Raw genomic sequence first — 144,179 nt, forward strand, 5'->3', positions numbered from 1 at the left:
ACTAGTAGCTGAAGGGATGGCAAAAGGTGGTTCTCATGTTTTCACCTTATCCCTTGTGATGCCAGCTATTTCTTTCTGAAGTACTTCTACACTAACCAATACTGGATTTTCACACAATCTTTCTTGTAGTGTAGATTGGTCAAGAATCTTTTTCAGATCTTTTGCAGTTAAAGGAATGATGTTTTGAGCTGAGCTATCAGTAACATCCTTAACAATTATGATTTTTTTAGGTATACTAGTGTCATGATGAGGGCTCATAGTTGGCATTTGTATGTCTTACACACTATGTTCTTTTTGTGGGTCTTCAACCATTGCCATGTCTTCATCTTTCTTTTGTGTCTCCTCCTTAGTATTATCCTTTTCTTTATCTTCCTCTTTATTATCCTACTTATCATTGTTATCATCACCATTATTTCCTTCCTCAAAGGGATCTTCTTCTCTTTCTTTGATACTTGTCAATCCATGAATCAATTTCCACATTTGTGTGGATTTCTTCACAACATCTTCAATATTTTTCTAAAGAATGTTGAATGCGCTATATTTTGGTGTGAACCTTCCACCACATTTCTTGTTGGCCTTGATAATCTACCCTTTTGAATATTTTGGAATTACCTGCGCTAATGTGGATTCTCTAATTTGTTTCTCTAGATTTAAACAATAATGCTACTTATTTTCAAAAATAATATATAATTCTTCTAACATAGTGTTATGTAATTCAAGTGGGGTGTTCTTGAACTTAAACATCATTTCATAAATTGATTCTTCAGTCAAATTCTTCTCTTCTCTACCAAGTTTTTCAAAATCAATACTTTCAAACTAGATAAATCTACATTGTTTCTAACATTTTCATAGAGATTCTCAATAGTAGATTTTAGTGTATAACTTACCACTCTAAATTGGCTCATATGCTTTGATTCTATCCTCTCGTCATCTATTCCTGATTGTCCGATCTATTTTCTTCTTTTCTTCTTCTACTTTGGCCCTTCTTGTTCTATAGCCTTGGCCTTTTCTTTGGGCTTTTCATTGGCCTTTTGTGTGGTGGCCTATGTGCTTTCCTTGGTTGTTGTTGTTGTTGGCTTTGCTAGGCTTGGCTTAGCAATGTTCTTTGCCTTTGTCTTTGTCATAGGTTGTGTCTTGGTCTTTCTCTTATTAGGTGTTTCTTGTATTGGTGCTTCCTCTACTTCCTTGGCACCTTCTTCCTCTTCTTCATCCTCATCTTCCCCCAATCCTTGAGTTAATTTGAGATGTTCTTGAGATGGTTCTTGTTCTTTCTCTTCATCCTCTCCTTCTTCACTTGTACCTTCACCAAATTGGGCGTTTATTTTCTTCACCAATTTGTCTTTGTTTTGTAATGTGGAGACTATCTTCAACTCCATCTCAACTTTGAATTTCATGACATCATAATTACCCAATATTCTGGCTTATTTATCAACTTCTATAGCAAGAAGTGTAGTGATGGTAGTTGAGGCTTCATCAACATTAATCTCATAGCCTAAGGGTCTTAGACATCTTACACTAGGTACGATAGCTTGTACATATGTATATTTAATATCAACAAGAAAGAATATGTCACTGATATACTACTCAACCAAAGAAATTGGTACTGTCATCCTCTATTTCATAGACTTGTTGAAGTCTTCAAAATAGCTAGTCATGACAGTCTCAAAGCTTTCTCCCATTTGCTCAATATACTCATTGACTTGAATTGCAATTGATTTTTTTGTTTTCCAACTCACCTTGCTAGAGGATGGAAATGTGTTTTGAACATAGAAAAATATGAAAATTAGGATTTCTCAAAACTTACACTATGCACTTTTGGTTTTTCTAATGGCACCTAGGTTCTCATTTATCTGTTGCAATTGTAGTTTGACTAGATCATAGGTATGATCCCTCTTTACAGTTTACTAGCCCACATCTATTACAATATATGGTATGTTGTTCAATTTTGTTGATTGATAATACTTGTGCAAAATTACCCTTATAGAAAACTTAAGTAGTGGGTCTATGATAGTATAAAATAGTCATTCTACTTTTATTCCATTTTCCTCAGGTTCTTTTCTCAATAACTTCCTTTATGTCACTTTGCAAAGTCTTCGACCAATCTAGGGTTGGAAAACTAGTTATCCTATGAGCTATTCTCTTTAAAATTTTAATGGGACCATCTTCTAGCCATAAGCATCCATCATGTATTATTCTTAGCACTATCTTGATCCATTCTATTTTGAACACCATAGGGAAATCTAGAGCACAGGTCAAACCCTTCCTTTCAACAATCTTAAATTCTTCTTTTAGAATGCCATTTTCACACAATTTGTCATATTCTTTCCTTATTTCCATGTCTGCTATTCCACCTATATTTGAGTTATAGCATTTTCCAACATCTTGGACCATTATGACTTTTAGGGGAATCATGGAAAGTGCACCTAATGGGTCTTGTTTCTATGCAACATCTGGAATTGGTCTAAAGTTTGGTTTCTTTACTACATTGCTAACTAATTGAACATTCAAAACTTCATGACCCTCTACATTCCTTGAACTAGACTCCATTTGATAAGCTAGGGTGTTGTAAATTAGTTTCAAGATTAGATTGTGTGGAGATTTTTACCATCAATGTTTTGAATTACACTACATGATCCATCATTAGGATGCGAGAGCAAGAGATGTCAAACAAAGTGACGTAGATTATGAAGAATACCTTGGAAATTTAATGAAATAGTGTTGGATCATCATTGGAATTTGTATAAATGCTTCAAACTTGGTTTTTGAGACATATTCTACTATCCTTGTAATTTCTTGAATTTGAAATGACAAAAAATGAGTGAAAATTGACCTTATACCCTTTAAAACTTTACATATGATTCTTAATGCTTGTACAAATGTATAATTGACATCAACACGATTTCTATTTTACTTGGCATCTACTAACATGACTAGCACTCAGTAGCTATTATAGACTTGGCCTCAACTAATATTATGGCACTACCTAGTATTTCACTCAGCATACACAAAGAACATTTCATGCTTAGTAACAACATGAAAACATGAAGGTTTAACTTGAATTCTCTACCACTTCCTGCATCTTTATTCATGGCAATACAATCCTTTAAGTATTTACTTCTTTTGGAACTAATATATAATGCATGACTTTAAGTATTAGTCCCACATAGCTCTTATTTTCTTAGTTTGATGTGGTGTGACCACTTGACCCATTAGGTGAAGTGATCCCTTCTTCATTTGATGTACTACAACCATCTTTATTCTCCCATGTCTTATTCATCTGATTTTTGATTTGTTCAACATCTGCCTTGCCTTTACCTTTATAAAATTTACAACTTCTTGCCTTGGACCTAGTTGGACAGTGTTTATTGATGTGACTAATCTTGAAATAGCTGAACCATCTCTTGTAATTTCCACTGAAGTTAGTCCTAATGTAGTTTTTGAGTACTTGTCCATATTCTTGACAATAGTGATAGCTATATCTTATATTGTAATCCCAATTATAGGAATTTCTAGAGCTTCTTACCTTTTATTCCTTGCTTGGTGACCATTTTGACTTGGATCTACATTCAAAGGCTCTGTTGGAACTCAAAATTACTTTCCCGATTTTGAGTACCATCGAGAGAATTGAGCCCTATAAATTCTTTTAAATGCCTATGTACCTGGCTATCCATTTGAGCCCACTAAGGTGTTTAATGCTTCTAGCACCTTTCATTCAGCATGCCTAAGCATTTCACGAAGTTAAATTGACATTTTGAGCTATTTCGTGAAGTCCTATTCCAAGCATTTGTCAAATTTGCAATTCTGCCTTAGTGTCAAACAACGATAGCAAGCTTTGTTTGCATCTGAATAGCTCATAGCTAGAAATGTTTTAAGAATCACCACTTTGGGAGTGTCTAGTATCCATACCTGTGAACCTATGTTTCATATTTTAGGTCATTTTGAGTTTGTTTGACTAGGTTTTGAATCCCTCAAAGTTGGTTAGTTATTGTTTCCATGCATTTGCAATTTGCAAATAATTCTAGGAAGCCTTGTTTGACGATTAATAATTTTGACCTAGTTGATCAAAATGTTGAAATTCCGTTTGTGTTGCATTGCAAACATCAGAGACTTGTTATGTTTCAAGTTTCAGCTTATGATGAATCTATTTGATTAGTTTTAAAACATGATTCCAAATGCAATTTCTATCTTTTTATTGGTGTCAGCATTTGCAGATTTGTTGGAACCCCTATTAGTGATGTTATAGCTCTTGATCCCTGATAGGTGCCTTCAAATGGATTGTACCACTGTGTTTTACTCTAAAAATACTCTGATTGTGTTCATTTTTAAGTAATGACAAATCCATTTGCACACTTTTCCAGGTCAATTCAATTCGCAAAAATTGATTTCTTGTTATTCTTTCCAGTCAGCAAATCCAAGTAGCCCACTTTGACTGATTTCCATTTACGCCCTATTATTCCTCATGAGCCCAAATTACAGATCCATAATTTCCTCATGATAGAGAACTAATGCCCCAATTTTCATCTTCCCAAGTGAGAATTTGCCCAATTTTTGAAGCCAAATCTGAACCCAGTTTATTGCTTTCTAACATGTTTTCTTGCAAGTAGTTTTGAGAGGTCAACTTTAACAGAGAATATCTTTTGACCCCGAATTCATCATGAGATGAGATCTGACATGGTGAAATTATGCAAAGAAAAGATTTAATGTGCCAATTTTTAGAGTCCAACTGGGTGTTTGGATCAGTTTTTAAAGCTAGTCAAAGGGCTTCCTAACACATATTTGACAGTTTGCAGATCTATGGTAAAACGAGTTTTCAATGTTGTTCCAATGATCAAACTTGATTATGATCATTTTGAGATGATCATTGGATCAATCTAAGAATTCAGTTGTGCGAAAACAAATTTTTTTTTTATCTGGCCCCACTTTGGGGCCCGACTAATTTCACCTGATTGATAAGATGAAGAGTAAATTGCTCAATAATGAATGCTGTGAAAATGAAGGAATTTCTTTCAAGAAACCAATTAGATTCAGAGCTTGAAGGATTGCAACAAAGGTTTACAAATACAAAAAGGCTCTATGAAGACTCCTTCAGAATCCAAGGCATAAACACAAGACAATGGGAACCAATCTCATATTTTGAGGCATAGTTCAAAATTTTCTTCCTTTGGTCTTTCTCAAGATAGAGTTCCTTTCTTGATATCATCAAACATTCATCACTTGTTACAGTCTTCAGTGAAGCTATTGAGTTCTACTTCTAATCATCATAGCCAAGGAACATAGGGGGCATATGATTTTGACCTCATCGAGAAGTTCATCCATCTCCATATCTTAGCCATTTTATATCTTAATCTAGAGCCATTTTAAAATAGTTTTAGAGATTGAGCATAAACTTATACATCAAAAAGAATCCTATATTTCCACAATGGGAAAGTAGCTCACAGGCCTGAATGATATTGGAGATAAAATACTCACTTCCCTGGTCACCACATTTTTTTAAGGGGCTGAGTGTTGTAATGCTCATCATGAATATGGTAGGGGTAGTTATGATGCGGAGGAAACCAAAGAAGAAGGTTTAACTCCACATGGTCAAGAATGGAGCAAACAAGATTGGAAGGAAAAGAGATGAACAAGCAGGGACCTTGCAGATAAAGCTCGCAGCTTGCTTGGAGATCAATGCATGAAGTAGGTCGAAGGTCCATGTTTTTTCACACCAACAACAAGAGCTCATGTCCAAGGTAGAATAGCGATGGAACTCTATGCATTTGAGGGGATTTTTGCACCTAAACAAAACTACTCATCTAGACTAGAGACTAGGAGAATTAACGCCTTTCAGTCTCATGCAAGAAAAGGAAATAGTTGAGCTGCATCAAATAAGAGGTCATAGATATCCACTGCAGGGGATTTAAAAAGAGTCCACACAGATTAAAAAGGAGCACCACACTATATACAAGCACCAGTCAATAAGAGGAGCCTTTCACCATATAAAAAGGCAGAGGCAAGGGAGCTCGGTGAAGGGAGGAGCAACCTCAAGTTTTTTTTTAAAAAAAATTAGTAAGAGCCAGTGTTTTCAAAGGAAGATCACGCCTTGAGAAGACAAATTCACTATGCATCAATAGGAAAGATCAATCAAAGAATGCAATCAAAGACCTCATAGCATTTTAAAAGGAAAAATTCTATATTGTAAAGTTTTCACAATAAGATAAAATAACACTCCATGCGATGAACATCAGTAGAGCATAAAAATAGAGCTCACACAAGACATATGGAGAAACCTAGAAATAAAAAGGAGATCATCTGTTAGAATAGCCACAAGTCAAAAAAAAGTGGAAACTCATGCATTAAAAAGAACCCTATGCCATATGAAAGAGAGAAGCTTCACGTTTTGATGGAACAATGCACAATTTTGCTTGAAGCCGCAGGGGAGGAGCCTCACAATGGAGATAGTGGCTCACACATGAAACAAAGGCAGTGTTGAAAGAACAAGCTATAGATATATGCAAGAAAGCTCATGAACATGAAAGAAGTCTATGCCAAGAAAGGAGGAGATACCATTTTCTTTTACTGACCATATAAGAGAGCTCTCCACACAGATCAATGAGAAGGAACCCACGGCATGTGAAAGGAGAAAAAGTTGTGAGTTATCAGAATTCACATTCTATAAGGAATAGAGATGCTTGTGCAATTAAAGGCTCCTCATGCAAGCATTTGAAAAGAAAACAAGCTGCCAATAGTCCCACATTGAGTGAACGGTGTTTTTGTTAGCTCTTTAAATACTAAAACACTTGATTAGTCTAATATCTATAAGAGGGCGGGCTTTTGGAAGCCATGGAACATGTGTGGGACCCCCCAATCCAACCCAAAGGAGGATGACATCAACCAAATTTGAATAGAGCATAATTTTGAATAGGCATGCAATTCAAAAGCTGGTGACATCAGCAAATCTAAGCAATTGGAAAAGGTATAGAAATTCGGCTAGTTGCTACCTCTCTAGCCAAAAAAATCTTGGAGCTCCAGTTAGCAAAGAAGTGAGGTCATCAAAAAACCCCAAAATCTAATGAGGGGATAATAAGTTAGTGTGGGTCCTGCTTGTAGGAGCAACAATGAATGAGATTCCAACACTTGGCAAATCGAGCCACCCTCGCTATGTCGCCAAGCGAAAGATGCACAAGACTTGACATGGAAAGATAGCAATGTTAACATGGCAGAGATGATGTGGAGGTGATGTGGAGTTCTTGAAAAATCACAAGGTGCCATGTGGCACAAATTTTGAGGTAAGGTGATGTGGCGAGCAGGTCTAGAGGTGCACCAGATCATGCCACATGGTAGATCCGAGGGTTCTCGTTAACTCGCTATAAGAAAGATGCAAGGAAGATAACATGGTGAAGTAGTGAGAAGATGACACATGGCATTGATGAGGATGTCCACTTAGAATGTGACACGTGGCACTGCTCAAGTCCAAGTCAATCAAAAGATGACACATGTCAAGCATGGTCAAACCATTTTTGACCCGAATGGAATTGTGAGGGAAATTTAAGAGTTTCAAAATAAAATTTTTATTTTATTTTATTTTCTTGAATCATATGCAGATCATTCTAAAATAAAGATTGAAGTTTATCATATAGTCTGAAACTTTAATGAAAGGTAAATTTTTCAAATTTTCAAATGAATCTAGAGACTATGAACAAAAGGAGGGTTTTCAAACGGCTGCCATAGGCTCAATTTTTAACCAAAATGTGCACTCCAATATACTGTTGGAACTAGGAAAATTCAAATTTTCCATTTTTTAGGTCAGTTTTTGCATAGGTGTTCACTATTTGATGTTATAGGCCAGTTTGTGAAATCTAGGGTATTCACAACGGAACAATCAAATTTCATCATTAAGCATCAGTATCAGTTACAGGAAAGTTTTGAAGACTTTTTAGAATCTGAATGTGAAGAAAATCAAGCCAAATCAATTTTCTTGCATTCTACAAGCCATTTTCAACTAATTTGTTACTTTTATCGAGTTTAATTTTACACCAAAATTAGTTACATTTTCATCATCAAATTTTTGAGATATTTTGATGCCTTTGAGAGCCTAAATGATGGGATTTTATTTTTAGTTATAGAGAGAAGGTAGAGAGAGGCTTTTTCTACTTCTTGGGAAGGAATTCTTAGTGGACAGATGTCAGATGTAGAGCAAATCTGGGAATTCCGTTTTTCCTATATCATTCACTTTCTTTCTTATTGTAAGGGTTCCAATTTTTTCATTAAGAAACTAGTAGGTTTCAGTTCTTGGGAGAAAATTGGCACATTACTATGATACCAAGGTTTTGGATCCAGTTCTTGATGCATTCCCATGACTGTGACACCATATTCTTTAGCATAATTCTCTGATTTGAATAGCAGTAGTGAAGATAATACAAAAAGTTCTGATATGTTAGGTGTTTTCATGTTTCAATATTATGCCTCTGCATGTATAGTTTCAAGGAAATGAATACATATGAGCAATAACTTCACTAGTTTCATTTTGGTTCTTGTTTCCTATCTCAGCAATTTGTAATTCTTATGTGGTCTTGGAACAAAGATCTAAGATCCATTTGCATCCCCTTTAGGTTGTATGTTTGATGTATTTTGTTGTTGGACCAAAGGGCCAAGTAAATGCTTTATATGTTTAACAAGGTTACTGGTTACTTGAGAGGGATATTTTGTGAGAATGAGATCTGAATGAACACTGATGTCTAAATCACAAGGTGATTAGATAGATCTGATGTCTAGGTATATGAAATATATCTTGATGTTAGAGATGTGTGTTTTGAATTCATGGAATTGCCCAATGGATTAGGCACTGATCAATTATAGGATCATTGGTTATACTATGCATTTTTGAGGTTGTGTTGAATCAACATCATTAATCGAACGCTTTTCCCTTTCATGTTGAAGAGCTATAATAGAATTCCCACACTTAGCTCATGAGATTCATAGCTTTGCATTTAGCTAGTGTAGATCTATGTCATTTTATTAGTCATTAGGAGAAATAAGGTTAAAATCTACTTATACTAGATTTAGTGTATGCTTTAATAACTGGTACCATATAAAGAATCTATAGTGTCACCCACCTAGGTTTTGTAGAACCTGAAGTGAAGAAGGAGTGTAGCCTTATAGTTGGCCTAAGTTCTTGGTAAATTGTGTCCATTATTGGAGAGAGCTGCCCATAGATGCATTCTTTCCTTGCATACTTGGTTGTTCAAATTCTATTAAATTGGGAGCCAAGAAAATGGAAACTCTGTTGGGGAGATAAGGTGGCAATCCATTTTGTTGAAATGACAAGAGTCTCTGGTGTTCATTGAAAATTTCAGTCCTACTCTCAATTGGGTTTGGCCCATCTGAATCACCAACAAGATGGTGACTCTGCTGGGGACTTGTATTGAATCTGTATGATAGACAAACCTTGAGAATTTGAAGAAGATTCAATACAATAGGATGGATATGCTACATCAAAAAGATTGTGTGAGGTGTTTACCATTTCTCCATTGATGTTTTATGTTGCCCAGTCAAGCTTTATTCATGGACAATAGTGTGTTGTGAAACTGGATGTAAATTGTGTTCTATGATTGTTATAGGTCTATCTTCAATCAGTTCAGTCTTTGCAAGTATTGTTGAGAAAGTTTAGAGTCAAGAATTCATTTATAAAGTGTAAATAATTTTCAAGATGGTAATGATCTACAAGTTTCTCCTACATTGAAGGTTTGGTTCAGATTTTTCAAGTGACAAATTATGTTTTATTTCTCACAAAGTGTGAGTGGCAACTCTCAAATCTCCATACCAATTTGTTCCTAGTTGATTTCAATGCAAAATTTTGAAGGAATTTCAGTTGTATGGGTAGATCTAAAGCTTTTGGTAGTTTCTTGAAAAAGAATTTTAAATTCTTGATAAGTTTTTAAGTGTTGTTTGAAATCTGCTGTTATAAGGAATTGAAGTGTAAAAGTAGATCACATTAGTGGTTATTTTATTCCTCTTAAAAAGAGGTAGCAGCTCTACAAAGTTTGATCAGTGGTGTAAAGAATTTAAGTCTTGCACCTATGCCAAATTAGCAGATCAAAGCTCAGCATCAGTACTTGAGGTATTTTGGTTTTCATGCTTTCTTTTCATGGAAGTCAAATGTTAGAAATAGTGCCTCTATTCAGTGATTTTCAGCACTAGAAAGAAGAGATATAAATTTTTTCTATAATGGAGTCAAATCTCAGATCTGAGATTAGTTTGCCAAATTTTGAGAGTTTAAAAACTGTGAATAATAACATTGCTATGTTGAATAGACTAGTCTACAAAAGGATTTTCAATCTTATAAGAATTGAGGTAGGAAGTACTCAAGGTTTAAGTGCCGAACAATGTTATTTAAAGCTTAAATTAGTAATTAGTAAGATGCCTTTTCATTGTACACCTGAGGAATCTTCCCTGCCTAGTATTTTCATTGATGTTCTAGTACCCGATTCAATCAATTGGTCAGCACCTATAAGGTAACAAATAATTTTGCAAATTGAAAGATTCATTAAGGAAATGGAAAGCGGTGATTATAGATTTCATGACATATCTTCTAAATAATGAGTGTGCTGAAAGCCAAGGTAGCAATGAATATAATGAATCCGTATATAAAGATGATTTGTCTTTCGAATGTGAAGAGGTGGGTTCAAATGCAAGTGAATCAGGTAATAACAATCAGAATGAAAAGGACGGATATAAAAGAGAAGATAAATTTTGTTAAAATACATATGAAGTTGAAGAAAGTTGTAACAATAGTAGATCTAGTGATTGCCATAATAAGAAAGAATGTTGTAATAATGTTGATTTTCCATATTGTTACACTAAGGATCCTACTGTTGTAAGTTCTTCATGTTATCCAGATGATAACCACAGCTGGGAGAAGATTTGTGAGGCAATCTTCTTGAGCTCCAATGAAATCTCATAATTGTTGGCTCGTGAGTTTGAAAAGCACATAAGTATTTCTAAGGATCTTCATATTTTCCGTCATGATATTTCTTCATTCAGTCAGATCAATTCCCCAAAGTTTGATGTAGAAAGAGATGTAGAATCCAAACAATCCTTATTAGATATTGGAGCCGTAGATGACAGCACCTCAAATGTCTTTTTACATGACGATTTGTTGGATGCGAAAAATGTTAGTGAAGGGAAGTTTAATATTGTTTCAGATTCCTTTTATGTCAATCTTGCTGAACATTGTTTTGATGTTTCATGTGATGAAGAGGAAGATAGTGAAGGTTTTCACTCTGATTATAGAATTTCTTTATATGCTGATAGGTCTTGTAAACGTAGTTCAAGGTTTATTCCACAATTCCATTAGATGAAGAAAATAATTGTGATCAACATAGTTTAGATTAACACTTTTAGAATGAGTTTTCATGCTTGGTAACTAATTAGTTGTTTGAAGAATGTGAAGAGTTTTCAGTGAAAGATGAATCTAATTTAGTGAATGATACGACTACAAGTAGGCAACAATTAGATTTCAAATAGTCTTTGTAGCCAGAGACACAAGGTGAGTTGCAAGTTTTTGGTGTTTGCCACTTGGTGAATGATGTAGATTATGAAGTTTTTGTGTTTTCAATCAGCATGCATGAATCATCATTGGATTATGATTCTTAGTTTAGTTTGTGTAGTCATGATCATGCTCATGTTTTTTTTCTCACAGTGAGCATGATGATGGAATAGTCCTTGATTTTTATATGCACTATGAGAATGAAGAAAGATATTTCATTTTGCCAAGTGATATGATTCAAGATGCTAATCTGATTGGTAAAATTGAGAGAGATAATTCCAGCTTACCTCATAGAGATGGTGATGAGAATCAAGTGTATGACAGGGGTAAGGAGTTTTGAAAACTTTTCGGTGGCTCGGGGTCATTATTTGTTCGAGAGAATTTTTTGTTGTCAGGTGTGTGGTCTACTTCTGCCAGAGATCTGAATCCTTACCATGCCTGTAAGGGGCATGCATCCCCAAATAGAGCCACTGTTGGGACTCAAAATTGCTTTCCCAATTTTGAGTACTATTGAGAGAATTGAGCCTTATAAACACTTTTAAATGCCTATGTACCTGGCTATCCATCTGAGCCCCCTAAGGTGTTTAATGCTTCTAGCACCTTTCATTCAGCATGCCTAAGCATTTCATGAAGTTAAACTAAAATTCTAAGCTATTTCGTGAAGTCTCATTTCAAGCATTTCTCAAATTTACAATTTTGCGTTAGTGTCAAACAACGATAGGAGACCTTGTTTGCATCCGAATATATCACACCCAAAAATGTTTCAGGAATCACTACTTTGGGAGTGTCTAGTATCCATACTTGAGAACCTATATTTCAGATTTCAAGTTGTTTTGAGTTCGTTTGACTAGGTTTTGAATCCCTCAAAGTTGGTTAGTTACTGTTTTCATGCATTTGCAATTTGCACATAATTCTGGGAAGTCCTGTTTGATGATTAATAATTTTGACCCAGTTGATCAAAATGTTGAAATTCCTTTTGCATTGCATTGTAAACATCAGAGACTTGTTATGGTTCAAGTTTTAGCTTATAATGAATCTATTTGATTAGTTTCCAAATGCAATTCCAAATGTAATTTCTATCTTTTTACTAGTGTCATCATTTGCAGATTTGTTGGAACCCCTGTTCATGATGTTATAGCTCCTGATCCATGATAGATGAGATCAAATGGATTGTACCACTGTGTTTTACTATGAAAATACTCCTAGTGTGTCTAGTTTTAAGTCATGAGAAATCCATTTGCACACTTTTCCAGGTCAGTTACATTTGCAAAAATTGATTTCTTGTCATTCCTTCCAGTCAACAAATCCAAGTAGCCCACTTTGACTGATTTCCATTTATGCCCTGTTATTTTTCATGAGCGCAAATTGTAGATCCATAATGTCCTCATGACAGAGAATCGATGCCCTAGTTTTCTTCTTCCCAAGTGTCAGTTTTCCCAAATTTTGAAGCCAAATCCGAACCCAGTTTATTGCTTTCTAACATGTTTTCTTGTAGGCAGTTCTGAGAGGTCAACTTTAACAGTGAATATCTTTTGACCTTGAATTCTTCATGAGATGAGATCTGACATGGCATAAGTATGTAGAGCATAGATTCAACGTGCCAATTTTTAGAGTCTGGCTAGGTGTTTGGATCAATTTTTAAGCCAGTCAAAGGGCCTCCTGACACATATTTGACAATTTTTAGATTTATGGCAAAATGAGTTTTAAGTGTTGTTCCAATGATCAAATTTGATTATAATCATTTCAAAATGATCATTAGATCAATATGAGAATTTAGTTGTGCAGAAACAAAAATTTCTTTTTAGCCGGACCCACTTTGGGGCTCGACTAATTTCGCCTGATCGATAAGATGAAGAGTAAATTGCTCAATAATGAATGCTGTGAAAATGAAGGAATTTCTTTCAAGAAACCAATTAGATTCAAAGCTTAAAGGATTGCAACAAAGGTTTACAAATATGAAAAGGCTCTATGAAGACTCGTTCAGAATCCAGGGCACAAACACAGGACAATGGCAACCAATCTCATATTTTGAGGCGTAGTTCACATTTTTCTTCCTTTGGTCTTTGTCAAGATAGAGTTCCTTTCTTGATGTCATCAAACATTGATCACTTGTTAGAGTCTTTAGTGAAGCTATTGAGTTCTACTTCTAATCATCGTAGCCAAGGAACATAGGGAGCATATGATTTTGACCTCATCTAGAAGTCATCCATCTCCATATCTTACCCATTTTATATCTTAATCTGGAGCCCTTTTAACATAGTTTTAAAGATTGAGCATAAAATCATACATCAAAAAGAATCCTATAGTGCCACAGTGGCAAAGTAGTTCATAGGCCTGAATGATATTGGAGATAAAATACTCACTTTTTTGGTCACCACATTTTTTTAAGGGGTCAAGTGTTGTAATGTAGAGCATGAATGTGGCAGGGGAAATTATGATGTAGAGGCAGCCAAAGAAGAAGGTTTGACTCCACATGGTCAAGAATGAAGCAAACAAGATTGGAAGGAAAAGAGATGAACAAGCAGGGATCTTGCAGATAAAGCTCACAGCTTACTAGGAGATCCACGCATGAAGTAGGTACAAGGTCCATGTTTTTTCATGCCAATAGCAAGAGTTCATGGCCAAGGTAGAATAGTTATGGAACTCTATGTTTTTTAGGGGCTTTTTGCACCTAAAGGAAACTACTCATCTACACTAGACACTAGGAGAGTTAATGCCTTTTAGTCTCACACATTAAAAGGCAATAGTTGAGCTGCATCAAACAAAAGGTTGCAAATATCCATTGTAGGGGATTTAAGAGAGAGTCCACGCAAATTAAAAAGAAGCACTACACTATATACAGGCACCAGTCAATAAGAGGAGCCTTTCACCATATAAAAAGGCAGAGGCAGGGGATCTCGGTGAAGGGAGGAGCCGCCTTAAGTTTTTTTTTTTAAATATTATTAAGAACCAGCATTTTCAAAGGAAGATCACACCTTGAGAAGACAAAGCCACTACACATCAATAGGAAAGAACAATCAAAGAACTTAGTCAAAGACCTCACAACATTTTAAAAGGAAAAAATCTATATTGCAAAGTCTTCATAGCAAGATAAAATAGCACTCCACGTGATGAGCATTAGTAGAGCATAAAAATAGAGCTCACGCAAGGCATATGGAGAAACTTAGAAATGAAAAGGAGATCATCTGTTAGAATAGCCGCAGGTCAAAACAAGTTGAAACTCATGCATTAAAAAGAACCCTACGCCATATGAAAGAGAGAAGCTCCACGTTTTGAAGGAACAAGGCACATTTTTTCTTGAAACTGCAAGGGAGGAGCCCAACAATGGAGATAGAAACTTACACATGAAATAAAGGCAGCATTGAAAGACTAAGTTGTAGATATATGCAAGCAAGCCTGTGAACATGAAGGAAGTCTGAACCAAGAAAGGAGGAGACACCATTTACTTTGATTGACAATATAAGAGAGCTCTCCATGTAGATCAATAAGAAGGAACCCATGGCATGTGAAAGGAGTAGAAGCTATGAGTCATTAGAACTCACGTTCTACAAGGAATAGAGATGCTTGTGCAATTAAAACCTCCTCATGCAGGCATTTGAAAAGAAAAAGAGCCACCAATAGTCCCACATTGAGTGGGTGATGTTTTTGTTAGCTCTTTAAATACTAAAACACTTGATTAGTCTAATGTCTATAAGAGGTTGGCTTTTCGAAGCCATGGAACACGTGCGAAACCCCCCAATCTGACCCAAAGAAGGATGACATCAGTTAGATCCAAACAGAGCATAATTTTGAAGGGGCACACAATTCAAAATTTGGTGACATCAGCAAATCCAGGTGACTGGAAAAGGTATAGAAATCTAGCTAGTCGCTAGCTTGCTAGCCAAAAAAATCTTGGAGCTCTAGCTAGTGAAGTAGCGAGGTTGCCAAAAAACTCCAAAAATCGATGAGGGGATAATAAGTTAGTTTGAGTCCCACTTGTAGGAGCAACAACAAATGAGATTGCGACACTTGTGGAATTGAGCGGCCCTCGCTATCTCGCCAAGCGAAAGATGCACGAGACTTAACATTGCAAGATAGTGATGCTTATGTGGTAGAGATGATGTAGTGGTGATGTGGAGTTCCTAAAAAATCACAAGGTGCCATGTGGCATGGATTTTGAGGTAAGGTGTTGTTGGAGTAGGTCTAGAGATGCACTAGATCATGCCACATGGCAGATCTGAGAGTTCTCGTTAACTCGCTATAAGAAAGATGCAGGGAAGATAACATGGTGAAGTAGTGAGAAGATGACATGTGGTGCTGATGAGGATGTCCACTCAGAATGTGACATGTGGCACTACTCAGGTCCAAGCCAATCAAAAGATGACACGTGTCAAGCATGGTCAAACCAAGTTTGACCCAAATGGAATTATTAGGGAAATTTAAGAGTTTCAAAATAAATTTTTTATTTTATTTTATTTTTTGGAATCATGTGCAAATCATTCTAAAATAAAGATTGAAGTTTATCATATAGTTTGAAACTTTAATGAAGGGTAAATTTTTCAAATTTTCAAATGAATCTGAAGACTATGAATAGAAGGAGAGTTTTTCAAATGGCTGCCATAGGCTCAATTTTTAACCAAAATGTGCACTCCAATGTACTGTTGGAACTAGAAGAATCTAAGTATAACATTTTTTAGGTCAATTTTTTCACACGTGTTCACCATTTCATGATACAAGCCAGTTTGTGAAATCTGGGGTATTGACAGTGGAACAACTAGCTTTCATCATGAACCATCAAGATCAGTTACAAGGTAGTTTTGAAGACTTTTTGGAATCTAAATGTGAAGAAAATCAAGCCAAATGATTTTCTTGCATTCTTCTACAAACCATTTTCAACTTATTTGTTACTATTACCAAGTTCAATTTTACACTAAAATCAATTACATTTTCGTCATTAGATTTCTAAGATATTTTGATGCCTTTGAGAGCCTAAATGATGGGATTTGATTTTTAGTTACAGAGAGAATGTAGAGAGAGGCCTTTTTTGCTTCTTGGGAAGGAATTCTTAGTGGATAGATGTCAGATGTAGAGAAAATCCAGGAATTCCATTTTTCCTATATCATTCTCTTTCTTTCTAATTGTAAGGGTTCCAGTTCTTGGGAGAAAATTGGCACATTACTATGATACCAAGGTTTTGGATCCAGTTCTCGATACATTCCCATGATTGTCACACCATATTCTTTAGCATAATTCTCTCATGTGAATAGTATTAGTGCAGATAATATAGCAAGTTTTGATATGTTAGGTGTTTTCATGTTTCAATATTATGCATCTGCATGTATAGTTTCTAGTTCTTGTCTCCTATCTCAGCAATTTGTAATTCTTATGTGGTCTTGGAACAAAGATCTAAGATCCATTTGCATCCCCTTCAAGTTGTATGTTTGATGTATTTCTCTATTGGACCAAAGGGCCAAGTAAATGCTTTATATGTTTAACAAGTTTACTGGTCACTTGAGAGGGATATTTTGTGAGAATGAGATCTGAATGAACACTGATGGTTGAATTACAAGGTGATTAGATAGATCTGATGTCTGGGTATATGAAATATGTCTTAATGTCAGAGATGTATGTTTTGAATTCATGGAATTGCCCAATATATTAGGCACTGATTAGTTATAGGATCACTGGTTATGTAGACACCTAAATCCTTTAGAAAATAAAGTATTTTTATTTTTTGAAGAAATTCCTGATGACATCATCATTTATTAATTAATAATTTTTTAAATTAATTTATTTATTTTTATGCCATTAAATCACTTTTATCTTAATTAAAAATATTTAATTCAAGAATCTCTCCCAAAAATGTTTAAATCTTATTTAAACATTATTTCCTTATTTATTAATTATTTAATTAATAAATTGACCAAAAAACCCAAAATAAATAAAAAATTTATTTTTTGCCCAAAACTTGACCAATTTCTTTAAGACCACTAACCTCTTCCAAAATCTTCTAATCCTTCTTTAATTTTGATTAAAGGCTAATCCCATCATTTCCTACCCCTAATCCCAACTCAAAATATTTAATTAAGATTAAATATTAATCCTCATGTTTATTAAAAAACTTTTAGTAAAAATCTTTGGTGATTCTCAACTCATCATCAAGCAAGCCCTAAATGAATATCAAACCAAAGATGAAAAGCTATTACCCTACAAAGAGCCAGTTGATCAGCTAACCCAGAATTTTACAAAGCTTTAGTTTACACAGGTGCTTCGAATATAGAACAAAGCAACAGATGCTATGGCTACTATCGGCTCACTCTTGGAAATTCCCCAAGTGATTACGTAGTATGAGTTTTTAGTTGAGCAACTCCTCGCACCTTCCTATGCAAATGATGACTCAAACTGTGTTTGTATCTTGGTTGGTCCCCTATCCCTTTGGTACCATGAGATTCATGCTTACCTTAAAGATGGTATCATCTCCCCTCACCTCACATGTGCCCAATGCCAAAACCTAATCCGAAAATCATCTTGCTATGTTATCATAGCCAATACCCTATATCATTTGGGTTATCATGATACTCTCAATATTTAGATGAAAATGAGGCCGCGATGGCATTAAAAGAAGTACACTCTAGACTTTGTGGTGCCCACACGAGTGGTATTGTCCTTGTGCCACAAATCCTTAGAGCAGGATACTATTGGCCTACCATTGAAGAAGACTCCTATGACTTTGTCAGAAAGTGTCTCCCATGTCAGCAATATGCAAATCTTGTGCATGCTCTAGTACAAGATCTACAGCCTATTGCACCACCTTGGCCTTTCGCTTGTTGGGGCCTTGATCTAGTTGAAACTATCACACCTCTCTCATCTGATGGACATAAATGGATAATAATAGCTACAGACTATTTCACTAAATGGGTGGAAGCAGTCCCCCTAGTCTCAGCTACAAGAGTTCAAGTCTCCAAGTTCATCTTGTACCACATTGTTTCCTGCTTTAGCATCCCATCCACCATCTTCATCGAACACGGAGGTAACTATGAAAATCTCAACATGGAAGAATTATTCACTTCCCTCTGCAACCATTACCACTTTTCTAGCCCATATTTCCCACAAGGTAATAGCCAAGTAGAGGCAAGTAAAAAAACCCTCCTCAAAATTCTAAAGAAAGTTGTCAATGATTTTGGCCACGATTGGCATCTACAAATAAATCCAGCCCTATGGGCCTATCAAACTTCCTTCCATACATCCAAAAGCACAACTCCATACTCTTTAGTCTATGGTGTCGAAGTAGTACTACCCATAGAGGTTGAACTTCCCTCCTTGCACATATCTTTGCAAGGGCAAATATTAGATGAAGAATACAGAGTAGCTCGACTCACCCAGCTAGACCTCTTAGATGAGAAGTGACAACAAGCCTATGATCATCTCGCAGTCTATCAAACTCATCTGAAAAGGAATTTTAACAAGAAACTGCTTCCATGACACTTTCAGCTGGGCGACATGGTCCTCAAAGAAAATATGAAAGTCCAAGTTGATCAAGAAAAGAAAGGCAAGTTTGAACCTACCTGGCTTGGTCCTTATGTTGTCACTGCCTCCTTTGGCTTCAGAGCCTATCAGGTATCTACACCAAAAGGAGAACTCTTGAATGATCCTACTAACATCATTCATCTCAAGAAGTTCTATGCTTGAAGATCCTTGGTATACCCAACTTTTGAAAAATATATTAAAAAAAAAATAGTAAAGAGAAATTAGCATCCCATGGTGAAAACTTTGCAATTCAAGTGCCTTGGATAGGTACCTTGGTGAAAACCTGGTAATTCAGCCACCTTGTATACTAGGACTAATCCATTATCTATCACTATCCTATCCCTCATCCATCCATTCACAATCCAATAAAACACCTGCTTGTTCCCTCGGTGTTCTGACCAAATATCCAAAATCTAATGAAGCTTGTAAATACCTCCTGTACAGGTTGTAAATCTTGTACCTCATCTTGAAAATCTTGTACCCTAGCTTGTAAATTTTGTATCATAGCTTGTATATCCAAATCTTGTCCAAAGCTTGTACCATATTCCAGCTTGTATTCTATGCCAAATCTTGTATCCTAGCTTGTATCCTATCACATGCACACAAAGATTCCCATTTTCTTTAAGCTTTTCGAAAACCATCTACCTATCTACCTATCAAATATTACAGACATCCCACCCTTCATGAACATTTCCATCTTACAAAAACCAAAACATGAAAAACCTTGTACATTTGTAACATATTTTGGTCCGTCAGCTTGTACATCCTCTTTAGCTTAGTACGATTGTATCTATCTAGCTTTTGTGTCAGTTCCTCCTTGATCAACATCTTGCACACATTGCATAGCCCTTGGTTAGCTATTCCAATGCATCCTTCAGCTAGATCTCCTATCACCAAAGTGTTATCCTTCTTAGTTCAGCTTGCCAGATGCATCACTCATCCAAATCCACTAGCTTAGGTCCTCTTCGATAGATCCTTGCAGGATATAGCTTTTCTCATGTTTGATCTTGGTCCATTAGTTCCTCATCCTACCCATCTTGTTGGTAAACGGTTCTCCTTTGGATTTTCTCTTTCTTTTAATTTGGAATCTTCCCTTTTGGGTCTTGAAGTATCTTTTCCAGGAAATCTCCTTGTTCCCTACTCAAGGTTGCCACAGTCTTCCATATCATGGTATATCACAAAAGGGGCAATCTGAGCATAAAGTCTTGATCAGGTCTTTTATTTGTTTTTCTTTTCTGCTTGTGGATTACCTAGTGTCGGTTCCATGCTACTTCCTCTGGGATTCATGTGTGATGTTGGGGTAATCCTTGCATGTTTGTTTTGAGTCAGTCTGTCAATCCTCTAGATAGTTGGTGAAAAAGTCTTGATGTTCTTGGTAACCTTGGAAATTAACCAACAGTCCTATAGCAAATATAGTGCTCAACTACATGGTGGTACTTCTCTTTGAAGTATCCCCCTGCTCAAAAAAAGCTTCAATGGTTTCCCTTCATCTCCATTACACCCCATCCATATCCAACATCTGTCTCTCCTACCCCAGCTTATGCATCAGTATCTCTTTGAATTAATATGCACTTTTAGCTTTAGGGAACCACAATCCTGGTCTTAGGGATCCACCAATCCAATCAATCCACCAAGCTTCATCTTTCGAGCTCCACAATCCTAGCCCTAGGGATCTCCGCAACCCATCTTTCACCAATCTGACTCTTTGAAATCTTGTTGCAATAGCTTTATCATCCCATCATCCATCTCCCTATCATGGATTCCTTTTAATAGTGGTCCGCTCCTTCGTCCTCTGCAATCCGTGAGATCTTAAGCTTACTTCCTATTGTGCCTCTGATTCTCCCTTTATCATTCTCTCGTAGTGAAAGTTTGAGCTAACTAAACCTCTTCTCTTAAGCCAATCTGAGCCTCCTTTCTCATCTTGAATTCTTGTACTTTTCAAGAAGCCGTCGAGCCTCGCTTTCTCTCCCTGCCGCCTTCTTGAGTGCGCATCTTGCAGTCCATTCTCTCTTCTTTTGCTCTAGCCTTGGGCATCTTATTTTCTTATCTTTGATGCCATGCCACTTGCAGCATCACATCAAAGAGGGGCAAAATGTAGACACCTAAATCCTTTAGAAAATAAAGTATTTTTATTTTCTGAAGAAATTTTTGATGACATCATCATTTATTAGTTAATTACTTATTTAATTTATTTTATTTATTTATTTTATTTTATGCCATTAAATCCATTTATGTTAATTAAAAACATTTAATTAAGGAATCCATCCCAAAAATGTTTAAATATTATTTAAACATTATTTCCTTATTTATTAATTATTTAATTAATAAATTGACCAAAAAACTCAAAATAAATAAAAAGTTTATTTTTTGCCCAAAACTTGGCCAATTTCCTTAAGACCACTAACCTCTTCCAAAATTTTCTAATCCTTCTTTAATTTTGATTAAAAGCTAATCCCATCATTTCCTACCCCTAATCCCAACTCAAAATATTTAATTAAGATTAAATATTAATCCTCATGTTTATTAAAAAAAATTTTAATAAATATCTCCTCAACACAAACTCTTGAAATAAATAAAACTTTATTTATTTCCTAAAAATCTAATTTATCCTCATCCTAAGAAGTTCTAGACTCTTCTAGAAAGTCTTCATCCTCATCCTAGGAAGTTCTAGACTATTCTAGAAAGTCTTTATCCTCATCCAAAGTCTAGACTCTTCTAGAAGATGTCTTTAAACCTAATCCTAATCCCCTCCTAACCTTGTCACATTCCCTAAACATGGGTTAAGACTTACTAACCCAAGTCAAAGTTAACAAATATCTCCTCGTTCACCCACCCTCATTAAATGCCATCCACTTGCCTATCCCTAAGCTAATCCTAAACCATCCTAATCCATCCTCTAATCATTTGCACAATCCTAAGCAAGCTTAAAACCTTCCTAATCAAGCCCAAGTTGAAATTCCTCTCATATCCCTCAAAATATCCCAACCATAAAACTTTATGAAGCCTACTAGACCATAAATGAATCTTAATTCCATGCCCTTTCATTGCTCTTACAAGCCATTATGAGGGTCTTTATGAAGATTTTATCCCTTGAGCCTCTTTTGTTGACTCATCCTTCCCCTTTCCTCCATCATCTCACCCTATGACATGTGTCACTCCCTAATTGGTTGTAAGGAAGCACAATCCATGTGCTCTCCTCTCATGCAATTTGAACCCTCCATGAGCTTTTTCCCATCCTTGCATCTTAGCTCTCAATCCCTCAAGCCTCTTGCCTATAAATTTGATCCTTCCCCTTTGCAAAAGAACACAATCCATGAAGTAAAGTCATAATTCCATTTTAAGAAGCCATTTTACATCAAAACCATACACTCACACCCAAATTCCAACTCCATTTGAAGCCCTTTTTGAAGCATAAGCTTGAGCATACATTCTATGTATTTAGACAAAGCCACTCAATAAGAGAGCTTCTCATTGAGAGAGCCCATTAACGGCTCATATTCTCAATTGAGAGCTCATCTTAATCTATCTTGAAGTTTATGAATTTTGTATAGTTTGTAGAAGCTTTATTTAAATTTGGCTTCTATTAGCATACTAACATTGCTCATATACATTTTGGCACGCCCGGTGGGACCCAGCATGGGTCATTTTCATTAGCTATTTTAGTCAAGTTTTGTATGTCATTTGCTAATTTTTTCTAATTTTTTTTGTTTTTGTGATTGGTAGGATTGTATAAATTGGTTTTGTAGGTCCACATGAGCATGAAGAAGACAAAGGAACTCATAGTCTATCTCATAGTGTTTGTAGATTTTTTAAGCTTATAGGTGGACAAAGCACTTGGAATTCTTCTTCCTCTTCTTGTCTATATTCTTCTTATTCCATCTGTACTTCTTCTTCTTCTTCTTGTAGGAGATCTTGGCATTTTTATTTTTTAAGGAAGCAAAATCATACACACTTCTTTTTAGTGCTTAAAATGAACCCCCAAATCATATTTAAATCCATTAAAAACTAAAAAATTGCAAAACAAAAAACATCTTTTAACAAGTGAAACTAAACCAATCCAATCATTTGCATCCTTGCAACATCAAGGTGTTAGATGCATTCATGCAAAGTTAGCAACACTTCATTTTTGGGAATTTAAAAATAACTTCAAGTATCCATTTCAAAAGGTTCAAAATCAACACTGAGTGCACACTAAAATCTAAATCAAACTCAAAGCATCAATCAAGGATAAAATGAACCTCATTTGCAAATATTTTAAAATTCTTTTAAAAATCTCATGAAAAATAAGAGTCCTAAATGGTTGCTAAAATTGTCCTAAAAGCTTTGTTATCTGTTCCAAACAAATGTCTTGTTGCAAAATCTTGAATGTTTCTTAGGTTTTTCATGCATCAAAACAATTTAGGAATATCATTTTTGGGCTTAAAACATGCAAACTAGAACACAAAATCTTGAATGAAAACCAAAGTCCAAATAGTCATTTTCACTTTTGAGTCCAAAACAATGTTGAATGATCTAAGGTTAAAACAACATAAAAAATCTCAATCTTGAATGCTCAAAGGAGAAAACTTGAATGTTTAATCACTTGTCTTTGAATGCATGTTGCTAAAATCACTCTTGAGTGCCATGGATTAAAATCAAGTTTGTTGCTTTTATGAATACATGATTAAAATAAAAAATCCAATCTTGAATGCAAAAGGTCAATTAATCATTAGAATATCTCACACTTCATCTTTTGGGGCATAAAAAGAATCAACATTTTAGAAACTTTCTAAGTTATAAAAACAAATAAGGACACTTTGAATGAATTTTTCGTTGGACTCACCCTCTTTAATCACCCATAATTCTAACCATTGGTTGCAATATTAATTCCATATATAGGGATGGGTCTACCTAAGAAGCTGTTAAGTGCTCCACAAAAATCAAATTCCACTCACTTGAGTTTTTATTGGTTTTTCTAAGATAGAAAATTTCTTGAATGCACATCAGTCTTGCTAACACTTCATTTGGGCATAAAAATTGAACAAATCTTGACATGGATGGCCTTCGGGTGCGTGCTTGAAATTGAGTTTTACACATCTTTATTTTTGACTTAAAACAAACTCACACTCAATCTTGAATTCCTTAAAGAAAAATCAACCGATACTTGATGTGGAGGGCCTCCGGGCGCACGAGTTTACTTGTGTTGACCCTAAATCTTCTTGGTGTATTCATTCTTCGATCAATTTTTGTTGACGCTTCAATTTGGAATTGAACATTTGCATCCTAAACATGTGTGTTTGCAAGGTCTAGATTTGAAAAACTTAAGCATCAGTTGGAAAATAATTCTATCTTTTAGCCCAAGATCATCCAAGTCTTCTCTCCCCTTGTCATCTTTCGAGGCCATCTCGGGTGCATAAGATTAGGATCCAAAATATTTTTTAAAATTTAAGAGGCCTGCTTGGGGATTTCATCACCCCTTGGGATGACCTCAACTCTAGCGTTCTAGCAGAGTATAAAGATCAGGAGGTGAATCCAAAGACACCTCTCTTGGGATCAAGATTTTCTCACTCGGGCTAAGCCTCAAGAAACTTTATACCCTTGAGAAGTGAAAGAGGAGAAGTGAGTTACCGCTCCTCTCAGCTATGTGACATTGTTTTGGTTTCATCTATAGATTTAGGCCTCAATACCTTGGGTATATCGAGGACTCCCTAGCTAAACTAATTGCCAGCCTTGTAGACAACCATCTAGGATGTTAATTTGTTTGAAGTGACTGATCAAAACATTTGTAAAACATACACACTCCGTGGCACAAGTATCACATTCTGAGAATCAAAAACTTATATCTGGTTGTTTCTATCTATTTATTGATCTTTTACTTGTTGAATGAACATTTTCCAAACTTGGTCAATCCTAGCTTAGGGCATACTTAGCGTAGTCACTGCCTGTTCCAGAAGTTGAACGAGTTGAAGCAAAACAACCAAAATCTCTCTAAGCCAAGCAGATTCAGAAATTTATGTTAGAACAAACCAAACCCAAATAGAAGTTTCACAAAGCCAAACTCAAGCCATCTCAGGTATATCAAGAAATTTCAGCCAAGAGAAAGGAAGTAACACCAAGCCCTCAAATTACCAAACTCCACAAAGCAGAAGAAAAAGCTGTCGACTAAACCCTTCAAGACACCTAGTTAGATCGCACTATCAGATTTAGCAAACATCCAGGAGTTAACCCTGCTTATGCCTTACCAACTAGGTATGATTTTTATGATTAGAACCCCTTATTTCTCCACATCTTCTTTCATAAGTTTCGCATTAGAGTCATCTTTTTAGGTAAGCCAGCCATCCTTAGTCATCCCCTTAAGCATTTTTAGTTAGCTATCTCATTTAGATGTTTTCCTAAAAACCAAACCAATCCCCTCAAACCTAGATAGCATCCCAAAAGCCTAAACTTCACATCCATGCCTTCAAAATTGTTGTCACCTTGCCAAAGTCTACCATTCCTACCATCTTGCAAATCCACCAATCTCACCAAGGTTATCCCTTTGACAGAGCTTTGTCTAGGGTAATCAAGCTTTGTCACTTGTTATCCCTCATCACCTTGAGCCAAAGGTTGGGATCCACAAGTGGTCAATCTCGTGTTTTTCCTAAAGGATCATCAGTCTATCCTTAAAGTTGACACAGTCACCACCAAGCTTGCACATAGGAAAGAAAACCTTTCATTATTTGGTGACATATATTTGAAGTTAGAATCCCCAATGCAATCCTCCTTAGGTTTGTCAAATAGCTTTGCCTCAACCCAGGAAATCATTTGCATAGAAAATCCTTCCCCCTTAGCATCCATCAACATTGTTGCATCTCATCCCTAGGAACATTTTCATGCCAGTCACTCGCTTAGCCAAGAAGAAGAAAGAAACAATGGAACCCTATCATTTGGATCAAACAGCATTGCTCCCCTTGAGCACTCAACCATCCTTCAGCCCAGAGAACATTATACCATCACCTACTGATATTGAAGCTTTCATGAACCAACCAAGAAATGCAGTATTGGTGAATGCCATTATAGACAAGAACAAAGAAACAATCATTGCTAACTTTCGAAGGGACAATATAGGAGCCTTTGACTTTGGAAGACCTCCTCCCTTATCAGATCCATCTCACTCATTTTTTGGACAACTACCACTTCCAATAGGCTCTTATAATTCAAATTATCTTCAATATGTGCCAAAAGAAGAGCCTCAAGCCAATCCTTATGATCCAACAGACCCAAAAATACTAGCCTCCACTCAAGTTTAAATCTCCCTTCCGCAAGCCAATCCAGCCACCACCACTCCACCATTGGTCCATACCACTCAATCCCAAACCTCCTTCACCCAAAACACCTCATCATTCACTCCCTTCACTATTACTGGTACTGCTCTCCAACCCAGCCTTCCAAATCCACCCATCTCCCAAATCAGTGCTAGCATCTTTGGCCAACCTCAGCAATATACAACCGGGATGCCACCCATGGGGCCAAGAAATCAACCTTTCATCAACCCCAGCTTGTTTACCTCAGCTTAGAGCACAATTCCATCATTTCCACTAGGTCCTTGGATCTTAGTGCCATCAACCACAAATCCATAAGCTACTACCCTCACTTCACAAAGCTATCAAACCCCACAAGCTACTACCAATGTTCTGCCAAGCTCTCAAGTGACCCAAGCTCCTACCACCACTCTACCAAGCTTTCAAATCCAACCACCAAGCTATCAAACCCCATCAGTTGCATTCCCAAGCTTTCAATTCCCACCACCTCCACCACCAACTAATCCATTACCTCCTATTACTAACTATTTCTCCATGGCACTTCTAGGAGGAAATCCACCACCACCAACCACCAATTACTTGGCCTCCTTTGCCATGATACCCTCCCAAATGGGGGCACAACCCACATATATTGGTCAAACTCCTCAAATCCCAAGTCAAGTTCCACAAGCTCCCCGATTCTTTCTCCAAGCTTCACAACAATCTTATACCTTACCTCCACAAAGCAATCCATTTATCCCACAGCCAGCCTACGTCCCTCAATCCCTATCCCAAATTCCATATCAGTAGCAAGCCTTGCAACACATGCAGCAATATGTGCTTCCTCCACCTCAGCAACCCATCATCCACCATTCAATTGCCCAAGCCATGTACAATCCCTACCAGCCCATACCTCAAAGCCATCCATTTTCCATTGCCCCATCTAGCACATACCTACCTTAGGGCACTTTTCCATTGAGTGCACCCTAGCCATCACCAATTAATTTAAAATGGGAAGCCATGAAAATAGCTTTGAAGAAAATCTAGGAGGAAAATGATCCAAAAACCTTCAAGTTTGAAAATGTGTGTCCTTACCCATTTGACAGAGCCATTACCATGACACCATTTTCCAAACAGTTTGAGATACCCAAGTTTGACAAATTCAGAGGAAAAGGAGACCCTATCACACATATCAAAAAAATTTACATGCACTGCCAAGAAGTGGCATATGGTGATGTCTTCCTCTTGCATCTATTTCCCAAAAGCTTAGTCAAACCAACTCTTGAATGGTTTTATAGAATCCCATATAGCACAATTAAAAACTTTGCTGAATTGTCTGAGGTATTTGTAGCCCAATATGCCCATCTTGTTGAAATAGAGCTCTCAGTAGTTGATCTTGTCGACACTAAGCAAAAAGGTGGAGAAAGCCTTCTCAAATATCTGCAAAGATGGAAAACCCTTACCACCTGCATATCTTACACCTTGCCAAAATGCCATTTGGTGAAAATGTTTATTGACAATGCCCATCCCAGCTTGGCTCACCACATGACCATGAACTATTTGCAAACTTACAAAGATATCAAAGAATAAGGAATGATCCTTGAGAAAGGACTCATCAAAGATGGTGTAGCCAAGATTTACAAGGAAGCCAACCAAAATCAATCACATTCCAATGACAAGTCTAGGTATTGGAATAAAAACAAGCACGTTGCAACAGACGGCATCACTGACACAAGACATGTGAATATTGTTCATCCTTCCCAAAATCAGTCCAACCCACCTTATCAACCAAACAATCAACAAACTATCAACTAGTCTCCAAGATCTAGCAATCACATGCCAAACTATCAACTTTCAAGGGTCTAGCAATCAAGGTAATGCCATCAATGTAGCTACAGGACCAAAGCCTAAGTTACAACTTGTACCTAGAAATTATACACCCCTTGGTGAGCCATTGGATATCATTTTTGAGAAATTGACTAAGGAAAACCTCATCAAATTTCCTCCTACCCAAAAAATTGACCCATGCCAATCCAAAGTTGCATGGTACAAAGACAATGAGTACTGAAAATTTCATAGGGTAAAAGGTCACACCACCCTCAGATGCATGAAACTGAAAGATTATGTGCAGGACCTCATTGATTGGAAAGAAATCATCGTTGGTGCCCAAACCTCTCCCAATGCAAGCTTATAGATCCATCAAAATGCTTTTCCCCCTCACAACCAAAATCTTGGAAAAGCACCTATCCAAACCAACAACAACAACACTGAAAATTGCCAACCAAACCAACAACATGGGAAGAACAATGACCACACTTCATCCTATATAGATTATGGTAGCCTCATAGGTTGTATATCCAAGAAAGAGCCTTCTAGAAATATTATTAATATCTAAGGACCAAGCAATGAGTGTGCAGTCACCACTCGAAGAGTGCAATTCAACATCGCAGGCCCACTAGTTTCACCAACACCATCAACTCCATCAAAAAGCCAGTACAATATCTTGGAACACCTTGGGAACATGCCAACCCAAATCTCCATTTTAGACCTTCTTCGCACTAGTCCTATGTACAAAAACATCCTTGAAAGTGCTCTCATAGAATCTTGTGTCCCTTTAGATGTCAATGTTACCAATTTTCATAATCTCGTTGGACACCTATCCTCCTCATGTGCCCTATTAGGGAAACCCACCGACATACTCGTGGTCGAGCCAGATCACACCCTTCTACTCTGCATAGCCATTATGGTTTCCAATTTTGCTGTAAAAAGAGTAATGATAGATAATGGATCAGCCTTGAATATTTGCACCCTAAAATTCATAAAACAAGCTAGGTATACTAAGGCAGATATCATCAGTGAGGTTATCACCATCAAAGCTTATGACAACTTGGAAAGAACCATAGAAGGAACTATTTTGCTACCAATCAAGGTTGGGCTAGTCATCCAAGAAACACTCTGCCATGTTATTGATCTAAACCTACCATTTAACATCCTCCTCAGTCGCCCATGGATTCATGCCATGAAAGCCATTCCATCCACTTACCATCACTGCATCAAATTTCTACACCAGGGCATTGAGGTAACCATCCATGCCGATCCAAAACCCTTTGCTTACTGCAATGCGGTTGAAGCTTCATATGCAAACCATTGCCCTAGAATTGATATCGGCACAGCCATCGCCAGCTCATCCCACACTTGTAATGACCCAGAAACCATCCTCTCCTCCAACCTATCTACCATGAAGATCAATAACAAAGGTTATGGAGAGTATAGTCTGTCAGATGCATTTGCTATCGGGGCACTCCCAGTTTATCCACACGCCCATGGACAACCAAGATATCACAAAGCTAAGGAGATTCCACCTCCTTGATACAAATATTTTGGTCCAACAACCTTTGTATCCTCAAAAAACCCTCTTCATAAGGAGCTCACTCCAGATATCAATAATTGGTTACATAAGGATGCACCTCCAAGAAATCAAGCATGCCTTGATGACTTCAACCAAAAGTATCGCCAAGAACATAAGATCATCACTAACAAATGGAACTATCAAGGTGGTGGTCTAGGACCAAAAGAAAGAGGCATGCAGTGCCCCATGGATGCACACAAGTGGGAATCAAAGTTAGGTCTTGGCTTTGGCATACCCACAACAGGGGGCACTAATGATAATGGTCACACTTTTTCAAACATTCACTGTGACCTTGTCGAAATTGAGGACATTCCTAAGGAAGTTGAAAAGAGAGCCTACGATGATATCTGAGACCAAATCTTCCTCGGAGACTCTGTTCTCCAAGAACTATCCATCCATTTCATTGACCTACCACTCGCCCATCCACAACTCATAGATTGGGACCAACCAAGCATCATACACATTGATGAGTTCACATCAGAGGAAGCACTTTTGAGATTCATGGGAGTCGAAACTCCTCACAAGCAAACAAAGCCAGATTCTACCTATATCTATAAGTTAGATCCCAAGGGGTATTTTGGAGAAAATAAAACCTAGTTTCGATACACCCAAAACTGGAACTAAGTTGAATCTAGGACTAGCTAGGGCAGTGAAGAGAAATCCTTAGTAAGAAAATCTAGAGTCACAAGCAGAACATGAGGATTTAGAATTGCCTCCTCAAGATAATTGACCTGGGCTGTCTTCTATTCTAATTGAGGATACTAGAGAAGTCAACATCGGTTCTTCAGAGATCCTTAGACTTGTTCACATTGTTGCATCCCTATCACAAGACCAAGATGACCTCCTCTTTGAGGTCTTAAGAGAGAACATTGGCCAATTTGCATGGTCATATCAGGACATGCCAGGACTGGATCCAAAGCTTGTAGTTCATCATCTTGCAATTGATCCAAAGATCAAGCCTATCAAACAAAAGCTTAGAAAAATTCACCCCAAGGTGGCATTACTGGTCAAAGCTAAATTAGAAAGAATGTTAGCTTCTAAAGTTATCTGACCTATTGACTACTTAGAGTGGATCTCCAACATGGTCCCCATCACTAAGCCTTCTGATGACATTAGAATCTGCACAGATTTCAGAGATCTTAACAAAGCTTGTCCAAAAGATGATTTTCCCTAGCCCAACATAGATACGATTGTAGATCTTACAGTTGGACATGAAATTTTGGCCCTCATGGATGGATTTTTTAAATATAATCAAATCAAGATTGTAGAAGAGGATCAGCATAAGACAACATTCACTACCCCTTGGGGAACCTTTTTCTACAACATGATGCCTTTTGGCCTAAAGAATGCTGGGGCTACCTATCAAAGAGCTATGACAGCCATTTTCCATGATCTTATCAATAGCATTTTGGAGGATTATGTGGACGATATCTTGGTTAAATCTCATACCTTCATGGATCATATTGCTGACCTAGAGAAAGTCTTTGATAGGTTAGCCAAATATCATCTCATGCTAAATCCCAAGAAATGTGTCTTTGGGGTCACATCTAGCAAGCTTCTAGGCTTTATAGTTTCTAAATGAGGTATAGAGATTGAACCCAAGAAGGTCAAAGCTATCTTAGACATGCCTCCTCCCCAGACACTACGACAACTTCACACTCTTTAGGGAAAGCTTCAATCCGTTCACACTTCATCACCCAGCTTGCAAATAAGTGTACACCGTTTGCACACTTATTGAAGAAGGATGAAAACTTCAAGTGGGATCCTTTATGTCAACACAACTTCGATCATCTCAAGTATTATCTCATCAATCCCCCTATCTTGGTTCCACCAGTTCCTAGTTTTCCCCTTATCTTGTACATATCAGCAATGCCTACTGCTCTAGGGGCACTTCTAGCATAGCTCGATAACTACAACAGAGAAAGAGCCATCTACTAAATTAGTAGAACCCTAGTTGGTTATGAACTCAATTATACTCCTATGGAAAAAGGTTGTTTGGCAGTTGTTTTCTCAACTCAAAAGCTTTGCCACTACATGCTAAGTCATACCATCCAACTAGTCTCCAAGATCGAGCCTCTCAAGTATATGCTCTTCAAAATAGCACTTACAGGCCATTTGGCCAAATGGGTTATGCTCCTTAGAAAATTTGACATCCAGTATGTAGCCAGAAAGGAAATCAAAGGGAAAGCTATAGTAGATCACCTAGCTGATGCGCCTCTAGTAGATACATATCCTTTGATCACAAAATTTGTAGATGAGCATATTTTTCTAATTGAAGAACAACCCCCATGGAAACTTTATTTTGATGCCTCATATACATCTCATGGATCAGGGGCAAGAATATTGTTGGTCACACCTCAAGGAGATTACATTCCAAAAGCATTCAAGCTACAATTCCCTAGCACCTAAAATATAGCTGAATATGAGGCTCTCATAGCAGGATTAAAGATAGCTATAGAATGGAACATCACCGAGTTACAAATCTTTGGTGATTCTCAACTCATCATCAAGCAAGCCCTAAATGAATATAAAACCAAAGATGAAAAGCTATTACCCTATAAAGAGCTAGTTGATCAGCTAACCCAGCATTTTACAAAGTTTAGTTTACACAAGTGCCTCAAATACAGAACAAAGCAGCAGATGCTATGGCTACTATTAGCTCGCTCTTGGAAATTCCCCAAATAGTTATGTAGTATGAGTTTTTATTCGAGCAGCTCCTCACACCTGCCTATGCGAATGATGACTCAAACTGTGTTTGTATCTTGGTTGGTCCCCAATACCCTTTGTACCATAAGATTCACACTTACCTTAAAGATGTTATCATCTCCCCTCACCTCACATGTACCCAATGCCAAAATCTCATTCAAAAATCATCCCGCTATGTTATTATAGCCAATACCCTATATTGTCAGGGTTATCATGATAATTTCTCTCGATGTTTAGATGAAAATGAGGCCACAATGGCATTAAAAGAAGTACACTCTAGACTTTGCAGTGCCCACACGAGTGGTATTATCCTCGCGTGACAAATCCTTAGAGCAGGCTACTATTGGCCTACCATTGACGAAGAATCCTGTGACTATGTCAAAAAGTGTCTCCCATGTCAATAGTACACAAAACTTGTGCACGCTCTAGCACAAGATCTACAGCTTATTGCACCACCTTGGCCTTTCTCTTGTTGGGGCCTTGATCTAGTTGGAACTATCACACCTCTCTCATCTGATGGAAATAAATGGATAATAACAACTATAGACTATTTCACTAAATGGGTGGAAGCAGTCCCCCTAGTCTCAGCTATAGGAGTTTAGGTCTCCAAGTTTATCTTGTACCACATTTTCTGCTGCTTTGGCATCCCATCCACCATCTTCACTGAACACGGAGGTAACTTTGAAAATCTCAACATGGAAGAATTATGCACTTGCCTCCGCATTCATCACCACTTTTCTAGCCCATATTTCCCACAAGGTAACGGCCAGGTAGAGGCAAGTAACAAAACCCTCCTCAAAATCCTAAAGAAAGTTGTCAATGATTTCGGCCACAATTGGCACCTAGAAATAAATCTAGCCCTATGGGCCTATCAAACTTCCTTTTGTACATCCACAGGCACAACTCCATACTCCTTAGTCTATGGTGCCAAAGTAGTACTACCCATAGAGGTTGAACTTCCCTCCTTGCACATATCTTTGCAAAGGAAAACATCAGATGAAGAATACAGAGTAGCTTGGCTCACCTAGCTAGATATCTTAGACGAGAAGTGAAAACAAGCCTATGATCATCTCACAGTCTATCAAACTCGCCTCAAAAGGAATTTCAACAAGAAGGTGCTTCCATGACACTTTTAGTCAAGCAACATTGTCCTCAAAGAAAATATGAAAGTCCAAGCTGATACAGAAAAGAAAGGCAAGTTTGAACCTACCTAGCCTGGTCCTTATGTTGTCACTGCCTCCTTTGGCTTTGGATCCTATCAGCTATCTACACCAAAAGAATAAGTCTTGAATGATCCTACTAACATCATTCATCTCAAGAAGTTCTATGCTTGAATATCCTTGGTATACCTAGCTTTTGAAAAATACAAAAAAAAAAATAGTAAAGAGAAATAAGCATCCAATGGTGAAAACTTGGCAATTAAAGCACCTTGGATAGGTACCTTGGTGAAAACCTAGTAATTTAGGTGCCATGTGTACTAAGACTAATCCATTATCTATAACTATCCTATCCCTCATCCATCCATTCACAATCCAATAAAACACCTACTTGTTCCCTTGGTGTTCCGACCAAATATTCAAAATTTAATGAAGCTTATAAATACCTCTTGTATAGCTTCTAAACCTTGTACCTTAGCTTGTAAATCTTGTACCCCAGCTTGTAAATCTTGTATCATCCGTTGTATCATAGCTTGTATATCCAAATATTGTCCAAAGCTTGTACCATATTCCAGCTTGTATTATATGCCAAATCTTGTATCCTAGCTTGTATCCTATCACATGCACATAAAGAAACCCATTTTCCTTAAGCTTTTTGCAAACCATCTACCTATCCACCTATCAACTATTGTAGATATCCCACCCTTCACAAACATTTCCATCTCACAAAAACCAAAAAATGAACAACCTTGTACATTTCCAACATATCTTGGTCCATTAGCTTGTACATCCTCTTTAGCTTAGTACCATTGTATCTATCCAGCTTTCATGTCAGTTCCTCCTTGATCAGCATCTTGCACACATCGCACAACCCTTGGTTAGCTATTCCAGTGCATCCTTCAACTAGATCTCCTATCACCAAAGTGTTATACTTCTTAGTTTAGCTTTCCAGACGCATCACTCATCCAAATCCACTAGCTTAGGTTCTCTCTGATAAATCATTGCAGGATATAGCTTTCCTCATGTCTGATCTTGGTCCGTTAGTACCTCATCGTACCCATCTCGTTGGCAAATGGTTCTTTTTTGGATTTTCTCTTTCTTTTGATTTGGAATCTTCCCTTTTGGGTCTTGAAGTATCTTTTCCAAGCAATCTCCTTGTTCCCTCCTCAAGGTTGCCACGATCTTCCATATCATGGTATACTGCAAATGGGGCAATCTGAGCGTAAAGTCTTGATTAGGTCTTTTGTTTGTTTTTCTTTTCTACTTGTGGGTTAACTAGTGTCGATTCCAGGCTACTTCCTCTAGGATTCATGTCTGATGCTAGGGGTATCCTTGCGTATTTGTTTTGAGTCAATCTATCAGTCCTCTGGATAGTTGGTTAAAAGGCCTTGATGTTCTTGGTAACCTTGGCAGTTAACCAATAGTCCTATAGCAAATCTAGTGCTCAACTACATGGTGGTACTTCTCGTTGAAGTGTCCCCCTACTCAAAAAAAGCTTCAATGGTTTCCCTTCATCTCCATTATCCCCCATCCATATCCAGCATCTGTCTCTCCTACCCCAGCTTATGCATCAGTATCTCTTTGAATTAATCTGCACTTTTAGCTTTAGGGATCCACAATCCTAGTCTTAGAGATCCAAAATTCTAATCAATCCACCAAGCTTCATCTTTCGAGCTCCACAATCCTAGTCCTAGGGATCTCCAAAACCCATCTTCCGTGAATTTGACTCTTTGAAATCTTGTTGCAATAGCTTTATCATCCCATCATCCATCTCCCTATCTTGGATCCCTTTTAATAGTGCTTCGCTCCTTCATCCTCTGCAATCCATGAGATCTTAAGCTTGCTTCCTCTTGTGCCTCTGATTCTCCCTTTATCATTCTCTCACAGTGAGAGTTTGAGCTAACTAAACCTCTTATCTTAAGCCAATCTGAGTCTCCTTGCTCATCTTGAATTCTTGTACTTTTCAAGAAACCTTTGAGCCTCACTTTCTCTCCCCGCCGCCTTCTTGAGGGGGCATCTTGCAGTCCATTCTCTCCTCTTCTACTCTAGCCTTGGGCATCTTATTTTCTTATATTTTATGCCATGCCACTGGCAGCATCACATCAAAGAGGGGCAAAATGTAGACACCTAAATCATTTAGAAAATAAAGTATTTTTATTCTCTAAAAAAATTCTTGATGACATCATCATTTATTAATTAATTAATTATTTAATTTATTTATTTATTTTTATGCCATTAAATCCCTTTATCTTAATTAAAAATATTTAATTAAGGAATCCCTACCAAAATGTTTAAATCTTATTTAAACATTATTTCCTTATTTATTAATTATTTAATTAATAAATTGACCAAAAAACCCAAAATAAATTTAAAAATTATTTTTTTCCCAAAACTTGGCCAATTTCCTTAAGACCACTAACCTCTTCCAAAATCTTGTAATCCTTCTTTAATTTTGATTAAAGGCTAATCCCATCATTTCCTACCCCTAATCCCAACTCAAAATATCTAATTAAGATTAAATATTAATGCTCATGTTTATTAAAAAAGTTATAATAAATATCTCCTCAACCCAAACCCTTGAAATAAATAAAACTTTATTTATTTTCTAAAAATCTAATTTATCCTCATCCTATGAAGTTCTAGACTCTTCTAGAAAGTCTTCATCCTCATCCTAGGAAGTTCTAAACTATTCTAGAAAGTCTTTATCCTCATCCAAAGTCTAGACTCTTCTAGAAGATGTCTTCAAACCTAATCCTAATCCCCTCCTAACCTTGTCACATTCCCTAAACATAGGTTAAGACTTACTAACCCAAGCCAAAGTTAACAAATATCTCCTCCTTCCCCCACCCTCATTAAATGCCATCCACTTGCCTATCCCTAAGCTAAGCCTAAACCATCCTAATCCATCCTCTAATCATTTGCACAATCCTAAGCAAGCTTAAAACCTTCCTAATCAAGCTCAAGTTGAAATTCTTCTCATATCCCTCAAAATATCCCAACCATAAAACTTTATGAAGCCCACTAGGCCATAAATGACTCTTAATTCCATGCCCTTTCATTTCTCTTACAAGCCATTATGAGGGTCTTTATGAAGATTTTATCCCTTGAGCCTCTTTTGTTGATTCATCCTTACCCTTTCCTCCATCCTCTCACCTTGTGACATGTTTCACTCTCTAATTGGTTGTAAGGAAGCACAATCCATGTGCTCTCCTCTCATGCAATTTGAGCCCTCCATGAGCTTTTCCCCATCCTTGCATCTTAGCTCTCAATCCCTCAAGCCTCTTGCCTATAAATTGGATCCTTCCCCTTTGCAAAAGAACACAATCCATGAAGTAAAGTCATAATTCCATTTTAAGAAGCCATTTTACATCAAAACCATACACTCACATGCAAATTCCAACTCCATTTGAAGCCCTTTTTGAAGCATAAGCTTGAGCATACATCCTATCTATTTAGACAAAGCCACTCAACAAGGGAGCTTCTCATTGAGAGAGCCCATTAATGGCTCATATTCTCAATTGAGAGCTCATCTTAGTCTATCTTGAAGTTTTTGAATTTTTTTTTTTTTGCAGAAGCTTTATTTAAATTTGGTTTCTATTAGCATACTAACATTGCTCATATATAAGTTATACTGTGCATTTTTTAGGTTGTGTTGAATCAGCATCATTAATCAAATGCTTCTCCCTTTCATGTTGATGAGCTATAATAGAATTCCCTGACTTAGCTAATGAGATTCATAGCTTTGCATTTAGCTACTGTAGATCTGTGTCATTTTATGAGTCATTAGGAGAAATAAGGGTAAAATATTCTTATATTAGATTAAGTGTATGCTTTGATAACTGGTACCATATAAAGAATCTATAGGTTCACCCACCTAGGTTTTGTAGAAGTTGAAGTGAAGAAGGAGTGTAGCCTTATAGTTGGCCCAGGTTCCTGGTAAATTGTGTCCATTATTGGAGATAGCTTCCCATAGATGCATTCTTACCTTGCATACTTGGTTGTTCAAATTCTATTAAATCAGGAGCCAATAGGCTCTACGTCCATATTTCTGATAGTTGTCGCAATATCCTTCAAATTTTTTGGCATGCATTGTTCTAGTTCTACATTCATGTGCCTGATGACCTTGTTTATTACACTTATGATAGTGGACCATGCTCTTAGTCTTAGCATTCTAATTTGTACTCTTGCTCCTACACACATTAGGGATATGCCCTTTCTTTCCACAATTATGACAAGTGGGTTGGAAGTTCTTACCTTTTTTTCTCCTTTCCTTAACATCTTCGGATGATTCTCCTTCTTTAGTTTTTGTGTAGCTCAATCTTGATGTATCTATGTTGGATCTAGTGGATTTCAATAATTTCTCAAAGTACTTGATGGCTTCATTTGGCTTGTTGAAACTTTTAGCAAATTCCTTTTCTCTTTTTAGGTCATTCCGTAGTTGTTCATTCTGCAACTTTATTGTAGTTATCTCAATGTCCTTGGCATTCAACTCACAATGAGTGTTCATCATTTGTCTTAAGGTATCCATTTTCATGTTTGAGATCCTAGATAGCTCTCTTGACTTTTCTTCTAATCTTTTTGCCAAAATTCTTTTGTCTTCTATATCTTTCTTCTCTATGTAGGAAAAGGATGAATAACTAGGTAAAAAGGCTCACCTAGCTATCCAAACCACCCTATAAGAGTTGACACAATGGAAACAAACAAAAGGAACAAAAACCAAAGGAGGAAGAAGAGAGAAATAATTTTATTGATTCATCAAAAAATATTCATACATTCCCATCTATAAGGACATCTAGGATACAACCAATTACAAGTATATTCACATTCAAAGATCCAACTACAAATTCACATTTTTAGTTTTTCTGTCTAGAATTCCTCTTTCCAAAAGCTTACCTAACTCTAATCCTAAATACTCTACATACACTTGCCAAAATAGCTTACAAATTATTCTAGAACATTACATAAGAGGAAGGCCAACCCAACAATGGTCTAGAGACATCCCAAGAAAAGATCTTAACATAAATATCATGATTGAAATAAATCCCACAAGTTGGCTCATAGAAATCACATCCAAATGCTGACACTCAACATACACTAGGTAACTTGGCACATGAAGAGACACTTGGCATACACTTGGTAACTTGGCACATGAAGAGTCACTTAGCATACACTGGGTAACTCAGCACATGAAAGAATTGCTATAGTAACTCGACACATGAAGGAATTTCTATAGTAACTTGGTACAAGAAGGACTACTAGGCACATGAAGGACTACTAGGAACATGAATAAACTGCTAGGCACATGAAGGAATTGCTAGGCACATGAAGGATTGCTAGACACATTACTAAACTACTAGGCACATGAAGGAACTACTAGACACATGAAGGACTACTAGGCATATGAAGGAATTGCTAGGCACATGAAGGACTACTAGGCATAGGAAGGACTGCTAGGCACATGAAGGACTGCTAGGCCCTTGAAGGACTACTAGGTACATGAAGGAACTGCTAGGCACATGAAGGAACTGCTAGGCACATGAAGGAATGTTTAGGCACATGAAGGATTTTCTAGGCACATGAAGGATTTGCTAGGTAGCGACTTGTAGACTGAACAAAAATGAGCAGTATAACAAGGTAACCCAAGATGCTCCTGCATCACTTCTTTTGTTCAGTCACCTCACATAGCAATATAGCTTGTGATTATTTTTTCAAAATGAGATTTTTTATTTCTTCAACTTTTTTTCTATTCTTCTCCATTAGATCTACAATTGCTACATCAAATTCACTAGAGTCACCATTTGCAAATAGATTTTTGGTGTCAATATCGTTGTATTGTGTGTCATTTTCTACTATGGCAATTTCTTTTCTTCTTTTTAGGGGACTATTCAAAGTATCTCTAGCCTCATTTACCTAATCTAGTATGAGATGTATTTCAATCTCCTAGTTCTCAATGGCCTTTCCCAATTTTTAGACTTCCATTTCAAGATATTTCCTCTAAGCTACAAAGCTTCTTCTTTTGAGAACTTAGCTCTAATACTAAATTTTGGAATTATAAATGAGAAACATATACTTTTGAAGGGAGGGGGGAAGTGACTCAAAAGTTCAAACTTCATCTATTAAAATCTTCACCATTAATTAGATGCATGTAATATATGAACTAAAAATAACATGGAAAGTAAATGCATCTAAAACATGTAAGTAATTAAACATACACACTTAAGACTAGATATGAATACCTAGAAACCCTCCAAAGAGAAGGTAAAACTAGGGTGGAAATGACACCCACAAATATTCACTACTATAGCAATAAGGTGTAGCAAATTAAGGTTACAATGGTTTGACCATGAAACATGATTTTCCCTATGAAAGGCCTACCCTGTTAAAAGCTTACAAATACTATTAAGTTCCACCTGGTTAGAAGTGTGTCTAGCTAAGGGGCTTTAGAAAATCCACTTGGAATGTCACCCTATTAAATTACTTACAATAACTTGTTAGGACTACTCCACCTAGGAGATTTAACTAAAATCACCTATTATGATTTTTTTGCATAGATCTTGTGATTGGCCTTGGTTTCTTGATTAAAGATCAAATCCATATAGTATCCTTCTTGATCCTTTATGATTTGATATAAAAAATTTTGTATCCTTCTATTCTTCATTCTCCTCCAACTAATTATGCAATTCACTCTCATTGCTAAGTCACCTTGAAATGCTCTATAAACAAACTCAATTATTCACCACTTGTTACCTCCTATAACATTATCTCACCCACTTTCTATTCATTCACTCTCCTCTAATTATTGGGGCTTCATCTTCCTTATAAATACTTTGGTGGCTTAGGGTTAGGTATGAATCCATTGCTGAGATTCATCCTTTTTGGTGCTTAATCCTTCATATTTTCTAATTGGATACATGCAAACACATAGGGATTCCATAGATAGATTCATCCTTATCTTTAAAGAATCAAAATCTGACCTTATGTCAGCTTGAAAATGGTTTACATAGTTTTTTGTGCAATGACAAACAAATATGTCCAATCTATGTTACTCAACACTTGAAGTTATTGATGCTCAAAACATACTAAATTTTTGGCTCAAACTCAGCACCTAAACTTCTTGATATCTACTATTCACTTGACACTTGAACTGCTCAACACATGTTGTTCACTTAGCACATGAGGTTACTCGACACATGAGTGACTCAACACTCATTACAACTCAACACAGTCTTCTATTTACATGTTATACTCAACATGTATTACTAGTTTGACATATTCTAAGTAATTCTCTTAAGTGTTTTGACACTCAATTGTCAAAACTAATCTAAGATCAATAATGAGAAGCAAGAAACATATCATGTCCAAATTAAGGTTTATATGGGCATACATGAGGACATTACTAAGAAAAATGAATGTTAAAGAGGATCGTAGGAACCCAGAGGGTTCCTATGTCAAAATGCATAGATTGATTGATGAAGTAAAGAAGAATTTCTTAGGAAAGATAAAGGATCTCTAGGAAATAATTGATGCTCTAAATTGTATGCTTTCTAAAGCCATTGATAACATTGGACTTTGGGAAATGGTTTTCAATCCCTCTAGAATTCAATATGATATGATGAGAAGGGAGGTCTTTGGCACTATCATGGGGAGAATCAAGTTAAAGATACATGATATTCTCATGAAGGAAAAGTCAAAAGAAGCATAAGGTGGTGAAGATGCAAATAACTAGCTAGAAGATCTTAATATCCTAGTCAATGATGGGAAATAAAATCATGAAATCCTAGTTTTATATGCTCTTTTAGTTTAGTTTATTATTTTATTTGAAAAATAATAATTATATTGACTAGTTTTATATTGGTGTTGCTTTCTTTTATTTTTTTATTATGAGAAATGGGTATTATACTTTAAATCCAAACTATGGTTCCTAGTTTGTGTTTGGATGGGATACTTTAAAATTTATTAGTAGTAGAAGTTTAGTTTTCTAGGTTGTTGTGAATGATGATATTATGGAATAATGGTTACTTTTTCTTAATTTGATGATAGGTAGGACATTTGGCTATTTAGCTCAATTTTCTTCTTCTCTTCTACCTAGTGGTAATGACTTAAGATAGAGTTGATATATGTTTCCTTTCTTGTTATATTGGTTCATGACCCTTATCCTTCCTCATTTAATAAAAAATTATCACAAAATGACAATTGAATATAAGAGGCAAATTTTCATCTCAGGTAAATATTGCATAATTATATTTTCCACACCTTCCCATGGATCTTTGAGGGATGTTTGTAGATTTTTCCCATTGCTATTATTGATACCTTTATCCCTTTCTCTAGGGTATGGGAAGATTTCATATTCTCTATTAGTACATATGTCTAGGTAAAACTTCCTTCATTCTACTAGTGTATTCTAAGATATAGCAATTAAATTATCATTTATTTTGATCTCCAACTTATTATATTTAAGAATGTTGTCACTAAATCCTAAACATACTTATTTAACTTGAGATTATCCCTTTCAATACAATGATTGAGACATCTAGATGGAATTTCACTTGAAACAAGATGCATGTTTCTAGTGATTTATCATAAATCATCATCTCAAATCAATTTTGGTAACCACCCATTTTGATTGCCAAATGTTAATAGCCCATAAATAGAGAAATATTGAACCCAATGCTCAAAATAAGGCAAATATATTTTGGTTACCCTTTATTTTTCCTATGAAATGTGAATAGCCCACAAATAGAGAAGCACAAAACCCTATGCTCAAAATTAGGCTTACAAAGTAATGATGATTGACCACTTTGGACTAAAAGGGTATCCACATCAAGCCACCCATTTGCACCCATGATAACATTATCTCCAAGATAGTAATCAAATTCATATTCCACAACATTATTTAGATAAAGCATTTGAATCTCAATAGTTATATTTTCATATCTGAATGTATCATATGCTATAGTTTACCCTAAAATTTTCCAAAATATGTACTATACTATTACCTCCTAGTAAAATATCAAATACTTTAATCTCATGCAACCCACTAAGAACATGGATGTTTTCTTCAAACATATATTTACCTTTCCAATAAAGAGAAACCTTTCTAATTAAGTAGTAAAGCATGATGTGGTCCAAACCTTGTTAGGAAAATTAACACCAAGTCCAAAGACATAAAGATAGAGTCATGAGAAGTGACACCTATAGAATAGCTTACTAGAACCAACAAGTACTAAAAATAGAATCAAATTAGCCAAAAAAATAAATAAAATGGGCTAGGATACTAAAAGAAAACACATCTAATGCCACAAAGGCCAAGTAGATGACCAAATCACCCAAAAACTCAATAACCAATAGTAAGGAACCAAGAAACTATCATGCCCCATCCAAAAATACTTGAACCAGCTACACCAAACCATTAGAAACCACCCATCCAAAATAAACAACATTAGAAACTAGACACTAGGGATCTAATGTAGACCTACAAGAGGAAAAATATAAACTCCAATCAACTAGTTGTGTAGCTTCTTGAGCTACTCTAGAAAGGAGAACATAGGATTATGGGAATGAATAGTCTTTCTCCTCTATTGGGAGGCCACTATATTACCATCCACCTTTTCCTGAGGTCTCCTCATTACACTTCCTCTTTTTTCCACTCTTTCTTTAATCTAAACTTTTAGGTCACCAATTTCAACCTCTATCTTATCCTAAACAAAACTAGTGTGACCTAAAAAATATAATTTTTTTCTTGATCTATTCCTAGCCTTTCTTCATAGACATAAGTTCCTACATCATTTCATCATTCTCTTCCTCTAAGGGAAACCTATTCCAAATTGCATCTTGAGTTGCTCCCAATTATGCGATTTATCACCAAGCTCCTGACATATTTTTCGCCACACTTCATCGTTGCAAACTAAAGTCCAATCCACTGATCTATGCTCTACCTTGGCTATGACTTTAGCCCTATGAATTTTGATGGGAAATATGCATCTAGAAGAGAATCCATCCTACTAGAGATTTCATACTATTATAGCATAAACATATCTCTATTTAGTATAGAGAAAGGCTTTCCAAATCTATGGATCCATTCACATTTTTAGGTATATGATCCAAAGATTGGTCTTAATATACAAAAGAGTAACAAGGGTGACCCAAATTAGACATTATGGAGGGAGGGCATATTGTAGATGCTAGGGAGAGGGGAGTGAAAAAATATTGGAAATCTAATATGAAAATTGAGATACTAAGGGTGTGATTATGAATAAGGATCTATAAAACATCAAAACTTCACATAAATATCAAATTTGATAGCTTCACCATAACCCTTTTCTCAATAATTTCATAAATCAAATGAACATTTACTATAATAACATATCAGATATTAAAACTAATAACTATTGGAAATATTTAAGACTGTTCTACGTTACTGAGAGGGGAGGGGTGAATCAGTAACCTTAAAACTTTATCAAATTCAGACCTTAATTGCAATAACCCAATAATCATTTAATTCATTAAATCAGATCTAACTGCATGCATGAGAAACTAAGAACATAAACATTCATGGCATCGGAACACAATAATTTGGTGACCCAGAAACCTTCCAAATAGAAAGTAAAACTAGGGTGGGGATGATACCCACAAAACTTCAATACTACAACATAAAGTTGGCCTGCTAAGGCTTACATTGATCACTTCTGATGATCTACCCTGTTAGGAGCAATTAGGAGTACTAGGTCCACCTTGTTAGAGGATTTACAAACATATAATGAGGTATGCATTCGATAAAGAGATTTGACAAAAGACTATTAAGTCTATGTTATTAGAGGATTTTGGATTAGGTCACCTGTTATAATGTAATAATATATCTTTGACTTACAACTAATTTGCTGATAGAGATTCTTTGAATTACTGATCACCTTTATGTGATAGATATGACTCTATTGGTCCTTTGCTAATATGGCCTTACAATACACTTGCTATTGGTTCACATGCTTCTTACATATTATTTTCTCTTGTTTCTTAGTCATGCATACATACATCTATATATCATGTCTCTTTTGGATATGATACACAATGTCCACTGTCATTACTTGGCATCATCATGCATTTGGTAGAAGTCAAAGCTTGGTCAATGCTAGTCATCTCAGAGTAGTCTCAAACTTGGTCTACACTGGCAACTAGGTAGGTACTATGTAACTTGGTAGAAATTGAATTCCACGTTTACCATACTTGAACTCGATCAACACCAATCATCTCATCACTTAGTTAACATTGACTTCACTTCACATAAACTAATGGATTACTAGAAACTAAAAAGCTTGGTAACCACTGAACTGCTTGGTAGGAACTGAAAGACTTCACACTACCTAAATTTTCTTGGTAACTACTGGAATGCATAGTAGGAAATGTGAAGCTTTGTGGAAATTGAATTACATGGAAAACATTCTCAACTATGAAATGAGCTTGCTAGGCATACAAAATCTAAATAAGTGTTGTCACTAATAAAAAACTTCACTTAATGTCAACAATCTCCCCTTTGGCATTAGTGACAAAAAAAATTATCAGCCAAAGCTTATATACATTACAATGTGGTACTAGCCCAGTATTGGTATACTTTTTTCTTTTTGAGATTTTTCAAACAAATTATTTATAAGAATATACTTTCCTTGTCTTTTCTTGGTATGATTCTCTCCCATAAAATATAAATATTAAGTGTTTCTCACATCTATACATACTGATTCTTATATATACATTTTGTTTCTCCCTCTTTTTGACAATAATGTCAAAGATTTACTCAAAACTTATTTACATAGAGATACCAATATAAGAAAGAAACTCAAAATGTACCTTAAGTATGAGTGCTAGATTCTTATCCCAATTTTTTTGCAAAACTTTTCATGTATGTAGAGTAATTTTAACTTTTGCAATGAATTTTGTCATGTGATCTGCAATTGAGAAGCTGTTGTCATGGATTAATGTTTTTAAGTGAAAAATGTGCTTCTGCTTTGTGTCCATGATGGGAAGGATTATATTATGAATATCTATCAATGAAGATTAGATCCTTGCTTCTTCTCTCAACAATTTTGCCTACATATCTAACAAGAATCCAATTTTCATGTGATGTACAGAGCTTGAACTAGGGTCAAGTTGCAAATGTTGTGCACTAGCCTTTAGATCTTCATCAATTTTATTCAATTTTCTCTTTATTTCCTTTGTGAACTCAGTAACATTACATAAATTTTCAAAAATTGATATTACATTTGTGCAAGAACTTTCAAGATTGGTCAAAATTGAGGAAAGCTCCACTTGTTGAATAGCAATTTGTTGAGCAATGTGCTCAAGCACTTTGTTATCAAATTTCTTCTCTACTTTCTCAATCAATTTCTCCTGACCACTTGAGTCCTCATTAAATTTCTAAATTGCTTCTTCTAATTGAAATAAAATGTGTTAAGAAGTGTCAACTTCAAAACCTATTACCTCAGTCAAAATATTCTTAGCACTCTCTATGATTTTATATTCTTTGTCTCTTTCCTCTCTTAATTTCTTCTATCTCGCTTTCTTTTAGAGGAGCTAACTAGCTATTTGCATTTGATCTATAGTGGCATTATCAAAATCCCACTTTGGAATCTCAATTTCCTCATCTAAATCAATATCCTCCTCTATTTCTTTTCCACTCAAAATTATTGTACAAGGTTGAGCCTTGAGTTTAATTGCCCTTGTACATACTACCTTAGAATCTGAAATGGAAACAATAGTAGAGATAGCAGGACTAGCAATAAAAAGTAATATAGTACCGATAGATGTAATATTGTCTAGAATGCTTACTGAATCCAAAGGCGACATACTTACAGAAGTATCCAAAGCTATAGAAAAAAAAACTATATAATCCAAAATTGTAGAACTTGAAACTATACTTACTACTGAAGAACATAAAATTTTAAAACATACTGTGCTCACTTTTGATGAACTTGACTCAAGAATTGAAGAAGAGGGAGGCTGCAACTTAGTAGATGAAGTGATAGAAACTTCCATTAGTGATACACTAAGCTATGAGGGAGAAAAGAGTGATTGGACATTTGATTTATCTGTTGTGGTCATAATCAAACTTGTTAGAGCTAACTCTAAATTTGATGTGGTTGTTGATTTTCTTGGAGAATGAGGAAGTGAGGCAATGACTGCTGCAACTATCTTTATAGGATTAATCTACTCATCATCATCTTTGAATTTCTCAATAGCTTCTTCCTCTTTATCCTCTTCAACTCCTTTTTTGTCAAATTGAATTATTTCAAAATTTGTTTCATCTTCCTCATCATCACTGTCATCATCCTTGACTTCTACTAGAGAGTCACTTGGTTTCTACAAGTGATAAATATTCTTCCACATTCTTGTAGCATTCTTGATTACATGCTCTACATCTTTTAACAAAATTAAACAAGTATTGAATCTAAGAATCATTTACCTGAGCATTTGTAACACTCAATAACAACTACCTTAGGGTTTGTTCATAGATATCTCTTTATGTCTACATGGCTAAGTCCCATCTTGGCTTCAATCTCTCTAATAGATCATTGGAAATCTGAGAATCTATCTAATTGGGGGAATACTTCCATTTTCCCATCTTGGTTAGCACTAATTCCTCAATCCACTTTTTCTCAGCCTCTATCTTAGTCTCATACTTCAATGATTTGAAGTTGTTTATGCCTGCACCTTCTTCCATTTATTTCAATCTTTCGTGGAAGGTGAGAGGAAGCTTACTAAACACAACTTCACTACCTTTCTTCTTGGAACTTTTGGTAAACACTACAGTGTATTGCTTTAATGGATTGGTGATGATCACCTTATCTTTCTTCTTCACTAGTTCTTCTTCCTTATCTAACTCATCTTCACCCTCTACATCATCATCATGATATTCTCACTTTCCCTTAGTCAACAAAAGAGGTGTGTTGGATTTCATCTTTGCTATTCTACTCTTGGCTTTGTTAACCACCTATGGAAGCTTGAGTTCAAGCTCTATTGTTAACTTGGCCTCATCATATGTTCCAAAGTGTTGTGCCTTTGGATCAACAGGTTTGTTTAATATGGCTTCAATTATGTCTTTTTTTTCATTAATTTTCACCTTATAGGGAAGAGGTTTTACCCATACAACTCTTGGAATTACTGCCTGAATGTAGAATTTGTCACTGTCTAACATGAAACAAACATCATCTTTGTAATCTTTGACCAATTTCTTTGGAATCCTAAATTTTTTATTCATTTTCTCCTTGAAAACATCAAAGTAATTATCCATTATGCCATCAAAATTTTCACCCATTTCTACAATGTACTCATTAATCTCATACAAAACTAACACATCCTTTCTCCATATGACTGTACCTTTAGAAGGGAAAAAATTTTGAACATAAAAAATTAGACATATCAATAATGAACCAAATTTATAAGGATTGTTCTTAGATGTCCTTATCCTTTCCATGTTTTTGTTGAACTGTTTCAACAATAAGTTTGCAAGATCATATGACAAATTATTTTTCATGACTTTGAATGCCAAGTCTACTGCTTCACACAACACACTATTGAGACAACTCAAACTGTAAATCTTGTGTGCTATCACATGGATGCCAAATTTTAGTTCTAAATTTTTTACACAACTAATCTTCATGCCTCTACCATCCCACTCAGCTAGGGTTTTCTTTTCTAACTCCACTCGACCTAGGGCTTTAGTAGCTTTGGCTTTAGAGAGCATGGGAAGGCTGGTGATATGATGAATCATCTTCTTAGTAATCAAAATTGGTTGGTCAAGCCATAACTGACTACTATGAACTTAGCTTAGGATGTATCTAATCCATTTCATTTGGAAACTTTGAGGTAGCTGGGGAATGTGGGTTAAACCCTTATCTTCCAAGTGCTTATGCTTAGGGTTAAGAACACCATTCACACATAATTCACCTAGGGAATCATCCATCCCTAGGGTTCCAATTTCTTGAATTGCACACTTAAAATGAGTTTTAATATCATTAATGAAAAGTACCTTAGAAGGGATTTGTGATTGTGCTCTATTTGGATTGAGGATTTTTATAATTCTTGGTACAAGTTTGAAATTTGTTGTTTTCCATTCGACTCCTCAGACCAACATTTATAACCCTTTCTTTTCCTTGCTACTATTTTTTGATGCTACCATGGCTACTTGGTAGGTTACAAAAAAAAAATTTATAAAATAAATTATTTCAAATTTTGCTTGAAATTGCTTGATCGCTTTGCAATTCGCTTGATCGCATTAACACTTCAAGATTTTGGTAAAAAATGAATTCAATTTCCTACCTTTTTGATAAAAAATTTCCATTAATGCTCAGTATGAAAGTAGTTGTGATGACATCATTATGTGCAGTAGGTTGTCATCCACTATCTGTTTGGATCACTCAATGAATACTTCATAACTCGATAACCAAACATGTGTGACTATTTACTCCCGATCTTGCTTGGTAGAATTCATGACTCAACCATAGTTGGTGATAACTGATACTAAGCTTTTGTGATCCCCTTATATCTTGAATACTAATTGGGATCTTTGTATCCTTTCAATTTTGTAACTATTTTAGTTGTGACTATGATAATACAGTTCTAGTTCTTAGTTAAGAACTTAGTTGGAAATGGTGGATTCACCCACTTCTTGAGTGACATGACCATCATTGCTTGGATTGGATCCTCAGTGGATTTAGGAATCCATTACTACCTTATTTTCTTTCTAATGTTATCTACTTTTAGTTTCTTTTCATCTTCAATTCTACCTATATTCATGCAATTCTTAGCTAGACAACCAAGTTTTATACAACTGAAACATCTTATGGTGATATCTCTCTTCCTTGTATGATGTTTAACATAGTTCATGCCAATGTGTCCATACTCTCTAGAGTAATGACATCTACACTAGGTATTATAGTCCCAACCAAATAATGCTTTCATAATTTGTTCTATTGGAATAAGTGACTTGGTTCTTCATTTTGATGCCTTGTGACCTTGTTTCTTGCATTTGTAACATTTTCCTTCAAACTTTTGTTTCTCTTTGCATTCATTACCCATGTCACCTTATTGATTGCAATTGTAACATTTAACATTGAGTTTTTCTTTTCCATTACTCCAACATTTATTTGATTTATAAAATATCTTACCATAGTGATTGCAAGTAGGTCTTTGATTCCTTTGAGCACTTTGTTTGGAGGACTCATCTTCTTCTTTGTATTCAATTCTTACTTTACCCCTTTTTCTATAGAGATTCTGCTCATTTAGTTGATTCAATTGATTCATGTCTACTTGGGATTTCATCATTCTCTCTTTGACTTACTTTTTAGTGTTTAGGTCATTTTTCAATTATTCACTAATTTGCATTTCAAATCTCAACTCACTTCTTATTCTTTTATTTTCAGATCTCAGACTCATGATTTCTTCATTTGTATTGGAGATTGATCTATAAGATCTTCATGCTAAAGGGATTGGTTCTAGATTTCATTGTTTCTTTTATCCATTTCTTCTTTTATCTTGTTCCTTTGCTCCAAGATTTCACATAGCCTTACTAGCTAAATTTTTTGTTCTCTTTTGAGCTTTCTCAATTCCTCTTGTAGGGAACCATTCTTCTCTAAGAGTTCTTTGATTGCATTATTTTCTTCATCTGAACAACTTGAAGGAAAAATATCTTCAATCTTTTCTTCAATGTACTAGTGATCATTCATCAGATTTGCAAGTTCCTTCCTTCTTTTTAGGGATTGGGAAAGTTGCTCCTTAGCTTTCTTGAGTTGTTCAATGCCCATTTCTAGATCTAGCTTTTCATTGTCAATTGCTTTATCAAGTCTAAAAATCTCCATTGTCCTTGATCGTCACTTAAGCAATCAAGCTTTATCCTGAGAACCACAATGCTCTAATACCAATTGTTGGAAATATTCAAGAATATGCTAGGTTACTAAGAGGGGAGGGGTGAATTAGTACCCTTAAAACTTTATCAAATTTAGACGTTAATTGAAATAACCCAATAATTATTTAATTCATTAAATCAAATCTAACTGCATGCATGAGAAACTAAAAACATAAACATTCATGGCACAGGAACACAATAGTTTGGTGACCCAGAAACCTTCCAAATAGAAAGTAAAATTGTAGTGGGGATGATACCCACAAAAATTTGATATTGTAGCATAAAGTTGGCCTGTTAAGGCTTACATTGATCACTTTTGATGATCTTCCCTATTTCAAATAATTAGGACTGCTAGGTCCACCTTGTTAGAGAATTTTACAAACATATAATGAAGTATGCACTCGATAAAGAGATTTGAAAAAAGACTATTAAGTGTACCTTGTTATAGGATTTTTGGACTAGTTTAACAATTAGAATGAAATAGTAGATCTGTAACTTACAACTAATTTTCTGATAGAGATTCTTTGAAGTACTGATCACTTTTATGTGATAGATATGAATCTATTGCTCCTTTGTTGATATGGCCTTACAATACACTTGTTGTTGATTTGAATGCTTCTTACATATTCTTTTCTCTTGTTTCTCATTCATACATACATCGATCTATCTATCATGTCTCTTTTGGATATTATACAATACATTACATATATATCAATCCAATTTACCAAATTACAAAGTTAGGCAATATACAAGTTAACACCAATATTACAAAGTCAACTCAAATGAAGACACTCAAGTTTTGAAGACTTACTTGGTGAATTTCTAATACACAATGTCCACTATCATTACTCAACATCGTCATGCATTCTATAGAATTGAAAGCTATTTCCATACTAATCATCTTAGAGTAGTCTTGAACTTATTCTACACTAGAAACTTGGTAGATATTGTGTAACTTGGTAGAAACTGAATTCCACGTTTACCATACTTGAACTTGATAAACACCAATCACCTCATCACTTAGTCAACACTGACTTCACTTCACATGAACTAATGGCATGATAGAAACTATGAAGCTTTGTAACCACTGAACTACTCGGTAGGAACTGTAGGACTTCACACTGCTTGAATTTACTTGGTAACTATTGGAATGCTCGGTAGGAACTGTGAAGCTTGGTGGCTACTAAATTACATGGAAAAAATTGTAGACTATGAGATGAGCTCGGTAGGCATACAACATCTAAATAAGTTTTGTCACTAATAACAAACTTGACTTAATGTCAAAAATAACATCAATAAAATATGTAAGAAAATCATGAACACATAACACAAAGGTTTGGTTATGCAAGAACCCTAAATGTGGTGGGGATGGCACATATAAATCTTCACTACTTAAGCAATAGAGTTTTCCTATTAGTGCTACAAATTGGACCACTACTGATGATCTACCCTATGAGGGCTTTTACCTTGTTAAGAAATTAAAAGAATTATCAAGTATACCTTGATGAAAGTATTTAACCTTACAACTAAGTAATTACTCTATTTTAAAAAGGTTTGTTAGGACCACTCTATTAAGATATTTAAATCTTTATTACAGCTATTAAAATGTATTAGTATGTGATCCTTTGGTTTTCAATAATATGTGGATAACAGATCTCCTATGTAGATTAACTGATCACCTCTTGGGTATGATATACCTCTATCCCCATACTTCAATCCTCTACTCAATCTGTACACTCTATTTAATCCACCATAAACCTTTCATGTATCCATTCCTTCACACTTTTTATGCACACAATAACGTTACATATATTATCTCATAGACCCTCCTTAAATAGATGATTGTGTGAACCTCCTAAATCCAAATACACAATCTAAAATCAGTCTTTCTTTCTTTTTTAGAACATCCAATTTTCTTATTGGTGGATTTTATTTCCTAGGGATTAATGACCCTAAAAAAAATACATAATCACCTATTTTTTTACATCCTTGATTTTCAAAACACACTTCTAGCTCTGCAAAAATGGTTTAAATAGATTTAAGTGCCATTCTAAATTGAAAATCTAAAATTGTGTTAATTGGAACTTACATCATACTAAAGCTTGTGATAAATTATTTCTTCCTACTATTTAGCATCATTAACTTTACTCATCCTATACTAAATAACTCTCTCTATACCACACACAACATCAACTAAACTCTAACTGACTCAACATTCATTGTATCTATGATTCATTTTGGAATCATGTGAATATTGGGTGACCATTAGTCCACTCAATGAAAAATATTACTCAGTACTTCACTTAGAATATCTACAAGTCATAGTTCCTTTTCTTAACCTATATGGGATGAATTGGTAATAGGTATGACCAAATAATCCTCCCTAGTGAATGACTAAGTGTTTGACACTAACAGACAACATGACTTAGGGATTAACAATATCCCCGTTTGACATGAGTGGTAAAAACTCTTTTTCATGATCAAAATATTTTCAATACAAAATGGAAATACAAGTACTTTTCCTATGAATCTAATCTAGACCTTACTTAGCATCCATTGTACATGCACTAACTTTTCCACTCAATATTTACCTGCATAACTTCAAAGATTTTGAAAACCAATTTTTATTTCTCTATAAAAACATTCTTGATTTATTTGATCCCTTTATTATTCATCAGATCATATCCATTATCTACCTTTTCTTTTTCTAAAAATGATTTGTGAATCTATACTATCATGGCTAAAGCATGGTCCCAACTTGTTCTTATAGACTCCAAAACTTAAATCTTTATTTCTAGCATAGTAGCTAGATCTATAGATCTATTAGTCATATAGATATTTGGAACTCATTGTTCTACCTACTTTACTAACTCAAGCTCTCTTTGCATAACCTCCAAGTGAGGTATCAATATTATTTTAATAGAGATAATCTTAGCCCATATTCTTCCATCATTATCCACCAACTTGGTTGAGCTAGATTGGGAAAATTTTAATATATTAAAATGGAATAAACTTAAACTTCTGTCTATGCTCAATAAATGCCCTATGGGCTTTAACTCTACATGTTACTAGTTTATAAGCTATTGGTTTTATTTTGTAAATAATGTAGCATTACATAATTTTTTATACAAAGAATGAATATTCATAAGAACTTCTTCTGCAATATTTACAAGGTTTGCTAAATGAGCTTGTCATAATGTCAATTCCATGGAAAATTTCTCTATAACTTTATTCTCAAATGTCCTTGTAGTCTACTACATCATCTTCTCTTTTGGATCAATGTCTGTATCATTGATCTTTTCAACAATTTGAACTAGTTCGGGCATAATAAGATCCTTTTCTTTAAGGTTTTCTACACAAAAATATTTGTGTGAAAATGTCCTTAATAAAATGTAACACTTGTTTTTGCTTTTGATTAGGTAAAACAAGTTTTACAGGGATCCTGAAACCCAAAGTTTTATAGCAAAAAGAGCGAGATGAAATAGACTAAACAAACAAAAAATCGCCACAAAAGGCTTGAGACAAAAGAAGGCTTGAAGCCAAAGTACAAAGGCCAAAGAGAGAAAAGAAAAGCCAGGTGAATAGGCTAGTGGTTGTTCGTGTCCATGACCTACAGGGTTTTTAGAGCATCATTGTCCTTCTGACTAGCCACACCTTCCTGAATCCTAGTAGGAGTTTTCATCTGGTTCTCTTGATTCACCTAGTCACTGGCCTCTTTCTGAAATTCATCCTAGTTGAATCCTTGCTCTGTGTTCTGCTCTGCATCCCTTTCAAGGCAAGTTGTAGTTAGATAGTCCCCTAGATTGACAATATTCTCATTCAAGGTGTGAGGGGTGTCCACTATCTGTTTGGTGATTATCTGGTGGACAAAATCCAGCCTTTGGACCTTCTGCTCAAGCTAGGTGAGTCTATCATCCTGATGGTCTCTGGAGACCTGTCCTCTGTCTTTCTCTTGGCTACCAACCTAGTCCTTGCTTCCTCTGGCTTTATGGTCCTTGTTAGTATCCTAGTTGTTGGGCTAGTTGCTCCTATCCTTCAAAGACTCAATTTCATGAAAAAGCCACTTGATGGAACAAAATTTGTCAATCAGACTATTCTTTGCATTGTTCAGGAAGTTGAAGCCAGTTTCTTGCACATTTTTAGAGATAACCAAAAGAGTCAGGTCAATGAGCTCATCGTAGTGGGTACTTTTTGTCAATGTCCTCCAGCACCTAGATTTTAGCAAGTTCTAACAATACCCAAACTGACCTTGTCCCCATAGAAGTTCCTCCATGCCCTCCTCTTGTTCTTTCTGATTACCTCCCCCCCTTTTTCAACCATGATTTCAATCATCTCCTCTGGGGGCGAAATGGTAACCTCCTAAGGAGAATTGGGTGGGGTGGGGCTGGGGGGTACATCAACAGTGTCATTGGGATATTCTTGGGGTAGGGCCTAGTTCAATTTTCTTTTCTTGGGGTTAACCTTGTGGTCCTTAGGGGTCACCACCTCCTTGTCATATTCTCTCCCCTTATCTTCTTCCATCTCACTTTCCTTCCCCATCTCTGAGTCCTCCTCCTCAAACTCTATATCAGACTCCACATCATCATCACTAGCCTCTTTCACCTCCTTAGGATGAGGAGATGGGGGATAGGGGGAAGACATCTGGACCTATTCCTGCTAGGGATGCAAGGATCATGAGTAACAGGGATAGCTTTTCTCGGGGTGTCAATTTTCTCTGATTTCACTACAAGCTCATCCCTAGAATCAAAATTGGTAGTGTCCTCCGAGGCACTACCGAAATCCCCAATGGTTTTACCTCTAGTTTGGGTTTTCAAGAACTCATAAATTAGAAGCAGGAGACTGTCATGAAGGGCAAGATTTTTGATAGGGCATTTCTTGAACCCCTCTATATTATTTGCCATGGAGGTGAAAATGTAAAAAGGAAAAGAAATTTTCACTTTTTGTGTAAAATGATTTAACAGAACAAAATGATGAGTCTTGATTCTATCAAACTTGGGGTCAAGAGTGACATATTCAATGATAATCTTGAGCACATACCTCCAAAATTTTTTGATGGAATTAATGTCATAGTAGGTGTCAATCTTGACCAATTTTCTATTCTCCTTATCATCCTTAACAAAGTCATTGACAGCATTGGTAGACATCTTCTTGTCCCTATAGAAGTTCAAGCCAGTCACCTTCGCAATAAGACCCTCAGTGATTTGGTGGGAAACACCATCAATTTTGACCCTGCCATTTCTCTAGGAATCAACCATAGCTTTAGTAACCCCCGCATCAAATCCATGAAGCTTCTCTATGAATTTGGTTATACCTCCATTCTGGAGCTTTCTCCAGACCTTCCTCTTCTCTTTCCATCTCTTTGCTTCGCCCCATGGCTCTCTTCTGATCCTTTCTCCCACCATTGTAGTTTTTGGCTCAACTAACCCTAAACAACTAATAGTATTGCTGAGTTCAAAGTAGAAAAGGGTGCTGAGAGAAAAAATAATTTTGCGCGTGCTTATGGGTTTATTTCTAGCTTCCTTCAGCTTGTGTCTTCCATACATGTGATTATGGAGCAGAGGGGGTTTTGCATAACTCCAAATAATTCCCTTTTTGAAGTACAATTTTGAAAATCCTATCATCATTAAAAGGACGTTATGTTGGTGCCATGGATTTTCTCCTTTTGGATTAGCTCAGTCACTACTGCCAGAAAATCATTGTTGCTTCCCCACGTCATCATCGAGTTGCTAGCAACCGCTTCATTAGCGAACTAGTCAGCGACCATGTTTGCTTCACGATAAATGTGGCTGACATGGTAGTATTTAAATTTCCTTAAGTCCAATTTTAGGTCCTCAATAATGCTTTCGATGGTCCAGGAGGGTTTTGTGACTCCTAAAATGCAATTTATTATATTTAAGGAGTCACCTTCAAGCCACATCTGCTCAAACCCTGAGGTCAGGGCCAACTTAATAGTGAACCTAGCAGCACTAGCTTTAGCTAGATGATTGGTTTGGTGGCCAATAGAGGAAGAGATAGCAGCAATGCCACCTCCCAAACTATTTCTTATGATACTTCCACATCCAGCTGGACCTAGATTCCCTTTGGCTGCCCCATTGAAATTGGCTTTATGCAAGTTCTCAGGGGGAAAAGACCAAATAGCCTCATGTCTTCTTTTGATCCTATCTTCTTTCCTGGCTTTACTATTCCCTCCAACATTTATGTCTCCTTCTCTGGTTATGGCATAGTTCTCTGTCATAAGGCTTTCAATTTTCTCAGCTATTATAACCTCTGGGGCCTCTTTGTCTCTAAATATCCTATTGTTGTGCTCCTTCTAGATTCCCCAGTAGAAGTGTGGGAGGATCCAAGAGCTCAATAACTGAGAATTCAAACCTTGGTGGTGGCTTCTCCACTGACTAAAGAAATCTTGGATGCAAGCTTGAGGGCACCAGTTGAAGTCTAGGTTAGTAGTCAAATGGATCCACACCCTGGAGGAGAAGGGGCAGTGGATGAACATATGATTAACCATTTCTAGATCTTTCTTACAGAGGAAACATCTATTAGGTAAGATTTGGCTGAGGATTTTATCTTGTAGGAGGAGCTAGAAGAAATTTTTTATCTTAGGTGAAAGCCCAGGGATCCAGGCTTTGGCCCAGATAGGTTTCTCCTCTTTACTCACAAGGGATAGATAGTCGATGGCCATAGAGTAAAGCCCCCCTAACGAATCTCCCCAAACTAAATAGTCACCATTCTAGTTGATGAAGATGGCATTTAGAGAGGACATTAAATGCTTGAGGTCCTGCAAAATTTTAGCCAGATTGTGCCATTCATTACCATTTCTGTAGTTCCTTACCATCAAATTGTATCTGCCAATACACTGATCAACTCACCTACCAAATATGGGGTGATTAATGAGGGGTTCGTAACACAGCTAGCTATCCTACCAAAAAAGGATTTTGTCTCCCATTCCAGCTTTCCATTTAGCCCTAGATTTAGCAAGGGGGAGGGCCTTCAAGATCCCATTCCAAATATGGGATCATGTATGTAACACTTGTTTTTGTTGTTCCTCCCTTCTTAGCTCTTCTTTCCTTGTCTTCCTTTCCAAAAAGTATTGCAAGGTTTTCACCTACTCATATGTCAAGTTATTAGTATCCCAATTTGGAATCACAATAACTTCATCCAGTGTCATTGGCTTGCTAGGTGACTAAACCTCTATCTTCTTAATCCTCTTTCCTTTAGAATCTAGATTAATATAGATTAACAATGATAATTGTATATTTTGAGTTTGGTGCTCTAGAATATATTTTTCAATAATAGTTTGTATCCTCTCAGCACCTTTTGGCTCCTTTGTGAGTCTTTATTCCTTAGTCAATGAAAGTTCACTAGTGGAACTTGGTTGCACTATCTCCTTCTCTTGCTCATTTAGATGTCATGAGACATTTGACTTCTCATTGCTTCTAGTATATTTAAATCTACTTGTGTAGTCTTTCTTTCTAGCTCCTCTTTCTCCTCACATGTCAACCTACTCTATCAGTCGACAAGTAGAACATCCTTTGCCTTGTCTGACATTTGTACATTAGTTTCAACACCAAATTTAGATCTACAAATTAGACATAATATTACCCATTGAGATGGTTACTCATCACCAATATTTTGGTATTCCTTGATTTGCACAATCGTTAGATTGGATTTTAGAAATGTGTCTTTGATAGATTTAGGAGATTCCTCCTCTTTTTTAAGCTCACCAAACACTAGCTTATCTAACTCTTGTTCAACTATAGTCATATTGGGCAATATATTATCTAGGTTTTCATCCTCAATAGTGACTGTCTTTATTTCCTTCACACTCTCTTCTTCCATCTTCTAAATTATTTCAATGAAATTCTTGGCATCATTATAGATATCTTCTTCATTATCCAATTAAACTCATCCTTCATTCTTTTCTTCTTCCTCTATAGTCATAGGCATTGTTCCAAAAAATGTCTTCCACACTATCTTACTCTTCTGTACAACATCTTTAATTTTATTACTCAAAATTTTGTATACCCTTATCTCTATCATAAATTTATTTTCATACTCTTTCATTTTTATTGCCATATGATGCTTTCCTATATCAACCATAACTTGAGCTAAAGTGGCCTGTCTCATTTTCCTTTCTATATTTAGTGCCCATTTCAATTTTACATCAATTTTATTATACAATTCCTATGGTAATTTTTCCCATATCTATATTGGTGAATAATTAAAATTCACCATCATATCTACAACTACCTATCCAACTTTTTCTTTATCAATTTTTTCTAAAGTTTCTTACTTGATATGCTTAAAACTAGTTAACCCTACCAAACTCCTCAAATTTTCACATACCTTATCAATGCCATGAGATGTTCTCCTTGGAACAATTTGAAATTGAATAAATTTATCTAAATTAGTCCTCTCAACCTCATCATCCTAATCATCATCTAGTTTGACAACTAGCTTTCTTCTAGGCCTTTTCTTTTGTTTACCTTGCTTATCCCATTTATCTTCTAATGTGCTCCTTTTAGAAATTTTTCCCTTCACCAGTCTTATGATCTTAACTATCCCTTCTCTTAATATCTTGGTAGCTATATGACGTTCTACCTTATATCTATTCATGGTGACTCTCTATGATGTTGAAGTCAGTAGGGTTTCCACTTTATTTAAATTCTTCTTTACCTTAGGCTCACCTATATAAACATATTTTCCTTTAGTTTCCTTGGGCTCAAAAAAAACAAGTTCCTTTCCTTTTCCTTCATCTTATTCACCATCACCTTCATCACTACTGTGTTCTTTTCCATTACCTTTAGTACTCTTTAATAGTATTTCCATGCTTACCTTCCACATCCTGGATCATCTTCTTTTGTTTTCTATCCAACTTGGGAACTTTCATCTACGTCATCATCTTTATTTTTGAAATCTCATATGTGTTGAATGGCTTGACATTTTCTTAAATTCTTTTACCAGAAATGTTGTTATGGTGGTTGACACTTCATCGACATTAATTTAATAATGTGTGGGGCTCACCCATGCCAATCTAGGTATTACGACCTATACATATGTGTAATTTGTATGAACAAGAAAGCATACATGATCAAAATACTGACCAAGTATGGCTTAGGTATTCTAGACATATTCTTCATCATCCTCTTGAAGTATTTAAAATAGCCATCCATAATGGTTTCAAAACTCTCACCTATTTGATCAATATACTCATTTATATGCTCAATCATAGGCCACCTCTTATCCCAAACAACATCTCCAACTGTGGGAAAATGATTTTGTACATAAAAAAATATACATATGATAATAGAACCAAACTTATAAGATGTGTTCTTAGCCTTCCTAGTTGTTCCATGGTTTTCTATAAGCTGTATTGGTTGTGACTTCCCCAAACCATAGTTATGGTCCTTGACCAATTTCTAATTCATGTATGTTGGTGTAAATAAGTATTTAATATTTACATTTTACTTAAGTTTACTTAGGATAATGCATATACATATTAGTTGTCATGTAGACACCTAGGATTTTTCATATTCATATGAGATGTCATGTTGACAACACAATAGTTTGTGCTCCAATTAAGCGCATGTTGTCTACTACATCTCTTTATGATATACACCTAAAAATTCTTATTCTCTCATTGTTGCACGTACATTCATGCATAATGGAGGATAATCCACTCTTGGTGGACATGTGCTTAGCTATTATTCTTATCTATTTGCATGAATCTTAGTCATCTTCATTGCATTTATATCCATGGTACTTCTATGATGTATTCATCCAATTATCTGATATCCAATTATCTAACATCCATTCTCATTTGATCATATCTTGTGTCTATTGCACTATCTCTTGAGCTTCTAGATCTTGCCATTTCGTTCTTACTTTAGGAAAATTCTTATATTGTATTGGAGCAATACCAAACTCTTACATGGTATTGAAACAATACCAAATTCTTACATGGTACCAGAGCCATAGGAGTTTCATTGCATAGCCATTGGAGAGATTATTTTTTGCAAGTCAATATTGGAGTTTGCTGGTGCAAATCATATGTTGGCATCATAGTCAGAAGGTCAATAAACCCCTAAATTGACTCTTATTTCATCAAAATTGGACATCTGATGCGAAATTTAGAGTCATTTTTTTTGGAGGTTCAATGATGACAATTCAAGAAAAATAATTATAGAGGTAATTTTCAAACAACAATATCTCCCTCATATGGACTCCTTTTTTCGAGCAATTTTTTTTTTGGGGGGGTAGAATTTAGTGATCTACACATTGTTGTAGGTTGTTTGCAATCCATGTTCTTGGTTTTTCCTAAATATTGAAAATTCCAATTTTTGCAACTTCGAAGGCTTCATTTGGGCTCATATGCACACATATATAGGTGCAAATTTTTTTGAAAGTGCATTTTTTTGTCTACTTTCTAGATCAAGTATCAGGTTGGAGTAATTCTGAGTAGACATAGTAGTTTTAGAATTTGGTCATTTTTTTCCTGTTTTGATACTTGTAATTAATTTAGATCCTTGTGAGATCTTGTGTCTTATCTAGTTGAGTCTGATATAGCTTCCATTTTTTGTAACCATCAAAATTAGAAGTCCGCTTTAGTTAATTATGAAAAGTTGAAATTGTACATGCACTAAGTATAAAGTGGCAAAACCATCCATTTGGGGGGGGGGGTGTCTTGAGTGTTTGCACTTCTCTTTCTCTTGTCTTCTTTTATTTTGTATCATGGGTTCTCCTAGGTTTCCACATTTAACTCCACATAATTATGCTACATGAAAAATTAGAGCATGGAGTAAAATGATGGAAAAAGGTTTAATTGATTATGTTGATGGAACCATGGTTGCAGCATCTGATCTCGATAAACTAAATGAATGGAATCATATTAACAATAAGGTTGTTAATGATACTTTGAGGAAGTATGTAACGAAGATCTTATCTTCCATATTGATAATTTTAAAATAGTAAGGGAAGCATGTGATACGTTTGATAGCTTGTATCTAAAAGTAGAAAAAGCTCAAGATTTTGAACTTTATGAAAATCTCATGTCATTAGATCCAAAAGGGTTTGACACAATTCAAGACTATATCACCAAGGCACATGAGCTAATGTCAATGGTTAAGAATTGTGGAATTACCATAGAGGATGAAAAATTGATCCATAATTTGATGAGAAAACTTTCTCAAAGTATGCATAATCTTTTTCGAGCTTCAACACTCACAAGTTGACCTTAGGTTCTTCCTACACCATTACTTCATTTGATTCCTTGACAAAGACGTTGATTGTATAAGAATAAAATTTGATGAGCATGGGGATTCTCAAGACTTCAAATTCAAAAGTATTGGTGGCTAGTAAAGGGAATCAAGGAAAAGGATTTAATAGGAAGAAAAAAAATCATGCCAACAAAATTCACAAGAAGAGAAAGAATACTCAACCTCCTCGCCACAAGATACCTCCAACAATAAGGGTAAATTATCCAAGAAGGATTTTCTTACTTGTGCATATTGCAAGAATAATGGACATGAAGAACATCATTTTTACAAGAAGGAAATTGATGAAATCAAGAATCTTTTCAAGAAGAATCAAATTAGTCTACCTTCAAGGATGACTACTTCACCCTTTCTTCACATTTATATTATGATAAAGGAAAGGATCACATGGGAAAGGGGAATCATTACATATTGTAGATGGATAAAATTCTTGCCTAATATTTATGGACTTATTCCTAAGCCTAACTCAAAGTTCAAAAAGTTAGCTTGGTGTGATAGGAATATGCATATAAAGGGATTGATTGCTTATAGCATTAGCCCATCTTTCTTCTCTAAAGTTGATAGCAAGCTAGTAGGTATTAAATGCCTACAAATACACTAGTATATTATTTGGGAGCACTTTGGAGATCCTCGTGTTCCTCTATTACTAGAAGATCTAGTTGCAAATTGTCTCCTTCCAATTGATGATGTAGTTAATATTCCCCATGATGAGCATCCTTTATGGAAGATTCAAACTTTTATGATATTGAAAGTCTTGATGATCCAAAGACTCTAGTTTTAGCTTCTAATTCTCCTATTGATATTTCATCTACTATTTTTCTTGATGATTCTAGTATTCACATGATTTAGTGTAGAAGGATCTTCATTGTCTTCTAGAGTTAGTTCCATGGAATGACTACTTGAAAAAAATTTCTAGTTTATTTGTGGAGTATTATATTGAAGATTTGGGTGAGGGAGAATGCTAACCCTCATCTTCATTCTCTATTTTATTAGTCTTTCAAGGTTGAGATGATGGTAGATCATTTAATACAATAGTTGGAGGAGGTCACTTTCCCTTTAGAGGAAATATTTGAATCTTTGATGTATGTTCTACATTCATCCTTAGTTGATCATAATTTTTCATTTTTAGTAGAGTGGTATAGTACACATGATTTGGAGGAGACACCTTTTAGTATTGATATGGGGACACCTAAGAAAGTTTCAGAGATCTCATAGATTTCAAGGTTTCTTCCTACAGATGGGAGAGGCTTCATTGGTACACGTTTGGTTATGTTTCTTCCTAAGGGAAGAATGTTGTTCTATACTCATGGAGTAGTTTCTATGTCAAGCCTAGAGAATCTACCACAGGTGTACACTCTACATTGAGGGGAGGCTAATTTTTCTATCTTCCTCTTCTTATCTATTATGGGGGATCTTTTCCTCACATGAGGTCTTCTTCTCTCTCATTTTCTTTTATTGTACTTATCTTTCTTTTTGGAGAGGGGTTTTCCCATGTGGTTTTCCCTCTTTCTCCACTTTATGAGAGATTGCATTGCATATATCTTTTCCACTTGCATATTTTATATGGGGACCTCACATGGCCTAGTAGTCAGGATCCATCTTACATTATTATCTAGCTTTTATGAACTTAATTAAATTTCCCTAAGTTGTACTTAAGGGGGGTTTTGGTGTAAATAAGTATTTACTATTTACACTTTACTTAAGTTTACTTAGGATAATGCATATCCATATTAGTTTTCATGTAGACACCTTGGATTTTGCATATTCATATGATTTGTCATGTTAGCATATAGTCTATTTGCACTCCAATTGAGCACATGTTGTCTACTACATCTCTTTATGAGGTACACCTTTACATTCTTATCCTCTCATTTTTGCATGTACATTCATGCATAATGAAGGATAATCGACTCTTCGTGGACATGTGCTTAGTTGGTATGCTTATCTCTTTGCATGACTCCTAGAGTCATCTTGATTTCCTTTATATACAAGGAACTTCTATGATGTATTCATCCAATTATCTAATATCCAATTATCTACTAGCCATTCTCATTTGATCATATATTTTCTCTCTTGTGCTATCTCTTAAGCTTCTAGATCTTGGCATTTCATTCTTTCCTTAGGAAAATTCTTGTATCGTATTAAAGCAATAACAATTTCTAACATTGTATTAGAGAAATACCAAATTCTTACAATGTTAATAGCTACACATAGCTACTATTTAGTTGACTTGATTGATAAAACTTAGGAGAAACCATAAAAACTACAAACTAAATTATAGAACCCTTAATCATGTTGATTGGCATACCTCAATTACTCAAATTTCCTTAGTGAGAGATTTGAAAAATTACTATTCTTGACAAAAAATAGTATATACTTGATCTAAAATAAGGTAACCATTAACGTGATGTATAATGGACTTTGTAACTTTGATTGGTTAGTTCTCCAACCAAAGAATTTATGTCATGTAATCCTACTTAGCACAATCTTAATCCATTTAACACTAAAACCTTTAGAGAATGGTAGGGCATGAGTTAACCCCTTCTTAACCATTAGCTTGGTCATATCCTTGAACATCCAATCTTCACACAACTTGATGTTGGCATTGCTTAGCTTAAAATCACCTATCTCTCCAATCTTTTGAATAAAACATGATCTTACATATGAACCATGATCAATGAGGGTGGACTTGAGGATAATTATCCTAGTGAGTCTCCTTTCAATGTAATTTCTTGATATGCCTTAAACTTTGGTGGAGGGTATGCATCATTGGGGAAAAAAATTACATTAGTATCCTTTAATGCTTCCCTCTTCTCACTCATCGATGTAGATGATTCCATTCTCACAAACTAGGGTTTTAAAATTAACAAACTTCACAAATTAATAGCTTAGTTCAAAATAACCTTACATGTTTAGCTTAAAATGTGCACTTACATATCTTTGTATCTTTACACAAAGAGCTCCTACAAATTACCTACCTCTTTGCTCTACGAACTTGATAACTTGGTGAGTCAAAATGACTTCCAAAATCAGCTATATACCTTCAAATTATCAAATTGATTTTTTATTAAATGCATAATGTGATTAGTAAATGTACACAAAGTACATAACATTTGTCTGGGACTACTCACTAGAACTAGGTACATACACCTTCAACCTCAGTCAATCAGTATCAAGACTTGGCTAACACTAACATACAAAATTGACACTTAGTCTCAACAAAAATTTCAAGTTGGTACTACAATTCATCTTCATTTCAAACATCTATCCTCATGCATCTTGAATTATTCTGATATGGACTTCAATACATTTGATAAGGGTATACGCAAAATCAAATTAAAAAGTTGTAAGAGTAAAATCTGTAGGTAATTAAATGTAGTTTCTAAACTACTTGGCATTATTCAAAAATAATATCTTATTGGTCAAAATTTTATACTTTAATGAAATAATACCAAAATTTTAAGACAAAAATAAAAAGTAGGTGTATGTTTGATCACCTTAATGATAATTATATAATAATTATTTTTTATAAAATTCTAGATACAATAAGTAGACTCATGCCTTGATGTGATACATATTTCTAGGTATTTTTAGTCAAAACTAATAAATAATTATGAATTTTAATGTACAACATTTTTAGGAAAAAAACTCATGTCTAACAAGCTTAACTAATTCAAAACATTACCAAATTTAATTTTTATGTATTTTTATTGTACTAGCTAAAGCATAGAATGTGATGCATCTTTCGTAAATGAAAAATGTTTGATGGTTTGAAAGTTATAGCTATTTTTCAATTGGTGTGTAAATCAACACTTTGTGAATATCCTCATTTAAAGGCAAACTAATAATTATTTATTAAAATCATAATTTAACAAATGTTATATTGATGGAAATCTAAGAATATTTTCAACCCTTTTATATTTTCAAGAAACTCTTTTTATTTTAACAAATTTGGTCATATTAAAAGTTTTTAGATACCTCCTCTAAGGATAGAAGTCACTTAATGGGGCAAAATCATGTTTTGAAAGATGACCAAGGAGGTTGGTTATTACCAAGCCTAATTGGGTACCCGTTATGGGATCAGATATATGATATTTCTCACCTAAATATAAAATGAAATCAAAATTGAAAATGGAGAGTAAGAATTAAAAGTTGAGGAAGGGTCCTCATTATCCCTTCCATAATCCATGCGAGGTATTTTAACTAAATCACAAACAATATTTTTGTTTGTGTGTTATTATATACTCATATTATACTTTATTATATAATATTAAATTATACTATATTGCATTATGCTAATATTTATTCTATTTTAATATAATATATTATATTACATTATATTATATTATATTAGAATATATTCTAATATAAAAAAAATTATATGATACAACATATGTCCTTAGGGTTCATAGGATCCTTAGTGAAATACTTGATTTAATGGGTATAGCGTTTAAGGTTTAGGGTTTAGGATATATGTTATATTGATAGTATTGGTTGAAAGGAGTCATACAAGCACCCATGAGCCCTTTCGACACATTTGATGACAACATAGATTCTCAATGTCCTACAACCCTCAGGGACATACATTGTATTGATAGTATTAGTGGAAAGGGGCCATAGGTTCACTTATGACCCCTTTCAATGCATTCATTGAAAACATATTTCCTTGAGGTCCTTGGAGCCCTAGGGACATATGTTGTATTGATTGTATGTGTAGAAAGAGGCCATAGGTTCACCTATGACCCCTTTCAATGCATTCACTGATAGCATGTATCCATTGGGTCCTAGGACTTCTAGGGATATTTGTTGTATTGATTACATAGGTTGAAAGGGGCCGAAGGTTCACATATGACCCCTTTCAATATTCTCTTATAGAATATGTCCTTTGGATCCTAGGACCCCAAGTATCATATATTGCATTGATTTTATCTTCAAGAATAGGTTGAAAGGGGTCATAGGTTCATCTATGACACCTTTCAACCTAGTTGATGACAACATATATCACTAGGGTCCTATAACCCCTAGGCACATATGTTTTATTGATCATATGTTCACATATGGGTTCAAAGTGGTCATAGGATCACCTATGACCCCTTTTAATTTATTTGTTGACAACATATATCCCATGGGTCTTAGGAACCCCAAGGACAAAATTTGTATTAATTGTAAGGGTTGAAAGGGACCATAGGTGCACCTATGACCCCCTTCAATGCATTCACTAATAAAATATGCCCTTGGGGTCTTATGACCCCTAGGGACATATGTTGTATTGATCATATGTTCATGTATGGGTTGAAAGGGGTCATAGGTTTATCTATGACCCTTTTTTATGCATTTGATGACAAAATATGTTCCTAAGGTCCTAGGACCCTTAACATCATATGTTCTATTGATTATATGTTCACGTATGGGTCGAAAGGGGTTATAAGTCAACCTATGACCACTTTTGATGCATTCACTAACATGTCCTTAGGAGTCTTAGGACCCCTATGATTATACATTGTCATTGAATGTGTAAAATGGTGCCATAGCTTTACCAATGAAACCATTCGACACATTCACTGACAACATATGTCCATGGGGTCTTAGTATCCTTAGGGATATATGTTGTATTGATAATATATTCACATAAGGGTTCAAAGGGGTCATATGTTCACTTATGACCATTTTCAATGTAATTTATGACAACATATATCATCAGGGTCCTAGGACCCCTAGGGACATATGTTGTATTAATTGTATGTTCATGTATAGGTTGAAATGGGTCATAGGGTCACCTATGATTTCTTTTGACACATTCACTAACAAAATATGTACCAGGGTCTTGGGACCTTGAGGGACATATGTTGTATTGATTATATGCATCGAAAGAGGCCATAGTTTCAGCTATGACCCATTTCAAACAAATAATCAATACAACATATGTCCATAAGGGTATTAAAACCCCTATGGAAATATGTTGTTATAGAATGTGTCAAAAACCTTTCAATGCATTCAATGACAACACATGTCCACGAGGTCTTAGGACCCGTGATGACATATGTTGTATTGATTGTATGTTCACATATTGGTTGAAAGGGGTCATAGATGGACCTATATTCCATTTCAACACATTTGATGATAACATATATCCTTGGGTTCCTAGCACCGCTAGGGACATATGTTGTATTGATCATATGTTCATGTATGGGTCAAAGGGGCTTGTAGGTTCACCTATAACCCATTTCAATATATTCACTAACAATATATATCCTCAAGGTGCTTTGACCCCAAGGGATATATGTTGCATTGATTATATGGATTGAAAGTGGCCATAGCCTTCTCTATGACCCCTTTAGGTGCATTTCTTGAGAACATATGTCCTCAAGGTCCTAGGACCCCTAAAGACATATGTTATGAGTGAATGTGTCCAAAGGGGTCATAGGTTGACCTCTAACCCTTTTGACTCATTGAATGACAATATATGTCCCCAAGGTCATAGGAACCCTTGGGTTATATGTTGTATTTATTTTATGGGTCAAAAGGGGTCACAGGTTATATGTTGTACCTATGACCCCTTTTGACGCATTCACTAAAGACATATGTCTTGTGGGTCCAAGGACCCCTAATGACATATGTTGTATTGATTGCATGGGTCAAATGGAGGCATAAGTTCACCTATGATCCACTTTGATGAATATAATCAATACAACATATGTCCCTAGGGTTCTTAGGACCCTTATGGATATATGTTGTCATTGAATGAGTCAAAAGGGGCCATAGGTTCACCTATGACTCCTTTTAACACATTTTCTCATAACATATGTCCACGAAGTCCTAGGAACCCTAAAGGAATATGTTGAATTGATCATATGATCACGTATGCCTTGAAAGGGGCCATAAGTTTTTTAATGTATTTAATGAGAACATATGTCCCCTGGGCCCTAGGACCCCTATAGAGATATCTTGTATTGATTGTATGTTCACATATGGGTCGAAAGAGGTCATAGGTGAACCTATGACCCCTTTTGACAAATTCTCTAATAATATATGTCCCTAGGGGTGTTAGGACCCCTATGGACATATGTTTTCATTGAATGGGTCAAAAGGGGGCATAGGTTTACCTATGAACCCTTTTGATGCATTTTCTTACAACATTTGTCCCCAGGGTCTTAGGACCCCTAGGGACATATGTTGTATTTCTTGTATGTTCACGTATGGGTCAAAAGGGGTCATAGCTTCACCTATGATCCTTTTTGATGCATTTGATGACATCATATTTCGGTGGGTACTAGGACCCCTAAATACATATGACATATGTTGTATCAAGATTGTATTTTCATGTATGGGTCGAAAGGGGTCATAATTTCACCTATTACCCATTTTGATGCATTTTTTGAATACAAATGTCCCCAAGGTCTTGTGATCCTTAGGGATATATGTTGTATTGATTTTATGGGTTGAAAGTAGCCATAGGTTCACTTATGACCCCTTTTGATGCATTTGTTGACAACATATATCCCTATGGTCCTAGGCCCTTAGCGACATATGTTTTATTGATTCTACATGGGTCAAAAGTGGCCATAGGTTCACCTATGACCCCTTTTGACACATAAAATCAATATCGAATATGTCCCTATGGGACTTAAGACCCCTATGGACATATGTTGTCATTGAATCAGTCAAAAGGGGGCATAAGTTCATCTATGAGCCCTTTTGATAAATTTACTGACAACATATATCCTCGAGGTCTAAGGACTCCTAAGGACATATGTTGTATTGATCATAAGTTCACTACTGGGTCAAAAGGGGTCATAGGTGAACAATAGATTCTATGACTACATATGTCCTCGGGGTCTAAGTACCCCTAGAGACATATGTTGTATTCATCACATGTTCAAGTATGGGTTGAAAGGGGTCATAGGTTAATCTATGACCCTTTTCAACACATTGAATAACAACATATATCCTTAGGGTACTAGGACTTGTAGGGACATATGTTGTATTGATTGTAAGTACTGAACCATGACCTTAAACTAGAAATCCTTATTTCTTAACCATACTCTAAAATGTTGAACTTTAACCCAAAATGTTAAAACCTAAATTCTTTTATCTAGATATATAGTAAATCCTAAGTGTAAATGCTAACACCTAATGCTAAATGTAAAGTTGTAACTCTAAATACTTAAGTGTAATAATTAATCCTAAATGTTAAATAGTAATATTCAATCCCAACCCTTATCCTAAGTTCTAAGTTACCCTAAACCCTACCAAAAACTAGAATAAAATGGTATGAATAATTTTAAATGCTAATTCACACTATGAAATGCTATATCTAGATTATATATGTTAAAATACAACACAAAAACTTAAACCCTAAACCTTAATCCTACATACTAATCTCTAATCTTAATAATTTTTTTAAAATGCTAATTGTAAATTATAATCTTAAATGATAAATAATAACTGTAAATATTAAACTATAATCCTAAAGAATAATGAGGACCTTTTGTCAAAAAACTTCACATGGATCATCAAGGGGGTAATGAGGACCACTCATCAAATTTCAATCTCAACCTTCCCTTTTCCTTTTGATTTCTAAATACATTTGATAGGAAATATTTGGTACTAGATATTTTAATGGTAAACTTTTTTAAATATTGATTGTGGCCCCTTACAAAGAAATGCAAAAAATCAATATCTTTTTCATGGGCTTTGAGGGTTCTGCATGCAAAAAATAAAATTTGAGGCCCAAACATTCAAAATGTGGTCCAATAAATTTATTTGGTGTCCTAAGATTGTTGGCACTATGGGGAGTAGTAGTTGGAGAAATTCTAAATAGAAGAATATGGGGAAAGAGATAGTGAAAACCATCATAGAAAGAGACAAGGTATGTTAAGTGTCAATGAGGTCAAGCCCCTAATAGTAGTTTCTATTGAAGATGATCTTTAATTTGATAATAGGAATAACTTCATGTTGTAAATGACAATGCATTAATAAAAAAGAAAAATGTAGATCTTGAGATAGAAGATATAACAATTGAGAATGATAGTGATAATGTGTATCCTGAATATAATCTAATGACATTCATTGTAATGAAGAGCAACAAACATCTGACCCTAAACCTAGTGGAACATCGAAATGGCTATTAGAGACTGATAAGGAAATTTTGATCATAGTGGAAGGGAAGATATCAGATAGAATAGTTCAATTGTGGGCTTCAAGGCTACATGAATAGGTTTTTGGCAAAAAAACATTGGTATAGTAGTGCCAACTTATTGTGCAACTACTACTAATGCAAAAATTAAGGCCTATGCTATCAAAAATGAAAATTCATATGAACAAGAAATTTGAGAAAAAACTTGTTATTATGAAGAATCTTTTTAGTTCTCTAAATAGAATAGGAAAAAAGAGGAGGGAAAAGGACAAGACCTGCTCATAGGGTTATTTAAACTTCCTTCATAGCTCATCATTTGATAAAAGTGATATTTATTAGACAAATTTGTTTTGACTTAAACATAAGTCATACGACTTTTATTAGACCACTTAAAAGATGAGAGACTCTTGACAATCCTCTTCAAACTAATACATTGGCTTATTATGGGAGACTTCAATGTTTTGACAAGAAACTAATAGAGAGTGTAAAGGAGCATATTGCACAATTTTGGCACTCTAGTACAAGAGTGTCACCAAATGTGAAGAATCTTTTGAAGTTGAGAATTTAAAATAAACATTGTATCCTGCATCCAAAACATTATTTGGAGGTAAGTAAAACAATGTTTTTCAAATAGTATTGTGAAGCTAATACAACATTACATATATCACAAAGGGCTTTTGAATCAATGAAGCCATTTTATTCTCCACCTCTTAAGATTCAAAATGCATTTTTTTGCAAATATCATGTAGTTTTCTATGCAACATGAAGTATTATGCTCCATCCATTCTCCTTTGTTTACTAATGGAATGTAGGAAATTGTTGGTGTGACTTGCCTTCCAAAATTATCAAGATGATTACTAGATCATTTTTTATGTCCAAGAGATGATGGTTGTTTCTTTTATATCAATGATTGCTTAAATGAAAAGTGCTTAGAATGTTGTGGTTTATCATGTTTTTTTACATGTTTACATGAGGGGTGTGAAGAAGATATTGGAAAGACACTAGTTTCAAAGAAGTTGCATGAAACTATGAAATACCCATTGAATAATGGAGGTAAAGGCTCTAGATGTGAGTTGGTTGGAAAAAAATAGTGTGGCTGATTTTATTTCAGATTTCAAGGAAAATATTTTTTACAAGTATGTAAGGAATAGTCATAGGTCTCAATGGTTGGATCAACAATTTAAAATGTGTAAGGATACTTTCCCCATTGGTACTATTATATTAGTTGTTGACTTTGTAGAGAACTACACATTACAACTGCAAAATGAAACATAATTACAATATTAGAGCTCCATTTAAATTGCTATTTGTGTCCACATAACATATAGAAATGCCCCTAAAAGTGTGAAAGATAACTAGAAGATAATTAGAGTACCACTTTTATATGAGCAATGATAGATATCTCTCATTAGTTTGTCCAACATTGTCTTGAGAATTATTTTGAGTTCTTATGAGACATGATATTGCTATGGATAAACATCTAATTTGGTCATATAATCGCATAGGTCAATTCAAGAATGATCTCATATTTTATTGGTTGTGTATAATTCATGTAAATATGAATTTGGCTCATATTTGGAGATTTTTTGAGTTTGGACATGAGAAAGAGGAGCATGATGGAGTGGAAGCATGTGTGAAGAGAGTTCGAGTGGAGGAAAAAATGAAGATCTTAGCAAGAGAACTTCTTGACACTCATACCATAGTTGGTTGGTGTACTTCTACATTATCATAGGGGGGAACTCTTCACTCAACTAGTGCATAGGTTATTTTGGTTGGTTGAGGAGGGATCATTAGGCGATAGATTGGATTGTGCTATAGTCAAAGATTCTTCAAAGATGCATTCATTCAGCAGCTCTGATTGTAGTACATGGACTATTTGGACATGATAATTAGCTTTCTTTTGTCCTAGTTGTTTTTAGTGTAATTGGGATCACTGTAAGTCAAATTAGTGGATGGATACCTAGAATCTACATTATCTTACTCCATTTTGTCTCATTCCCTTTATAAAAAATGATGACATGGATAGTTCTGTTGACCACAATCATCTATTAGATTTTCTTCAGCCAAGTAGAGTCTTTACATTGGTTGCACTTGCTAAAAAAGAGAATGATAAAAAATGTGATTACTGATTACCATGTTGTGTAAGAGGTAAAAAATATCTTGCATAACCTATTACATATGATGATGGATTCACATATCCTACTATTTTACTTGTTATTGTTGGAACATGGCTATGAACATATATGGTTAGAAAGAATGAAATTCCTACATTTTAAGATTATGAGAAGCAAAAAAAAATTCTTATATATTCACATCTTACTATAGCAATGGATGTTAATTTTTTGAAGAATCAAGCAAGACCCAGAGTAAAAGAACCTTTTACTATTGGTAATGTTGAGCATAGAGCCCTATTGAAGACCCTCAAATAGAGAGATGACCCTTTGGGAACACTTTACTAGGTAATACTAACTAACAAAAAGGTTTCATATGTTTATTTTATGATTTTAATCTAGTTTCACATGTTAATTATATGCTTGTACTTACTATTAAATGCACACAATACTTACATTTTATATGGTATTGAATTGTAGGTGTCTTTAACAGTAGCAGTGCATAAAGATAGAAACAATTTTAAGGACCATCGGAATGAAGTCAATTCTATGATAGTATAGTCTTTAAGATTTTTGGTTGTTCTATAAATGTAATATTCTTCTATCAATGATATACAAAAGGACTTTGGTATGCACAATGATGTACATTGCATACCTTTTGTTCCATCTACATAATTTTATATGGAAAATATATATTCATATTTATATCATTCAATTGTAATTATGATAAAATGCATGAAATACATAAAATATGAACTTGTTGATTTATTATATCTTTCCATAAGGTTCACTAATTTGTGTTTTTATATTAATTAGATTAATGGTAAATTTAGTTGTAATTGTTTAGACCATAGAGAGCATAACATTCTCTTTGTGTATTTGGATATCGATCTTCTAAGGGTCATAACTCAGAGCTCATGTAGGATATTAGTGAAATGTAAAATGCTACAAGGTGATGATATTGAGGTTTACAATAACCTCTTTGTTGTGACGTGGAGCCTAATCAGACCTAGAGGTTTATTCAGTGTAGTTTTATGCCCATATTATATCTACGGGGGTTTGGGGGAAGTGCCCCCAAGATGGAGTCAAGGGGCAGTGCCCCTATGGGGCCATGTAGTAGTGCCCCTAAAGCCAAAAATAACCTTATAATATAAAAGGTTTCGAATATTATTTTTCTATTAGTCTAGCCCTAATTTTTAGGTAGCAAAAATATTGTATAAAAAGGCTTAGGGTTAGCGATTCTCATAATGTGTGATGCAAAAATTGGTTCTTGCAGTAGTTCTAAGTTGTAAGGGGTTACAGATTGTAATTAGGTTGTAATCACTATGTAGTGCCCCGCCAAGGGATCCAAAAGAATTAACCTAAAGTTTTACTAAGTTTGGCAAACATTTGTTTTGAACAAGAAAGGTAAAATATGCACATAAAACACATGGTAGCGGAGGATATCACATCCAATCAACTAGAAGTATACATAATAGGTTACATTCCTTAAGGATCCCAATACGTTGAGTCACATTTAAATTTTAATTAATACTACTTGTCTATATAATTACCATATCCACATGAAAGAATAATTGAAAGTCCAATGTCCATTTAAATAATATACATTCAATCCAAATGCCACTTGGCAATAAAATTCAAAATTCTCAATCTCCACTGTACATGTCACAAGGTTTGAAAAGCTAAAATAATATACATATGTAGAAATAGAAATACATCAGCCTCCTCAAATCCATGGTACAAATACAATAAAATAAATGAAACCATCCACTATAGATGATACATCCCCCATCATTAAATATAACCATCCATCATAATGATACATAGATAGAATGAAAGGAAATGTAGACAAGGAAGCTCTAGCCATAGTAACTATGGACGGATCTCAATGGTAAGAGTAAAAACCACTACCACCTGACCACGTGGAACCTAAATGGCCCACTCCCATTGTACCATCCCGAATAGAATATGAAACCACATATAAAAAATACTCTATAAGTCTAGGAATCTCTAAAAGTAATCTAACTCAATGGTTCCAAAATACATTGACATCTATACCCAGAGGCAAACAAGACATGAAGGAAACCTACTATCTAAGTAGGCAAGTGTCATCGCATGAATCACGATAGAGTTACCCTAGGAATCTCTTAAAACTCCAGCCCCCTAGTGATCCCTATGCGGCCACTAGTATCCTCTCATACTGACAAGGTATACTATGGATGAAAGGTCACAACCAAGCATTCTCTATACTCCCATCTTAGTTTGTACTTGCACTCAAGGCATGGGTGAGAACAAACAAAGAATCTTATTCAGTTCATTTCATTCCCATTTAGTGTAATGTTTTTACTTATTAATCAACTTACAATGGGTTACCCTAGGAACCACTTAGGGCCCCGACCTCCATTGCAAGCCACTTTCTGACATTACAAGTAGATAACCTACCCTAGGCTCATAAAAGTATAAATCAAAGAATCATATAAAATCACCTTAACCCTATACAAATGATTGAAAAATATTAAAATATAATCCACAATAATCACATTAGTTCTCTACCAACAACTAGAAAGCATCCCAAAAGTAATATTGATCAAAGACTCATAATGGTTAAGTCAAACATGTCATAACATGACATCATCAAGAAAACACCTCAGTCCTATCAAAGTGACTAGAAAGCAATTCAAATATAACTAATCGAGGACTCAAAAATGGTTAAGTCAAGTAGGTCATACATTCACCTCAACGTCACACAAGAACACTAGAAAGCAATAACACTCAATAGATCAACACACATCATAGAGCATACAAAACACATTACCATCGTTGGGTTAGAAAGATCGAGACCATTTCACCATAATACCACTATCACCAAAACCGCCAGCCTTTAGTAAACATCCTAGGACTAGTCAACAATCTATTCAACTCCCAACCCAAATATAGGCATCACACAGAAAACAAGACAATCTCACAGTTTGGATTGATTCAAAAAAATATATTATTGAGTTAAACAACTATGGTTTTCAGTTTCCCATTTAATACATGTTTCAAGTACATAAGTCTCACAGTTCACCCTTATAGTTAACCTATTCTTATATTTAAATAATTTGTGTAGTTACCCGTGATCAATTTAATTAATTTTTTAAAAATAATCAAAGGTAATTATTTATTTACATTATTAGAATAATACTTATTGATCTTGAAATAAAAAAGCTTATGATCAATATTATTAAAATTAAATAAATCTAGAACTTAATTAAATGTCTTTCTTTGGTAATTAATCTTAATTAAATCACATTTAAGTAAATTAATTAATAATTATATAAAATATTCATATTAATACACAATTTATGATTCTAATTTATTTTAATAATAATTTAATTAAGCATTCTAATTAAATATAATTAAATTACAATAATAAATTTTGCTCCCCAAAAGTATTTTAATAATAAATAATTAAAACATTTAATTAATTATCATAAACTCCTTTAATAACTTATTTTTAATTTATTAATAAGATAATGATTATTTTATTAATAATTTAATAAAACATTAATAACAATTTAAGAAATTTCTATTATTCAAATACATTAATTTAACAAAAAATTAATATAATTAATTAATAACTACAATATAATTAATGTTATAAAATTTCACTGACTATTTAATAAATTATTAAATATTAATAAATTTTTATAAATAATAATTTAAATTCAATAAATATAATTTAAAATTTAATAATATTATACTAATAAAATAAAATAAAACTAAGTACAGATCGTTTCTAAAAAAGACACAAATCTCTTACCTTTATAGGGGTTGCTACTAGCATCCTGCAGGTTGCCAAAGGCAGCTATAAACTGCTTATGCAATTGCGGTCTACTATTGGCAGTCCCATGATTTGCTATAGCAACCCTAGCCACATAAAAGAAATGGGAGGTTGGGGTGTGGTGACCCCACCCCCATATAATTTTAGTTAATCTTTTAAATTTAATTATTATTAGTTTTTAAGTAATATAAATATATTTTTATAAAATTTTATTTTATACAAAATTTAATACAACCAAATACCCACTCACATAAAATTTTTGAATATATTTTTTTATAAAAAATTGTCATTTTAACCTAATAGAAGAAATACAGACAACTATTCAAATTTCCAATCTAGAATTTTCATTTTCAAGTTCAAACCCTTCCCAAAATGAATTCTAATTTCTTTCATCTACAAAACGAGGGTTTCTAATTGAGTTTTTCCTTTGATCTCTTCGCACATAGAAAGAATCAATATGCATACCAAAATTTCTCAATATAAAACATTCATCACAAGAATTATCCAAATAGCCTTTAACAAACACGATGAAGATAGGAAGAAAAGAGCATATTAAAAATATGAAAAAATCACAAGCATCTACTTGGACACTGATGCTAATCGCTACACCTAATTAAATTGTAGATAAATTCCTTCCTTCTCCAAAATTAGCTCTCAAAATTCATGTCCCTCGAAAATGAACCCTCAATTGGTGATAAGAAGTTCTCCCCTAAAATCGGGGCACTAGTTGTGCGTTCACCCGAGAGCTCTCTGTTCACCAAACTTTAACTCTCTATTAAATTTTCTTAATCTTTCCTTTATCTTTTCTTTATCATTTCCATGCATGTTTATTGAATTATTAAATATCTTTATTTAGTTTTTACTTGACTTCTTTTTAAATTACTTTATTAAATTTAACTCATGCACACATTATGCAATTAAAATATCTTTGTTAAATTCACTTGTCTTATCCTTTTGATTAATTTGTTATATTTTCATCTCATGCATACGTCATGCAATCTAACAACTTTTAATAAATTAATATCTTTTTACTTCTTAATTTATTTTCGAATGTTTAATTTAATAAACTATTTATTAACTTAAATAATAATATTATTTAGCATTTATGTAAAAATAAACTCTAAATATATTAATGTGATCCAAATAAAATTGTCACACAATCTAATCCAGAAACTAATTCACAAATCTAAATATATTATTATTAAATTAAATAAACAATATCATGTTCTAAATTTATTATTATAACTTTTATCTTCAAATTTAATTCTTTTATTTAATTAATTTCCCAGTTAGTTAAATGTAATTAAATATTAAAATATCATAATAATTTTTCGTTAAATTAAATAATTAATTTAATCTTTTAATTAGACCTAATTAATAGAAAATTCACCAAAGAATCATAAAATAAAATATGAAAACCCATCATAGAAAAACACATACAAAATTAGACTAAAGGGTTATAATCACAAATTAACGTCATTCGACGCATTCAGAAGGTAGTCAACTAAGATACTTGTCCTAATTATCTAGGATACATGGCTTAAAGGTTTGGGATTTGGATTTAAGGATTTATCTACCCTCTCTTGCCATTAAGATAATGCGATAAGGTATGCTCATCCTGGCAATTTAGGGAAGTCAATACCTGTTATCTACAACCTACATAAAATCCATGTATGTACAAACACAATATTCTAAACTAAACAATAGCATCGTGTAGATCCCAACCAGTAGGTGACTACAACTCCCTTCCTTTACCACATCGCAAATTCCATACATAAAGAAAACAACCACGCACACAATACACATGCAGTACGGGGAAAGTATCCATAAGAGAACACATATGATAATCCATCTAACTAAACATCATCAATAACTAAAAACCACTATAATAGTCATCATGCATACATGAAGTACAGAGTACCAAGTAATCTCATCATAAATTAGTTGAATCTAAAACAATATCTCAAAATCTCAAAACAATACTACTAATCATCAAACATAAAACTAGCCTAAAAGAGTTTGGCAATGATAGCAAAAAATGTAAACTAGGAGTAGATACTACACACTAGATAATAATAATATTGGACTTGTTGTTGGTGGATGTAGCCCAAGGATTGGATAAACCACATTAAATCTTGGTGTCCTATGTCCTTTTCTGTGTGATCTATTATTTTATGATATTGGTTATATTTGCATGTAACTATTATTTCTGTCTAAGGTTAATCCTAACTAATGGTATCAAAGCCAGATGATCATCATTTTTTTTTAGCCAAACCATCATCATTCTTTTTAGCAATCCTTTGTAGGAAGGTCTCATGGTTGAGTGGGAGTCTCACAATTCAGTGGGAGTGATGGTAGATGAGAGTAAGCTGAGGGTTGATATTGTAATTGAGATTCAAATTCCAAATAACATTTTAAATTAAATGACAATTGAAAATAACAATCATATGAATGTAGACATGGAAACAGTAAGAATTTTCCTTAGAGAAAAATTCACCCAAGACCAAGGAACTCGAGCACAAGTAAAATAGTAGACCAAAAGAATATGATCAAAATAATGATATGATATTCAATTCAATGTGTAAGTAAACTAGGAGTTCATGTACATAAAGGCCTTTTGAATGCTTCTAGAATTCCTAAGAATCAACATATTTATAAGTCTTACAACTAAGCACATGTCCACTAGAATTGGATTATCCTCCATTAACCACATGAGTAAGTGCAATGATGAGACAATAAGCCTACAAAGGTGTAGGATGTAAAATTATGTTGTGGACACCATGTGCTAAAATAGGAGTTCAAATAACTTTTTTATCTACATGACAACTTAGTTAATCATGTAAACTCTAGTGTTGTAGACACCATGTGCTATATTAGAGTTGCTTACTCCAATGTTGTCAACATAATACCTCACATGATTATGTAAACTCCTAAGTATCTCACCTAAGAAATAATAAAATAATGCATTAACCTAAGTAAAGTTTAATAAGTAAATAATTATTTACACCAACACCTCTACTTAAGTGGAACTTAGGAGAATGCACTTAAGCTTGCGAAAGCTAGGATGAAATGCATACTGGGTCCCAGCTATAAGGCCATGTTAAGTACCCATTTACAAAATGTAATGCAATCTCTCATAAAGAAGAGAAAGACGGAAAACCTCCTGGGGAAAACCCCCTCCGAAAAAGAGAGATGAAAAGGCAAGATGCATGGATGGATGGAGTAATCAAGACCCACCCATTATGACATTCATCAAGTATATACAAAAGAGAAGAAGGAAAAAACCCCATAAGAGGAAAAAATCCTCCCCATAAAATAGAAGAAGAAGAGAGACAAGGTAGTCCCCCCCGCTAATGTAGAGCGTCGATCAGTGATAGCTGCCCAATGTATAAGCTGATCCAATTCTACTAAATAATGTTCCTCCCCTTTGGAAGAACCAATATCATAGGTCTCTTAAAGAACAATGTCTCTTAAACCTACGCAATTGTCCCTCTGTCCCTTTTAATGCTGCTAAAAAGAACAATGTCGGATCTAGCAAGGATGGATATAGAACCTATCCCAAAGAACATATGGTCTCCTCAAATGATAAAGAAACCTCCTACAACTATTTTACATAAGGATCCATAATCATATCATCTCATAAAGACTGATCACTAAGAGAATAGACAAGAGGATTAGAGTGAGCCCTCACAACAATTGAAGAAGGATCTTTGTCATTAAAGAGAAGATGTACATCATCAATGATGTCTCCCAAATCTACTATGTGTGACTCCATAAACAAACCTAAAATATCTGTCAAGAAGTCATCCACTAATGTTGAAGGTAGAAGAAAAGGTGTACCTTGCTATTTTGGACCTATCACTATGACTATGGATGAAGTATTCAACTCAAAGAGAAGACAAATATCATTGATAATGTATCACACATCTTCAATGTGAGACTCCATGAATAGACCTATAATATTTGGTAGGAAGTTGTCCCATGAAGCTGAAGTAGGAAGACATCGTGTGTCCTACTGTACTAAATCAAAAGCATCTATAGCTAGAACTAGATCAGTAGTAGCAACATGAGTATCAGGAGTTGTGATCTCATCTAGAGTTGGAGGAACCATAGCTAAAGTGACTAAAGATAGAATTTCCTCTGGAAAAGGAGGAATTGTTCGATCTCCATATTCTTTCCAAAGAACCATCCACATATCATAAGGGTGAATGAGACTTTTAATGATAGGCCAACAATCTGAACTAATATTCAATATAGTGATATCTAAAAGTCTATTCACAAGTGGTTTTTCTTTAGTGCCAGAGATCAATTTGTTGGAACATCAATAAGGAAATACTTCCTTATGCTCACTTCTTAGATGATCAATGATTAAAGCACTCCATTTGTGATAGTTCCTTTTTATCAATGGGGGTCTAATTCACCAACATGTGTGACAAAACTCTTCCATGAGATCAATGAATGTATGCACCCCCCAAAATGAAAGAGAGAATCAAACAAATCCCCCTCCCCCCCCTCTAATGGATGATTCATGCACTTTATAAGTAATATTTAGGGCCTATTTTTGAAAGTAGTATTTTTTTCCACACAAGCCTATAATTTGATTGTAGATTTGGAAAGTAGACAAAAAAAATTATGCACTTTCAAAAAAAATAGAACATGATTATGTGTCCAGATGAGCCTATACTAAGCATTTGAAGTGGCAAAAATTAGGATTTGTGAGCTACAAAAAAATTCAGGAACAAAGATCTCAGACCACTTTTGTTATTACTTTTCCTGAATCACCACTATTGCACCTCCTAAAAGCAAATGGCTCTAGATTTTTCTTCACATGTCTGATTTAGATGAAAAAAAATACCTTCTAAATATGATGACAATATCTAATTAGCACCAACAAGATCCAATCTTTGATTGCAAAAAATCTCTCCTACTGGCTTGATGTTAAATTTTTTTTTGGAAAATAATGTAGATCCAAAAAAATAGAATACATTCAAATGATAAAATATGCAAATCTCAAATTTAAATTTAGATATCTGAAATAATCATACCAATTCTACAAATCAGGCCTCTAGGTGTCGGTTTGCAAAAAAAATTGGCTCAAATTCAACAATGGCCCAATATAGGAAAATTTATAGTCAATTTTCACCAAATCAACATTTTGGATGTAATGGTGAGGTCCACTTTGGCACTAGACCCTCCCAATATCTATGGATTCTCTAGATCTAGGTCAAGGTGTTAACACAAGAATAGTCTTGAATGGCTATGTGAAGAGAATGTCCCCAAGCTCTGATACCATGTAATAATTTAGTATAGCTTTGATACTATGTAGGAATTTTTCTTAGGGAAAAATTCAGCTAGGACCAAGGAACTCAAGCACAAGCACAATAGTAGACCAAAAGAGTATGATTAGAATAACAATATGATATTCAATTCAATGTGTAATTACACTAGGGGTGCCTATATATAGAGGCCTCTAGAATGCTTCTAGAATGCCTAGGAATCAACATACTAATAATTCTTACAACCAAGCACATGTCTACCAGAAGTGGATTATCCTCCATTAAGCACAGGAGTAAGTATGATGATGAGAGGATAAGCCTACAAAGGTGTAGCATGCAAAATTATGTTGTAGGCACCATGTGCTAAAATAAGAGTGTGAATAATTGTGTTGTCTAAATGACAACTTTGTTAATTATGTAAACTCCAATGTTGTAGACAACATGTGTTGTATTATAGTTAGTTACTCAAATGTTGTCCATATGATCACCCATAAGAGTATGAAAACTTCTAAGTGTCTCACCTAAGAAATAATAAAATAATACATCAATTGACCTAAGTAAACTTAAGTAAAGTGTAATAAGTAAATACATATTTACACCAACAGAAACACCAAGTACTAAAGAAACATGTCTAAATGATACTGAAGTGCATGAACATTATTTTATTTTTTCTAATGATGTGCTAGATAATATTTATGGATTTGTTTCATGGAGATGAATTAGGAAACCAGCTAATAGATTATATGGACATTTTTTCTCTAATAAGAAATTCGGGTTTCAATGTTAGTTGATGTTGCAACTAATTAAAATGTCTAAAATGTGAAAAAATAATGAAAATCTTAGGAATGTATGCAAAACTAAAGAATAAAAATAAGGTTAAAAAGATTTGTGTCCATTGTTGCTAGGGCCTTTGATTTCATTAGAAAGAGAATTTTCTCTAATGATAAGAATGTAACATGATGAGCAATAACAATAACTTTAGTTAACAAATCAACTACTAACAAATGACTTATTAGCAACATAAGTAGGGTATCTCAATGTGAACTAAATGAATTTATAGAGAGTTTTAAAGAGAAGGGTTAACTTTGAAGCTGATCCAACAGAAAGTTTGTGGACTTCTAGTGGTAGACTCTCAAGATCTAATATGACAATTACTAGTGAAGTCAAAAGTTTTGTTGAAATTTTTTGGCATGATAATACAAGAGTATCACCTAGTTCAAGATATGTTCTTAAATTGAGAGTTGACTCAAAAATATCTGATCCACATCCTAAATACCTTTTGGACATGACAAAAATTGAAATTTTTAAAAAAATTGAAGATGGTAAGGTGTTAACCATTACCATTCCTCAAAGATCTTTTGAAAAGTGTAAACCATTGTATACATAAGTATTAACAAAGAAAAAATCACATATTTTTGTTAAACACGTGTTTAATTTTGTTACCATTATGATGTATTTTGATCTATACATGATACCATGCATGGTAAAGAAATATTGCAGAAATGTGGCATAAATTTATAACACCTTAAACTATAAAAGATTTCATATGATGTTTATTTTGTAAGCCACCTAATGACCAATATTTTATTTTTAATGCATGTCTTTATGGTACATGTGATATGTGTGGAAATCTTTCTTTGTTAGATTAATGTTTGCATTAAAATTCTTTGACTTCTTTTGGATAACAATTAGTTGATGTAAAAAGATTCAAAACTTTTGAATATCCATTGAAGGATGGCAATATTGGAAGAAGGTTTTCTCTAGTTACACATAAAGTTAGTTTCATGGATTTATGGATGTGTTTAAGAGTGTGATCATACCAAAATATGTTAAACACTCTCAATATGCTAGATAGCTTGATGGATAATTTTGCATATGTAAGAATGTGTTTCCAATTGGTAATATACTTTCAATTGTTGACATTTTAGAGAACTAAACACTTGCATCATAAGAAGAGGTACAACCACAATATTAAGACTTAGTGTAAGTAACAATTTATGTTCATATAGTTTATAGGCATCCACCTGATAGTATAGAGGAGGATCAAAAAATATTGAGAGAGTACAATCTATATATGAGTGATAATAAACTTCATTCATCTGAGTTTGTCCAATATTGTTCCAAGGTCTTTTATGATAATTTAAAAGAGAGAAAAATTCAAATGACACAACATTGGATATGGTTAGATAATTGTATAGGATAATTCAAGAATCTTAGAATGTTTTATTGTTTGAGTAGGAAATAGAGGCAAACTAATATCCAACATATCTAGATTTTTTTAAAGGTTGGACATAGTAAAAGAGAACATGATGGTGTTTGTGCATGCATTAAGAGAGGCCATAGTAAAGAGCAATTAAAATTTCAAGAAAAGGACAAATTCAAAAATGTGCATGAGATTTTGGAATGGTGAAACAAACATTTCTACATAGGATCAAGTAAAAATTCTATAGTTAAGACATTTATTTGGCCTACTTGAAGAAAATAATATCCTTTCAAGATATGACTGTGACTCAATTAGCAGGTTAGCTAAATGGAATTCATTTAGGAGTTCAGATTCTAATACTTGGACTATATGTACTACAAAGCTTGCTTTCTTTTTTTAGTTTTGTCTTGTAAGTGAATGGGAAGAATGTGTGAATATAAAATGGGTTAAAGATTGTCAAAGAAAATCATCAACACCTACTAATAAACACTTTCAAGATTATATAGTAAATGAAGGCTAGAATGTTACTTTTGCATTAGAAGACTATGGTCATATTTTAGACCTCATATAACCTGGTCTATACAATTTAATTAAATCTTGTTGTGATCATGTTTTAATTTATATTATTTATTTATGTATATGTCATTAATATATTTTAAGTACATGTAATTAATATATTATTATATATGTACACTTGTGATTAAAATGTTTGTGGACTTTATCTTATCTTTTAGGGCATGTTTATGTTGTTATTACTCCTAATGATAATGATGAATAGACTGAGTATTGGCTAGCTAGATCTGTGGAACCTAAGAAAAATTTATATGTCATCAAGTAGATGATGATGGTTCTGAGTATCCAATTGGGTCTATCATTGTAATTGGCACTTGGCTACATACATACCTAACAAGAAGAAATGGTTTACCAATATTTGAAGACTAGCGATCCAAAAACAAGATTTTACACCATTCTCATTTGGCTATGGCAATGAATATCAAATTAGAAAGATACAAAAGGAGACCTGTGAATAAGGTATTGTGGATAATTTCAATGGATGAGCATTAGAAAATCATAGATGCACTATGAAAGAGACATGATGCAGATGGTATAGTGGGATGACTACATTTAAATCAAACACATATATGTTTTTTCTTTATTATTCTATTTTTATATATGTACTTATATAATTTTTAAATATGTGAATGCATTGTTAATAGAAAATTAGAGAATTTATATATACCTCTTATTTAGGTCTAATTAAAATTTATGAAAATTTAAATATTTAAGTTGGATCAAACATCAACATCTTGTGCAATTAAACATAGCGAGTACATACATTACACATATTTACATAATTTAGATAGCTCATATTAATTTATACTTTTATTAACACATGTTTTTGTTTTAAATTTTTATTTTGTAGGACCTCATTTGAAGAAATGTGTTGAACCAATTTTATATTTATTGTTCACTTCTATTTATGTAATTCACATTGTCTTACATATATTGTGAAACATGTTGTAAATATTTAAAAATAGGAGTTCACTTCTATTTGAAAGTTGAAGGTGTGCACTTGAGATTAAAAAATTAATTATTAATTCAAGTAATGACCTCCTATTTTTTCCATTACTTTTACATTCAAACATGTTTAAATTAATGTTCCTTTATAAATTATTAAAATTATTACAATTATTGTTCATGTAGCATATACTTACAAAATGTGTCATAACATGAATAAAATATATCACAATAAAGAAAACGGTTCATACTTATAGCATGATAGTTCATAATAATTTATACTAAATACAATAGCATGATAAGAAGTCGTAAAAAATTAGTACATGGTCTAACATGTCATAAGATGATCTATGAAGTCAAAATATATATATAATACATTTAACTATCCTAATACAAAGTGTATAAGAATAAACAATATGTTTCATAAAAACACAATCTAAAGGTTCCAAAAGACCTAATATATTGAATCTAAAGTCATCTTTACTCCAGATGAAGAGGACTCAGATGGATCATCCTATGTAACATGAGGTGTCTCATCATGTGTGACACACTGTGGAGCATCATGTGTCACATCTTGAGAAGACACTATGTACATACTTAATTGAAATAGGTTCCAAAATCTAGATTCCAAATACATTAAATATTTAGTAAATAATAAAAAAAATAACATGTGAGATAGGTGTCCCTCTATAATAGGAGGAGGTGCATTATGAAAGCTACCTAATGTGGCAGTGGTGACGTAATATAATTCACAATACATAATTTTTTAAAATTTGATAAAGATCATAATAAACTATGTACGCATGAATCACAATACTAACCTTAAAGGATGATGTTTGTACATCTAGTTGGCTTAGTGCTGTAGTCTAAACAACACTTATGGTGACATATTCCTAAATTTATGGATATCTAAAACTTTAGTTAAAATTATATATACATGAATTACAAAGTATGTAAATTAAAAAGTACATAATTTACACTATATTTTTTTGAAATTAAAACATATATATCATTCTTGAGTAGTAGCCAGTTTCATAGATGTGTCTAAAGATATGCCACCATGATGATCATTGACATGTCTTAAATGGTGAAAAGATGAAGGGGTCGAAAATAAACTATATTATGGCCTAGATGGATAAGTAAAATTCATCTCTTTTTCATAAAAACAAAATAAATAAAATAATACATGAATCAAAGTTGAGGATAAGTTAATAACAATATGTACATAAAAATTATACAAATTATTTATCTTCAAAAGTTCATACCATAGGTATTTGAGGTTGTACCTCAATGGTCAATCAATCAGGACTTTTACAAACATCGAATTGTGTAACAAATGACAATCCCTACAAAATTAGATAAAGAGAACATATGAGCATATTCTATTAAATTTGAGTTCCAATTTAAATTAATTACAGTGTAATTCAAAGTGCATAGCATATGAGGGATGTCAACATCTGTAGGTCTTGAAAAAAGACTATATTGCCTCCTAGGAGGAGCAATATCATCCATCCTCTGTTAATTGAAAATGAACATACACTAATATGGTTAATGCAATTATGCATATATGTAGCAAGTAAATAATTATGTACTTTTTAAATTTTAATTAAAGTCTTACTTGCTGCTCCTAACCATTTCCCTCTCCATGTAGAGGGTCAAAAAATGATGACACATCAATTTCATCACTACCATCACCATGAGCAACGTATATACCATCATCAAAATGAGCACCTGCAACATCATGGCCATCATGTGCTACATCAAAATCACTCTAGGGGCCTCTACATATAACACCACAACTAATACAAATGTGTCAAAGTGGAAGGATATCTATTGCCTACATCCACTACTCTACTAAATTTCTTGAAAGCGCACTCAATCAAGTAAGAGTAGATGACACTGCTTGATGATGGTGAGGCACAAGGATAAGTCATGCAGGAAGAGGTACAAGAAGCTGAGGATCGCTCAATTTTTCCCCAGGCCTATCTTGAGGCATCCCTCTTCCAACCCCTTGAAATGATCTAATACCAAAATAATTGGATTTCAAACCCAATTCAAACTCAACCCATAGTTTGTTAAGAAAGTAGTCAAGCATCTCATGATTTTCATGTGGTGGATGGTTAAATACCATCCACCACCACTCCCAAAACTGCACTAATATACATGGATGCATGCACCATCTAATAGAAATGTGAGGCTTTTTCTTGCTAATCTCAAGACCCATCTTAGAGTCCACAAAATATCTTTTAAAATGTCATTTATTTAATTTGATCTGATGGACCTCTCTATAGGATAGGCCATTAGAATAAAAGGCATACATGTTTTTCCTCCATAATCTAAATCTATCAATGTCATTATCCAAATTCTCGATAGAGTTTACAATGTCTTGTGCCTTATGCCCTCCCTCTAATCCTCTATTGTAGGTGATGGAGAAGGACTACGTGGTCATGGAGGTGGGCGTGGAGGTTGAGGTAGAGATGGAGGGGGTGGGGCAGGGTGGGGGAGGAGGAGCGTGTGGTAGTGGGTCGCTCAAATATAATCTACATATGTAAACAACATAAAAATTCAAAAAAATTCTATTTCATAAAATAAATCTAAAATATAAATTATATAAATGTATATCTTTAAAACCATATCAATTGTATAAGTTAAGTTAAACACTTAAGTATACTTTAATCTTTAGGCTAATTGAACATTATACTAAATTTAAACATAATTATAAAATAATACTCAAATTAACTTTTAATAAATCAAATTAAATGTGAATTCCAAAAAATATATATATTTATTTTTAGGATTATGCCTTGGGATTTAAAATTAGGGTTGAGTAATTGACATTATGACTAGGGCAAAAAATATAAGATTTAGGACTATATCTACTATTTCAAAGCTTATCATTTAAGATTAGGCATTGAAATTTAGAATCATAGTTTAGATTTAGATTTAGGATTTATGGATGATAATTTAAGATTTTAGTATAACAGTTAGAATTAGTGTTCAAAAACTAGGATTAGAATTATAGTTTACATTTTAAGATCGCATTCTACCTTTAAGGATTAGGATTTTTAATTATGTTTAAGATTGGGATACATTAGTGTTTAGTAATTTAGAATTTAGCATCTAGGCCAATTATTTAGCAATTAGGGGGTAGTATTTATAATCATGGTTTGACATTTAGAATTAGGGCTAGTGTAAAGATTATGGTATGGGTTTACATCGTTAAATTAGAAATATGATTTGGATTATGGTATGTATTTTCTATGATTTAATATGACTATTTAGCATTTATATTTAAATGTTTAGGATTATGCCTTAGCATTTAGGATTAAGGTTCAATATTAAAATGTTCAATTAGGATATAACATTTAAATACTTGATAGTGGTTTCAATTAGGATTTATGGTTATCCATTTATAATTAGGGTAGATTAATTAACATCATGACTAGGGGACAAAATAGAAGATTTAGGATTATAGCTACTATATCAAGGCTTATCATTTAAGATTAGGCATTAGAATTTAGAATTATGGTTTAGGTTTAGATTTAGGATTTATGAATGATAATTTAAGATTATAGTTTAGCACTTTGAATTAGTGTTTAAAATTTGGGATTTGAATCAGGGTTTATATTTTAGAATCATGTGCTAGCTTTAAGGATCATGATTTGTAATTATGGTTAAGATTGTGATATTTTAATGTTTAGTGATTTAGATTTTAACATTTAGGGCAATTATTCAGCAATTAGGGTATACCATTTATAATCATTATTTGGCATTTTGTATTTGGGCTAGAGTAAATATTATGTTATGGGTTTACATCATAAATTAGAAATATGATTAGGATTATCTAGTATATGTTTTCTAGGAAATTTATTATGAGTGTTTAGCACTTATGTTTTAATATTTAGGATGTGATGTAACATTTATGATTAAGGTTAAATATTAAAAGAAATAGGATTTAGCATAAATAAGATTGTGGTTTGGGTTATTATTTACGATTATCCATTTAGAATTAGGGTAGAGTAATTAATATTATGATTGGGGCACAAAATTAAAAAAATTAAGATTATGACTACTATTTAAAGGCTTATAATTTAAGATTAGGCATTAGAATTTAGAATTAAGGTTTATCTTTAGATTTAGGATTTATGCATGATAATTTAACATTATAGTTAAGCATTTAGAATTAGTGTTTAAAAATTAGGACTAGAATTAGGGTTTACATTTTAAGATCGTGTGCTACCGTTAAGAATTATGATTTGTAATTGTGGTTAAGATTGGGATAATTTAGTGTTTAGTAATTTAGATTTTAGCATTTAGGGGAATTATTGAGAAATTAGGGTCTACCATTTCTAATCATGGTTTAGTGTGTAGAATTAATGCTAGGGTAACTATTATGGTATGGGTTTGCATCATGAAATTAGAAATATGATTAAGATTATCCAGTATGTATTTTCTAGGAAATTTAATATGAGTGTTTAGCATTTATATTTAAATGTTTAGTATTATGCTTTAGAAATTACCATTAAGGTTCAATATTAAAAAAATTAGGGTTTAACATAAATAATATTGTGGTTTGGGTTAGGATTTAGGGTTGTCCATTTAAAATTAGGGTAGAGTAATTAACAGTATGATTGAGGCACAAAATATAAGATTTAGGATTATGACTACTATTTCAAGGCTAATCATTTAAGATTAGGCATTATAAATTAGAATTATGGTTAATGTTTAAATTTAGGATTTATGGATGATAATTTAAGATTAGAGTTTAGCACCTAGAATTGGGGTTTAAAAATTAGGATTAGAATTAGATTTTACATTTTAGGATCACATGCTAGTTTTAAGGATTAAAATTTTTAATTATGGTTACGATTAAGATTGCTTTCCATTATGGTTTTTGAAATGATTAGGACTAGGGTTCAAGTGCTAGGTTTAAGATTTTAAATTACAATTAGAATTAGAGTTTAACATTTAGGATTAAGTTTATCATTTTAGAAATGGGTAAGGATACTTGTATTAGGGTTTTGAAATAACATTTAAGGTTAGGTTTCTCATTTTCAATATCATGGTTAAAATTTTAATTACTATTCTAGGGTTAGGCTTATAATTATGGTGAGAGTGAGATTTTACATCAAGGTTAATACAAATTTTAAGGTTAGTGTGTAGTTTTATTTTTAAAAAATATGGCCATTTTAAATTTTACATTTGATTTGGAAGGGATACATGACTCATTGAAAATCACAAATAGAATTTAAGAGAGTCTAAGTTTATGTCATAATTAGGGCTAATGTTGTGTTAAGAATTTGGTTCCATGATTGTTTAGGATTAGGGTTTTAGTTAATGTTAGGATTGGAGTTGTGTTTATGATAAGAGTTACATGAATCTAGGGTTTAGAGTTTAAATTATGGTTTAAAGGTAAAGGAACACATTAAATACTTAGTTTTGTATTTAGGGTTTAGATTAAATTATTGTACAATTATGGTTAGGTTGCAATTGACTTAGGTATATAGTTAGTTTTATGGTTGAAGTTACAATTTTTAATAGGGTCTAGGTCTATGTCATGATTATTATTAAGATTTGGTTACCTTGTTTACCATTATGCTTTAATATTTGTGATCAAAATCATTTGACATATAAGTAAATTGTACTTAAATTGTCTATTATTTGATATATTGAATTTTGAATTTTTTTTACTACATAAATGTTGATTATTTATTATTTAAAAATTAAACTAAATTCTAAATTGATTCTTTCATATAATGTTATCAATTCATACATACATTAACATATGTGAATAATTGAGAGAAAGCAACACTTACTATTTTTTATATATTTAATACATCTACATAAAATATTAAACATACATTCAATTCAAATATGTACATAAATTACCTAAAACTACAAGATTAGGGTTATATGGTTAAGTTTTAGAAATAACATTTTAGGGTATGAATTTATTTAATTTGGTTAGCTTTAGTGTTAGGGTAGCTAACATTATAGATTATATTTACATTTAAAATTTAGTATCTAACATCATGGTTTACAAACTAATTTACAATTAATTACTATTTAGTTGAAATAAATCTAAACCATCAATGCAATTACATGTTTAAACAATCTCATTTACATCAATATAATCATTCATCATTGTAACAAATATTAAATACATTGAAACATCAAAAATAATAATTTTTAAACGAACAAACACAATAATCAAAATATAAAACTATTAACAATGGAAATTTACAATTTTACATATTAAAAACTATTAAATGTGAAAATAAAAAGCAATAATTTGACAAAAAATTTAAGTAAGAAATTGAAAATAATGAAATAAAATAATAGAAAGAAAAGTAAAATACCTAGTACAGTGAAAAAACAATACTTGGGGGTCAAAAGGTCAATATTTCATGGTGAATATGGTGTATACAATAGTTTCTCTCAATTTAGGTAGATTACAATCCATTTGGATTTAGTACATCAATTTGATTCAATGCCAAAACTTGCACTATGTTGCAGTTCATTGGTGTATCACTATGTAACTTTGAAATTGCTCATCCTAGCATTAAATCTTTAGCTTTGTTAGCTCTGAATGGATGGGTTAACCTTAGTAACACCTTGCTGAAATGATGGAGAGTGTACAACATCCATGGCCATGCCATACCAAAGAACATCTAAGATGCTTTGATTGCATTTGGAGAATGATCTTTCAAATGTCTTAACTTAGATCTCCTAGGGGCTATTGGTGAAACTTTTAATTCTCTAGGGTGTTGATGTTGAGATCTAAAATAATCTCTCTCAATGGGGAGAGATCACATTTGGTTTCAATTCCACACAATGATCTTGCATGATTCTAGAACTTGCAATTTGCCATAGTTCATTGGTGTATCACTACGTATCTTTGAAACCAATGATCCTAGCATTGAATCATTAGCTCAGTTAGCTATGGATGTATGAATGAACCATAGTTACAAGCTTGTTCTAACCATGGATATGTTAGTATTCTATTAGTTTTCACAATTAAGTATCAACACACTTAACCAATTCTCAAGATGATGCCAAGTATAATACATATGCCAAGCTACAGTGTGTACTAAGCAAAAAATTCAATAGGTGCCAAGTAAACTTCAGGTGCCAAGAAAGTATCAAGTGTTGAGTGATAAGTGATGCCGAGTCACTATAGGTGTCAAGAAAAGTATAGATGATGAGCTAAATTAAATTACTACAGGAGTCGACTGAGAAAGAATTCCTATATGTGTCGAGCATTAGCAACTAGTAAGTGTCGAGTAACATAGAATCAGCGTATGAGTTTGTGCCTTCAAAAACTCAGATGTAAACCATTTTTGAGCTGACTTAGGATGAATCTCAAAGGATCTTGAAGATAAGATTGAATCTTTTACATTCCTTATGTAACTAGCACGTAAACAACAGGAAAAATGGAGAAAGCATGCAACCTATAAGAAATGTGAAAGAATTGAGTGGGAAAAGAAGAATGAATATTGATCGTAGATTCATACCTAACCCTAAGTCTTCAAAGTCTTTAAAAGGAGGAAAAAACCCCATTATTCGTGTATATGTGACAATTTATGGGAGAATGCTAGCAAAGTGCATAGGGGTTTAAAGACTTAGAAAAAGTAGAACAATATTGCAGAATTTAGTTGATCAAGAACAAAGTATTAGAATTTCAAGGAGAGACATATCAGATGAAGGAAGGATCATAACAAATAGAGAAAAACAAGGATCTGGAATGAGTAATTGAAGATTGTGAGTCATCAGGTCATAAATCTCAAATACTCTCTAGTCATTGTATTAGGAATGAAAATCCTATAATAATAGGTTGGTTTAATAGCCATGTTGTAAGCCTTTCAAAAAGATGCTAAATCCGTTAACAGGGTAACATTCTAAGTGATTGTATGTAAATCCTTTAACCAGGTCACTTTTAACAAGGTGTAAAGTCTTTAACAGGATAGGCCTTTCAAAGGGCAAACCATTGGAAGTGGTCAAACTTTTTAACTTTAAATAGTTACATATTGTTGCAATGATACTTTGTGGGTATCATCCCCACCCTAGTTTTACCTTCTCATTTTTGGAGGGTTTCTAGGTTACCAAAATCTTGTTTTATCTATTTTCATGCATTTTTTTATTTTTCATGTTAAGTAGATATGTTAGATGCATGTGAATAATCTCATCCAAAATTTTTAAAAGGTTAAAGTTAGTTACTTTTTATTCACCCAACACACCCCCCCCCCCCCCACAAGAAGTAATCCTTCCCACTTGTAAATTCCAACAATTGGTATCAGAGCCTAGTTCTCACAAGGAGGATCCTTATATCTTGGAGAAAAGATTTGGAAATGGAAGTCTACAAACTTGGGAAGGTCATAGAAAATTAGGTGATTGATATACAACTTGCTTTATGTACTTTGGAAAAAGCCATAGAAGAATTGAGAAAATCTTTAAAGAGAAGAAGAGAGATTACCATAGCTAAGAATGATACACAATAGAAGGAGATTGACACCTCAAAATTATTTGCAAGTGGAGATTCCAAAGAATTTGATGTAGCAATAGTAGAACTAATGGAGAAGAATAGAGCTCAAGAAAAAGAAATCAAAACTCTCAAGATTAAACAAGAATCACAATCCATGATGATTTGTGAGGTCATTGAACAAAAGAAAAGAGTCATTAAAGATAAGGTTATGCTAGAGGATGACAAGAGAAATCTTGCTAATATATTTGAAGAAAAGTCAATTGAATTTGCAAGAATTCCAAATATGTAGCTAGAGCGGCTAGACACCCTAAGCCAGATGATGAATGCACATCATGAACTGAATGTCAAGGATATTGAGATCACCACACTGAAGATGTAAAATGAACAACTAAAAAATGACCTAAAAAGAGAGAAGGATATTACAAAGAGATTCAATAAACTCAATGAGTCCATTAAGTAATTTGAATAGCTATTGAAATCACCAAGAGCTAGTAATGCTACTTTAGGATTAGGATACACTAGTACTGGAAAAGGAGAGTCATCCAAGACTACAAAAGAAAGAAGTAACAAAGGTAAGAACACTAAACCTACTTGTCATTTTTGTGGTAAAAAGGGACATACCTCAAATATGTGTAGGAACAAGAACACCCTTTAGTGTGACAAACCCAAGAATGTGGGTCACTGTCACAAGTCCAACAAGTGAGGACATCAAGCACATGACTGTAGGACTAGGACTATCAGAACACCAAGATTTGAGGTCACTACTAAAATTTCAAGAAGTATTGACATAGAGATTTTGAGTGTAGATCAAAGCCTATGTGGACACGTAATCAATCAGCAAGGGGAAATAATCATGAACATCATTACAATTGGGACTACAACACTAGGTATAGCTGCCATTACTGTCAAGAATATGGACATATCACTAAAAATTGCATAAGAGCACATTTCATTGGAAACTACAGTAAATGGCTCAGCCAAACTACATGCTTTAGTTGTTTGAAGAGTAGTCATATCAATAGGAATTGCCCAACAAGGTCAATGGCACCCAATTCAAAGTTGAACAAAGGAAAAGAGAAGGTAGATGTTGAACACAACAGAGGAGAAATGAATAACACATGGAAGAAAAAAGATGCAAGTAGCACATCAAATGAAGGGATCACTTCACCTAAAAGGTCAGGTGGTCATACTTCAACCAACTAAGTGAAAGAAGGAATGTGGGATTGGTATACAAAGATTTATCATACGCCAGTTCCTAAAAAAGAAAATACTGAAAAGAAGAGATCAACATGAATAGATATGAAAAGCTAAAATTTCAAGATTTCATAAATGTTGCCAAATTGAATTCAGATGCTGAGTAAAATTCTAGTACGAGCCTAGTTGATTTCCAATGTTAGTAGAAGCCAAATGATTGGTTATAGTTGAGTTGTTAGTGGAAGCCAAGTAATGTAGAAATGCTTAAGTAGCCAAGTGGACAATTGTAAATGCACTAAGCATCAAATTCTATGAAAAATAGGGTATATTATTGTATCTTTAATCATTTTTCTTCATTGTGAATGAAGAGCTAAGATGAAGAAGAGTGTAGAATAATTTCAAAATAGAGAATCCGGCATTTGAGTAGATTTCAATAGTGATTCAACACAATTTCCTTGATCTCAAGGTATTTATATTAGCACCAAGCTACATAGTTTGACATTTTCTTTGTGTTCAAACCCTAGATTGCACAAATGGCCTCTAGCTCTAGGAACCATAGGAGGAAGACCTAATTTCCAGCCAATCCCTTAAGTGACATATAAAAATAACCCAATCGAAGCCCTATCTATTATTCCTCCAAAATTAATTATGGTCCAAGATGTTTGGTGCTATTACAAGTACAAAATTGGAGCTACAAGAGATATGGAGATGAGGGGAGCCTATGATAAGATGTGTGAAAATAGAGTTTTGAAAGATGAATACCAAATCATTGAGACGAAGGGTTTGACATGTGCCCTAGAATTTCCCACTATTTTTAAAACTAAATGGATTAGGATAGTGCTCAGTAGAATTCATGATGGAAGTTTGTTGCTAGAAGATGGTCCAGTGAAAATAACAAAGAGGATTGTACATAGAGTAACAAGGTATCCAACCCTAGATCGACCAAAGACCCTTAGAAGTGATTCAAAGAAAGCAATTGAGAAGAACATAGGTGCCAAATGGAATAAGAAAGGAATGACAATAGACACTATCCAAGACCCTCTTGTTGACTTTTCTATTAGAGTCCTTTCACATAAATTTTATCAATCCAGTAGACTTAATAGTATACCATGCATTTCAGTGGATGTTGGTTACAAACTAGTGAAAAGGGATCATACTTATGATCTTGTAGAACTTGAATTGTAACAAATCAATGAGAACTTAGTAGCAATAAGAAGAACCAAGGGAGCACAATGCAAATTTGGTGCAATTTTGATTTGCATATTAATAAGATTACTAGTTTCATTGGTAGAACAACATGTAAATGATGTATGTTTTCTCGTAGATATTGATTATACCTATATTCAAGCTGCCACACAAAGAGTTAGATGGTTAAGACCTATTGGATATGAAATAGATATAGATGAGGCATCTGTAGCTATAACTTCACTATTAACAGAAGAAGAGGACAAGAGTGCACCACACTTTGGGACTTTTGATGTGGTGAGATCAAAAGTGGACATGGAGTTGAAGACCACCTCCACATTGAAGAAAAAGGACAAACTGCTTAAGAAGTTAAAGGAAAAATTTGGTGGGGGCACTGCTGAAGAAGAAGAAGAAGATGAAGAAGTTAAAGATGAGGAAGATGAACAAGGTCAAGAACCATTAGCATTGACCAAAGGCACGGGTGAGGATGCAGAAGAAGAAGAAGGTGTGGGGAAGGAAGCACCCAAGGCTGAACTTAAGAAAAGAAAGGCACAAAAGAAGCCTGCTACACAACCCAAAGGGAAAATGAAAGTAGCTAAGCCAATCCCAACCAAGCCAACTACAAGGGCAGACACTAGGGCAACAACAAAAGTGGCTAAGGAATAGGTAAAGAAAAAAGCCACAAAGAAAGTGCAGATTTAACTGGGTTAAAGACCATTGATGTTAATAAATTGAGTAGAGAGGAAGAGGACATAGTGGAGAAAGAGACACATAAAGGTGATGAGGCAACAACTAAGGAGAAGCAACAAGAATAGAGTGTCCAAGACACCCAATTGCCACCACCCAGTCCTCCACATACAACACCTACATTTGTAGAAACTATAATTGTCAAAGTTGTTCTTGACACCTCAGGTCAGAACATCAATCCATTGACTATAGAGGATCTTAAAAGGATCCTTCACCAAATAACATTACAATCACAGTTGTGCACAAATCCTATTTTGGTGAGTGTAGAGGAGTTACAAAAGGCTATAGCTAAAATTACCAAGGAGAAGGTGAACGTACAAGAACTACCTTCACAACCTCCCATAGCTAGAGATGATCAACCAAAAGAGTAAGCAAAACAAGACTAAGAAAAACAAGACACAATTGCTAAGGTTGATCCCATAGTGATAGTAACAACAATAGCTAAGGAGTTATCAAAGGAGCAAATAGGAAAAAAGGTTCCTATAGCACAAAACCAAGGTGCACATCCTCAAATCATTGTAATTGATCAAGGTAGAAAAGAAGAAGATAAGGAAGAGGAAACCCCCAAGGAAAGAGAGAAAGAGGCAATACAAACATTGGGTAATCTGCCTACTATGGGGACTCCTACCAAGGAGATGAGCACTAATGTAGTACCCCTACAAATTTCAGCTCTAGGCTCAAGCTCCACCAAGGTAGCAAGGGTACTTTACTATAAAGATCCTACACGTAATGAGGAAATAGTCATACCAAGTTATGACTATAAGACAATCAACCTAGCATAGATAAATTAAGTGCAAGAGGCACTAGAGAGAAAGAAGAAGCAGGAGATACTAAAAAATGAGTATAGACAAAAGAAAGCATTAGTAGAAATCAAAGACATATTCCTTGATGCATTTAGCTTGCTAGTACCTGATGAAACAAATCCCATTATGGAGCAACTGTCCAACATAGTGGACCTGGTACAAAATGAAGACCTCGATACTAATGTCAAAATATTGGAATGGTCTAAAGAGAAGTTTCAAATGAAGGTCAATGAGAATATATCTAGTGAGATAGCACTATCACAAGTGGAACTAGCTAAGAAGGTAGAAAAGGTGAAAACAATACTTGAGAACATATTCTCATTGTACTCCAAACTATGTGACTCTTCATATTTCAAACAAGAAACTAGCTAGAGAATAATAATCTTAGATAGGAACCTTAAGATATCTAGCACACAGTTGCCTAAGGATCCATCTCAAACTGAGAAGCATTTTGCGACAACACTTCACACTCAAAAGGAGTTAGTTGTATTGACAATAGAAGAGGCTAATGCTAAGGCAAAACTAATACAGATAAAGTCTGCCATTACTGGAAGTACTACATAAGGAAATGGCTTATGCAACGAATGTTTTGAAGAAAGATCCAAATCTTTCTACTCTAGAAGGCCTAGTACATCTTGCAGCAGAGACATCCATCCAACTTAAAGCACTAGAAATAGCATTGGACAATTGGGATGCTTCTCTAAATATAATAATGGAGGTAAATAAAACATTTTTGGCCAAATATTCCATTCATTCTTAGGACCCTTTGACATAAGTGTCAAAAAGGGGGAAATATTCATGTAAGGGGGATATGTAATAAAGATAGGAGATAATAAACATGGATGTGTAGATAAGGGGGAGACAATACATTTTTGATGGAGATAATAAAGAATATCCAAAGGGGGAGCATAAACAAAGGGGGAGTACAAGAAATGTAGATATAGAGTACAAACAAACCAAACACAGAGCAGATAAGGCAAAGAGTATCAGATACATCAGCATGAGACAAATTCAACTTAAGGGAATTTTGGTTATAGAAATGGCACATTAGCTTAGGGGGAGTTACAAGTTTTTGAGGTATATAATCATCTAAAAAAAATTGAACAAGCTTTTGAAGTTTTATACATATGCCAAACACAATCTATAGTATAATCATAGAGACCAAATTCATAATGCTCAGTTAAGTGTTTTTGCCACTCATGTCAAAAGGGGAGATTGTTAGTCTCAGATTGGTTTTGACAATTGAGTGTCGACACACTTAACCAATTCTTAAGATGATGTCAAGTATAATACAAATTTCAAGCTACAATATGTACCGAGCCAAAAATTCAATAGGTGTTAAGTAAATTTGAGGTGCCGAGCAAGTATCAAGTGCTGAGTGATAAGTGATGCTGAGTCACTATAGGTGTCGAGCAAAGTATAGATGATGAGCTAAATAGAATTACTATAGGAGCTGAGTGAGATATAATTCTTATATGTGTTGAGAATCAACAACTAGTAAGTGTCAAGTAACACAAAATCAACATACGAGTTTTGTGCCTTCATAAACTCAGATGTAAACCATTTTTGAGCTAACTCAAGATGAATCTCGGAGGATCTTAAAGATAAGATCAAATCTTTTACATTCCCTATGTAATTAGCATGCAACCAATAAGAAAAATGGAAAAAGCATGCAGCCAATAGGAAAAGTGAAAGAATTAAGTGGGAAAAGAAGAATAAATATTGATCCTAGATTCATACCCAACCCTAAGTCTTTTAAGCCTTTAAAAGGCGGATGAAACTCCATTATTCGCATATGTGTGAGATTTTATGGGAGAATGCTAGTGAAGTGTAGAGGGGTGTAAAGACTCAGAAAAAGAAAAAAAATATTGCATAATTTAGTTGATCAGGAATAGAGTATCTAAATTTTGAGGAGAGACATATCAAATCAAGAAAGGATTAGAATAGATATAGGAGAACAAGGATCTAGAATTAGCAATTAAAGATTGCAAGTCATCAGGACATGACTTTCTAATAATCTCTTGCCATTGTATTAGGAATGAAAATCCTATGATGATAGGTTGGTTTAATAGCCATGTTGTAAGCCTTTCAACAAGGTGATAAATCCTTTAACAGGGTAAGATTCTAAGTGAGTGTTTGTAAATCCTTTAACTAGGTCACTTTTAATAGGGTGTAAAGTCTTTAATAGGATAGGCCTTTCACACTATAGACCATTGGAAGTGGTCAAACTTTGTAACCTTAAATAGTTACATATTGCTGGAGTGATACTTTGTGGGTATCATCCCCAGCCTAGTTTTACCTTCTCATTTTTGGAAGGTTTCTAGGTCACCAAAATCTTATGATATCTATTTTCATGCATGTCTTTATTTTTCATGTTAAGTAGATATGTTAAATGCATGTGAATGATGTTAGCTAAAATTTTTAAAAGGTTAAGTTTAGTTACTTCTGATTCACCACCCTCCACCTCTCAGAAGTAAACTTTCCCACTTGTAAATTCCAATAGGAGAGCCTACAACATTCATGGCCACTTCATACCAAAGTCTTTGTAGGATGCTTTAAGTACTTTTGTAGGTCACAGTTCTGAGGAACCTAACTTAGAGGTCACAATAATTATCAGTGAAATGTTGAATATGAAAAGGAGGTGATATTGAGGTCTACAATAATGTCTCTCAGTTTGGAGAGATCACATTCCCTTTGGATTTTTTGAATGATCTTGCATGATGCCAAAACTTGTAGTGTGCCTTAGTTCATTGATGCATCACTGCCTAACATTAAAACCATCGATCCTTGCATTGAATTGTTAGATTTGTTAGATTTGGATGGTTGGGTTAACCCTAATGAAATCCTATTCATGACCAAAAAGAGCCTAAAATATCTATGTCCACCACATACCAAAGTGTCGCTAAGATTCTCTAAGTGCATTTGGAGATCGATCTTTCAAGGGTTGTGACTTAGAGCTTGTTAGGGCAATCAATAATCGATAATGATATCAAGGACTAAAATAAAATCTCTTAGATTGGAGAGATCACATTCCATTTGGATTTGGCACAAATATCTTGCTTGATACCAAAACTTGTAGTGTGCCTTACTTCATTGGTGCATCACTATGTAACTTTGAAATGTGTAACCTTGGCATTGAATTGTCATCTTTGTTAGCTTCAAATAGGGAAGCTAAACCCTAGTGAAACCCTTATTCCAAACATGGAGAGCCTACAATGTTTGGAGCCACCAAATACCAAAATGTCTTTGAGATGTTCGAAGTGTGTTTGGAGACCAATCTTTTGAAAGTTATAACTCATATCTAATCAACGATATTAGTGTAACTTTAAATGCTACATGATGTTGAGGCTAAGCACTATAACAAAATCTCTTATTTTGGAGAGATCGCAATTTGTTTGGATTTTTCATAGTGATATTGCCTGATGCCAAAACTTCTAGTGAACCTTAGTTTGTCGGTGCATCACAATGTAACTTTGAAACAATTAATGTTGGCATGAAATTGTCATCTCTGTTAGCTATAGATGGGCAAGTGAACCCTAGTTACAACCTTTCCTTGCCAGAAAGAGCCTATATTTTTTGTGGCCACCCTATACTAAAATGTCTCCAAGATGCTCTAAGTGTGTTTGGAGATCAATCTTCCAAAACAAGCAGCGTGCCTTAGTTCATCGATGCATCACTACATAACTTTGAAATTGATGATCTTGGAATCGAATTGTCAATGAAATTAGCTCCAAATGGGTGGTTGAACACTATGGATAGTCCTATTTTGACCATAAATGCCCTATAAAATTTGTGACTTCTCCATACTTAAGCATTTCGTTAGACCAAGATGGGCTCCTAAGATCAAATTGGTCATGGATTTGGCTCATTGTAGACATATTAAGAGACTATAGACATTATTTCAAATTAAACATATATGATATAATTTAAAATTTAATATTATATTAAAAATTTAATAATAAAGCTTGATAAATGTTCTTCACAAATTAGTTCATTTGAATCAAATATAAAAAAAATGATCAAAATGAATGATATTCCATAAACATGAACAATATACATGATCCATGATAAATTGAACAAAACTACACTAAATGAAAAAAAAATGTATCTATAGAAAAATTATGCAAATATATATATCAAATTTCATGTAGCCATAAAAAAATTATGCAAATTATATATATCAAAAAACATAGATCCATATACAAAATGTGGTTGACCATTCCATTGATATGTATATAATATCAATGTTTCTGCATACAATGTGGGATATGCCATCTCAAAATATCTCATGACGCATCCTATGACAACTATACTATCCCATGCTACTATTGGATCATCAAAATGCAACCTCTTCACTAAAGCAGGTGGATTAGATGCATCCTACATAAACAAAAAAGTAAAAGCCAAAGTTGGACTATTAAATTTATAAGACTCTATTTATATAACATTAAATTAATCAAATGCATAATTATCCATTTTTAATTAATATCTATAGTTTTAAACTTTCATCATAAATACCTCTCTCATCGACCTCCTATTGTGGTTGGGAGTCCTCTCATATATCCTCAAAAATGCTTGAATATCGTTGATTATTGCATGTATATGTTCAAGTACGGTTGTCATATTATAAATCTACAACTTAAAATATAACATTATAATTCATAGCATACTAAATTTATAATGTGTAATCAATAATTCAAACTAAAACTTACCTCTATCAACTCCTCCTCTAGATATAATGGATGTGTGAGTAAATATACAAAACTTTGATGTCCGACCTCCTGCACACTAGATGTTTCCTATGAGATGTAAAAGCCTAGTTGTTAATATCGTGGAAATCAGTTTTGAATTTTTTAATGAAAATAAGGAAAATGACAAATAAATTATGCTTATACATATTATGGGGCTCTCTCTACAAATGAAAATGACATAGGGTCTGTGATGCTGAATCTATCTAAACTCATCACTAGTAGCCACACACTATACAATCAATAATATAAATAAATTTCATTAGCACAAATAGTTTACAAGAATGCATTGATATTTCCTCACTTTAAAAGCATCTAATAACCTTTCCCTTATCAATGGGTTGTGCCTCAACCCTGCATTCTACCCCCCACTCATAAGAGATGCCTGGAAGAGAAAGAAAGAATACAAACCATATATGTTCTAATATTAAATAGAAAAATAATGAGAACACAACACAATATACCATAGATGTCTCAAGGACAAATGAAATAGTCAAGAGCATGAAATCATCAATGTGTCAGAGCTCCTCCTTAGTCACCAACTAAATAGGAATGAAGATCACATAAATGTACAAGTCAATATGGGTTAAAATTATTCTATTATAAAGATTAGCTTTAAATTGCATATTTCATAACAAAAAAAGGGATACATGTACAAACATAGAAGGATCCCATGGCTCTACATGCCCCTCCTCTCTCATGTCAACGTGTGTAGTCTTTGTAGGAATGTATACTATATCATCCTCCTCAAATAGAAGCTGATACTTAAAATGATCACCAATGGGACCAAGAAAAATATACTTGCTTGTTATGAAACTATGTAGCATAGAAATATGTGATTATCTCATCGATGATAAACTTGTGCCAGTAGTATCAACATGAGGAGACAATGCATACATAGCTTGAGATGTTAATAGGCTATTCTTTTAATGAATGGATATAATATTCTAAAAGCTAGCAACTACAATGATATTAGGATGAAGCACTAGAGGAGGGGGAAGACATTAGTATGGGGGACAAAAGTGCCATCTTTACATTCTGCTAGGCAAAGGGTCTATCTTGAGGAGCTCCTCCTCTTACACCCATGTTGGGCCTCATGATTCAATATTTCACCTTGAGGCCTTATATAAATTAAGGATACTACTTTCTAATGGAATAGAATGTGACCTCTAAATTGTAGTGTGGAGGTCTGTCAGAAACCATACACCAATGATCCTAAAAGCCTGTACACATAGCCTAATTTTTGTACCATTTACTTGATAATTTGGGCTTTTTGTGTTCTACATTTCTACCAATTTTTGGGTTGATAATTTGGGCTTTTTGTGTTCTATATTTCAAACAAATATCAGATATGATAGCTACACCATAACCCTTTTCTCAAAAATGTCATAAATTAATTGAACATTTATTGTAATGATCTATCTAATGCAGTAGCATACCAAGGTAGTTGGCTATCTTGGATGATTAAGGTATTTTAATAGTGTTGAGTGGACCTATTTTGGTCTTGGGTAGTTAATTTTGATGTATTTCATAATTATTGTAAGCCTTTAAAGGAATTTGGTATTTAATTTCTATTTGAGGTTGGCTTGTAGCTCTTCAAGCATTTAATGTTAGGTTTATTTAGTTTTTAGCATTTTGGATGACTTTTGGCTTAGATTGGTGTAAGTAGGGGTTGTGGTGAAGTCTTTAGTTATTATTCATCCATCTTGGAGAAAAAGAGGTGGTAGAGGAGCAAATTTTTAGAAAGGCTAGTAGTTGAGGCTTGGGAAATAGGGAGATTGCTTGGTGGGTTCGCAAGTACCCATTGAAACTTCGTTGGAGGTTTCTCCTAGAGTGTGGATTTGGACGAGCTACTATTTGGATTGGATCTTGAGGGATCTTTTAGAACTATTACTTTCTTTGTATTTGGGCATAACTGGGAAGGCCTTACAGCCCGACACATTACACGCAATTAGCTATATCTTTGAATAAATTATTGTGAATTAGCTTTAATTTTTTATTGTTATTTATCTTGCATTATGTGGTTTTTTGATGGGGGTGGGGACATCTCCTTTTGGGATTCTCCTACCTTGCACTACATCAAGCGGTATTAGACTAAAGGTTGTTTCTAAGTGTGTAGACTTAGCACCAAAGTTGAGGCAGTTTGCACAAAGATTTTATGAAGTGGATTTATTAGGGTTTGCAAAAATCTTGGAATATGCCTCCAAGAAGATTGGACCCTAGGGTGATTGATGAACTGAGTGATGCTATGGAAAAAACGATCTCAGAGAGGGTTAAAGTAGATTTTATATCTAAAATAGAGGAGGTTAAAGCCCCTTTTAGATCTAATATGGTGTTGATGAAGAGTGATAGAATCGGTGAGATCATAAGTGCTATAGTTGGTGTACCTCAGCATATGGGTACTGAAGATGGTTATGATGAAGCTATTGAAGACTTTGAAATTGTTTGATTGAGTGGTGAGGCCAAAAATGATTGTGTGGAGAGACATATGGGAAATAGGTTTGGCCATTTCGCTAGACCCAGATCTTAATTGAAGTTGAAGCATAAGATAGAGGTTTCTAATTTCTTGAGTATTTTAAATCTTGAAGACCTAGTTGATTAGATCGGTCAATTGGAAGACTACTTTGAGCTTGAGGATATCGAGGACCCACTTAGAGTAAGGTTTGCACAGAAAAAGTTGAAGGGACATGCTACTCTTTAGTAGAAGGAACTACAAAGTGATAGGATTAGTTCAAGAAGTTGGGTCTCACTTTTGGCCAAAAAGTCGAAGTGTTTTTCCTATTTTAGAAATATTTTGTCAATTGATGCCAAAATTTGAGCCATTTAGAGATTAAATATAAAAAAACTTAACCAATAAAAATTGTAGTGATTCGAATCTTCTTTTTGAATATGTAATTTATTTGTATACCCATATGATGGATTATTTTTTTGATATGGATCTTCAAAAACCACTTTTTCAAAATGCTTGTTTTAGGACCATACCACGCTCGTGTACGAACACCATAATTTGACACAAATGAATGAATTTTTGTGAATACTTTTAAATGGAGTTACTTGACATACCAAAGATTGATGAGAATATTTTTGTTGAATTTTTTAATGAATATATATTTTTTAATTAATTTTTAATTGGCTATAAAAGAAAAATTTTAAACCTCTCATGTATGGACACCATAATTTGATCAAAATTTCATTTTTTTCATTTTTTTTTGTTTTAACTTCAAAAGAATTGAATGTAGATTGATGACATATAAATTAATTTAAGAAAAATTATAAAATAAAAAAGTTATTAAAGTTTTAGTGAACATTTCTATTTTACATTTATGTACCACCTTTGATTAAAAAATAATACAAAAATAGTAAATAAAATCATAACACTATAAAATTTATATTTCTAAAATTAGGACAGTGAGAGCTCTAACGGGTTTTTGTTTCATAAAAAAATTTTATCGGGAAGACCCTCTAAAAATTATGGCAAGGCATGAATTTGTCAGTTCAATGCCTTAGCTAAATCTTGAGAGGCCAAGGCATAGGCTTGGTCTCACCAAGCTTGTCCCAAACCAAAATTTGAGGCAAGAAAAAAAAATCTTGCCTCATTTTGTAAGAAACGGGCACCCGTTATTTGAATTTCAAAAAATGGGTACCCATTTTGAAAAGCTAAAAGCGGCATGTAAAATCTGCCTGAAAACTTAAAAATTTGAATTTTTAAGAAACAGGTACCCATTTCTTAAAAATTCAAAATTTTAATTTTTTGAGAAATGGGTACCCGATTTTTAAAAATAGCGGGTGCCCATTTTTTAAATTTAGGGTCGAGCACCCGAGCCAAAAATGGGTGCCCATTGTTTTAAAATCGGGTACCCATTTTTAAGAGGTCTCATTCTGCGGCTTTGACTTCTGTGGAATTGCAACCCAACTTTGTGCATTCACTTGGTAAAGAAGATGAACGTGAAATAAAGATCACTAGATGGAGGTTGGTGGTGACTAAATTGAAGGCTAAGTTCATTCTTGTTGATTATGAGCTTGAGTTGTTTAAGGGGTTTCAAAATATTAAGAAGAAGGATATGGCTGTGAAAGATTACATTGAGGAGTTCTACAAGTTGACTATTCGGTCTGGGCATAGAGAACTATCAAATGAGAAGGTAGCACAGTACATTAATGGTGTGAGATTCAATATTTAGGATGAGGTTGGTATGCTGAATACTTTTTCAATTGAGGATGCTTAACAATATGCCTTCAGAATAGAGGAGAAGCTAAAGAGGAAGAATTAAGGTAGTTCCCAAGGCAAGGAGAAGCAGGACTTCTCAACATAGGCTAAACCAAGTGCAGAAGATGAACCAAAGCCTATTGACCAGAAGAGGAGGACAAGTACAGGTGGGTTTAAGGGCACTTTTTACAGATATCATGAAGAAGGACATAGATCTTATGAGTGTCCACATAAGGATGGTGATAGAAGAGTTGTGAATGTGAATGAAGTTAAAGACCATGAACCTAAGTAAGGAGAGAGCTTATTGGCCCAGTGAGTATTGGTTGGTCAGAGGGAATCTCATCAAAGGAATACTTTGTTCAAGACTCATTGTACATCTGGTGGTAAAGTCTACAATGTCATTGTGGATGGTCATAGTAAATATAACCTTGTTGCTGAGGAAATGGTTCAAAAACTTGGTTTGAAGAGAGTGAGACATCCTTATTCTTATAGGATTGTTTGGTTATGAAGTGAGCATGCTTTGGAAGTGAGGGAGTAGTGCCAAGTTGATTTCCAAATTGGGTAGTATAATGATCAAGCATTGTGTGATATTGTGGACATAAAACCTTGTTGTTTGTTGTTTGGTAGACCTTGTCAATGTGATTACAAGGCTACACATGATTGTGTCAAGAATGTGTTTACAATTGAGAAAGGTGATAAGAAGCATTCTTTGATTCCTTTGTAGAATGAAGAAGTTGGTAGAAGGAACCTGAGTATTGGTAGCTGAGTTGAGTTGGCAGATTCTAAAAGGGTTAGTGATCAGTGTGGGCAGAAAACCTATGGAACACTGATGATGGAGGTGAAGAAGTAGAAGAAGAAAAATGAAAAGAGTGCACAAGTTGAAGAATTGGAGGACATGTATGTGAAGAACTAGTTTGGGATTTATGTGTTGAATCTTGAAAGATGTGCTTCCAGCTATTGATAACATCTTTTTGCACCTAAGGAGTTTGATGCAGGATCATCAAGGTGTAGTTGGCTATCCTGCATAATTAAGAGATTTTAGTAGGGTTGAGTGGACCTATTTTGGTCTTGCATATTTAATTTTGATGTATTTAATAATTATTGTAAGCCTTCAAAAGCATTTGGTATTTAATTTCTATTGCAGGCTGACATGTGGCTCTTCAAGTATTTAGTGTTAGGTTTATTTATTTTTTAGCATTATAGGCCAACTTGTGGCTTGGATTGGTATAATTGGGGGTTGTGGTGAAATATTTATTCATTATTCATCCATCTTGGAGAAGAGGAGGTGGTAGAGGAGAGAATTTTGAGTAAGGCTATAGTTGAGGCTTGGGAAACAAGGAGATTGAATGGTGGTTTTTTGAGTACTTGTTTGATCTTCCTTGGACGATTCTACTAGAGCGTGTCTCTGGATGAGCTAGGGTTTGGATTAGACCTTGAGGGATCTTGTAGAACTATTACTTTCTTTGTATTTGGTCATAACCAGGAAGGCCTTACAACTTGACACATTACATGTAATCAGTTATATCTATGAATAAATTATTCTGACTTGGCTTCAAATCCTATATTGTTTTTTATCTTCCATTGTTTGGTTATTTGTTAGGGATTAGGACATCTCCTTTGGGGATTATCTTTCCTTGCACTACATCAGTACTGGATCTAACAACTAATAACATTGATAAAACATGTAAGAAAATGATCAACACAAAAAACAATGCTTTTGTTATGAAAAAACCCTCCAAGGTGAAAGTAAACCAATAATGGGGATGACACCCACAAATTTTCACTACTGGAGCAATAAAGTTTTCCTATAAGGGCTACAAGTTTGATCACTTCTAATGATCTATACTATAAGGGGTCTTCCGTGAAAATTAAAGGATTTAACCTTACAACTTAGTAAGTACTTTTTTAAGAGGTTTACAAAGGTATGTTAGGGCCACTTTTTTTATAGATTTATACCCTACTTATAGCTATTAAAATGTATTAGTACCTAATCCTTTATTTTGCACTAATATTTAGATAACATATATCCTCTCTACATTAATTGTTCACCTCTTTTATCTCATATGTATTTATCTCTGCAATTCTCTACTATTCTCGATCTCTACACTCTATTTGATCCACCTTCAACCTTGTATATGTCCAATCCTTCACTCTTTTCATGCATGCAACAACCTTAAAAATTAGGTCATAGACCCTCCTTAAATAGATGATTGGGTGAACCTTCTAGATCCAAATCAATGATCTAGAATCAATCCTTTTGTTGTTTAGACCTTGAAATTTTTTGATTGGTGGATTTCTTTTCCTATAGTTTCATAATCCTAAAACAAAAGCATAATCACCTCCATGATTACCTACTCAATCTTCAAAATATGCTTCTAGTACAACAAAAATAGTTAACATGGATTTCAATGCCATTCCAAAAAGAAATGTAAAAGTGTGTTACTTGAAACTCACATCGTATTGGTGCTTGACATAAACTATTTCTTTCTTCTCCCCCTTAGACTTAACTATGCTTGACATGTACTAAATAACTCAATCTATATAACACTCAACTTTAAGTACTAAACATGAACTAACTCAAAATTTAGTATATCTTTGATAAGCTCAGAAATCATTTGAGTACTTGACTTAGAATATTTACAAGTCCTCATTTCTTTTCAAACCTATATGCAATGACTTAGTCATAGTGATGACCAAATTATACTCCCAAGTGTGAATGACTAAGTGTTTGACACTAATAGACATCATGACTTAGGGGTTAAGTAAAACTAGTTAGAATTATACAAGGTTCATTTAGTCTCCACAACTAAGGGAGAGCACTCTTTAGTATCCTCAGAAACCTCCAGAATCTCTTCCTTGGTATCATAGTGTCATCTTTCTTATTTCTAGCTTTATGGTGGTTGAAGAATCCTAATAGTTAAACAAAAGGCATCGTGGGAGTACATATAGCGTGAAAAAACTATTTGTTAAGCTCAACCACAAGGTGAGGAGAAGTCAAAAGGATTGAATCCCTATGATACTCATAAAACCTATATAGGAGCCCTTAATTCTTAGGAAGACAACCCTTAGTTTATATATCTCCAAAGAAATGGAAAGCAAGGAAAAAATATAGAAATGAAAATAGAATTACACATGCTTCCAAAATTATTGAGCATAGGAAACATATGAGAATACAAATATTTGTACCTTGACTGACATGTGATAAACTAGATAAGAAAATTTACCATGTTTTTTCCAAATCCCTTTTACCACTTCTATATTAAAACCAAAGTGAAGCCTAGCAATCTTCTCACCTGGGTCAAGAAAAAACTCTTGAGCCTTCTTGAAAGAGATGTTTGTGTTCTATGAAATCTTCACACCTTCCATACTCAAGCTATAAATGGTTTAATTCAACTTCGGCATCACCACAAAAGAAGCAAAAGCCATGATAACATTCCCTACATCCCATGAATCAACAATATTTTGAGAGAGATTAGAATTATAACACTTCATACCTGTGATATCTCTGCTCATGATTCCATGCTCAAGGGTTTCTCACAAATTTGTATCATTATAATATTCCCCCAATACACCAGGTTCCACTTTAAATGAATCTCCTTTGAAGACCTCCTCCTCATTTTGCGACTTCCTGCAACACTTAAAAACTTTGGCATTTTGAAAACATAGAGAAAAGAAAAACAAACACCAATTTTCCGTCTTCTCATGTAAGCTAAATAACATAGACCAAAGCTCAATCCAATTTAATAGAAGGATTGGAGAAACAGACCTCATAAAGGGAAATAAATGCATAATCATTAATGTACTATCTCTATGTGATCATGCAAAATTACTTCATATGCCTTTACTGAGATAGACAAATTATGCTTTTAAATTTTGAACCCTTCTGCAAATCTTGCCATGCTTGCCAATTCTAGAAAGTGTCACAGTTGGTAATGTTCTCTAGTCATACCTTCTTATACTCCTCTCTTTAGCCATTTTCGTAAGCTAATATAGATTGCATAAGGTTCAACAATGTCAATTGAAAGCTCATAATTTTGCATCCTTGTTTTATGCTCAATCCTTTAGTTTAAAAAACTCCATACAAATTTTATTATTTATAACATTGATCTTAATTATACTTGAAAGATCATAATATAACCCCTTCTATTAAGGTTCAAAACTCCATAATAGTTTTATTAGAATTCAGTTTTGTATTAAGTTAAAAAATATAAAAAATTATTAGGTATTTGCCAATTATTTTTTCCAACAAAAATGAATTCTATAATATTTTTTTTCTTACTTTCACTTTTACAAATTCAAGCAACTGTCTCAAATTTCTGTAAAATTCTTTAAAATTAATTAGATCGTTGAATACACTATCTGTTTTAGTTAATAACAAACTGAATGATATACCTGGCATAAAGTAGGCAGATATGGTGAAGTCAAAATAGTTGTGACTTATTCAAATGACATTAGATGTCTGTTATTGAAATATTCAAACTATTGCATAATATTTCATGGTGAAGATTGGCTTCAATTAATTACACAAAACATAGAGATCGAAGCATTATTCAAAATGGGAAACCCTTAATATTGACCTAGTGCGGTGATGCAGATGAAAGTTTAAATTGGCTTAGAAGCATCCCAGTTGGTGCGTGCAGGTGTCCATTTGGGACATTTAGGACTGAAATATGAGTTAATGACCCTGGAATTGAGAAGCTCGACTATTGGAGCAAAGTTCACGCAGCGAGGCGCCTTGTATTGATTGATAGATGCCCCTCGGCTTAGGGCATAATCCATCAATTCCTCAAATGTCCCACTTTCCACTATTTTTATTTCCAGAGGACCGATGGATTTGTCAGCGGCCCTGCCTTGTCTGTACACTGAATTCAAATTCTCCTCCACCGTGAGACAACACTCTTCCGAAACGTCGGAAGGCAATTCCATATGCACCGAACTGTTGAGCTCCCAAAACAGAACGTAATGCCCCGGAATTGAAGACACATCACCATAGCTCGTGTATTCGATGAGTCGAGCGCCATAACTCTCCAGATGCTTCGTTGCCTTGTCCACAGCGTTTTGCAGCTCCACTTCGTCAGTTTTATCCGAGTCAATGCTCAACATCACATTTTTCCGACACACAAACCGAAACTGCGGTGCCGAGTTGTGGAAGCCGGTAACCCTAAGCACATCTCCTACCCTGTATCGGTACAACCCTGTATCGAAACAAAGCAAATAAATATGTTGATGATTAAGACATAACGGTAATCAATTATGAGCATGCCAACAAAGTTATTCCATTTAATTTGTCTTTCTGATATCATACCTGCGTATGTGGTTACCACAAGTTCATATTCTTCACCCACTTTGACATCCGCGAGTTCCACCAGCTCTGGATGTTCAGAAGCCTTTGGCTGGCTATTGATGTTTTCGTTGTAATTGTTGCTGCTGAGGGGAATAAACTCGAAGTAACCCATATTGGGCAGGATTGTGTACGACACTTCCGATGGTTTTGTGACTGGATGGAGATTGAGGCCAAAGTAGCACTCCGATGAGGCGTACATGGTGCACAACTGAGGGAGTCCGCCACTGTAGAATTCAAGGGTTGGAATGTACTGAGCCATGGCGCCTGTCACGATCACTTCCAAGTACTTTGTATTCGGCCACAGCCGCTTGATTATTCCCTCCCATGACTCCTTCGAGCACTCCTCGTCCATGAGATCTGCCATCTCTCCATTGGGAGTCAATATGTTCTTCACGGCCTCTCTCAGTGAAGGATCCCTCACATGTTCCTTGCTAGGGCTTCCGACTCGGATGTCATGGCAAAGTGATCGCCAGTACTGTTCCAGGAAACGAATTGCTCTGAGCAGGCCTGAGGCGAAGACGGCTCCTGCTCTGAGAACTTGTTTGTTTTGGGCGAGGCCGCATAGAAGTTGAGCGTACATGCTCTGGTGGGAATCGGGACACAAAATTGCCTCCAGGGGGCTTGTGTACACGTTGTATGGATCAAATGGCTTTTCCCTAAAGCGGCGGTTCTTGTAGTAGCTTGTCAGGACAGGGCGAGCTACTAGTCCGCCTGGAGTCTTTGTTTCAGATTTGACGAAGAGGAAGTACATGGCCTTTCCCTTGTCCAGCCCCTTTATGTACCTGCCACACACCACATCCCAACATTAAAACCCGCCCATATATCATTAAATACAAGATTAGAGGGAGGAGGAGGCTCACTGGTTCATGACAGGCATGAGAAGGCTGTAGAGAAGCGCTCTTCGGTCCCATTCTTCTTCAATTGTGGGCATCAGTTTCCGTTCTCCGGCGGATGTTCCAGAGCTGTTATAGCCAATCAGACCACATGCACAAATGAAACTTATAATTAATCTTCCTCTACAAACATTAAAGCATTTCTGAACATTAATCATTTTATATTCCAAATTCGCAGTTTATTTACCTGGTGAGGAATTCGGAGACTGGATGAGAGGAAAGGATGGGAGACTTGTCCCCGTTAGCGATTCGCGAGATATAGGGCTGCAGATCTTCGTACTTAATCATTGGCAAGAGCCTTTTGAAAGACTCCCTATCAGTACGACCGTTTAGGTCATAGCGCTTTAGGTATTCTGTGTGGGCGTTCCTCGTCAGAATCTCGGAAAGCACTTGAGCCTGCACCTCATCGGCATGTATGGTGACATTCTCGATGAAGTCCAGAGCTTTCTTATCGTTCTCAATGAGGATTGCAGCGGTATCACTGAGCATGGCTTCGGACATATTGGTCTTTTATGAAAAACAAAACCTATCTTAAAGGGCGTGGATGAACACGAGGATTAGGGGAAAGAGGGAAACTAGAGAGACTCAAAACCTGCAGTCGAGTAATGTGTGAGGAATGCGTCGTAAGAGCGGTGTATTTATAGGCGTGTTGAGGCCATGGCGTGACTCCAAAACGACCTTCACCACAGACAGTTTGTGTTGAAGACGCAAGTTGGGTAAGCGTATATTGCGAAGTTAATCGCATCGCTTAAAAATAAAATAATTCACTTCACTAATCGGTTTTGTCGATAAAATATTACAATAGAAATCCTAGCATTTGGTATCAATTTCAAAATTTTAGTATGGAAGAATGGTATCGATATTAATTACTTTTTAAAACTACATTATAGTAAAAATTTAAAAAAAATATATTTAAAAAAAAATTTAATATAAATATATTAAAACTATTTTTAGTAGTGTGGTAAGGATACTATATTCATATCAAGATAAAACATATTAAGATTGGTCTTATTACATTCATTGTTACATTAATGTCTTTAAAATTATATCTATGTAAATATATAAAAATATTTATGTTTCTATGTACATATATAGATGTAGATATTGTGAGTGTTTTATAGGGAAAAATTATAATGTTTCCTAATTTCTCCAATAAACTTAAGTATATATCCAACTTGGTTGTTTAATGTAATAAAGTAGATAATAATCATTTTTAGTCTAACTAAAAGATTTTATTGAACTATTATTATAATATTATTTTTAAGAATGGAAAACAAAATTGTAAAGGTTAAATAGATATTTATTCAGTTGAAAAGGACCTTTTCATTTTATAAAAGCAAGTTTCCAAATAAATGAAACATACAAAAGGCATCATAAAATCACAACTATACACTAAGATTAAAATACCCTTGACAATAGAAAATCATTTTCCAATGTGTGACAGAAAGATTAAATTGTGAAAATCTTTCTTTATCATTTGGATAGAGTTATGGATTCAAAATTCTCCATTTTCTTTTATTATAGAAAAAAGGTGCTTGTATGAGTAGATCACCCTAGACAATAGAATACCCTTTCCCAATGTATGACATAGAGATTAAATTGTCAAAACTTTTCTTTGTTATTTGAATAGTGAATTGGAAATACAATTCTCCATTTTCTATGATTTTAGGAAAAAGGTTGAGAAACCTTTGTGTTGTAACTAACTAAAGGTGTCATATAAGGAGAAGAATACTTCGCAATTAGTTTGATAATCAATAAATAAAGAAAATTCATATATATACTAAAACAAAGAATCATTTAGTAATATTAGAACTAAGAAAAAAAGAAATCAAATGGTAAATTAGGAAAGATACTATAAAATACATTGAAAAAGACTATATGTATGATATTTGATGTAAAAATCAATTGTAAGAATAAGAAATTTTCGTGATTACTAAATCATTTGCAATTTTTTAAAAATAAATCTTATTTTATTAAATTTACTAATGTATTTAGTATCTCTCTAAAATGAATTAAAAATAATATTTCTAAGTTTATTCCAAGAGAGAGAGAAATGCATCAATAAGACTACGATACTATTTATGATTTTTTTTCCCCTAGTAGATGGCTTAAAGAATTTTCAAGGTACATATCAATATTTCAAGTATATATGACTTCCTTTTATGGATCAAATTTATATTTCTTAATTCAACTCACACATTTTATCATTCAAGAACAAATGATAATTCAGTTCTAAGTATAGTAATGTTTTTTATAGATTTTATGTAAATATCCTTCAAATCACATATCTCCTTTACTAAACATATGATTAAATTTATACATAGTTATTGAATGCTTGTAGCTCTCCTTCACTATCTTATATTGATTCTAAGAGCAATAAGTTTGACAGTTATACATCAACTAATTTTTTAGTTCAATTTTGTACTTCAAACTTAACATAAATGAAAGTCAAAACTGAAAAAAATAGAGAGCCATATAAATAATTATGAAAATAAATATTTTAAAATGATAATAAGATTTAATGTATTGTCTAAAGATAGATGAGCATAACAATAATAATTTTGTTTCCTCTATCCCAACCATTAAATTAGGAACAAACTCCCTTTCATTTTTATCATTTATATGTGTCAATCCATTAGGATTTAAGTTATTCTTAGGGTTATGGTACAATAGTTTTAGAGTAGAGGCTTGAGGTTGTGGTTACCCCCATGGTCCCTAGTTCAAAACTCTCTCCACATTTAACTAGTGGGACTGTAGTGCGAGCTTGTTGCCCTACCCACAGAGGATTAGTCTCGCCTCAGCTCACCTCTTTTGGCCTTCAACTTGGTAGTTTCTAAGACCGAGGTAAAGGCCGGTTGGGCACTAGGCTATGTTGTAGGGATACCTATATAGCTAAAAAAATGGGAAAAAAAGAAGTTTGAATGATAGACACGATCCTTCTTCTCTACATCATGTTGAGTTTTTGTTTATCATACCCTTTTATTGTTACCTCCTTTATATGACATTTTCTCTCTATATGGAATCCTCGTCTCCCTTCTGTCCTCCTTTATGCTATATTCTTTGTTTTACTTGATCTTTTGGTTATAGATTAAAGGAAGGTCATGCATTTCTTCTGTAAATCTTGGTTGTGTTGAAGACCTTTATTTACACTGACAATTGAGGATGAGATTGAAGATGAAGATGTGACATAGATATGGATATTATTAAATGTATTCAAATCATCTTGTTTGAAATTATAGTAAATTTGTAGCAAATTGATTATATTAAGACCAATATTTTTACTATACCAAACAGATAAGAATATTTGTATAATTAATAAACTATTTAAAAATAAAATAAAATGTCTCTATTAAAAGTTTCAATCAAATTGTATGCTTGTGTTTACAAACCCTTAACCTAATTGTAAAATTAAATAATTCGAATGTGTATTTCAAGAATGAAAATCATGAAATCTTTTAAAATAAAATAAAAATTACAAAGTAACAAATTTGTTAACCCTCTACTCTTAACTCTCTCTGTAGAGTGACTGCTATCTGCTTGTTTTCGCTGACAGTGTATCCTAATTGTCAGCTTTTTGAATGTAAGGACCAACACCTTTGTTTTGGTCGCTTTTTAATTTAAAAACTCTCTCGAGAAACCATAACTTATAAAATTATATTATTATTAATATTATGAATATTAATATGAATATGAGACCGAGAAACACCAAGACTGAGACTGGCATTTTGAGCTTTACGTGCAGCAAGATCAAATTACACAATGAATCCAATCGAAATAGACAAAGAATAGGGCATTGTGGTCGTGAGGAAGGACAAAGAGAAATATCAATGGCCTGGCTAGACGAGATATAGTAAGACAAAGAAAGGGAGATGAATACATAGAAAGTGGACCCACCAAACACACAAGTAGCATGGAACACCACTTGAGTCCGAGAATAGCCGGTCGGATTTGATGCAACGGAAACATATTTTAAAACTTCAAAACTTATCTTGTGCTAGGTATGTATATTTTTTCTTTCCCCTATATAATTTAAACAGGGTCTTCCGGACCAGGGTGGGCCACACCTGTCCCCTTGTCGTCCATTATTCGGCCGGCCTTACGTTTGCAGCGGTTAGACCAAAGTTGTTAAATAAATATTATTCGATACCTGCTAGGTTTGTGCTCCACTAAATTCGAACACATTCTTCCGTCTACTTCCGTTCCGATATTCAACGGCGTACGTCTGGCATGACGTCATAAAAGTAGCTGCTTGTTACTTGTCTATTTCATAAGGGCCTAGTTAGTTAACGTTTTGTAACTTAATTCAGCTGTTATGTATAATTCTTGATGTTCAAAGCTAAATTACCACTAATATTATTAAATTGGGTGGCATTCTTAAAATAGTGCATGGCAATTATTGATTACAAACAGACATATATACAAATGTACATTCATATTAAACTAATCGATGTTTCTAAATATTGTTTTGAATGAGTGCAAATAATGTTTAATATTATTTATAAAATGTATAAATAAAGTTTAATAGTTGTGATTAGATAAAGAGTGACACAACTAATTTTTTAGTGTATAACTAATATCTAATGTATAAATAATATATAATAGCAACATCACAAACACTAAGATCAGCAATTGAAAAAAATCATAAATATCTAGTGCAACAATCACAATCTAAAACTGCTACTTGTTCAACTCCTTGGGCTTATCCAAGAAGGAAGGTAGTTTAGAAGGCCAAGATGAATCCACATCCCCAAGAACAACCTCTTTTTAAGTCACCGGCTGAAGACCCTCATCTTTACCACAAGTTTCCTATTGACGTTTCCTTTTTTGTTTACTTTCCTCCAACTCAACTTGAATCTTGCCAATAGCCTTCTCAACTTTTTCATGACCTTTCATCTGCTCAATAGCCAAGTCCTTAATTTGATCACCTTGCTTAACCTGATACTCTTTCAAAGATGCAACAAAAATGAGAATCACCTGTTCTCTTCTTCTGAAGTAACACAGGCTCTAATCTCCAAATTTTATTCTTCCATCATCTCCTGGTGAATCATCTTCTCCCTGAAATCTCTTCCCACTTCCCACATCACCTCATCTCTCCCCCCTTTGATCTAGTCCTCCTACTTGCTTTCAGTCTCAACTAGGGCTTTCAGTTAATATATCTTTCTCCTTGCAAATTGAAGCTTGAAGTAGAGTCACTTGATAACTATTTTAAATCTACTATAAAAGAAGCACAATTCATCAAAACTGAGAGCTAGATCCTCCAAATCTATACCACCATCTCTAGCCTAAAGGAGTAGGGTAGGGGAAGAAGATCGAGGAATATGGAGGTCTTCAAGGTAATCGAGTTGGATTTTAGGGGAGGGTGGGAAAAATTTGGTAGAAGGCATGTCAAGGAAAAAATTACAGGTGGAATTTTTAGGGGTCCAAGTCGATTTTGTAGACCACAAAGAAATAGAGATTGAATCATCAAAGACATCCATAATATCTTGTTGTTTCTTCTTTTACAAGGCATTCTACACTTGGCTTTGCAAGCATGATTAATCCTCATGCCGAAAATAGTGGAAATATTTTAAGGATTCAAGAATAACTTGGCCAAGGAAGAAACATGGGTAAACACAAAATTATTAATCTCAATGGATAGGGTAGGGGTAGGCCAAGTGTTGTGATCAAAAGACAATAAAAATCATAAAGAAAAAAGAGAAAACTTTGGTGAAGAGGGGCTCTACACTTGACCATAGCTTTATCAACTGAAAGTGATGGAGAAGAGAAAATTCATAGAGGAAAATAGAATTTAACTATCCTTCTGAAATGATTAAGCATAGGGAAGAGATGGGAATGTTAGCGCATGTACCTTTCTTGGAGTGTAACAAACCTAATAAGGATCTCTACTACCCACTTCCAATACCCTAGGAGTTGCCTACCATTGAAATTTCTCTAGTCTTAGAATTTTTTCCCATGGTAAAAAAAGGTTGGAAATATTTTTTAAAGGAAGCTTTGGTCTTCCAAGAAATTTTAGATCCTTCCATGCTCAACTTTGTAACTCCAAGAATGCTTTCCACTACAACTAGAAAAGAGATGTCCCCAACAATGACTATTCCATCATCCCACAATTCTATTTTTCTATGATAAATCTTGGTTATAATCTTACATACCCTCCCTATATTTCTCCATGTCCCCATTCTTCATGATGTATCATACCCTATTGTTGCTCTTAAACTCATGACACTAATTAGGTTCAATTTGATTCAGCTAACCACCCATAGCTAATCACAACCTTCCCTTCTAATTGCAAAAAATGATCAAGTAAACATGAAACATAGTGAAATGCTTAAGAAAGACAAAATTGTAGGTGAAAAAGAACCATCAGATACCCAAAAAGGAAATCTCTAGAAGGGAAATGAAAAAAACCATGTGATCCCAAATAAAAAATAAAACATCAACTAATGATTCCCATTATGTCCATTGATTACATGTCATCAGATAAAAATGTGAAAATATCTTGCAAAATTAGCACATGAGCCTTCATGGGTCCATAATTAATATCTTCCTAGATTTTGAAAAAATATATTTACCTACCAAAATTCTCCAACCAATCTACAACATTTTTGCCTTCACAAAAAAATGTGTAGGCAAGAGACCTCATCTATTGTATCAAGAAAACTCATCATTTTAATGATGATATCTCTAACTTGGTAGCCCACAATAGCTTTTTGATTTAAAATATTGATAACATTGAGGACATCAGCTTTGACCATGTTTTTTTATAACTCATTTCATGCACAATCATGACCCCATGAGAAAGCATTAAAATTTCTTCGATGTAAGCAGTCTGGACTACCATATTTATAGCATATTAACCCAACACACCATACCTTGAATTTCTTATGAGAACACCCCCTCCCACTTGAAAAACATTACCAAGAGATGTAATATTTAATAGTTATTTATAGTTATTCTTGTAACTTAAGTATAGCACTTAGATTGCATCTATTGTATCTATCACAATAGTTTACATCTAATTAATTGAAAACATTGCATCAATGTACATCTCCCACTTGTCTACTCACTCATATCCACACTATAGCCCAAATGTCACCTCTTAATTAGAAATGTATCTTTGAAATTACCAACTTACATGCTATAGTATTTTCTCTAGTATAATTAGAGACTCTATTGACTTAAAATATATACTAATTGAGATCTAACAGAAGAATACATATCAAATATGATTTCAAACCCCAGATGAATACAATTAAATTTTGGAGACAAATGAAATAGGCCTTATACCATATGTAAGTTCAAAATAGAAGTATCTTCTTTCCCTCATAGGTTGTCGCACTATAGTTCACATTCATATTCTACCTTTCTTAATGCACTATAGTTCACAGACAAATTTTATAGCAAAATGAGGGTTTTGACACCTTCTGGATCCATTCGTGATGTCTGTTTGGCCTCAAACTGCTCTAAAAATCAGTGGCCCCCTAGTTTCTCAAAAAAACTTGAAAAAACATCAGATCTAATCCACCAAACCCTTATTCTCCCTTTTTCTTGAAACATTGAACAAGCTACAATAGATCTAGCTCTAATACCTTGTAGGGTTTGAGAAAAAGCACACAACAAATCCATGAAGCCCAAGAAAACTTGCATGTAGAAAACCTATTATGGAGAAGAAAAAGACAAGAAGATGCAAGGGTTTGATTTGAAAAACTTAGACAAAGAAAATATTATTCAACGGATCTTCATAATGAAAAATACAAAGAGATCAATCCTTAAAAAATGAGATTGAAACCTGAAACGGGTAACCTAAAGCCTAAAAAAGCTACGGTTGCACATTATAATTAATAAAATATTAATTATATGCACCTACAAGATAGCTTAAGAAAACTAGAGTAATAGGAAACTTAATTAAATCAAAGTGATTTAATTAATAAGTGTGAACAAATAATTACTCTAACACTTTAGGGCTTTCATTATCCCTGAGACACCTTCCAAAACATGGATAGGGGGATTATCCCTAAGAGAAATTTTGTTAACTAGAGACAAAAACAAGAAAAAGGTGATGTTAATATTTTCCCCAGAGACAAAAAAAAAACTATTGTTCATGGATTTAAATAAAATGGTTAAACTTCTAAAAATAATTAAGATTTAAATATTATGTACATTTTGAGTATGTTTTATTATTTTAATTTCTTTTATTTAGATATATTTCTATTTTAATAATACATTTTAAAGTTTTTTTTTGTGTATAATAGACTAGCAAGCCATAAAGCACAAATAGTGGTGAGACATTAAAATTTATATTAGTGAAACCTTAAATTATATAATAGTATTAGGTTTGCAATTGGTGTGGAATACAATGTTTAAATTGTAGTGTTAAGAAGATTTTGATCTAAATTTCTAGAGTATTGGTCAAACTTATTATGCATATATATATCTCTGTGTGTGTGTGTGTGTGTGTAAATAAGGACACATCCATTGTATTTTATTTTATTTTTAAAAGTATAATATAATCTTTAAATTATTATTTTTTCAATATATATTTATAATTTATATTTATTTTATATTACAATATATTTTATAACTTATTTTGTCACACACCAATATTTAAAAAGTTAAAAGACAAAAGCCTAAATATTTAGCAATATGAAATTTGAATATTTATATAGGGATTAATCAATTAATTGATTGTAGTGATATTTTAGAATCTACTTGGCTACACACAAAAGGAGAACCAAAATTTTTCTCACAAATAGAATAAAATAGAATTGAAGACAATTTCAATGGTAGTTAACCAAGGAAGGATGTATTTACTACCCAAGGTAAGCACAACCATAGGGAAAATAATATACTAGATTTAGAGACCAAAAAGAAACTATGAAGAAATAGATATCCCCACTAAGATATTTTAGAAGATATCCCTATTTCCACTATTATCCTTATTTTCATCTTACCACCATGTAGGAAAGAGAAATCTTCATCCATTAGCTCCTTTGCAGGAACTACTTCTATTTTAGCTTTTTGAGGTTTAGAGGTAATGATTTATTATTTAGGTTCAATTTAATGTAAGGTAAATCAATAGTAGGTGATGAACAAAAGTGAAAGTATCAATAATATGCACACTACAACTAGTTCAATAAGAAAGATGATAAAACTACAATGTCTAAATATTAATATAATGTAGACCATTAAAGTTCAAGATTGCACAAACACATTGCAAAATTTAATTAGTAAAAAAATAGAATATAGCATAATATTGTTAACATTATAAAAGAAATATGTAACTTGAAATTTTCAATGTCTTTGTTGCTATTCCATCTAGGTTAATATGTATATAACTGATTTGGAAAATATTTGAGGATGTATTTTGGTCAAATTATAGACCAATTTAAAACATCTAAAATTGACCTTTTATTTGAGGGTTATTGATGAGATTTTTTTAATAAAAATGCATCACTCTCTATTTGGAGTTAAATTACATTACCAACTTTTTTTTGTTTCTTGGATTGTTGTTATACTTGTGTGATGAAAAAATTGAATAAATAAATAATTTAATAAAATAACTAAATTAAAAAATTCAATAATTATTATTTTTAAAATCTGTGATAAATATGCAACACAATTAATATGGAAGATTACAAATATTAACGTACTAAATCTAGAAAGGTAAATAGCTACCTAGAAACCCTCAAGTTTCTTACAAAGAGGACTTTCAATATTTCCTAGATCCTAGAGAAAATATTTTTAGATTATGGAGTAGGTTTAATAGAAATCATCTCCCATGAGAATGGAAGATGATTGTGACAGTGCTCACTAAGTTTGTTGTTAGGATAAACTACAGACAGAAATAAAAAACTACATGCAAATATAACCAATAACATAAAAATAAATAAAAATCACATATAAATGAACACAAGGCACCAAGATTTAACATGGTTCACCTAATCCCTGGGCTACGTCCAACAAACAGTAAGTCTGATCTTATTACAATCTAGTGATTACAACCTAATTACAATCTGTAATCCCTTATAGCTCAATACCGCCACAAGAACCAATTTCACATCATAACATAATGAAAATACCTAACCCTAAACCCTTTTATACAAGTATTTTATTCATTTTAGGATTAAAACATGTCGGCCATATGTCAGCCATAATATGTCAGCTACCATGTCGACCACGGCCCAAATTTTTTTTTTTGAGGCGATGCCCCAAACCCCACTATTTATGAAGTATGTACAGTACTTTCCTGATTAGTCACCATAATCTAACAATCTCCCACTTGGGGACTGATCAGGCTCCACACTAAACAACAATCTCCCACTTGGAGTCTGGTCCTGTACCAATACCACTACCACATGGGGCTCCCACTGGATCAAACCACCTTGGACTCTGTTGTTCTTTTATTCATGTTCAGTCTAAAAGACCAACCGAAGCTGAAGAGGAGTTCAACTTCTCCCTTGTTACAACCTTTGTCAACATATCTGTTGGATTGTCATTGGTATGTATCTTCTCCAGCTTTAACTGTCCATCCTCCAAAACTGACCGAATGAAATGGTACCGCAACTATATGTGTTTGGTCTTAGAATGCAGAGCTAAATTCTTAGCAAGATGAATGACACTCTGACTATCTGTGAACAAATAATTATCCTTCTAAGGATGTCCCAATTCTTCCAAGAAGAACTGAAGCCATATCATCTCCTTGGCTACCTCTGTAGTAGCAACATACTCTGCCTCTGTAGTGGATAGAGCATTAATCTTTTGTAACCTAGAAACCTAGCTCACAGCTGCCCCACTAACAGTAAAGACATAACATGTAGTACTCTGCTTGGTATCAATATCCCCTACCAAATCTGAGTCAACATAGCCCTGTAAATTAGTAGTAGAGCCCCCAAAGTGTAAACACTTATTGGATGTTCCTCTCAAATATCAGAGAATCCACTTGACAGCATTCCAATGCTCAAATCCTGGATGACTAATATACCTACTAACAACTCCCACTGCATGTGCAATATCTGGTCTAGTGCATACCATAGCATACATCAAGCTTCCTACAGCTGAAGCATAGGGTACCTTGGACATCTTATCCTCCTCTTCTTGTGTCTTGGGACACATCTCCTTAGTCAATTTCAAATGACCAGGTAAAGGTGTGCTGACAGCTTTAGCATTCTCCATAGAAAAACCTTGCAACGCCTTGTCAACATAATCAGCCTGAGATAGCGTGAAGGTTCTATTCTTCGTATCTCTACAAATCTTCATACCAAGGATTTTTTTTGCTGCCCCCAAATCCTTCATAGAAAATGCATGTGCTAACTAGCATTTCAGCCCCTTAATATGATCCATGTTAGACCTAGCTACAAGCATATCATCAACATATAGACATAAAATAATGTAGCTATCATCACCCAAGCTCTTAAAATAAACACAATAATCTGAATGACACTTGTTATAGCCATGCTCATGCATAAACCTGTCATATTTCAAATACCATTGCCGAGGTGCTTGCTTCAAGCGATATATACTTTTCTTCAATTTGCACACTAAGTTCTCCTTACCTTTGACCTCAAATCCCCATGGCTGGGCCATATAGATTTCTTCATCCAAATTACCATGAAGAAAGGCTATTTTAACATCTAATTGCTCTAAATGCAAATCTTCAGTAGCCACAAGACTTAAAACAGTACAGATAGAAGTCATTTTAACAACAGGAGAAAATATCTCATCAAAATCAATTCTCTTTTTCTATGCAAATCCTTTTACAACTAACTTGGCCTTAAATATTTTCTTACCTCCTTCATCTTCTTTCAACCTATAAACCCACTTATTTTGTAAAGCCTTGTTACCTGCAGGCAACTTACACAAATCCCATGTCTTATTTTTCAGCAAAGAGTCCATTTCATCTTTCATTGCAGACTCCCACTGAATCTTAGTATCCACCTGCACAACTTCATCATAACTTTCAGGTTCACCAGCATCAGTAAGTAAAATAGAATACAAAGAGGGAGAAAACCTTTATGGAGGTCTAATTTTCCTCGTTCACTGTCTAACATTTACTGGTGTGTGTGGTATTTGTTGTTGTAGTTGTTGCACATCATGAGGAATGGCTGGGACATCAGCTTTTAGAGTATCATGCAACACTACATAATAATCTTCTTTCTTCTCATGTTGCTGCAATAGATCTTTGTACAACACTTTCTCATTGAATATGACATCCCGACTTCTAACAATTTTAAGATTTTCAAAATCCCAAAGCCTATAACCAAATTCATGAATGCCATATCCAACAAAGACACATTTCTTTGATTTAGCTTCTAGCTTGGTTCATTTTCAGAGTCTATATGAGCAAAAGCTTCACAACCAAAGGTCTTGAGAAAAGAATAACTCACCTTCTTACCAGTCCATGCTTCCTCTAGAATACCACAGCCCAAAGGAGTAGAGGGACCTCTATTAATCAAATATACTGCAGTATAGACAGCCTCCGCCCACATGTGTAAGGACAACCCATCATGCAACCTCATGCTTCTTGTGCGCTCCATTATAGTCCTGTTCATGCGTTCAGCCACTCCATTTTCCTGTGGAGTCCTTGGAACAATTTTTTGTCTACGAATACCATTAGTGGAGCAATAATCTTCAAATTCATGACTGCAATACTCACCACCATTATCAGATCTGAGACATTTTAATTTCTTAGTAGTCTCATTTTCAACAAAGCATTTCCATTTCTTAAAAGTTTGAAATACATCAGATTTTTGTCTTAGGAAATAAACCCATACTTTTCTAGTTGCATCATCAATAAATGTAACATAATAATGAGAGCCACCAAGCAAAGATACCTGAGATGGTCCCCATACATCTGTATGCACAAGCTCTAATTTATCCTTTTTGATTTCCTTCCCAGTCTTTACAAAACACACTCTCTTTTGTTTTCCATACACACAACTTTCAAAGAAATCCATATTCACACATTTCAAGCCTAGTAAAACTTTCTTTGAATGAAGTACTTTCATACCTTTCTCACTCATGTGCCCAAGTATATTGTGCCACATCGCTGTATCAAAATCTATAGCAACTATTTGTTCTTCCTGCTCAACTGCAACAATTGTTCCTAAACATTCATTTTTCTTTTGAAACAATCAAAGTATAAGGAACAATATTACCTGTAGAAAGATATAAGGTGCCTACTTTCACACCTTTTTCTAATACAAGGGAACCTTTTGAAACCTTCCAATTTTTATCATTAAAAGAAACTACACAACCCTCATCACCGAGTTGTTCGACTGAAATTAAATTTCTACTCAACCTTGGAACATATCTTACCTCATGTAGTAGCCAATGATTCCCATTTTGCAACTTAATCTTAATTTTTCCCTTTCCAACAATCTGACAGGGTTCATTATCCCCCAAATAAACAAGCCGAAAATCCCCTTGGACATAATCAATGAAATAACCTCTATGAGGTGTAGCATGAAATGAAGCACTAGAATCTAAAACCCATGAATCAGCAACACTCTCTAAAGACAGAAGCAAAGCATCCTCTTCAGATTTGTTACTTACCACATTTGCCTCCTTGTCTCCATCTAATTTATCTCCTTCACTTTTCTTTGGATTCCAGAAATCTTTCTTTTTGTGCCCTGGTTTCCCATAGTACCAACAATCATTTGGTCCTCTCGATTGAGACCTCCTCCCCTTTGACATTCCTCTTCATTTCTCACGATTTCCAGAGTTACTTCCTCTTTCAGTCATTCTGTCCCTGCTTTGTGCATTCAAAGCACTTCCTGATGTAGATCCACCTGAGGATTTCCTACGAGTTTCCTCACTCAAAAAAACACCAATCACATCATCATATTTTAGGGTACTAGATCCAGGAATAGAATTACTCACCACCATTACCAAGCCATTCCAGCTTTCAGGCAAAGAACACAAAATCAAGAGAGCCCTAATTTCTTCATCAAAATTGATACCCACAAAAGATAACCGACTAGTAATAGTATTAAACTCATTTAAATGATCTGCAATAGATCCACCTTCTGCCATTTTCATATTAAATAAATGCTTCATGAGAAATACCTTGTTTGAAGCGGAGGGCTTTTCATACAGTGTCGCTAGGGTTTTCATCAAATCTTCTGTCGTCTTTACTTTTGTAATATTAAATGCCACTGATGGTGCCAAGCATAACCGAATGCTTCTGAGTGCCTTTCTATCCAAAAGATCCCATTCAGCCTCTGAAATAGTTCCCTGATTCTTGGCTTTCCCTTCTAACAGCTTCCATAAATCCTTCTGATATAGATAGTCTTCCATTTGCATCTTCCATAACTGGAAGTTCTGCCCATTAAACCTGTCAACCCTAAGCTTACCCTCATCTACCGTCGTTCCCACTCAACCGTGAGACTTCCACTTAATTGTGAGACTTTCCTATAGAGGATAACTGAAAGACAACCTCGCTCTGATACCACTTGTTAGGATAAGCTACGGACATAAATAAAAAATTGCATGCAAATATAACCAATAATAGAAAAAATAATAGATCACACACAAATGAACACAAGGCACCAAGATTTAATGTGGTTCACCCAATCCCTGGGCTACGTCCACCAAACAGCAAGTCTGATCTTATTACAATCTAGTGATTACAACTTGATTACAATCTGTAATCCCTTACAACTCAATACCACTGCAAGAACCAATTTTGCATCATAACATAATGAAAATACCTAACCCTAAACCCTTTTATACAAGTATTTTATTCATTTTAGGGTTACAACATGTCAGCCATATGTCGGCCATAATATGTTGGCTACCATGTCGGCCACCATTTATGAAGTATGTACAGTACTTTCCTGATCAATCACCATAATCTAACATTTGTGACACTAGAACAAAGGTATTTAAGAGTTCATTCCCATATGTTTCCAATGTTAAACCATTTTAGGAGGTATATCAATTTGTATTATGTATCTTTTCCTCCTCATCTTTTTCAATGGGCAGTATTAACGTTAAAGAGAGGTACTTATTTGTGATAATTTATAATTGAGAGTATATAATTTTCATTTTAATCTTACCTCATAGCAAGGTCTTGACCCTACTTTGTGAATTGAGATAAAAAATATTAGTTTTATCTCTATTTTTTATACTTATAATATGAAAGATATTTCCTTATCCAAAACAAAGTCATTTTCCCTTGCCTAGGCTTCTCTCAAGTCAATTTGACCAACAAGGGACAAAAATATTGTATTTGTGTTGTCACCATTTTTTTCCCTCATTATTTTGCATATAGTATCAATTTTGACTTAAGTCCAAAATGTCGATGTCCTAGTCATAAAATTAAAGTTAAGTCTAGTTCATAAGTTTGGTCAAGTCACTCACGATCAAGATTTTGGGTTTTCCCTTCTCTCCTTGCATTTCCAACCATGTTATGTGGATCTAGTTAAAAACCAACATGTGCAAGTCCCCCAAGTAGCTCATAGGTCTAAGTGGACAAGATAAGCTTTCAGGGTCATCCTTGATAAGAAGTAGAGTCAAGACAAAGTATATTATCATTGCAAGTTTGGGATATCGATCTTTCCTAGCCCAATCTTCTATATTAATTTGGAAAGTGGTGAAACAAATTTTCCCCCACAAGTGAAAATATTTTCATTGGTCATGGAGAGTTAAGTTGAGGCACAAAAATATTCTATGGAGATTCCATGTGAACAACATAGTTGAAATAATTGGAGAATGAGGTGTGATCTCGCGGGTAAGAGATAAAGTGGATGCCACAAGAAGTTAAAGTTGAAAGAGTGAATTTTCCTTAGGGGTTCATTGAGGAAGATTCCTTGAAATTTCTTCTCCTCATATGACACCATGAGTGAGGTGAAGGTACTCAAATTGAAGGCTTGAATGAAAATTAGCAAACTACTTCCTCGGGGTTAGCACTTCAATAAAGGAGAATTAAAGGAAAGTTTGAAGCCCTACATGATTATGGGAAACCATCAACTACAAGGATACAACTAAGGTTCAAAAAAGTTTAAAGGCCACTAACCCCATATTCATGAAGGAAGGTAAAGTGAAAATCTAGTTTCCCAAGATACAGAATGCAAGTGATTGTTAAAAATGTTTAGAATAACCAAGAGTGGGGGTGAATCAGTTACTCAAGGTCAATATGTACCAGTTGAATAATTAAACAATAAACACTTCACTACTATTCTTATCTATTTATACCTTAGTCTATAGTGTAAAACTATCATAAACATAAATTTTATCGTATAGTGAAAACATTATCAAATGTAAACACACAAAGAATTTATCACACCCTTGACACTAGGATTTTATGTGGAATCCCAATTTGGGAAAAACTAGTAGCAACATGTCACTCTTTTTCACTCTTTCAAAGTGATGTTTGCTAGGAGCAAACCTTGTTAAAGGTGACAAAATGCATTGTTAAATGTGACCTAGTTAGAGGATTTATTCACCCTATTATAAGTAGCCTTGTAAGAGGACTTTGATCATTTCATTTAGAATATTACCCAGTCAAAGGGTTTACATAGGTTGTTAAGTGTTCAAATGACTTTTAGATCAACCTCTATTAAAAGGTTCTCAACACAAACTATTTACAATAATTAGAAAAAAAAAAATTAGGTTTTCATTTGTGTGATCAAAACTCATTTTTTTAGGTTTAGATCTCTATTTGGTCTTTATGTTGGTTTACTGATAAGCCTTCCATTGACATCTCTAATCTTGATTTTCTTGGACACCCTTCAAGCAATGAGTCCACCCTTCTCATCAATACTTAAGCCTTCTTCTCTAATGTACTTATCAATAATAGCATCATATCAGCAAGCTTTCTTTATTAGCTTCATATCCACTCACACTCTTGTGCATTTCTGATCAACCTTACTATGTATGTCTCTCTTCACATACCAACTTTAGATAGACACACTCATACACACCACATATGAACATGCTTGTAGTTTTTTTATCTTTATATCTCTTTCAATAGGAAATTTCTTCTTTACTATTTTCTACATCCGCCATAGAAATTAGCGTTTATGATCAAGCTCAACTTGATTCATTGTATATGTCCATCTTTTTGATCTTCTTCTAGAAACTTCTCTAGAATTTTTCTATTAGGTATTTACCTAATCCTTTTCTTGAATTCAATGATCCAACTCATCAATCTTATCTTCAATGTGGTTTACATCTCTCAAGAAATCAACTACGTTAGCTTGATCTCAAGATTTCCATGAATTCATTCTTATACTATCACTCAACAATTTCTAAATTTTGTCACTCGGTCATCACTGAAATACTCGGCCACTATAAGGATTTATGGCTCAACATCAACTATCTTTCTTGATTGATGCTAATGCTTGATCAATATTAGATTCTCTTGGCACTAACTATAGCTTGGTTGACACTTGCATTACTCGACAAAAACTATATTTTATACTTTTTCTCAACTTTGCTTAGCTTTCTTGACATAAACAATCACTTTGCTTTATCAATTTCTATCTAGTCAAATGTTCATAGTAACTTTCTTTTCATAACTCAACCTTTCCTCTAGGTTCTATTGTTATGAGAAAGATCTCAAATCCTCTTCATCAATCAAATAGATATGGCATTTAGATTAGGTATTTCAATATGTCTCATCAATAGATTTGACATTGAAATGACAAAATGATAATTATTTCAATTGTAAGTTTCCAACAATCTCCCTCTTTGGCATTTATGGCAACATCACAAACATCTAAATATTAATTATAGCTAAGTTACTATATAATCCAAAATATTTTGTTACTGAGACTATGATTCTTCTTTCCTGAATTGTTCCCTCTTTATGTAATCTCTCATTTTGTAAATTGCTAAGTTTCTCTCTATTTAAGTTATCACTCTTAAGTAATCTTCTTTTTAGTAAGTTCTTCCTCTTTAGTAATCTCTCCATCTTTAACAATAATGCAAAAGACATGTAGTTGTCTCAGCTTGAGACTCTTCATACATCTGAATTATGTAGATTTAGCATGTTTGGCTAATATTTGTCTTCTGTGTATGACTGGTCTATTATGATTCATTGAATTATCTACCTTAGGCACTTCACAAAGTAGAGATGTATTTCATCATTTTGTAGGATATTCTTATTAGTATGTGTGATGCAATGCACCTTGCTTTCTTAAGTAGCCCTTATTAGGGGAATCACCCCTTGTTTACCTCTAAGATATTCAAGAGCATATTTAGGTAAGGGTTTTGTGAACATGTCAGCAATCTATTCCTTGGTATTCACATAATCTAGCTTCAATTCTTTGTCTTGAACTGATTCCCTTAAGTAGTAATACTTGATAGCAATTTTCTTTGTCTTAGTGTGCATCACTCAATTCTTTGAAATGTTGATAGTAAGTTTGTGTTATCACAATAGATAATCACTACATCTATAATTTCTTCTTTCATACCTTACAGTAAATATTTGATCCACTAAATATATGAATAGTTCATTGCAACTACCACATACTCAGCTTCACCTATAGATTGGGAAATACAATTCTGCTTCTTTCTTGTCCATGACACCAATATCTTTCCTAGAAAGCATTTACCTCTGCTAGTGTTTTTTTCATTATCAGTATATCCTACCCAATCTGAGTTATTAAACATGCTTAGTTCAAACTTATCATTTCTTTTGTAATATAATCCATACTAATATCTAACTTTCAGATATATCATTATCCTTTTAATTGCTATTATGTGATTCTCTTTATGATATGTTGAAAATCTAGCTACTAAACCAACTACCAAAGAAATGCCAGACCTACTATGAACAACATATTACAATTTTCCAATAATGGATTTGTATAGGGTCTAGTTCACACCAGTGGAATCATTAGTCTTAGATAGTTTATGTCCAAAATATATAGGTGTACTCACTAGGCTAGAATCTTCCATACCGAAAGCCTTTAGTATCTCCTTGATATATTTGGATTGTGTAATAAAAATACCAAACTTCATTTGACACGCTTGTACTCCAACAAAGAATTTGATTTTACCAAACATAGACATTTCATATTCATTCTTCACTTCATTAGAAAATGATTTATATAAAGATTCTCTTCTGCCAAATATAATATCATCAAAAAATATTTTAGATAACAATACTTCATTATTCTTACCATTATTCCAATATAGGTTACTATTATCATTTTACCTTTCAAAACTAATATTCTCCAAATAGTTGTGTAATCTTTCATGCCATGCTCTTGGAGCTTGCTTCAATCCATAGAGTTCTCTATTTAATTTACATACCATGTTATTCTTGTTTTGATCTAAAATTCCTTCAGGTTGTTCAATGTATACTTCTTACTCCAATATACGATTTAAAAATTGATATTTGACATCCATTTGATATACTTTGAAATTTTTGTTATTTGAATATGCAAGCAAAGATCTAAACCCTTTCAAGTCTTACCACTGGAGAAAATTTTTCTCCATAATAAACTCCTTCTTGAGCATAACCCTTTCATACTAGTCTTGCCTTGTTTCTTGTTACTTCTCCATTCTCATTAAGCTTGTCCTGAAAACCCACTTTTTCCCAATGACATTTTTGTCTTTAGGTCTCCGAACTAAGGTCCAAGTATTGTTCTTCTCAATCTAGTCAATTTCTTCATTTATTGTCTGGATCCAATCTTCATTATCTAAAGCATCCCTTATTGACTTGGGCTCAAACACACAAAGTAAGCATGTATTATGTTTGATTCTTGTTCTTGTCATAGCACTTGATTTAACATCACTAATGATTTGTTCAAGTTTATGATGTTTTCTAACATATTTTGCTAGCATATGTAGTTTCCTTCTCTAATATTCTATAGGTACATTTTGAAAATTAATTTCAAGTTCATTTTCTCTTCCTTGATTTGGTTCTGGTTTAGGTTTTGAATGCTCAACATTTTCTATCTGGTGATTGACATTTCCTATTTGTGATTTGGAATCTTTGGTCTATTGCTTAGCACCCACTATTTGTTGCTCATAAATTTACATTTGCATTCCATCATTTCCTATCTCTCTTTGATGCAATCTTGTGGCTTGACTTGTTTCTTCGCTTTGAGTGCTACGAGCATAATCAGCCACATAGATGAATGTATTGTAGTCTTTAGGTTCTTCATTACATGAAGTGTAACATCTTTCTAAAAACTCATCAACTCTAACATTTGCACTGTCAAAAGCTTTGTTAGTGTTAGAATTGAAACACTTATAAGCTTTTCTTTTAGTGGAATAACCTCAGAATATGCATTCATCAATTTTTGCATCAATCTTTCCATTCCTATTATTTTCATTATATAACATCTACTACCAAAGATTTTTAAGTATGTAATGTTAGGAGCATAAGGTCATATCATAGTTAAAAAGGTGTAGAATTTGTACCTTTTTTGACTTTTACTCTATTCAACATATAAACATATGTACTCACCACTTCTCTCCAATATTTTTGTGATACATTCTTCTCCATCATCACTTGCCTTGCATAGTCCATTATTGATATGTTTCTTCTTCCATCTATTCCATTCTAGGTAGGGGTCCTTGGTGTTGACATCTGTCTTTTCATTCCTTAGTCATTACACAAAGTATTGAACTCATGTGAAATGAGTTCACCACCTTGGTTAGATCTCAAACACTTTAGACTCTTCCCTTTTTTCCAACTCTAGCTAAATACCACTTATATAACTAAAAAGCATCATATTTAGCTTTAAGAAACATCAAAACCATCATTCTAGAGTAGTCATCCACAAATACAATTAAAATTTGATCTCCACAATAACTTTGAACACCAATTGGTCCACAAAGGTCAATATGAACCAATTCCAAAATATCATTAGTAGTATATGTTTTTCTCTTAAAACTAGACTTTGTCATCTTTCCCAATTGACATTGTTTACACATAACATTGTCAAGCTCCTTTAGTTTAGGAAACTCTCTTACTTTCTTCATCTTACTAATATTTACCAAATTCATGTCAAAGTTAACATGACATAATCTTTTGTGCCATAACCAAACATCTTTGTTTTGTGTAAATAGACATATCTCATTTGTTATGTCTAGATAAAATAAGTTCTAGTTCTTATCTAATCACTGGTTCCAATTATCTTACCATCACCATCATGTATGTTTGCCTCTTTATTGTGAAATTCAACTTTGTAACCTAATTTTTTTAGTTGTGAAACACTCAAAAAATTGTAGTTAAGCCCTTTAACCTAGTAAACCTTGTCACATGTTATCTTGTCAATCTATTGAATAGTACCTTTAACTTTTATAACACATGAGATGTCATTACCAAATATAACACATCCACCATTGTATGGACCAATGTCTTCAAATTTATCTTTATCACCAATCATATGATTGGAACTTTCACTATGAATTATCCATCTATCACTTTTATTCACATAAGAAATTAATACAATTTTCTCATCTTCATTAGAATCTTCTTTCATAGAACATGGACAACTTCATCATCATTAATCTCAAATTAGTTATCAATCTTTTCTTCAACAATATAACAATATTTCTTACCTTAGTCATCCTTGCTTCTCTTTTATTCTTTGTCATCTCTTCTTTCTTTTTACATTCTTTCCTTCCTTCATCCTTCTCATTTCTATTAGGACATCTAGCAAAAATGTGACCAACTCTATTGCATGAAAAACAAATGATAGGCAATTTGCCTTTTTATTTTACTCTTATTCTTCCAAACCCTTTTGAAATGAGAGCTTCAAGATTGTCTATATCATCATCAAAACTATCACTTTCACTCTAAATATTTTTTGCTTTCTTCTTTCTGAGAACTAGTTGCAACTTGAAAGTAAATTCAATAGTAGCAAGTGTGTAGTTATTAAAGTTGGACATCTAAAAAGAAACAAGTCTAGCAATTACACCTTCTAAAGTCAAATTGTTACTTGGTGTGATTCTAAGTTCTTAGATTGCTGAGACTCTATTGACATAGATAAGGAGTAGAGTCCTCAATAACTCACATATCATTTCTTCATCTTTGATTTCCCCATTTTCAACTTGAATAGAATTAACAACCTCTTTAAATATTGTGCAGTATTTTACTATGTTATCTCCTTCCATCATTCTTATGTCATCAAATTTACTTCTCAGGCTTTCTAATTTTGTTCTTAGAACATTGTCATCACCTCCATATATGGTCTTAAATCTATCCCAGATCTTCCTTACACTATCATAGTCTTTTAGATCATCAAACTCGATACAACTTAGGGCTGATGCAATACCCAACATTGCTTGGTTGTGTTCTAGCTTCTATTTTAGTTATTCAATAGTTAGAGGAGTAGTTGTTACCTTTACATATTCATTGTCTAGAAAATTGATAACAACATCACTGATATTGGATATGTGTAACTTCATCAAGGTCTGCCATGCATGAAAGTTCTCCTTGATTAGCTTGGGTACATCTCTCTTACTAGTCATGATCTTTGTCTTTAAGTACCTTCCAAATTTTTTTTGTAAGCATTGAGCTCTAATACCAGTTGCTATACATGTTTAGAATAACTAAGAGGGGTAGTGAACCAGTTACTAAAGGTCAATATGTACCACTTGAAAAATTAAACAATAAATACTTCATTGTTATGCTATCCTACAATAAATCTTTTACACTAGGATTTTATGTGGAACTAGAACTTGGGAAAAACCACTAGCAACATGTCACTCTTTTTCACTCTTTCAAAGTGAGCTCTGTTAGGAGCCAACCATGTTAAAGGTTACAAAACACACTGTCAAACATGACCTAGTTAGAGGATTTATTCACCCTATTAGGAGTGGCATTGTAAGAGGACTTTGATCATTCCATTAAGAATGTCACCTAGGTAAAGGATTTACACAATCTATTAAGCCTTGAAATGGTTGTTAGGGAAACCTTTGTTAAAAGGATATCGATACAAACTATTTACAATGACTCAAATGAAAATAGTATATTTATATATATATGATTACAACTCACTTTTGCATGTTCAGATTTTTTGTTTTGTTCTTATGTTGGTTTACTGATAAGCCTTCCATTAACATCTCTAATTATGATTTTCTTGGACACTCTTCAAGAAATCAGTCCACTCTTCTTATAAACATTAATGTCTTATCCTCTAATGCACTTATCAATAACAACATCATATATGCAAGATTTCTCTATTAACTTCACATCCACACACCTTCTTGTGCATTTCTGATCAACCTTGCTCTATGCATCTCTGTTCACATAGAAGATTCATACATACACACTCACAAGAACCACATACATACATTCTTGTAGTTTTTTTTCTCTATGTATCTATTTAAATAGGCAATTTGTTCTATACTATTTTCTATATCCATTGTGGATCTTAAGGTTTACAATCAAGTTCAACTTGATCACTATATTTGTCCATCTTCTTGATCTTCTTCTAAAAGCTTCTCTAGAATTCATTTTTTAGGGCTCTACCTAATCCTTTTGTTGAATTTAATGATCCAAATTATCAATCTTATCTTTACCATAATTTAAATCTTGCAAGACATCAACTAAGTTAGCTTGATCTCACAATTTTCTTGAATTCATTCTTATACTATCACTTGATAATCTCTAAATTCTAGCACTAAGTCATCACTAAAATACTCCATCACTGTAAAGCTTTCTACCTCAGCATCAATAATCTTTGTGTTAATGCTTGGTGAACACTAGATTCACTGGACACTAACTGTAGCTCAATTAATACTAGCATTACTTAGAACTAGTTGTATTTTATACTTCTGCTCATCTTTTCTTAGCTTTCTTGACATAAATAGTCACTTTTCTTTATCAGAGTCTATCTAATAAAATGTCCATTGTAACTTCCTTTGCATAACTCATCATTTCTTCTAAGTTCTCTTGTAATGAGCAACTTCTCAAATCCTATTCATTAATCAAATAGATATGACATTTAGATTACATATCAATATGTCTCATCAATTATATATTTGTTATAAATGACAAAACAACAACTATTCCAATTGTGCATTTTCAATAGTGATGTGATGTGCTCACACCACTCTCTAGTCATTAAAAATTGGGTATTAAACTCAAATTTGACTTTTAAACAAAAGAATCACTTCTAATTTAATATAAAAACTTGTCACTCATGTGGTGGGAGAAATTCAAGCCAAAGATTTGATAAAAAAATGTTTATAAAATGGATTTGGGGATATCTTATTGTTATCATTTTTCGAATGGGAATTTTCTTTTTAATATTACAATAAAGCTATTACAACTAATTATTAATTATTATCCATGGCTACCATGTTTGCAGGGTATGATAGTCTAAATGGGATTAATTAATAATAGAAGAGCATAAAGGACACCCTGCTAAGGTTCTATGATCTAAGAGACTTGCATAGGAAGCTGAACTCTTAGCCTCTACACTTAATTACATAGAAATTAATAGTAAGTGGTCTTGGTGAAGTTGAAAGGTTCCCAATGGTAGTCCAGGAACTAGAGTTGATATTTGAGTACATTGCTCAATTTGACCTATTTACATATCATGTCAAAATTCCCAAAAAAGAGATGATGTTCACCATAGATAGGTTCAATATGGAGAATTTCTTCTTGCTTCCTTCCCATGAAGTATATAATGAAATGCATTTTTGGAATTCTACATCAAGTTAAAATGAGAAGAATATTGCCTTCCTTTTTAGTAATGTAGTTCCAAACATCGTAGCACAACAAAAGAATTTTTTTGAAGACTTTATATGGCACAAATTTGAAGGAGATTGTAGATATCTTGGTGCTCCTGCATTGGTTGAAGGGTGATGGGGATGCCCTAAATGTTGTTAAACATTACTAGTACTTGATGCATGTGGTGTGCATAAAGAATGAGTATATAAAATGGGCTCAAATTGAGCGGTCAATTAACCTCATTGTTAGAGGCTACCAAAATTTAGAGATAGTTCTTCATGTCAACCTTTTTAATCTATACATGAACTACCCTTCAAGTGTGGCCTATAATTCCCATGTAGAAGAACTGGATGATGACATACATGTGTATGAGATTATGTTAGAAATTACAAGGATTCCAAGAGAGGAGATTGAATCCTAAAGTTATTTCTATTGTCTCTCAAATTAGTAGCTATTTCATCTAGTTCCTTTATTTTCTTACATTAGGATAGCTAGCTTTGATGAGTTCCCATTGAAATTTCCAAATTACCAAGATGAAAGGATTATTCTAGTAGACCTCTGTAAGAAACTCTTAGATATATTTATAATCTACTGGTGGATGCACGAAAAGTGGGTATCCCTATTCCATTAATGTTGGGGCTTACTCATCTTTATTATGATTAAATGCCAAAAAAATATTGAAGGCATTTATGGAGAAATATAAGATGGAGTCATATGAGGTGTTAAGGCTTGACTTGGACCCTATGAACTATTGATCTCAGATTGGTTTTGACAATTAAGTGTCAACACACTTAAAAAAATTTCTAAGTTGATGCTGAGTATAATATAGATGTTGAGTTACAATATGTGCCAAGCTAGAAATTCAATATATGTCAAGTCATTTAGATGTCAAGCAGATAGACAATGCCAAGCAATTTCAACTGCCAAGTGACTAATAGGTGCCAAGCTAGTATACGTGTCGAGTAAACTATACGTGCTAAGAAAGACCAACTTTCTATATGTGTCGAGCATCAATAATTAGTAAGTGTCAAGTAACATAGAATTAGGATAAAATTTTGTGCCCTCACAAACTAAGATGTAAACCGCTTTTAAACTGGCATGTGATAAATCTTGAAGGTTTAAAAGATAAGAACAAATCTATTTGATTCCCTATGAAATTAACATGCAACCAATCAGAAAAATGGAAAGAATTGAGTGGGAAAGATGGATGCATCTCAATCATAGATTCATACCTAACCCTAAGTCATGAAACCTTTTTAAGGAGGTCAAAACCCCATAATTTAGTAATGTATGAGAGAGTATGTGAGAAGGGAATGAATGCAAGGAGAGAATACTAGTGAAGCTTGAAGGAAGTAAAAGGGGGGAAATGACTTAGAAGAAGGACAACATTGCAATATCATTTAGTAGAATAGTGAATCAAGATCATATAAAATCAGATTAAATAAAAAAGGATCGTATTAGAATGGACTGAACATCAATCTGAAATTAGTAATTGAAGATTGTAATTGATCAGGTCAACACATTCTACTATATACTTTCTAGCTATTTTATTAGGAGAATGTAAATCCTATGAAGATAGGTTGGTTTAATAGCCATTTTGTAAATCCTTTAATAGGATGACATTCCTAGTGAATGGTTTGTAAGTCTTTTAGAAAGGATACCCTATGACTCGAAGAATGATTCTCTTGGTTATCTTTACTAGTCATCCTTCTAACCATGAATAACCATCACAAATTTTTCTTAAAACAAGTTTTATACATTCTATTTTAAAGACTGTAGGGAAGTCTAGGGCATAGGTAAGTCCCTTTTTCTCAACTATGTTGTATTATTCCTTCAACACTCCATTGTCACATAGTTTATTATATGCTTCCCTAATCTCCATGTCTCCTATCCCACCTATTTTGCAATTGTAGCATTTTCAAACATCTTGAACCATGACTACTTTAGGGGAAATGATGGATAGGGCACCAACTAGATCATTCCTATAGGCTACCTTAGGGACTGGTTTGAATTTTGGCTGTCTTACATCCCTACTAACCAGTTGAACTTCAAACAACACCTTATCCTTGGGGTTTCTAGAACTAGATACCATTTCCACAAACTAGCGTTTTATGAAAATACTGTGTAGCATGACACTTGAATAAATATCTTTAGGTCAATGAAATTTTTCTAAATCTCTACTCAAATTTGTTTGAATGTTTTGCCTTTCCTTGAAATTGCTTCTTCATTCTACTCGTTCTTTGTCTTGCATTCAAATGATGAAAATGGTCAAAAAAATCAAACAAATACCCTTCAATACCTAGCATTAAATGCTTAGTGCTTGTACAACTGTTAACTCGGCTTGTATGTATTTTCTTGCATTACTCAACAGCTAAAGGATTCAACCTTACTCGACATCAACTAGCACAATTTTAATTAGCAACAACTAATTACTTGGCTTCCACTAGTTTTGTCCAACAACTCGGCTCATACTATGATTTCACTTGGCAATTGAAGGTAACTTTTCATACTTGGCAACAATATGAAGGCTTTTGAGAATAAACTTGCATCTTTATTCATGATATTTATATCCTTTGCAGTACTGATTTGTCTTGGAATTGATGTATGATAACACATTGTATATCAGTTTCTCGTACCCTCTTTTTCTTAATTGGATTAAGTGTGATCACTTGACCTTTTAGGTGAAGTGATCCCTCCATTGGATGTGCTACTTCCATCTCTTTTCTTCCATATCTTATTCATCTCTCCTCTGATGTGTTCAACATCAACTTTCCCTTTTCCTTTGTTGAGCTCAGAGTTGGGTGCCTTTGATCTTGTTGGGCAATACTTGCTAATGTGTCATGTCTTTAAGCAACTAAAACAAGTGGTTTGAATCAACCACTTATTTTAGTTTCCACTAAAATGTGTTCTTATGGTAAGTGCAAGAAGTTGGGTCTCACTTTTGGGAAAAAAGTGGAAGTGTTTTTCCTATTTTTGAAATTTCTTGTCAATTGATGTCAAAATTTGAGGCATTTAGAGATTGGATATAAAAATACTTTAGAAATAAAAAAATTTGTGTTTAGAATCTAGTTCTTGATTATGTAATTTATTTGTATACCCATATGATATATTTTTATTTTTGATATGGATCTTTAAAAACTACTCTTTCCAAATGCCTATTTCAGATTCATACCACACTCATGTACTAACACCATAATTTAACACAAATAAATGAATTTTCATAAATCCATTTAAAGGGAGTTACCTAATACACCTAAGATTGATGAAAATATTTTTCCTTAATTTTTTATTGAATAATTTTTTTTTTATTAATTATTAATTGGCTATAAAGGTAAATTTTAAAACCTCTCATGTACGAACACCATACTTTGATCAAAATTTTGCTTTTTTCAAAAAATCATTTTTTTAACCTCAAAATTATTGTATTAGATTGATGACATAAATTAATTGAAGAAAAATTATAAAATAAAATGGTAATTAATGTTTTAGGGAAATTCACTATTTTACATTTAGGTACCACCTATAATTAAAAAATAATGCAAAAATAGTAAATAAAATCATAGCACTATAAAATTTATATTTCTAAAATTAGGATAGTCAGAGCTCTAATGAGTTTTTGTTTCATACAAAAATTTGATCAGGAAGACCCTCAAAAAATTATGGCAAGGCGTGAATTTGTTAGTTCAATGCGTTAACCAAATCTTGAGAGGTCAAGGCATAGGCTTGGTCTCACCAAGCCTATCTCAAACCAAAATCTAATGTAGAAGAAAAAAATCCCACCCAATATTGTAAGAAATAGGTACTCGTTATTTAAATTCAAAAAATGGGTACCCATTTTGAAAAAGTCAAATCGACATATAAAATCCCTCCTAAAAAGAAAAGTTTTAAATTTTTAGAAATGGGTAGCCATTTGTAAAAATTATAGATTTTTGATATTTTAAAAAATGGGTACCTATTTTGATAAAATAAAAAATGGGTACCCAATTTTTAAAAAAATGGGTGCCCTTTTTTTAAATTTCAGATCAGGCACCCGAGCCTAAAATGTGTACCCTTTTTTAAAAAATAGGTACCCATTTCTAAAAGAACATGAGCTCAATCCGTAGACTTCCATGGAATTAAGACCTAACTCCTTGCTTTTACCCCTTATGCAGTTCTTAGGAATGCTTCCATATTCTCGATACTAGTGATAGAGTGTTGTAGTCCCAATTGTTGTGATATCCATGACTATTTGTCTTTGCTAGTTGGTTTTGCATTCAAAGGCTCTATGTCCATACTTCTTTCAATTGTAGCAATGACCTTCAAATCTTGGTGTCTTGATGTTTCTATTCCTACAGTCATGTGCGTGATGACTGGTGCTCAATGTAGTAAGAGGGGTATGGCAATTGAAACAATTAAGGATCCTCTCATAGAATTTGTTGTTAGAGTTATCTCTCACAAATTCTATCAATCAAGTAGATTGAACTATGTTCCATGCATTGTAGTTGATGTAGTATATAAGATTGTGAAGAAGGATCATACATATGACCTAGATAAGCTACAACTACAACAAATAATGGAGTACTTGGGAGCCATAAGAAGATCCAAGAGTGCCCAATGCAAATATGGATCAATTTTGATATGTATATTCTTTTATGTTCAAAATGATTTCCCTTCCTTAGGCAAGGTAGGCTAGAAAAACAAATAGATCAACTACTATATATATTAATGAATACATAAAGTAGATTGGGGCAAATTTTGAAACAATTTTGACAAGCTATTTTGAAGACTTTAAGAAGCCTATGAAATAGAGGCTTCGAATACCTATTTCCTTAGTTAAGTAGCACATTAATGACATCTATTTCCTAGTTGACATTGATTATGCATATATTCAAGTTGCAGTGCCAAGAGTTAGATGGCTAAGGCCAATTGGCTATGAAATCAATATTGATGAAGCTTTAGCAACAATAATAGCTTTAATTGTAGAGGAAGTAAATAAAAGTGCTAAACCCTTTGACACTTATGATGTTTTTAGATCCAAGATGGAGATGGAACTGAAAACAACATCAATTTTGAAAAAGAAAGATAGATTAGTAAAGAAGCTAAAGGCCATATTTGGTGAAGGCATAGTAGAAGGTGAGGAGGATGATGAAGAGGAAGATGAGGAAGAAGGAGAGCAAGATCAAGGACCACTTTCCTTGACACAAGGCATGGGAGAAGACATAGAAGAAGGTGTTGAGGAAGAGGAAACTGATGAAGCACGTACTAAACCTTAGCCAAAGAAAAGAAAAGCTACCACCAAACCTGCTGCGAAGCCCAAGAAAGTTGCCAGGCCAAGCCTTGCCAAGCCTACAACAAGAGCAAGCACTAGGGCAACCACTCAGCAAGTCAAAGAACATGCCAAGGAGAAGAAGAAGGAAACATAGCAACAAGAGCCAACAAAGAAAAAGTTGAGAAGATAATATGTTGTTCAACCTGACTCTGATGAAGAGAAGACTAAGTCAGAGGACATAAGCCAATCCAGAGTGTGAAGTCACACATCTAAATCCAATTTAGAGAAAATTTGTGATAATATTAAGGATAATGCTGATTTGACTGGCTTTAAAAGGGTTGATTTTTGTAAGTTGAGTAGAGAAGAGAAAAACATGGTGGAAGAATCTATCTACACCATGATGTCCAAGTTTAAGACAACTCCACTTGAACTTGACAACTCAATACCAAAATATTTGTATTCAATTATTGAAAATAAATGGCATTACTGTGTTAGCATGGAAAATGAAATAAGAGAATCTATCTTAGCCAGAGTAATGCTAGAGCTAACAAAAGGTCAGAACACTAAAACCAAAAAAAATCATGGGAGTAAATTCTGTCCCAAGTACAGAGCCTTCAAAATTCTTCAGAATAACATTGAAGATGTTGTAAATAAATCAACAAAAATATGGAAGTTGATATATTAATTGACAATAGTGAAACTAGGAGAAGAGGGTCCCCTTGAAGATAAAGATAATGAAGAAGAACAACAGAATGACAAGGAGAAGGAAGCAAAGAAAAAAATCAAAGGAAGACATAGTGGAGGACATACAAAAAAGGACAAATAAAGTGGTAATTATTGAGGAGCAACAACAAGAATAGAGTGTGCAAGACACACAACTACCACCCTTGAGCCCTCCA

General features: G+C 34.0%; 1 protein-coding gene across 1 annotated transcript; it reads right to left on the bottom strand.

Moving 5' to 3' along the window:
• Positions 1 to 111,568: 111,568 nt before the first annotated feature.
• Positions 111,569 to 113,985, bottom strand: LOC149561427 (indole-3-acetic acid-amido synthetase GH3.6-like). Its single transcript, XM_089825140.1, has 4 exons — positions 113,580 to 113,985; positions 113,360 to 113,461; positions 112,461 to 113,281; positions 111,569 to 112,350 (listed from the first exon to the last, which is right to left on the bottom strand). Exons 1-4 carry the CDS (start codon positions 113,891 to 113,893, stop codon positions 111,758 to 111,760), a joined length of 1,830 nt encoding a protein of 609 aa, XP_089681266.1. The 5' UTR covers positions 113,894 to 113,985; the 3' UTR covers positions 111,569 to 111,757.
• Between the last annotated feature and the right edge of the window lie 30,194 nt (positions 113,986 to 144,179).

Source organism: Cupressus sempervirens, chromosome 4 (genome assembly GCF_028749045.1).
Source record: "Cupressus sempervirens isolate cs-2001-9-10 chromosome 4, ASM2874904v1, whole genome shotgun sequence".
Taxonomy (NCBI): domain Eukaryota; kingdom Viridiplantae; phylum Streptophyta; class Pinopsida; order Cupressales; family Cupressaceae; genus Cupressus; species Cupressus sempervirens.

Excerpts from the sequence above, each read along its gene's own strand:
- LOC149561427 (XM_089825140.1), bottom strand. The coding sequence starts at position 113,893 with ATGTCCGAAGCCATGCTCAGTGATACCGCTGCAATCCTCATTGAGAAC. Across the intron at positions 113,462-113,579 it reads GTCTCCGAATTCCTCACCAG|CTCTGGAACATCCGCCGGAG; the intron begins GTAAATAAACTG and ends TGGCTATAACAG. Across the intron at positions 112,351-112,460 it reads TGTGGTAACCACATACGCAG|GGTTGTACCGATACAGGGTA; the intron begins GTATGATATCAG and ends GTTTCGATACAG.